Below are 144,179 nucleotides of genomic sequence, written 5' to 3'. Positions count from 1 at the left end.
ACCCTAAACTATGTAATGATGATGTGTAAATGTAGGTGCATTGTTGGTGCCAAATGTACCATTCCAGTGAGTAATGTTGGTAATTGGAGAGGGTATGTATCTGTGGGTCATGGAGTATACGGGAAAAATCTGCACCATCTCCTCAATTTTGTAATAAACCTAAAGCTAATGTAAATAATTAAATGTTTTAAAAAATAGAATAACAAAAGCAAAAATGAACTATTGGGACCTCATCAAAAGTCTGCACAGTGAAGTAAACAATCAGCAAAACTAAAAGGCAACCAACGGAATGGGAGAAGGTATTTGCAAATGACATATCAGATAAAGGGTTAGTATCCAAGACCTACAAAGAATTTACCAAACTCAACACCCAAAAAACAAATAATCCAGTGAAGAAATGGGCAGAAGACATGAATAGACACTTCTTCAAAGAATACATCCAGATGGCCAACCGACACGTGAAAAATGCTCAACATCATTCATCATCAGGTAAATATAAATCAAAACCTCAATGAGATACCACCTCACACCTGTCAGAATGGCTAACATTAACAACTCAGGCAACAACACATGTTGGCAAGGATGCAGAGAAAGACGATCTCTTTTGCACTGCTGGTGGGAATGCAAACTGATGCAGCTGCTCTGGAAAACAGTATGGAGGTTCCTCAAAAAAATTAAAAATAGAACTACCCTATGACCCAGCAATTGCACTACTAGGTATTTATCCAAGGGACACAGGTATGCTGTTTCAAAGGGACACATGCACCCCAATGTTTACAGCAGCACTATCCACAATAGCCAAAGTATGGAAAGAGCCCAAATGTCCATCGATGGATGAATGGATAAAGAAAATGTGGTATATATATATATACAATGGAGTATTACTCAGCAATCAAAAAGAAGGAAATCTTGATATTTGCAACTATGTAGATGGAACTGGAGGGTATTATGCTAAACGAAATTAGTCAGAGAAAGACAAATATCATATGACTTCATTCATATGAGGACTTTAAGATACAAAACAGATGAACATAAGGGAAGGGAAGAAAAAATAATATAAAAACAGGGAGGGACAAAACATAAGAGACTCTTAAATATGGAGAACAAACAGAGGGTTGAGGGTTACTGGAGGGGTTGTGGGTGGAGGGATGGGCTAACCTGGTAAGGGGCAGTAAGGAATCCACTCCTGAAATCATTGTTGCACTATATGCTAACTAATTTGGATGTAAATTTAAAAAATAAGTAAAAATCCCTCCCCTCCCAAAAGAATTTTAACCAGGGGGGGAAAACAAATCTGCTCTACATAAATAAATAAATACCTGAATAAAATTAAACAAAGAAATAGAAGGGAGACATTTGAAATAAAGATGACAAAAAGAATCATACTAATCTATAAGAAAAGGGCTAAGGTATATAGAAAAAAAAAAACCACACCTGAGAACTTAAATGATCAAAATAAACATGAAGAAACATAAAAACACAACTTCAATAGTAAATAAAACATGAATTTAAAAACAAACTATTTTACATTTGCTAAATTCATAGAAAAGTGAATTTAAATGAGAATGGTTAATGCTAGCAAGTATGTTGTGAAATAAACAGTATCTTTAATGTTTTTTAATTTTTATTTATTTTTTGAAGTGTTTTTTTTATTTCTTTTTGAGAGAGAGAGGAGAGCACAAGCAAGTGACAGAGCATGAGCAGGGGAAGGGCAGATAGAGAGGGAGATAGAGAACCAAAGCAGGCTTCAGGTTCTGAGCTGTCAGCTTAGAGCCCAAAGCAGGGCTCGAACCCACAGACTGCAAGATCATGACCTGAGGTGAAGTCTGACGCGTAACCAACTGAGCCACCCAGGTGCCCCTAATGTTTTCTTTTATTTTGAGAGAGAGAGAGAGAGCGCGCGTGAGCGAGCATGGGCAGGGAGTGACAGAGGGAAGGAAAGAGAGAGGGTCCCAAGTAGGCTCTGCACTGCCAGCACAGAGCCCTATGAGGGCTCAAACCCACGAACTCTGAGATCATGACCTGAGCTGAAACCAAGAGTCAGACACTTAACCAGCTGAGCCCTCCAGGTGCCCCTAAAATAAACACTTTTATATCCTGTACTGATTATTGAAATTGAACTATTTGCCAATACATTTCAAACTTTTACTCATTCGACCTGAATTTGTGACTAGATCTTAAAATATATATATATATATATATATATATATATATATATATAATTAATACATAAAATGTATTTAGGGGCGCCTGGGTGGCTCAGTCGGTTAAGCGTCCGACTTTGGCTCAGGTCATGATCTCGCGGTCTGTGGGTTCGAGCCCCACGTCAGGCTCTGTGCTGACAGCTCAGAGCCTGGAGCCTGTTTCGGATTCTGTGTCTCCCTCTTTATCTGACCCTCCCCTGTTCATGCTCTCTGTCTCAAAAATAAATAAATGTTAAAATTTTTTTTAAATAAAATATATTTAAATGGGGATGTTTTATACAAAATTTATAACGGAAGGAAAAATAAATGTCTAATACTAGGAGGATATTTAACTGCATTATAGTTCAAACATATTATAGATTATTACGTAAGCATTAAAATTGATGTTTATGATAACTTATTTTATGGGGACAAGCTTATAAGAAGTTTTAAAAACGCAGCCTAATTATGTATATAGTTTGCTTTTGACTTAAAAGAAATGATAATCTATGTGAATAAACCAGAAACTAAGGGGAAATTCATGAAAATGTCAAAAAAGCTTTCATATAGTTGATGAATTTATTTTTTGAGTATTTTCACTGTATTTTCTACAGCTTCTGTAGCACAAGATAATAGTCTAATGAATAGGAAGAGAAACTATTTTAAAAAATTAATCACCTAAAAATACCTTCTTTCTCAGCATCCTTCCTTTTAATTTCTTCCTTTTGTATGAGTGTGCTATGGTTGTTGTAACAAGGTGCCCATCACGGATGGCTTAAAATATCAGCAATGTATCGTATCACAGTTCTGGAGGCTAGAGGTCCAAATCAAGGTGTCAGCAAGTTCATGCACCCTCCCAAGCCCGCAGGGGAGAATTCTCTCCTGCTCTCTTTGTAGCAGTTGATGGGCTCTGGTCAGTCTTTGGTGTTCCTCAGCTGATGATAATACTATGCCAACCTTCTCATCCATCATCACATGCTGTTTCTGCTTGCTCTCATATCATTTTCCTCCTGTGCATGTCTGCCTCTGCGCTTAAATTTCTCCTTTTTATGAGGACACCGGTCATATTGGATTAGGGCTCACTGTAATTACTTCATTTTAACTTGATCATGTCCATAAAGACTCTGCTTCTAAACAAGGTCACATTCTGCGGTATTTCAACGTGTTTTTTGCAGGGAAGGCGAGGGAGACAATTTCAACTCATAAATTTCTGCTTGCAAAGTTATGATGCCCTACCAACTTCTATCTTCAAAGAGATTATCTCTTAACGCTGAACATCTCTCTCAACTCTTGTCAACATGTCCTGAGTCTATGCCATGGCTTAGAGGCTTCTCAGTTGAAAATTTCCTTATCGGAAAGGGTGTGGTTAAGAACAGGGGTAATGCTCATTAATGGCTCTTGGGGTCAGGCACTAGGGACAGACTGGAAGATATTTTTCACCACCTCTCCAATCCTATCACATAAGAAGAGTGACAAAGTGCTTCCACCTAATTCAGCAGAAGCAGAATGAAGCAGCTATCAGGACCCTGGTTCACTGGAGACAACTACGGAGGACAAGATTGAGGATCATTGAGAAGGAGCAGAAATGTCATGTTGGATAATATGTTGAGCTACCCTTGAACTGCTTAATAAGGTGCTATTTTGCTTAGAGATACCTCTCTTGGAAACAGGTAACAGTTTCAAAGGAGAAAATAATAGCATGAACCTAGGGCCGGTTTCCTTGCTTTCTCTTTAAGTCTGCACTCAAAATATAAGAAGAGGAAATACATAAGAAGTGCGGTAATTTAGGTAGTCTTGGTAATTCACAGTAAAAAACATTCAAAAAAGAATTAAGTATTCAGGAGATACTAGGCATTACTTACTCACTGAATGGGTTACAGATTTAATCCCCAGAGTAAATCTTTAATTTTGAAGACAGTAAATGGCAAAGATGGGCACAATGAACAATTAATATTTTTTCATCCTCCCCCTCTGCCAACCCCTATTCCTTTGGCAGACCATATAATGAATAGCTTTCTGGGATAAATTATGAACTATAAATGGGAGGGTTTTGTTTTGTTTTGTTTTTTTTAAAGGTACTTTGGATTCAGGGTCAGTATATACTATTTAGATCTATATACCAAATTACATGGCAATTTATTCTAGTTCATTTCTACATTTAAAATGTATTTGCTGCGTGGTGTTGCATCTACACACCGACTTATAGGAATTACTTCCAGAGGCAACTCTCTGGCAGAATCAGTCCTAAACTATTACCTCAGCAGGGCTTTGTGGCATCATACTGGGAGAAATGCCATTTCTGGTCGGGACAGTGATTTCTCTGGCCCTGTCCATGCAGTCTCACTATAGCAGAATGAGTGGCTTTGACCTAGTGATGATTATTTGAGGCCGAGCCTAAATTACAGATTTGTGTCCATCCTGTATCTGTAAAAACAGGATCATCCGAATAGAACACCTGCATTTGAAATCTTCTACGTACACATTTAACTACTATTGTTATATTCAAGCCAGGATTGTATTAGAATGTCATTTTTTGATGTTGTTGTTATTCTGAGTCAAATGAAGATTTATAACAAAAAAATCTTAGGTCCAAGTACAATTCAGGTAAAACTGTCATTTCAAATAGATGGTCTCTGAAATTCCCAAGCAGGCAATCATTAAAGCTATAAGGCAAACATCAGGGCTGCATGATTCTCAAAAGATTTTTTTTTTTTACTTTCTTTTCCATATATGCTTTAGTTCTTATGATACTGAATTCAGGGAAATGCTGTAAGCTTCCAAACACAGGATTCTTATGCATGACTTCCTCATTATGCCTAAATTGTTTCTTAGCAAAGCAGCTAGGTCTATAGGCCCAACTTCCTCTCAAACTATTTTTCTGGTGTATATTCCTATCTTGAATTTGTTCAGTACTTGGCCCTTATTGGGATAAATCAGAATGAAGAATTTCAGGGCACCCAGGTGGCTCAGTTGGTTAGGTGTCTGACTCTTGACTTTGGCTCAGGTCACGATCTCACACTTTGGGAGTTCGAGCCCTTTGTTGGGCTCTGTGCTGACAGCGTGGAGCCTACTTGGGATTCTCTCAATCCCCCTTTGTTTCTCCCCCACCCCTGCTTGTTCATTCTTTTTATCTCTCTTGCTCTCTCTCTCTCAAAATAAATAGAAAAACTTAAAAAATTAGAATGCAGAACTTCATTTTATTTTTATGTAAGAGAACTACTTTAAAGTTGCTGGCAGTTTCTTTCTTGTACAGACACCAAATCCTAAACTTTAAAAATGTTGCCACAATGCACTCCCCAGTTATCACCTCAAAATAAAGCAAGTAAATCATAATGCATGTCTCGTCTTTGTAAACATCTTTGGCTTAGGAGTGGGTGTGGGGTGATGGTAGATTATTAATGCAGTGTCTTCCATACTGTACATCTTTGCATCCAGACATTTGCTTGGGGATAAAGGAGAAATCAGAAAGGATCAGGAGGAGAACATACACTCCTTCTCCTGGAAGTCTGGATCTCAGAAACAAGTTGGATGGACTAGAGGTAGCTACCACGAAAGGAGACCTAAAGGAAGTTATTTTAAGATGGGGAATCTGACCCATACCATTAAGGGGGCCTAGCTCTGCACTGCATGCCGGATACTGGGGTCCCTCCTTCCAAACCAGTTACACAGCATGATCGGATGGGTCTTAGCAGAAGAGGCTACCGAAAGAAATAAAAGCATTGCTGTATATGAACTGAGCCTAGGCCTGAAGCCAGAAGTGTTTCTTATTCAAATGACAAAAGCTTCAACATGAAAATGAGTATCATTTGTTTTCTACCTGGGTGCATAAATGAAGCACACTAACTGTACTAGAAACAACACTTTTTGCATATTTCTAGATGGCATCCACATAGTAGTATAATTCTTCAAATGGGTTATTATCTCCCTGAGAATAAGCACCATATCTTCCGTATGTTTTTGTGTTTTATGATAGTATCATTAACTGTAATAATTTATGTGTACAGTAACACATGATTCTTTTTATTAACTAATACTTTTGTGTGACTTTATGGTTCATGATGTGCTTTCATACATACACACACATACAATTGTCTAACTACAGCAGAGAGAGGCAGTTGTGCCAGAATGCTTCTGGACTTGGGAAAATAACAGATCTTTCCATAAAGTTGCAACTAATAATCCCAAGAACAAAAATTTAAACTCGGGCTTATAGAATCTGGAAGCGTCACTTTTCCAACAACTGCCATCAGCAGCAATTGGTGGCCCTCAAGCCAAATATGAGCCACAGACTGATTTTTTCCTTTTTTGACTCACCACCCTGAGGAGAGACACCCTCTCCTCAGTTGTCCAGGTAGAGCAACAACTGTACCCCTCAATGACACAGATTCCTCACCTTTCACCTCAAGACTGAAGGCCTTATACTTTACCATCAACTGTGCAACCTGGAAAGCTTCTGTACAAACTTAGGGACACTGCTTAAACCGGAAGTGTCTAAGGGTTAAAAGGAAGCAAAGTAAGCAGAAAGGGAACCTGAGGACTGATGAGAAAATCATTTGTTATGAGAGATCCTCATAAAGATCTCTATGAACTTTGCTGCTTATAGGATACAAAGGAATGCCAAACTGAATTTTGCTTTTAAGCAAATAAAAAGCCACTTAGGATCCCTTTCAGATCACAGGTAGCATCTATAACCAGGAAAAGAATTATGTAAGTCTACGGTTTTAGTCTCGCAGTATCTGTTTTTAAAAATACACTGTTTGCTTGGCTTATTATATCTTTAGAAAACAGACAGTAACTTGCTCTCCGGTGATACAAATCAAGGGAGTTGTGATAGAAAAATCACCAAGGATCCACAAAATCTGCCAGGCGAAGGTAATGGAAGTAGTTAGGATGAATTCACACTTGAGAAAGAAATCCCCTGGCCCCACAGGTCACACCTGGCAACAGCTGCAAGGTCCAAATACTTCTTGGCGTTTCTGTCCCCAATTATTGTACTGCAGGAGCGCCATGAGCCTCTGGTTCAGAAATAACTGAATAGATAACAAGTCCCAAGTCAAGCTAAAGCTGAAAGCAATGCTACGATAGAATCATATTGCTTAGCACCACCTTTAATAGGAACTTAAAAGGGAAGTCTACCCCTTTTGCCCAACCTCTGATTTTCCAGACATTTCTCCTTCACTGAACTCTTAAAACAATTAGATAAAGCTCAGGCTCAGAGAATGGAATCACCCTTAATTTTGGCATATCTTAAAAGAGAATTAATATTCTGGTTCATACTGAGGGCCTTTTAAGCAGTGGATTGACTTACATTACATCACCTTTATTAGAAGTATGTTTCTCTGTCCTTGCCCATCTTCTCTGATTCCTATGGCATTTTTGAAGACCAGAAAAGAAGGCTCCTTAAAGAGTTCTTTGGATAAAAATGTTCTTCACGTGGAAAATAGATGGAGATTTAAGATTTTTTCCTCTTCTGATGTATTGGTGGTAGTTAAGAAGAGCTCTAAGGCTCTATCAGGCTCCCCAAGAGTTTTCCGATCAATCTGTGGGAGGGCCAGGTATTAGCCATAATCACTGATAATCTTTTGGTCAGTGTGGGCCACGTGTTTAACTCAGGTGGCTCTGGTTCAGGCTTGCTAGAATCAGTACGAAGCAAAGCCCAAGAGCTTTACAAGCTCTAATATAAGGCCGGCAGCTGATTCTGGCTTAACCAGGGCTTAAGAATACAATTGCAGTAAGCATAGGGCAAGGGGGACTGCTCTCCAGGGGCCTGATTGGCAACTACAGCCTAGCAAGTCAAACCCCAATGCAGAAAATTACTTAAGTCTACGCACATGATGTCACTGGGCATCTAGTTGATCTGTTTTGCTGTTGTTGTTATTTTTATGTAGGAGACAGGCCATGGTGTTTGGGCAGCATTAAGGGTCAGTTAGGCTGAGCCTAACAGGCAAACAGGTTGTGAAGTAGAAATTTAGATTAAAAGGGAGTCACAGAAACTGGGAAAGCCTGGCAAGGTAGGGTAGGACACATCTGCAGTTTCATGAGCTCAGCACACCAAATCCTGGTTACACTAAAGACCCCGTCCCCAAGACCAGTTCAGCACAGTTCCCCTTATCTCCCGCTAGTCCCATGCCTCCCGCTAGCCAGGTTCAGGGTTGGGTATCCTACCTCGGGTTCCAGAGGTCAGTCTGAATGCTCTGAGTGCAGCATGCTGGCAACATGGAGAGAATATATGCTTTTCTGAGCTGAACATAGAATGCAACCCTCACAGACCTAACCTTGGCATGACTGTTTTGATAGGATCTTCACTCTTACCTATGGGAGCAGAATCGGTTCAAACAAACATTACGCTTACCTATTTCATGTTGCTCAGTACAACATCTCCTACCCGTGCCTGTATATAACTACCCTCACCAAAATCACTTTGATTTCTTATTCATTCATAAGTATGGTTTCAAAGAGAGCAGTTGACAGTCAACAGATCCAATATGAGAAATTGCCAAGTGTCATGGAACACATTTTATGTGAAAGAGCTTTTAGCATATTTGTTGAAATAACTTTCATGTATCGGTTTCTTAGAAGATGGTGTCTACTTTGTAATTCGTTTCCAGCACTGTTGGAACAATGCCAATAAACTAAGTGATGGCAATGTGCATGTTACTCTACATGGGAAAAGTAGATATACTTTATTATCAAATAAAATAGGAGAGAAGGGAGTGAACCAGGAAGGTGACAGAGAAGGTTCCCGAGCTCCCCTTCTCCCATGGACACACTGAATGTAGAGCTACACACAGAACAATTCCCTCTGAAAGAAATCCGGAAATTAGCCAAACAATTCCTACACATGAGACAAATGAGAAAATACCCATATTGAAATGGGTAGGAAAGGCTGAGCATTCTCCTACCAGAACTGCTCCCGCCCCGCCCTCCAACACCGCACAGTTGACAGGGAACCTCCAACTCCCAGATTCTCCCTGAAGAGCAAAGGGTTTGGGTTCCATGTCTAATGCCCCGACTTTCAGGACTCACACTGGAGGGGAGGGCTCCCCAAACACTTAGCTTTGAAAGCCAGTGAGGCTTGTGTCCATGAGGCCCATAAGACTACATTAATAAAGAAGCAATTTTTTTAAATTTATTTTTGAGAGAGAGCACAAGCAGGGAAGGGGCAGAGAGAAGGAGACAGAAGATCCGAAGCAGGCTCTGTGCTGACAGTAGCAATCCTGAAACGGGGCTCGATCTCATGAGCCTTGAGATCAGGACCTGAGCTGGAGTCATACGCTCAACTTACCAAGCCACCCAGGTGCCCCAAGAAGTCATTCTTAATGGGTACACAAGCATTTGCAACAGCTACCTCTTTGGGGGTCAGAACTCAGGGAACAGGCAAATTCATCAACCTGCCAGTTCTCTCTGGAAAGAGTTTTATCTACATATTTAAAAAAAATTTTTTTCAACGTTTATTTATTTTGGGGACAGAGAGAGACAGAGCATGAACGGGGGAGGGGCAGAGAGAGAGGGTGACACAGAATCGGAAACAGGCTCCAGGCTCTGAGCCATCAGCCCAGAGCCCGACGCGGGGCTCGAACTCATGGACTGCGAGATCGTGACCTGGCTGAAGTCGGACGCTTAACCAACTGTGCCACCCAGGCGCCCCTTATCTACATATTTTAAATAAACAGCTTCTGAGCCCAGGCTTCTTATTTAGCAGGCATATGGGGCTGCCTGTGATCCCCCACTCAGAGACCTGAGAAGCCAGTAGATACCTCTCCCACTTTCTCTCCTTCCAGCAAGCTCCCAAGTCACCAACATCTCCCTGGAAGGAACTTGTACACATAAACTTGACTCCAGCTTTTTTGGCGTGAAGGACAGGTCCCCAGATCACCTGGCTGTCAGCCAGCAGGGCTTTATTCTTAAATCCCACGACTATAGCACACAAAGAAGTAGTACTTACCAGGTACACAGAAAGCTCTCCACAGCCAACCTCCTATGGCTCATCGCACAGGGAGCAAGTTAAAATGCCCACCTTCCAGTCTTTCCCTGAAAGGGGTTTATCTGCAGACTTTAAAATCTGCTGCCTGAGGGCCATGTTTCTAATTTAGCAGCCATCAAGGTGCTGGCCACCAGCCTCCCCAGGAACTAAAGAAAAGACACCTCTCCTGCCTTCTCCCTCCAGCCTGCTCTAATAATAAAACTAAGTCACCAGTATCTCCCTGGAAGAAACTTGTACACACATCTGGCACCCCATCTTTTGTGGCTGCCACCTGAAAGATGGGACTCCAGACTTCCTGCCCATACATCCACCCACTCACCCCATACACCTGGGCCCAGAACAGAGGAACAGTCAAAAACACCCAGCTCCTGCTTTGTCCGTGGAAGGGGCTTACCACATGCTTTCTTTCCCAGGTGCTGCCTGACAATCCAATTTCTAATTTGCAATCAATATATAAGTATCAGTTGTGTTTCTATACAGCAACAACAAACTGTCCAAGAAAGGAGGAAAATTCATTTACAGTGGCATCAGAAATAATTAAATACTTTGGAATAATTTTGTTTGTTTTTTACTTTTTAAAATTTCATTATTTTTTTGGAATAAATTTGACCAAGAAAGTTAAAGATCCGTACACTGAAATCTACAGGACATTTATGAAAAAAATTAAAGACACAAATCAATGGAAAGATATTTTGTGTTCAAGTACTGAAGGAATTAATATTGCTAAAATGTCCATACCACCCAAGCAATCTACAGATTTATTGCAATTCCTACCAAAATTCTAACGGCATTTTTCACAAAAATAGAAACTAAACCCTAATATTGGTATAAAACAGCCAAAGACCCAAAATAGCCAAAACAATATTGAGAAAGGAAAAAAAAAAGGCTAAAGGCATTACACTTTCTGATTTCAGACTGTACTATAAAGCTATACTAATCAATCTAGTATGGTACTGACATAAAAGCAGAAATGTAGATAAAGGAGATGAATGAAGAGCCCACAGATAAATCCACACAACATAAGGTGAACTTGACAAGGGTGTCAAGAACACACAAGGAGAGAAGAAAAGTCTCTTAAGAAATGGTGTTGGCAAGACTGGATGTCCACAGACAAAAGGGTCAAACTGGATCCCTCTATTATACCACTAACAAAAATTAACTTAAAACAGATTAAAGACTTCAAGGTGAGACCTGAAGCCTTAAGCTGCTAGAAGAAAACATAGGGATAAGCTCCTTGATATTGGTCTAAGGAATTAGTTTTGGGATTTTATACAAAAAGCAAAGGCAACAAAAACAGAAGTAAATAGGTGGGGCTACATCAAACTAAAAAGCTTCTGCACAGCAAAGGAAGCAATCGACAAAACGAAAAGTCAGACAGGATGGAAGAAAAATATGTGCAAACCCCCACATACCAGATGAAGTATTAATATCCAAAATATACAAAGAACTCATATCATTCAATATCAAAACCATAAATAAGTCAATAAAAAGGGGCAAAGGATCCTAACAGATAGGCTTCCAAAGAGAGTAATCAAATGGCCAATGCATATATGAAAAGGTGCCCAAGATCACTAATCATCAGGAAAATGCAAATCAAAACCACACTGAAATATCAGCTCACATCTGTTAGGATAACTATTACAAAGAAGGTAAGAGAAAATGCTAGTGAGGATATGGAGAAAAGGGAACACCTATATACTCTTGGTGGGAATGTAAAGTCGTATAGCTATTATGGAAAACAGTATGAAGGGTTCTCAAAAAATTGTAACTACGACTACTATATGATCTAGCAATACCACTTCAAGGTATATCAAAAGAAATTAAATCGATATCTTGAAGAGGTATCTGTATTCCCATGTTCTTAGCAGCCTTATTCATAATAGCCAAAGTTATGGAAACAATCTAATTGTCCTACAGATTAATGGATAAGGAAAATGTGCCCTATGTATATGTATATGTATATGTGTGTATACATATACATATATATATTCCTTTTTTAATGCTGAATAACAGTTCATCATACATATATATGTATATATACATATATATGTATATATATGTACATATGTACGTGTACATATATGTGTACATGTACATATATGTACATGTACATATATATGTACATATGTACATGTACATATATATGTATGAACGATTTATGTAAATATACATACATATATGTATGAATGATGAACTGTTATTCAGCATTAAAAAAGAAAAAAAGGAGCTCTTGTCATTTGCAACAGCATGAATCAAACTGGAGAACATTATGCTAAGTGAAATAAGCCAGACAGAAAATAGTCAAATACCACATGGTTAACTTATATGTGGAATCTGGAAAAATAAAAAAAAAAAAGTCAAACTCAAAGAAACAGAGAATAGAAACGAATAGAAAAGTGGCTTCCAGGGGCTGATGGGTGAGAGAGACAATAAGAAGTTAGTAAAAGGGTACAAACATTCAGGTATAAAATAAGTAATGTCTGAAGATCTAATGTATAACATGGTGACTATAGTTGATAACACCATATTGTATGGCTGAAATTTGCTAAGACAACAAAACTTAAATGTGTTCTCTCTCTCTCTCTCTCTCTCTCTCTCTCTCTCTCTCACACACACACACACACACACACACACACAAGTGCACACCCACACAACGGTAAATATCTGAAGTGCTGGGTGTGTGAATTAACTCAATGGGAGGAATCCTTACAACATGTATGTGTATGAAATCATTATGCTGTGTACTTCATCTTACAATTTCATTTGCCAATTATACCTCAATAAAGTTGAAAAAAAAAGTGAGAAAAGAAGAAATCATGGTGAGCAGCTGCTCAAATCTGGCAGTTACCATAGTTCAGAACAAATGTTTGTGGGAGAATCACCTAGAGATCTCTCCCTTTTGAGTCATCCTACAGTTTGTGAATTACAGCGTTATTAAAATTACCTTAGGTGAATAGTTTCCCCGATTGATTCTTAGAGACCTAATTATGAATGTTAAGTGTAAACTATGTACAGGCAGAAAAAAAGTATAAAGATTATTTTAAATGATGTATTATAATTTTAATTATTCCATATTTCAAAGAAACAATGATCTCTGTCTGCAAACTGACTTGTTTTTTTTTTTTTTCCTAAATGAATGTGAGAGGCTCTTGGATGGTTCATCAGTTAAGCGTCCGGCTTCAGCTCAGGTCAAGATCTCCTGATTCCTTAGTTCTAGCCCTGCATTGGGCTGTCTGTTGTCAGCGCGGAGCCAGCTTCCAACGCTCTGCCCCTTCTCTCTCTTCCCCTCCCCCAGTCACATTCTCTCTCAAAAATAAAAAAAAAATTAAAAAAAAATTTTAAAAAAAGGGTGAAAATGTCCAACGAGTCAAATATTTTTAGTGCTCATCAGTAATGGAATACTGAAATATTATTTAAAAAATGAAAACCATTTCTCTATACATTTCTTAATTTACAGGAGAAAATATGTGGCAAAATGTTTAACTGCTAGAAGATACGTAGTTTCTAAAAGAGATGGATACATTAATTTGATCTCCTGAAGTATATTTTTAACAACTAGTTATCCACTGCAGAAAAAAGCATTGGAACAATGGTATGTACATCATCACCAGTACTAAGATATTTGTTTGTTTTGTATAAATACAAATGTGGGAGTTTTATTCAATAATTTGAAAAAGACTTTTTTTTTCATTAACTATGACTTCAGACCTGTAATTAAGAGAGCACATAATTGAATATGACTTCCTCTGTATATAGTACAAGGCTGGCCTTCTTCTTCTTTTATATTTCAAGCTCAATTTTAACAAAGCATCGGGAAGGAAGCTAGATATAAGGCTGCCTTGAATTTATAAAATAGTTTTCTTCCCAGGAACTCAAAATTACTTGCATTATTCTTACAAGACGCTTGTCAGTTTGCCAGTCTTTATTGTGTTCTAGTATGTGCTAAGATGTCTCTGGCAGAACAAATACCAACTCCTCCTACCTTCTAATCAAGGGAGTTGAGCAGAACTAAGCAGATCTATATGGGCTGTGAGTCTGATTTACTTTTAGACATGAGACCTCATACATCTGTATATGGGATTGTTTGTGGGAACCCTGTCGGAGTAGTCACAGCAGAAGGATAAACATTCCACGAATTTGCTACTGTATCAAATATATTTAGTACTCTTTGGGTAAAGGGTGGTGTTGCCTCCAGAGCCAGTTGGTGGATCACTTTTGTGCCCCACATTACTGTATGAACACATTCATTTTCACCAAACGCAGCTCCAATTTATATTATTTTTCTTACTGTTTGTATCTACCAAATTACCCCCCCCCCACAATGAAGATTTTGTAACCAGTGTAAATATCCAAAGAATGACACTAGTCCTTGTCTTTCATAGATATGTACGATAAAAATGATGTTGATAAACATACTATTAGCCAACACTGACTGAAAATTTCCTGAGAGCCAGAAACTATTCTCAGCCCTTTATCTGCATCATTTCATTTAACGCTGAACACAACTCATATAAATGATTTTTTTAATGAGATATTGAGAGATAACATAAATTGGCTAAGGCCATAGCTGGTAAAACCCTCCCCATATGCAAGTTCAACATTGTCCATTTCCAAGTCATTTATGACCAAGGCAAAGAATACCAGGCAACTGACAAACACACTAGTCACAATACACAAAGTGAGAAAGAAGGATTTGTGGTGTAAAGAATCTGCAACAGAGGAGACAAGATCTCTACCCGAGACGCAGTCTTGAACTGGTACCATTGCATGCCAAAAGAGAGACTTTACCCGTGGACTCGGGCTGATTCAGATTTTGCAGTGCCTGAAACATACTCAATCATATGACCCCCTCTTTAAGAAAAGATTATAAAAGTATGAATAAAACTAAGGGATGAAGGTGTATATTTATTGGGAATAAGAAATCCCGACAAATAAAAATAAAGAAAGAAAACCGCCAAGCGCCACAAATATCACACAAGGCAGGAAAAGAACACATCGGAACTATTAACAAACTGATACACTGTCTAATACTTTACTTCCAACAATTTTCAGTGCATATTCTTTGCCTCTCCACGTGACAATAATTTTATGGTGCAATTTTCTAAAAAGAAAATAGAATGGTAATATTCCATTGCTCCTCTGGCATGACTGATGGAAAGCTGGCTGCATTTTTAAAAACCGTTGACTCAAAAGTTTCTTTATGTGTCACATTTCTTTACTGATAATGCCATGTCGGCTCAGAAAGGGCTCCCTGTGTGGAGGCACGTCATCAGAGGGCTGCAATGAAAGCTGCCGGTCCAATTCAGCTACGTCCTCCCTGTACCATCGCCTCTTCCCATGCCAGCCTTCACCAGGCCATTGATGCACAGTGTGTGATGCAGCCGTGAAGCCTGGTCATGGAAACCTCTGTGTAGGAAGCAGTGGAGCAGATTCTGAATGAAATCTTTTTTAAGTCAAAGATGGGATCCAGATAGATAATCTAGATAATCTACCAGGCACAGATCTAACTATTCAAGGTAAAAGTTGTAGTCTATTGGTTTGTCCTCAGCCCCAAGCCACCATCATGGGATAAATGTGTACCTCTTTGGGAAACCACCATCATGGGATAGAGGGTGGTACCCAAGCTGGGCAGCATACCATTCCCAGCACCTCTGCACATCCCCCATAGATGCTTTATTAGCTTATTGATAAAGCTCTATCTGATTACAATATTGTCCATATTTATAGAGAAGTAGGAGGTGGCAAATAACACCCCGTGGATTATGCAACAGTGGAAGTTTCCTAACTAGGGAAAGCACTTGTTAGAAAAAGAAAATCCAGGTGAGTCTGAATATTAGCACTGTCTTTAGCCTAGAGGACTTGGGTTCTTCCATTAAGCAAGCTCTGTCCTGCTAGCCAACATTCTTTATCAAAACTTTAAGAGAGAGAGAGAGCCAACAGGAGCTTTTAGGAGAAAAAGTAAACTCTCCTCAAGGCTATAAAAGATAATGGGCTTTGGATCCAGATAGATTATGTCTGGTTCTACCACTTAGTATTTCTATTAAATGAAAGCAATACATACTATGGACTGTTGGGTAGAGATTAAATGAGATATTATATATACAAAGGAGAGTACCCTGCTTGGCTTATATGTGTTTACTGTCAAATCCCAACCATCTCCCCTGAACCCATCAAGACCAATATGCTCCACCAGTGATAGAAGTTTTACTGCTGTACACTTGGCAGGCATGGAACCTTGCTGCACACTGGAAACTCCAATATGCATCAAGTCACAGTTGATGTCCATCTCTGCACTTTTTGTCTACTACCACATTTGTGAGTTTAACATGCCATGTCCCAACCTTGCCGGAAATCTCTGCTCACTGAACGAATTCTGAGTGTATTCTTAATGAGGATCCTTTGCATAAATGGCTTACTGGTTTATGGACTTTGAACAGTTCTTGATATGAGTGACCCCCGCTACCTTGTTCAACCCGCTAAACTGCATTGCCTTCAGCATCGTTGCTGGCCTGGTTAGAAATTGGAATTATTCAAGCCCTGTGGCACTGAGGAGCTGGCTACAAAGCTTTCATTTTATTTCATCTGGTGCATTCATGCTTCTCTTCCCTGCTGGCTTATGCCTCCAAGTACTCAGCAAGTAGGATGGTCTAATGCAGTCTTTTAAGCCACTTCCCAAAGAGGTACACAAAACCATTCCAAATAACATAGTTGAAAAATATATATTAACTCCTAGGATGACTAGTCTATAAAAACCACACTTACTTGAATAAAAATTGTGAAGGCCAAAATAATCCTAAGAACTTTGCCTTCATTATCTCTCTTACTCTTCATCAGAATTCTTTAAGGGAGCTACTAAAATTATGCCCATTTTATAGATCGGAATTTGGCAAAATATGCACGGCCTTGGGGTCTGGCCCGCTGTTTTTGTGTGACCCAATGAACTAAGGATGATTTTTAAATTTTTAAGTGGTTGAAACATAATCAAAGGAAGAATATTTTGTCACATGTGAAAATTATTTGAACTTCAAATTCTATATCTATAAATAAAGTTCTATCAGAATACAAGACAGTCCCATCCATTTGTTCACCCTTGTCTATGGGTGCTTTTGCTCTACCAGGGAGAGCAGAATAGTTGCAACAAAAACCCTATAGCTGGCAAGGCATAACACATCTACCTGGTCCCTTGTAGACACCTTTGCTGGCCCCATTTACAGACAATGACACTAAAGATCAGAGAATTCAGTATCTTACCAAAGGCCACCCCCCAAAAAATAAAATCTGGGTCTGATCGATCGAAAAGATCATCCCTTAACAACTGGACACTCTTACTGTAGTTCTGGTTGTTATGAAATTCAGTGAATCTCACCCACAAAATGTCAATCACAGTGAATTACTCTGTGGTCATATTTTCTATCCTGACCATAGCAGATAAGTTTGGCACAAGGGGACCGCTACCACTTCTGTAAAATGGTGTGCTGAATTTATTAAGGACAGCATTTTGCTTTGCTGACATCTGCATGGCACAGTGCAGTTTTGGTCCTACTTCAAGTAAAATGATTGCCAACCCCCATATTATAACCCTTCCACTTCGAAGCTAACTTCAAAAGCTCAGCACATATGTTAGGCTTTTGGAATTGGATGAAAGGTATGGGACCATTCCCAAGAAATAATTACAAATGATTATTCAAAATTATACATTCAGCTAATTGCCAGTAAAGAGAAAAAATGTAATCCCTTCCTCATTTCAGGAGCCAGAAATAGCGGCAAAGGATTCAATCCATTAAATAACTGGAAAAAAATTACATCATCATAGTCATTATCTCAGAGTGACATTTTAATATCCAATATTCATTTTAAGATTAACTTTTAAATACATTTATTATATTATTTTATTTGCACCTTAACAGCTGTTAAGTTTTAGAGACAATGATTGAAAATAATTGAACGGTCTGTTTTTGTTCTTTTTCACCACAGTGGCACATAATGCTGATTTTCAAGAATTCTATTTGCACACGTTAGAGCATAAAACGAGGGGCATGAAGGATTAAGGGACAACTGTAGACTGCATCCCTGCATTCACAGGAGCACACTGACAAACTAATAATTAGCATCATGGTGATACACTGACTTACAATTAACCAATTTGCAATTGGTATCACATGCTATCCTCACAGCCAATGGTATTAAGACCTGTGGACTGAAAAACAATCTAATTTTGTGTCATGGCTGCCCATTCTGAAAAGCTTCATCCTTCAACCATTGCTATGTTGGATCTCAGGATATTTGCCTTTGTGACTTGGTAGTAAAGGAAAATGGCACATCTCAGATGAGCCCTGCTTTTGTTACACTAGTAAAGAAGTAAAAGAGATAAAGCTTTTGTGTTTTTTAATTAAAAACAGAAAACAAAAAACAACTTCTAGGTAAGAAGAAAGAACGTACGTATCAGAACATTGTAAAGGGTAAAGTAACTTGCTAAAAATTAAAGCTGGACTTAGTATTTCCAGGTCCATTTGTAAGGTGTTTAGAAGTTGCCATTGAATCCTAACAACACGTAAAAAGGCATACAGACAGAAAATAGCAACTCTTTTGAATCCATAAGAGAGTGAAAGGCACTGGGAAAATGGCTGCCCCCAAAGACCGAAAAGACACACAGGTCATGACTCACCAGAGCAGAGACTCACGAGCAGAAATCACCATAGAATCCAGGGCCAGAGTGTGGAAGCCTGAACAGAAAGTGAAGAATTGCTGGAGTTTCAGTGTGAACATCTCTGAGAGTTGAAAACTCCAGGGGGGCACAGGAATGGGAGGGCCCCCATAGAAGCAGGAGATTTACCTAGAGGAGGTCAGTCAGGTTCTTAGGGGGTGAGTGGGAAAGGACCCATTTTGAAATACTCCACAACACTCTGTTCTTAACAGGGCCTGCCCTCATGTGAAACGATTTAACTGCAGCCTAACCTGCCCTCATGTGAAACGAGTTAACTCCAGCCTAACCTGCCCTCATGTGAAACTAATTAACTGGAGCCCAAAAAACTTTGGTAAGAGAAACTACCAATTTAGCTCATTCTAGCCTTCCTGTCCAACCTGAGAGGGAGGAAAAAACTAACACATACTTGTGTAGTTCACAGTCCAGAGATGTAGGCTCACTAAAAGACTGACACCTCATCATAGGACAACGAATGCTTTGTGCCCCCCCACTTCAGTACCACCTTGCTAAAAAACCTATTGAGAGCAGTTCCTTTTACCCATCACATCACTCCCTCTATCAAGAAAAATTTGCAAGGTACACCAAATGGCAAAGATCACAGTTTGAAAAGATTGAGCAAACCTCATAACCAGACATGGCAGGGGTGTTGGAATTATCTGTGAGTCTTTAAAACAACTAGGATTAATATGCTAAGGGCTTTAATGGATAAAGTATGCAGCATATAAGAACAGATGGGTGATATAAACAGGAGATGGAAATCCTAAGAAAGAACCAAAAAGAAATGCTGTGGTACAAACCACAGAAATGAAGAATACCTTTGGTGGGTGGGCTTATTAGGAGACTAGATACACCTGAGGCAGGAATCGGTGAGCTAGAAGGTATATCAATAGAATCCTAAAAAAAACTGTAAAGAATACACACACACACATACACACACACACACACACACACACACACACACACACACAAAAGACAGAAAATTACCAGAACAGAATATCCAAAGACTGTGGGACAATTACAAAGGTTTAAAATATGCATAACGGGAATACCAGAAGAAGAATGAGAGAAAGAAGAGAAAAAAGATCTGGAACAATAATCAGTGGGAAGCTCAGAAAAACACCAAGCAGGATAAACATCAATAAAACTATACCACAGAATAACAGTTTCAAATTAGAGAAAATCAGATAAAAAAAAAAATCCTGGGGGGCTGGGGTGGGGAAGAGCCAGGAGGAAAAAAAAAAGTACAGTAAAGAAAAACAGACCTTATCTACAGAGGAACAGAGATAAGAATTATATCTGACTTCAACTCAGAAATCATGCAAATAGGAAGAGAATGGAGGGAAATATTTAGTGTTGAGAGAAAACCCCCCACAAACCCAGAATTCTGTACCCTATGAAATTATCCCTCAAAAATGAAGGAGAAATAAAGACTTTATCAGACAAAGAAAACTGGAGGGAAATAGTTGCTAATAGTGAAATTGTTGCCAGTAGACCTATTCTCTGTCTTTAAACAAATGTTAAAAGAAATTCTTTAGAGAGAAAGAAAATATTATAGTCAAAAACTCAAATTTATATCAATAAAGGAAGATCAGTAAAGAAGCGTAAGGATACAATAAACATTTTTATTTGTTTTCTCAATTGTTCTAACAGATAACAGTTTGTTCAAAATAATAAAAATTATGTATTTAATACATATGTATATATATTTCAATATATAAGTTAAATGAATTATAGCAATGATACAAAGAATGGGAGAGGTATTAGAATTATTTTATTAAAAGGTGTTCACACTACACATGCAGTGGTATAGTGTTATTTGAAAGTGGATTTGGACTACTTGTAAATGTATTTTACAAACTCTAGGACAATCACAAAAAGTATAACTGATAAGAAATGAGAGGAAAATGGAAGCATATAAAATCATATAAAATGCTAAATTAAAACCACAAACGTGAGAAAAGGAGTGAAAGACCAAAACAGAAACAAAGAATAAGGGGAACAAGCAGAAAATAGTAACATAGTAGACCTTAATCCAATTATATCAATAACCACTAGGAATGTTAATGGTCTAAATGAACCAATTAAAAACATTATCAGAGTGAACCAAAAAACGTGACACCATTATGTGTTACCTACAGGAAATCTCCTTTAAATAAAAAGACACATATAGATTAAACATAAATGTATGGGGAAAAAAATACCATGCTAGCATTCATCCAAAGAAAGCAGGAGTAGCCAAATTAATTTCAGACAGAACTGATGTCAATTAAGGAAAGTCATCAGAGAGAAAGAAGGACAGTACAAAATAATAAAGGGATTAATTCTCCAAAAATACATTGTCTTAATGTGCCTGACAAGAGAGCATCATGTTCCGTGAGGCAAAACCTGACGGAATTTCAGGGAAAAATAGATGAATCCACTACCATAGTTTGAGACTTTACAATCCCTCTCTCAGAAATGGATAGATCCAGAAAGCAGAAAATCAGTAAGGATATAAACTCAACAACAACATTATCTATCAACTGGATGTAATGAACATCTATAGATCATTTAATCCAGCAACAATATGCATTTTTTTTTCTGAAGCCCACATGGAACATTCACCAAGAGAAACCACATTCTGGTCCATAATACACACATTTACAAATTTAAGGAATAGAAATTATACAATGTCTACTCTCCCAGACCGCAATGGAACTAAACTAGAAGTCATTAACAGAAAGATAACTGGAAAATTCCAATATTTCAACATCAAAAAGGACACTTTTAAGTAACACATGGGTCAGAGAGGTAATCTCAAGAGAAACTTACAAATATTTTGAACTAAACGAAAATGAAATCACAACTTACCCAAATTCCTAAGATTCAATAAAAGCAGTGCTTAGAAGGAAGGTTAGAGCATTGAAATGTATATATTAGAAAAGAAAAAAAGATCCAAAATTAATCATCTAATTTTCTACTTTAGAAAACTAGAAAAAGAAGAAAAAATAAACTCCAAGTAAGCAGAAGACAAGAAATAATGAGGATTAGAGCAGAAATTAATGAAAGTGAAAATAGGAAATCAACAGAGAAACTCAATAAAAGCAAGAGCTGTTTTTTTGAAAAGATCAGTAAATTGATAAGCATAGTGAAAGAGCAATGAAATACCACTACACTCTATTAAAATGGCCAAAATCAAAAGCAATGGATAAACCAAATACAGGTGAAGATGTGGGGCAACAGGACCTCTCCTCATTGACCAGAATGCAAAAACGGTAGTCACTTGGAAGACAGTTTACATTTCTTACAAAACTAAACACATTATTTCCATACAATCTACCCTTTGCATTTCTTGGTGTTTACCAAAAGGAGCTGAAAAGTTATGTTCATACAAAAACTTGCACATGAATGTTTATAGTAGCTTTATTCTTAACTGCCAAAACTTGGAGGCAACCAAGATGTCCTTCAGGAGGTGAGTGTATAAATAAGCTGTGGTACATCTAGACAACGGAATATTATTTAGCACTAAAAACAAATGAGCTATCAAGCCATTGAAAGACATAGAGGAAACTTAAATGCATATTATTAAGTGAAAGAAGCCAGTCTGAAAAATCCTGCATACTGTACAATTCCAACTATATGGCATTTTGGAAAAGGCAAAACTATGGAGACAATAAAAAGATCAGTGGTTATAGAGGGTGAGGGTAGGAGAGTAGAGATGAATAGGCAAGGCACAGAGGATATTTAAGGTGAGGAAATACTCCATCTGCTATTATAAGGATTGATATACATCATTATACTTTTGTCTAAACTCATGGAGTGTAAGACACCAAGAGTCAATCCTAAGGTAAACTGTGGATTTGGGGTGATTGTGATGTGTCAACGTAGATTCACCACACTTCCCTGATCAATGTTGTTGCTAACAGGGGAGGATAAGTATGTGCAGGGGAGGGGGGGCAGGGAGCATATGAGAAATCTCTGTACTATTCTATACTCTGTACTCACCTCCCAACCTTGTTAAACCTACAACTGCTCTTAAAGTTTTTAAATAAGAAACGTTAAAACCTATAAGATATCCCTAAACTGTCTTCTTATTTTTAGTGTCTTTGGCTCATTTTCTGGACGAAACTTGCTTCAAAATTAATTTACTTTCATATAGTAAGTAAGCGCTAGGAATCTTTGCCTGGTTATGTTTCTTCCTTCTTCCTGGTCCTCTTAGGATTTTGTCTGAATGGCTCTTCTTGTGCTTTTGTTTCTTACTATTGCTGTTTATTTACTTGACTCATTCTCCCAGGATCCATATATTTAGTGTTAACTCTTTGAGGGCAGGTACTTAAGCTTAAAAAAGTAATATTTATTTTCTCCTATAGGGGTTTAATGAAAAATCATTGGCTTAAATTGGATGAAACATTTAATTGTGGAAATGTACATTATGAGAAAAGATCTGTGCTTTTGTTCGACAGACACAGGGTAACTACTGTGTGCCACAGTTTCTTGTGTTAAACTAATAGACACCTGTCCACTTTTAATGTCTGATTTGCTTTGATCTTTTGCAAAGAGAAAAATTAGAAAAAATGTGAAGTAGAGAGCAGAATTTATTTTTTTAGGAGAAAGTAGAAAAGGGGAGGGGAACTTCAGAAAGAGGTTAGATTACCTGAAAAGAACTTGCCATCCCCAAGGCGAGAAATGCACAAGATGTCATATTGGAAGCATCGGAGTGACTAATCTGAACATAGTTTACAGCATGATCTTCCTTCCAGGTACAGTCACAGCATCCAAGCATGCTTCTCTTTTACCCTGTCTCTAGTACTTATTAAACATTTAGTATATGCAGAACACTGTATTAGGAGCCATCATATTTTGTATTCTAAGCACCTTAAGTTAGTTTTGCTGAGATGGATAGATAAATGATTGTTTATTCTAATTCATGATAATGAATCTGATCTGAACAGACTTTGTGGTTAAGACTAGCAGCCATGCCATGTGTTTTGGACTATAGGCAATCCAATGAAAGATGAGCCAATTGTAAAACATAATATTTTGTTCTTTTACAGGCTTTGAAAGCTAATTGTCTTAGTTCAAATTCTGATTCTTCCATTTATTAGCTGCTTGTACTTTGAGATCATTAAGGAAGTTCTATAAGCTTCAGTTTCCTTGTTGGGTACACAGGGATACTAGCAGAACTTAGCCAATAACATTTCTGTGAGGATCAATGGAAATAATGCATTTAAAATACCCTGCATATTATTTGTACTCAATAAGTACAATTAATACTAGTGTAATTAGTGTTGATCTATTCTACAATTGTTCCTATTATGGATTCCTTGACCTCTGGGGCAGACATTTTTGAGTGGATAGTTAATGCTGATACAATTTGAATTTATTAACTGCACTTTAATAAGCTGTTATTTGTCCATTCAGAATGCTTTATATAAATAGAACTGTCCCAGGCCTGTGAGTCCTTGGTATTTTCTCTCCATACTTAACAGATCACAGAATCCCTAATCTTTTTTTTTTTTTTCAACGTTTATTTATTTTTGGGACAGAGAGAGACAGAGCATGAACGGGGGAGGGGCAGAGAGAGAGGGAGACACAGAATCGGAAACAGGCTCCAGGCTCTGAGCCATCAGCCCAAAGCCCGACGCGGGGCTCGAACTCACGGACCGCAAGATCGTGACCTGGCTGAAGTCGGACGCTTAACCGACTGCGCCACCCAGGCCCCAGAATCCCTAATCTTGATGATCTTTCAATCTTTATCTTCATTTTTAAGTCAGCTATAAATAATATGATCTGTTCAAGTATATCTTATAGTTCATTAGGTATTTAATCTGAATACAATATATAAACCAAAAGAGTGTTTTTAAAATGTAATTCTGGAATGTTAAGTCTTCTAAGTATGTCAACAGAGTTACAATCTCTTCACTGTGAACATATGATACTGATTGAAGAAGTGAGGGATAGGCTAGTTTAATCAGCTAAAATGGTTAATCTTACTATTGTTTCTAAAAATGAGGTTTCTGTGAGGAGCACCTTATTGGCTTCTACTCAAGCTTATTAAAATTATCATTGAGGGGCGCCTGGGTGGCGCAGTCGGTTAAGCGTCCGACTTCAGCCAGGTCACGATCTCGCGGTCCGTGAGTTCGAGCCCCGCGTCAGGCTCTGGGCTGATGGCTCGGAGCCTGGAGCCTGTTTCCGATTCTGTGTCTCCCTCTCTCTCTGCCCCTCCCCCGTTCATGCTCTGTCTCTCTCTGTCCCAAAAATAAATAAAAAACGTTGAAAAAAAAAATTATCATTGATGTTAGGAATAGCTAAAAAGAAGTTCAGAATTCACATTTGATGTCCAGGTTATTTAATAATGTCTTTCCTGCCGCATGGGTAGCTAGATGAAAATGACTGCAACCACAGGACTCTGGAGCAAAAGCGAAGGAGCTCCCTTGTCAGTGAATATAGCAAAACATTTAGGAAAATAAAGAGAGAGAAATTCCATTCTCAGATGGCAAATTAAATTATAGTTTTATGATCTATAAATTATATAGAGTATCTCATTTCAAATATCATTTATCTAATTTTTTTAATGTTTATTAATTTTTGAGACAGAGAGAGATAGAGCATGAGTTGGGGAAGGGCAGAGAGACAGAGAGAGAGAGAGAGAGACAAAGAATCCAAAGCAGGCTCCCGGATCCGAGCTGTCAGCACAGAGCCTGACTTGGGGCTCGAACCCACAGACCACGAGATCATGACCTGAGCCAAAGTCTGAAGCTTAACCAACTGAACCACCCAGGCGCCCCTCAGATATCATTTATTAAAAAATAAACTACATTCGCCTAGAGGCAAATAACATTTGTCCCAATATGGCAAACTAGTATACATGCAACCCCTCTCCACTTCTGATATACACAGCTTTCACAGCTGAGTAAGCAAATCTACAAGTTTGGGTTGGGTAGGTAAATTAACTACCTTTGCGAAAGTTGAAGAGGGAACCTTCTAGTGCAAAACTATTCTAAGCTTAGAGATGGAAGAAGCATGATTTCTCACTAATAAATATGTCATTTTGAAAATACTGATCCTAGGAAGTACGTGATGTGTGTGGGAGGTGGGTGAAGGTTTTGTAGGAGATAATGAAGGAGGTAAATCATTCCTAAAGAAACAAATTTTAATATTTTATTTTGGTATAATATATAATGGTTATACATTGTGATTTCAACATTAAATTTTGGTACTGTCATCTTTCCTGAAATTATTAAGGTTTAGGAATTTTCTTAGAAGTACTGAGAAATTTAGCATTCAGTGGTTCTCAAAATGTGATCCCTAAGCCAGCAGCATGCGCATTACCTGGGGACTTAGTAGAAATGCATGCTTTTAGGCCCCACCCCAGAACTACTGACTCAGAAACTGTAGGGGTAAAATCCAGAAATCTGTGTTTTCATGAGCTCTCCAAGAGATTTAGATGAACACTAAAGTTTGAGGACCTCTGGTCTCATCCAATTCCTTGGGAGAAGTATAGGACTTGCCAAAAAGTATAGGACCAAACACAAATCGTTAATTTAAGTGGTGTGTATGTCATTGATGCTTTTTCCATTTCCTTTCAGGTCCTGTCTAGCTATTTTACTACTTTGTCTAATTAGAGAACAATGCCTGCTCCTTTCTCCATACCTGTTCCTTTCTCTGCGTTAACGACCTTAAGCCCAACCTCATTTTGGTCTTTAAGATGGATCTTGATCATAGTCCAGGATATTCAAGTAAACTCTAGATCAGTAATTTGAAGTTCAGTGTCATGACGCTCATTGACAATCTGACTCGCCAAACGGGCTAGTTCTACTTTGTGTAGTTAGCAAATTGAGTTCCTATTTCTAGAAAAGAGTAAAACATAAATGCCCCTCTTTTCATATTCCCACCCTTCCCACTGAGGATAGAATGTCTAGCCAAGCATGTGCCTCTGACCACTCAACTTATTAGTTACTCTGAGAGAATGGATTGATTAGTAAGATTAATCAGAAAGGAAGTCATTGAATGGCCACTTTTCACTACCATGCAAAAATACTGTGTGTATTGGTAAGAGGATGAATAATGGGGGTGGGCAGGAAAGGTGGGTGGAGAGGAACAGAGGTACTGCAGGAAGCACCCAATAGATACCTACATCTAAGCTTTAGCACTACTTTTCAGCCAAACCCTGAATGTGGTGAGGAATGGCTGCCATGGTATCAGGTGCTTCCTTATCAGAGAAGGCAGAGGAATAAAGCACAGAATTCAAACACTAAATTGCACTCCCTGAAACCCTAATTTGCAGATCTAGTCCCTGTTTTTTTCTCTGAATCCAGATTTCATCCTGGATAACCAAATATGTCCAGTCTTGAAGGACTGCTTCTGCTCTGATAAACACCCAGATTAACTAGAATATGTACTAGAAACCCTGTCATGAGCAGGTCCCTGTGGCCAACCATAACTTTCTACGCCAACCACTCTCAGATGAATTAGCAGTATAAAAGCTCTACTTACCTGCCTTTGGGACATCCTACTCCTTGTTAGTACTTCCAAATGTTGGATTATGTTTTAGACTATCTACTGTGGTCTCTTGTTATAATTCCAATGTTCTAAGTTTTTCACTCCTCTCATCCTTCCAACTAGAGTAGTCAAACTCTCCCCATGTGTCATTAGAAGTGATTATAGTTCTAGCTCTAGGCCTTAGATCTCTCTTTACAATTGTGCTGTAGTTATTTGGTCCATGTCCAATCTTATTTTGAAATACAGTAACTTTACTTGGCAAATGACTTTGTGAGAATGCCTCATCTTTGAGTTTGTGTTTCTATCATGAAAGGCCATCTGGATAAGAAGAGCTCAACAGATAAAACACTTAAAGACTTTATCAAAAGTGTCTTTGGTTGTTGCATTTAGCCTAATGCAGTTTTGCAGTTGCTACCATCTTGAGAAATTTTGGTAGGTATTATACACATTTTTATCCACATCATGAATGTGAAGAAGTATTTAAGAAACACAGCCAGCATCCCTCAGTGGGGCGCCTGACTGGCTCAGTCAATGGAGCACACAAGTCTTGATCTCAGGGTTGTGAGTTTGAGCCCCATGTTGGGTGTGGACATAACTTAAAAAATAAAATCTTTATTTTTAATTTTTAAAAAAGTGTTTAATGTTTATTTATTTTTGAGAGAGGGAGACAGAGTGTGAGTGGGGAAGGGGCAGAGAGAGGGAGATACAGAATCCAAAGCAGGCCCCAGGGTCTGAGCTCTCAGCTCAGAGCCCAACACAGGGCTTGAACTCATAAACTGTGAGATCATGACCTGAGCCGGTGGGACACTTAACTGAATGAGCCACCCAGGTACCCCAAAAAATAAAATATTAAGAAAGAAAGAAAGAAAGAAAGAAGAAAGAAAAGAAAAGAAGAAAGAAAAGAAAGAAAAGAAGAAAAGAAAAGAAAAGAAAAAAGAAAAGAAAAGAAAAGAAAGAAAAGAAAAGAAAAGAAAAGAAAAGAAAAGAAAAGAAAAGAAAAGAAAACATAGTCAGCATCTTGGATTTGAATCAGAGGTATTCAAAGAAAGATCTCAGGAAAAGTCTCATTGGCTATTTAAAATATACAATAAAGGGGTGCCTGTCCAGCTCAGTCATTTAAGTGTCCAACTTCAGCTCAGGTCATGATCTCATGGTCCATGAGTTTGAGCCTGGTGTCGGGCTCTGTGCTGACAGCTCAAAGCCTGGAGCCAGCTTTGGATTCTGTGTATCCCTCTCTCTCTGCCTCTCCCCCACTCACGCTCTGTCCCTCTATCTCTTTCAAAAAATAAATAATTAAAAAATTAATTTAAAAAATAAAATATACAGCAAATAGCAAAATAAATATATTTTCAGCAGGAGAGAGTCATTTATTTTGTGGTCATTAGTGCAAAAAAAAAAAGGATAAAAACTGCATTTTCTCTTCTCTCTTTTTATTTCTTTTCCCTCTCTCCCTGGGCAATCATACCCAGTGTAATTATCCAGTTCAATGGAGATTAGTTTCTTTTTTTTTTTTAATTTTAATGTTTATTTATTTCTGAGACAGAGAGAGAGAGCGCGCCCGTGCGCGAGCTTGAGTGGGGGAGGGGCAGAGAGAGGGAGATGCAGAACCCCAAGCAAGCTCCAGGCTCTGAGCTGTCAGCACAGAGCCCAACACAGGCCTCAGACTCACAAACCGTGAGATCACAACCTGAGCCGAAGTCGGATGCACAACCGACTGAACCACCCAGGAACCCACAATGGGGATTACTTTCATATCTGTCTCATTGTCCCCTCCTGACCTCCACATACACAACATTAATGGCTACATACAGCTGAGAATCTCATGGGCATCTGAAACATAAAACAACTGCACATGACTCATCCTTGTCACCCCAACTGCAACATACACCAAGCCCGCTACTCCTTCTTTATGCCTTATCTCAGGTAAGAAGACCATGAGGTCTTCCAAGCTAAAACCTCAGACATATCCAACACTCACCCCTTTCTTTCAATATGAATCATATATTTGGTTACCATGTTTTTTTCTGCTTCCAAATTATTTAGCCATTTGATTCCCTCTTATTCATCCTTGAGTGCCTCTGCATTAATTCTTCCCCCACTAACAGTTCCTTGGATTTACCACAATAGCCACCTCGTTGAACCCCATGTCTCCAGTCTTCCTCCCAACCAATTCTCAGCATCACTTCCTGGACTTCTTTTTTGCAAAATCATCATCATCACCAGTCAGTCACAACCATAGTAAAGGCAGGTCCCCCATATTTCAGAGACTTCAAAGATTTCTCACTGCTTCCAAGATGAAGTCTAAGCTTTAGTTTGACACACAGGATATATAATTTGGCTCTAAACTTTCTTTTCTGACATTTACTCTTCCTTCCTTGTACCCCCATAAACACTCAGATCAAACTACACAAACCTCTTCATTGTTTTAGAAAAATGGCATGCCTTTCATATGTTTCTTGGTATATGCCTTCTCTTGTGTCTAGAGTATATCCTCTACTTCATTTTACTGACATTCAGTATTTTCTGAATGTGAGAATGGCTTCTCACATGCGATTCTGTTTTTTGTGACTCTTTGCTCACTAAAATGTGTTCCCGGAGGGAAGGGACTATAAGTAAACTATAGGCATCTAGCAAACAATAGACATTTAATTTCACTGACTACATAAATGAATGCAAGGCAAATGCGTAGTAATTACATCTATAAATAAGGATTTTTGTGATTTTAGAATAAAGTTGATAAATCAGTGAGTAGTAAATTGTTCAAGAGATGCATACATTTAAGAAAGGATGAAAAATCTGGAAAGATACCATTTTTACTCCTCTTTTCCTTGCAGAATGAGGACAATCTTGATTCCACATGGAAAGCAGCCCAGAGAATGCTACTTCACATTCCTATCAAAGAAATTATGTCATAGATTTCCCACATATAACACCTACTCAATCTCCCATGAGTAATGTCAGGCACACTTCTTTTTTTTTTTTTTTTAATTTTTTTTAATGTTTATTTATTTTTGACAAAGAGAGAGACAGAGCATGAGCGGATGAGGGGCAGAGAGAGAGGGAGACACAGAATCCGAAGCAGGCTTCAGGCTCTGAGCTGTCAGCACAGAGCCCAATGTGGGGCTCGAACACACAGATCGCGAGATCATAACCTGAGCTGAAGTTGGACGCTCAACCGATTGAGCCACCCAAGCACCCCATACTTCTCCTGAGAGATAGATGGTGACCATGAATGCCACACAGAAACACATGTTTAGGTCTTTGATGATATTAAGGAATAACTGATAACGGTATTGTATTTACATTAGAAAAGAATCCTTAAATTTTAGGGATACAGAGTGAAAACACAGGTGTGACAACAAAGACTGCTTCCCAAATAATATGAAATGGTGAGGTAGTTAAGAGTGTGCTTATGGTAGCTTTAGCTGGTGTGGATGCATGTTTAGGACAGATGATGGATAATGAGCATTTATTAAAATATCTGTCCACTTTTGTATGTGTTTGAAATTCTCTCAATGTATTTAAAAATGATTTTCCATCATGATCAATGCCTACCCAATTGTGAACGATTAAAGTGACATTAAATACTTGTTATTGCTACTTGTGATGCACTCTGGAACTTTCTATTTTTATTCTCCCTTATTCTATTAAAAAAAAAAACAGGGGTGCCTGGGTGGCGCAGTCAGTTAAGCATCCGAATTCAGCCAGGTCACGATCTCGCGGTCCGTGAGTTCGAGCCCTGCGTCAGGCTCTGGGCTGATGGCTCAGAGCCTGGAGCCTGCTTCCGATTCTGTGTCTCCCTCTCTCTCTCGCCCCTCCCCCATTCATGCTCTGTCTCTCTCTGTCCCAAAAATAAATAAACGTTGAAAAAAAAATTTAAAAAAAATAAAAAATAAAAAAAATAAAAATAAAAAAAACCATAATGATTTAAAAAAAAAAACATAATGTGGGGAGTCTAGGTGGCTCAGTTGGTGAAGTACCCGACTTTGGCTCAGGTCGTGATCTCGCAGTTCGTGGGTTCAAGCCCTGTGTCGGGTTCTGTGCTGATACAAGGATTCAGACTCTGTGTCTCCCTCTCTCTCTGCTCTTCCCCTGCTTGCATTCTCTCCCTCTCTCTCAAAAATAAATAAACATGAAAAATTAAAAAAATACATAATACTGACCCACTAAATTTATCTGTTTTTGCTAATGGGTAATGGAAAACACTGTTTTGTATAGTGGAATAGTTCTTCATGTGTTCATCTCCCCCCCCTCCAGGGCTCACTTTAGTTTTCTCTTATTAAATATCAACCTTCTGCTAAGGCTCCAGACTTTGAAGTACCTCATCTCCCTGATGTCACTCTAATTTTGTCACATGGCAAAATATGGCATCTTAAAAAAAAAAAAATGTGACATCTTAAAATTATGTCCCTGACTATATCTTTGAACAGAAACATTACTTGGACCAAAACAGTGTTGTTCCAGGCGGAGAAACTCTGTCCTTTATTCAGACTTGACCCTGGTGTAAAAGGAGAGTCCTGAACGCCCACCCTTCCCTACATTCCACCCCGTGTGCCAGCATCTGCACTCTCCTTGTTTTCTTGGTTTTTCCAGCCTTATGTTCTGATTATTCCTTAGCTCTACAACCATAAATAAATGTCCAGATTCATAGACTCTCCAGGCATCCAAGTTGTTCCCTGACTTATGTTTAGATGGCCTGTTTTTCAGATTTTTAAAAACTGAATGTCATTCTGTAGTTTTAAATACTTTTCCATTTACCAAGGTCACTTTCAATCTTATTTTCTACGGCACAAGCTAGGCCTCCTGGGATGGTGCCATCTACAAAAATATACATACTTTTTACATGGCAGAATTCCACAGGATGATAAAGTTGAATACTATGTGGTCCCACTGAACCACCTTTTTTACTGTCTCCTCAACATAGTGACACTTTATTTCAAGCCTCAAACCTATTTCAACTGATCAAATAAATGTAATAAATAATGAGCAGCTGAGTACAACTAAGTTCTTGAGAGTAAACCATATAGATTATCGAAAAAGTGACAAATGGGGGCGCCTGGGTGGCGCAGTCGGTTAAGCGTCCGACTTCAGCCAGGTCACGATCTCGCGGTCCGTGAGTTCGAGCCCCGCGTCGGGCTCTGGGCTGATGGCTCAGAGCCTGGAACCTGTTTCCGATTCTGTGTCTCCCTCTCTCTCTGCCCCTCCCCCGTTCATGCTCTGTCTCTTTCTGTCCCAAAAATAAATAAACGTTGAAAAAAAAATTAAAAAAAAATAATAAAAAGTGACAAATGTAACAGTTTGGGTAAGATGTAATAGGCATTCATCTACAGTACTATATTTAAGAACCATAAGCCTTGGTAAAAATTAATAAATAAGCTTACACATTACGTTATCGTCTCACCTAAAATTGTTCTTACGTGTTCACATAATTTCCACAAATATATGTTATAATCCTTGAGGCCTGTTATCCCTAATGTGAAAGATGGTATTTGATGTATGATGATGTAATTTAATACTATGCATAATGAATTAAAATCCAACTCATCTTATTTTTTTAGTATTCTGACATAGGAAGATATAAAGACAAATAACTTCCAGGCACAGAAAAAATAATTTGTTAAGTACTTTAAAAAATGCACCTACAAATGGTTTTTGGTGATTATATATTGACTAATATTTAGAAAAAAAAACCTGAAAAAAAGTAAGAAAACTTGAGTTAGAAGTTGCTGCAGACAAGGGGTGCCCAGTGACTCACTTGTTTAAACATCCAACTCTTGATTTCAGCTCAAGTCATGATCTCACATTTTGTGAGTTTGAGCCCCACATTGGCCTCTATGCTGACAGTGTGGAGCCTACTTGGGATTCTCTTTCTTCCTCTTTCTCTGCCCCTCCTCTGCTCTCTCTCTCTCTCTCAAAAAAAAAAAAAATAAATAAAATATTAAAAAAATAATTAAAAAAAGTTACTTTTCATGAGAAGATGAAATTACAACTCTGGCTTCGGTGTGATCATTTTTCTCCAGAATTACCTCAACACTGAAGAGGCTTGACCCTTTGGGACAACAAAGCTGTTCGGCTCATCCTGCTTGGTTATCTTCAAATGACTAATACTCTCAACACCAAATCACCATCAAGAAACATTTCAAGATGCTCTTGACCCAGCAACCAAGCCTTCTTACCACCTATGTTCTTTGGAATCCAGTTTCATTGTTGCCTTTGGTCATGTTTGTATGAGGCAATCATGGTAGCATCCCCTTTAAGGGAACCAGTTTGAATCTTCTTTCCACATTTTGAACCACTGCCAGGTTACTAAAATGATTTGAAAAAGAAAGAAAGAAGAAAGAAAGGGAGAGAGAAAGAAAGGGAGAGAGAGACAGAAAGAAGAAAGAAGAAAGAAAAAGAAAAGAAAGAAAGGGAGAAAGAAAGAAAGAAAGAAAGAAAGAAAGAAAGAAAGAAAAAAGGGAGAAAGAAAGAAAGAAGAAAGAAAGAAAGAAAGAAAGAAAGAAAGAAAGAAAGAAAGAAAGAAAGACAGACTGACTTGAATTTGGAGAAGTCAATATGGAGCCAGATGTAGAAAAGTATGCAACTAGTCTAAAATCCACAATTTAGTGTGGATAAGGATCACTCCTGGTTGCCACACTTTAAACACATGTTTTGCCACTAGCCAAACTGAGGTGTATTGCTATGGTAGTAGTCAGTCAGAATCCCAAACGTTTTTAGGATTCCATGATCTGAGATAAAGGTAACTTAAAACTGGCCTCTCACGTTCATTATACATTGACAAATCTCACAGTCGCTAAAACCATTGCATTTAGGAGTCCAATAAGAGGAAATGGGATGCTGTCCTTTTTACAAATGGAAGAGCTATAACTCCCTGCAAGTGACAGAAAGCCCGAGCAGAACCTGGGCAGCAAGAGGAGCTAGAGCAGCACCTGCTGCCCATGGCCCTGCCCCGCACACCCCCCCCCCCCCCACCCCGCGCCATCATTCCATTCTAGCCAACTGGTAATCTCTGGTTTTCTTTTTTCTTTTCTTTTTCTAAATGTTTATTATTTTGAGAAAGAGAGAAACAGAGCATCAGCGGAGGAGGGGCAGAGAGAGAGGGAGACACAGAATCCAATGCAGGCTCCAGGCTCTGAGCTGTCAGCACAGAGCCCAGCGTGAGGCTTGAACTCAGGAACCATGAGATCATGACCTGAGCTGAAGTTGGACACTTAACTGGCTGAGCCACCCAGGTGCCCCAAACCTCTGGTTTTTGATTTTTTGGAACTCACTCAAAAACATCTTAAGCTAGATGATATTTAAACATGTATTTTACCTTCACATGTTTCAAGTTTTAATTTGCAACATCTGGAAATCAACCTCTTTATCAAACTTTGAGTTTACTGGAGAAAACTACATAACCTCACTTAAAAATTGCTGGTCCTGCTGTGTTAATATTTATCTTGTGCCCTTTTTTCGAGGGAACCCAAATTACAAAGTAAACATCTTTAATATTCAAATACTTCTACAAAGTATCAAATAATTATTTTCATGCATTATAAAGGAAATCAAGTACAAAGAAGTTCAGTGTCAAAAAGTGTTTTGCCAGAAGATAGAAGTACATTCAGGTTTTCACCTTCCCTCTGCTCTTCCTTTTATGTTTATCTAATTTTATTTTAAAGCAAGGCCTTTCATCTTATCATGATTAGAATGCAAAATATTCTCTAGTTTTTCCTCTGGAAATCAAATGAGATTAGCACTTACAGTCAGTCCCTTCCCTGTGCTAAGCACTGTGAAAACACTTGATAGAACAAAGGTTGTTTAACTCTGATTCACGTAAAACACATTTTAAGAAATGCTTTGCAAAGCTCAATGCACATTATGTTATACTTAAATTAGCAAAACAAACAACGGAATTTTCTTTTGTCTTTAAAAAAGCAGTATTATATTCTGCTTGGGGGAGAACACAAAACTCGAACCAAGTGTGGACTCCCCTGTGGACTAAAACTGTAGTAGGTGACTGATGTCAGCCTTCTGTGAATGTCGAAAGTGATCTCAACAAGATATCAAAAACAGGAAGAACCAGAAAACCAGTTAAGTGGAGGCATGCAGGCAATATTTTTGAATAACCAGATATGACAAAAACATAATGTATGAAGAGGACCTAAAGGTCTTTCTCCTATGTGGAAATCAGAAAACCTTAAGTTTTACAACTGTAACCTGCTTTACCTGTGACACAAGTATTTGGAGAATTGCTTGCAAGCATGAATCCTCTCTCTAGGGATTTGTATATATAACCTCCTGTAGCTAACAAGCTTTGGAAGAGTTCCTCAAAGCAATCTCAAAGACTGTTTCCTGGGTTATGGTCCTCAGTAAGACAATAAATAAAGCATTTACTAACCTATTTTGAGCTTGGCTTTCTTTCCGTTGACAATTTGGCAACCACAAAGACCCCAGAAGAGACAACCACTTTCTCAGCTGCACTCCACCAGGAAATGGAGCTTTGGTACTGGCATGGCCTCCTGTGCCCAACAGTCTCCTTAGATGGAGTATAATAAATAGACTATGTTCTTCCTGGGATCTGGACCTCCCAACTTGGTAGATGGTCCAGAGCTTATTCACTGTTGTTTCTTTTCTTTCTTCTGCAAAGTCAAGAAAAGATGCCATTCCGTGTGTGACACGGGTTTCGGGTCTTAACGGTTCTTTCTTTCTCCTACAGTCAGGAAAGTGTGCCATTTTGTTCCTAACACAGGTTCCTGGACCCACACGTTGTCTCGTTCCTCCTGCATCATTCAGAAGGGGGCGCTGTTGTGTGTGGAGCACAGGTTGCAGTTCTGTGGGAGAGACAAATCTTCATCCCAGTAATCAAAGATTCTTCATAATTTTGGCAATTTGAATACTCGATGCTACAATGACATACATGAGATTCTGAAATCCAGACTCAAGGGCCAGGAGCTCGTCTCACTGGAGAGTGCAGACATTAAGCGTATGCCCTGCAGTGGTCTGGTGGGGATTCCGGCTCACAATACAGATAATTTAGCTGCTCTGCCGAGGGATGCACGAGAGAGTTGCTTGCTCAGCATTCGGAGCACTTCCGATTTCACCAGGCTAACTGGAGAGAAAACTGGGACACAAATACCATCTCTGCTTGAGATTCTCTCTCTCCCTCTCTCTCTGTCCCTCTCCTGTTCTCACAGGGGTGGGCGGGTTCTCTCTCTTAAAAAAACAAAACAAAACAAAACAAAACAAAACAAAACGGGTGCCTGGGTCGCTTGGTTGGTTAAGTAGCTGATTCAGCTCAGGTCATGATTTCCAGGTTTGTGAGTTTGAGCCCAACCTCCGCCCCACCCCCACCCCTGCAAGCTTTCTGGAGCCTGCTTGGATTCTGTGTCTCCCTCTCTCTCTGCCCCTTCCCTGCTTTGTGCTGTTTCTCTCTCTCTCTCAAAAATAAACATTAGAAAAAAAAATTAATAAATAAAAAAACTTAAAAAAACGCTAATTGAAGTTTGTTGGTTTAATTAAAATAGGATTTTTTTAGTTGTCAACATTGAATACAATACTTGTATTCTACCTAGGTTTACTAAAACTCAAATAAGCTCATCTTACCTCTGTTACAGAATTTATCAGCAAGAAAGATAATTTAAAAAATGATAGCTGATAAACCTGATAAACATCTCAATTTTTTTATTAATAACAAGTAGATAGAAAAGTTTATAAATTTTTCAGCAATATTTGTGTCTGCTTAAAGTATGTCCCCTGATTTTGTTTGTTTGTTTGTTTGTTTGTTTTGGTAATTTAAAACTTTCGAGTTTGCTAAGTTAAATTATATGAAGGATAGCCACTAAATACCTACATCATTTTCAAATAAGGTAAGATACTAAAACATTAATTACTAACATAGGTTATCTACCTTTGACTTCCTAATATAGAGAAACTAAAGATACTTGGGTCTATTAAGAAACATATTTTGTACCATGCTGATAAATTTGCTACAAGAAGGCATCTTTCTAAAACGTATTAAATGTATTCATAAATTCGTTCATCTAAGAAATACTGGTATAACAAACAGTTCACAATTGCTTAGTACTTTAGTTTTCACAATGGCCATTTTTAGATAATCTTCATGCCTGTTGCTGTATGGCCACACAGAAAGATCACCAGAGACATTCAAACTGAATCAGGAAAATCTATCAGACTGCACTGCCCGCCCTCACTCCATCTGAAGATGCTTCGAGCCAACATAGAAATCATCTCACTGATAGCACTCAGGACTCAGACACCTGATTTATAATTTGCTCCATTAACCTGTGCTTTTCTTTTCTTTCTTTTCTGTTCTTAGTAAATCTAACTGCTTGCACAGTGGGCTAACTTTGAGAACCCATCTGTAGGACCACCTCTTGAAATGAGACAACTGTTTGAACTGACCTGTTCCCAAGACTAAGACTGGTTCATGAGCTATGAAACAGACTTCTTACCAGGTCCAGAACAGTACAGTTAAACTCCAGCTAAGAGGGAACAGTGTTGATCTGTGATGTTATTCTTTTTTTTTTTTTAATTTTTTTTTTCAACGTTTATTTATTTTTGGGACAGAGAGAGACAGAGCATGAACGGGGGAGGGGCAGAGAGAGAGGGAGACACAGAATCGGAAACAGGCTCCAGGCTCTGAGCCATCAGCCCAGAGCCCGACGAGGGGCTGGAACTCACGGACCGCGAGATCGTGACCTGGCTGAAGTCGGACGCTTAACCGACTACGCCACCCAGGCGCCCCAATCTGTGATGTTATTCTAAGGAAAAAAAATCATCAAAAGGGGGGAGAATGTTAATTTGTAACCACACCACAAGGACTTTTGGTGAAAACTGATTCCAGATATGGGACATATTTGTGTGGCTGACTCCGCATGAGGGTAGATTAAGTCAGGGGGCTCCACCATGCCAGAATAAGCTAATCATACCAAAGATCAGGTTTAAGTGACCCAACACCCAGTCTTGGGGAAATGTTAGCTAACTGGTTTAGTTCTGATATTCTTGATTTAAACTTATTTTAATGTTTCTAGCTAAGACATTAGCCTTTTTACTGTTAACATATTTACTATACAAATTAACTTCTCGTTGTGTGCACGGCTTTACTCAGACTTGCACTGAGCTAATGATGGTCAAACGTCTGGATACTATAAATAATATATACCGTTCTGTATAAGATTTGGCAGTTTATACCTAGACACAATGAAATACCTCAGGCTATAAAATTCCTAAATTTTAGCAAATTTAGAAGTTTGCAGATGGTTATCCTTTTTAAGACATGTTTGCCTCATTTATCCGGCTAGGCAGTAACCGTCCTAGTGCCCTGGGACAAAGAGATACTTGGTCACCATTGTCTGCCATAAGCTGCAATTTGACTAAGAGGGGAAATGTGCACGAAAACTGCCATAGGTAACTGACGTCCACTTCTGTGAATGTGTCAAGTGACCTCAATGAGATATCAAAAACGGGAAGAACCAGAAAACTAGTTAAGTAGAGGTAAGCAGGCAGTACTTTTGGACAATCAGATACAATTAAAAAAAAAACAAAAACAAAAACAAAAAAACAAAAAAACAATGTATTAAGAGGACCTAAGGGTCTTGCTTTCCTGTCTGTGTGGAAATCAGAAAACCCTAATTTTTGTAAATGTAACCAGTTATATACCTTGTGACACACACGTACTTGGAGAACTGCTTGCAAGCATGTACACCCCTTTCCCCTTTTTGTAAATATCATCCCTTGAAGCTAACAAGCTTGGGAGAAGTTCCTCAAAGCAATTTGAAAAAACTGTTTGCTGCGCTTTGGTTCCCAGTAAGACAACAAATAAAGCATTTACTAACCTATTTTGAGGTTGGCTTTCTTTCAGTTGACATCCCATTTATAAAAACACATCCAGTTCTGAGCTTTATCGTAGATCCTTATTAACTAGAATACTTATTTTAATGTAATGAGTATCTTATTTAGTCTTAGTAGTGAACCAAAATAAAATTTTGGTAGTTTGTAAAGCTACACACACACACACATACACACACACATCCCAAAAGAACTTTCTTTAAAAAATGTGGTCTACTAGGGGAGCCTGGCTGATTCAGTCAGTTAAGTGACAGACTCTATATTTGGGCTCAGGTCATGATCTCACACTTGATGAGGTCAAGCCCTGCACTGGGCTCCATGTTGGGTGTGCAGCCTGCCTAGGATTCTCTTTCTCCCTCTGTCACTCTGCCTCTCTCCCTAGCTGGAGTACATGCTCATGCTCTCTCTCAAAAAATAAATAAATAAAAGTAAAAATTAAAAAAAAAATGGTCTACTAAATCTAGTTGAGTGTCCCTGGTAATCGAGACACATAAAGATTGTTAAAAATTTTTATTCCTACAGCTAGAAAAAAAGTGTAAATGTAAAATGTGTTGATATCAGGATGTACCCTGAAAGTTGTTCTCTAAATTAAGTCCCTGATAAAGGTTCTTGTTTTTATTTTGTTTGGGGGGGGTGGGATTGGCTTCTCCCCCTCCCATTTACCTCTTTCTAATTAAAACAGTGGAGACCATTCTATCAAATTCATTTTGCGAATTTTGTCATAAATACTTTGTTTGTTGTGGATAGGTGACAGACATGACTTGTATTGCCCAAGCCATTCTAGTTCAGTAATAAGGGAACAGTAAGTTCCCATCTAACTCTGTTCTGGTGGAATTTCCACCCCTCCTAATTCCCCACTGTATATGTTCTAGGAGTCCCTAGAAGGTTTTACTATCTTGGCTTCCTCATGGTACATATTCCTTTCTGCTCTGGCCCCCTGTGGTATCGTGGCCAATCGCTGCTCACACCAAAACTGGTAGATGTACCTCATTGTTGTTCAGCGTAGAGTCTGCAGTTGTAGCTGTAACTTAACGTCAGCAGAGACGCTGCTGTTGAAAATGGGAGGCTGTGTGCTGAGGGTCATGGTGAAGGCACCCATGGCGGCGGCCCTGACACTGGACTCTCCATGTACCATCCGTGGAGATTTTAGGGAAGTCACTCTTCTGCTGCAGTCCCACATAGATGACTGACATTGCTGGACAATCTGAATGACTTTACACATGGTCACCACTTCCTTCCCTTGTGCGCCAAGTTTCTCTGAGCTGAATTTGAGCAGCTCTACTCCATTTTCCTTCAGAATGAATTCTTCATCAGGGGTTTCCTTTTCTTCCAATATATGTATCCTCAGAAAACAGATCTGTTGGACCTGTAAAGATGTCCAGATTGTAGGGTAAATGTGGCTGAAATTTAAGCTAGGACTCCTGCTGCATTTATCCATCCATATTTTTTAGTACAAATGGCTATTTAGATACCTATAATATGTACATTTTAATGTATGTATTTATCTAACTACAGTTAAGGAAATGATAGAATGCATACACAGACTATCAGGCAACTCTTCTGTGCACTTTGCTAGACACTAGGAGTACATCAAGGCACAAATTAGGACAGACTTCGGGTAAGATACACATTTTTGCTGTTAGTTTGGGCTATTCTTAAAACACTCATGAAAATTTGCAGCAGCATCTGATTATCCAGACATTCTCTTTTTTTCCCTTACATCAATGTTCTACTACAACCTGCATACTTGGAACAAAGTAGGTTCCCAGTATGTGTGTTAAAATGAGTCAGATTGGATTCCAGTGGCAGAGGAGTGGATTACCCTGTGCCTAGCAAAATGGATCTTGAGGCTGTGAGTAGATAAACCAGCCCAGTGAAGCTGGCTGTCTTCCCCCATCTGACTGTGGTGCTGTTGGCCATTTGCATTTCTTCGTGCTTAGTTCTTTATGAGGTACCAAGTACAGTCGGTGTATCAGCAAAGATCTCCTCATCTCCTAGGTTGCCTCGCTCTTCATGGGCTTTGGAGTCCTGCTTCTTGCTGCTCTGGGTTGTCATCTACATATGAGCTCCCAAGGGTTCCAACCAGAAGACGTCACCAAATTTTCACTTTTGTAAATTGTTATTATTTTTTTACTACTGCTGGAAGTGTCCTATTTGCTGTTCAGAATAAAAGCATATGTGTGACCATCAAAAAACAACAAAAAAAAGGCAGATTGTTGAAATAGATTATTATGGGAGAAATGTCCCATTTGGCATGTTGCATTTTGTTAACTCAGAGGAGTTTTCATCTCTATATTTCTTGCTTTAGTCTCTCACTGCTTTCAGCTCAGGTAATTTCACCTCGTGTAATTCTTTCCCACAAGCAGGGCACATGCTTACTCCTTTCAGTCCCCTTTCAACTTTAGTCCAATTACCTCAGGTTGGTCTTAGTATGGTCACAAAAGTAAACCCTTATCTATTTTCCTTATCATTCCATTGAACTAGGTTTTTGTTAAACGTCTATATTTATGGTAAATGGAGACAAATTCAAGATTTTTCCTTAAAATTATACTTACCTACTTAAATTATACTTACTTACATTTGCCTTTAAAACAACACGACTTAATTCCCAATACACAGTATTTGACTGCATCTTAATCTGTGATATAAAGGGCATTTTTTTCTAGAAAAAAATGTATTTTGAGTTTTAAATAACTTTCAGACTCTAGATTATTTAATGTCACTAATTGATCTAGTACAAATGCACCTTAAGAATATTTTACACAAGCTAAATGCTGTAACATTATACAAAGGTCAGCTATCAATTTTTTAACAAAATTTCCTCTATTTTTCAAAGTGCCAAGTTATTTAAAATAACTATATATTCCAGTAGAAATAGAAATAGAGAATGAATGTATATGATATTGTGCTTAAGGGAGAGTATTGTCACTGGATATCAAATATGGATAAATTATTGTATGAAATATAATTGCTAATCAAAAATAAAACCTAAAGTGTTTAAGATATTATTTCAAAATTCATAAACATTAAAATGTGCACAAATTTAAATTCATGATATAAAGCTAAGTGAAAACGTGTGCTTAAATGGAGAAATGCATATATATCTGAAGATAAAAAACAAACAACGTACAGTATATTGATGTTTGTACAAAATTAGTTAATATTTATTTATTAGATCTAAAACCAGGCTAATTTGGAAGAATACTTCTTTGATAACAGTTATGTATACAAAAATTGACTCTTTGGTTTATAATTTCATCCTTCTAATTTTAAGTATTCTAGAACCAAACTAACTATTAAGACAAACTTTTTTTCAAACAATATCACATGTAGTTAATGTGAAACAAAGACTCTTCTTTACACCCCTTGGCCATAGTCATATTGAGTCAACAGATATTCACGAAAGACAAGTATCTGTGGAATAAGAGTTGAATAACTGGATAATCTGGAGTAAAGTTAAAGTTGAATGTAGCCAGAGTTCAACTTCTTCTTTGCTTATCTGGATCACACTAGATGTCATCTTGGTTAAACAAGGTCATTTGCTTCCATAAAAAGTAGACTGCCAACATATACCCATCACTCAACACACCACATTAGAAATGTGGCTAATCCCAATCATAATAGTAGAGAGATACCAGCATGTTCAGGATGTAGGCACTTCAACTATTCTGAAGACATCTGCCCAAAACTACCTTGAAATTGTACCTATCTTTTTGAGTTTCTGTGTACAAACTAATGTACGATGTAGAGAGTAAAAACTGCCTTACCAAACCGTAATATGAAAATACATCTAAGTGCCATTATCTTTCCACCAATATTGACATGGGGAGAAAAACTGTTTTGCTCGAAATGATTATATTCATAAAGCTGGATAGTGTCTGTTTAAAACTTAAACTCTTGAGTAAATTATCTGAAATATTACGTGCTTACTCAATGTTAACCCTGAGGAATTTCTCAGCCACAGAAACTTTGGAAAGTATAGATTCTGAAATACAGATGTTTCTGGAGGAAAAAATAAATAAATAAAAGGGGAAAAAAAAGGTAGAAGAATATAAATCTGTGCAAAAGCCCAAGCTACTTGTCACAGGTAGATGAAATAAAGCACCCTGCACTTCTCAATTCCACTAGGGAGAGGAGGGATTCAGGGACTATTTAAAAGCTATCTATGCTTCCAGAAATGATGGCAGTGGCTGTACAAAAAAGCAACAAGCTTTTGCTTGTAATTAAACATGATTAAAACTAGTCTATGTAATTTCAGCTTCAAAGTTATCTTGCTCTACATTTTAGGGCCTCCAATTTCAGAGCTGCCTGAAGACAATTAGCCCATTATCCCCTTGCCCCATCTAAGAGACAAAGAATGGGTAATATTAAAGTCAATTTGGTTTGGTTAGCTATGGGTTCTGCCTTTGGTGAGTGGGTAAAGGACCATGGTCCATAATTATAAAAGTGACTTTTTCTAAGAGCAAAATGAAAAATCTCTTTCATTCACTGGTCTCCAATTCTAATGATTTTTAATAATTTTATACTAATATATGAAGATTATACAATTGCCAGAGGATTCTGAAGACCAACCCACTAGCAATTAGGTTTTTTTCATTGCAACTGAATTTATCTGATCATAAGGAAATGCACATTCCAAAGGTCATTTAAAAAATGCAAAATTTTTGTAAATACAACTGGCTACTTTTCCTGTTATTATTTTTCAAGAAAGAAAAATAACTTTCCTTCTCAATTTTGTTTTTATGATATTAATTTATTAGGAACTGTGCCAAATTTCCAATCTATTACACAGCTTTCCAAAACAATGGGACTCTTATAACAATAAGATTATGAGTCTTAAAACCCACTTTTATGAATAATGTTAAACTGACTTTATATTCTGGATTTGTGTTTCTAAAATGCTATTGCTGTACAGTTACTGGTATATTTCTACAATTTGTAAAGATAGAGCAAAGGAGAGAGACAACTTTCAGGAAAGGTTCCTCAATCATGGTGGAGTAGAAGCCCACAAGGTATGGTAAGGTATAGTACCAAACCTACAGGGGGCACCTAGGTGGCTCAGTTGGTTGAGCGTCCGACTTCGGCTCAGTTCATGATCTCGCGGTTCATGAGTTCGAGCCCCACATCGGGCTTGCTGCTGTCAGCATAGACCCAGCTTTGGTCCTCTGGCCAACCCCCCCCTTCTTCCCCACCCCTGGTCACACTCTCTCTCTCTCAAAAAGAAAAAAAAAAAGGTATTAAAACTACAGGCTTTTGTGTTTAAACCCAGTTATACCAATTCAGAGCCATGCAACTCTTGGAAGATTTTGTAACTTCTCTGAGGACTAGTTTTCTCATTTGCAAAAAAGGATGTACGTACTTCACAGGGCCATTGTCAAGAGTTAAGGGGATCATATATTTAACATTGAGTTCCATTCCCTGCCCAGCTTCCTAACCCAATGGACTGCTTTCCCTAGCACAAACACAGGTTAAATTCACTTATAGTTCCTTTTCCTTCTTTTTGTTGTCACAGGTTATCCAGCACAAGATCAAAATGGTGGCCTAGCAATTAAACCTGGCCTGCTAAGTTACAATCGGAAATTAATGTCAATTTCATTCCCTATCTCACCTACTATGATTATTTTAAGCCCCTGTGTGTCCTTGTTGTCCAGTGGAATTCAACTAAACCTTTCTTAGCAGATTACTGTTGAATCAGAAAATATAAACATTCTCTCATTTAATTCTCAATAGTTCAGGTGAGGCCAATATTGAACACATTTGGGAGGGATATGACTGCATGTTAGACACTTTAGCACCATTACCTTTTAACTGCGTGAGTTAGGGGCCTTACCTCTCATTTATCACCTCAATCATCACCTACAAATAATGAGGACAAAGTACCGCAAAATAATTGTTGTGAGAACTATAGGTTCTATAAAAGTGCTCAATAAATGTTAGGTTTTATTTTCCCTACTGTCATGTTTTCTCTTGTCAGGTTCTTATCATGGTATTTTAATACTATGGACAATTATTTTAATGACTGACATTTTAAGGCTGTTCTTTTAATTTAATGACATAGACATTATTTAACTTAGTCTTGAATTTTTAAACAACATACTGGCCACACTGCAGCTCAGAAGCTGTTGAATAATATATTTAAAGTCTTATAGAAACACTTCACACTTCTCAAATGATGCATTGTTTCTTGAATTCTGTACTTTGTGGATGAAGTAAAGTCAAGTTAAATCTCTTTAATGGATGTGGGCCTTTAATCTCATTACTCTAAGAAAGGCAAAGGGTATCTTCTGATGTAAATATCATCATCAGATTAAGATATCGAAGGATTTAAAACTTTCAACCAGGCTCGACTGTCATGGAAGAAATGGGCCAGATACCAATTCTCAGTTTCATCACAGAACTTTTATGAAAACAGTACACAGTCATATTGTATTTGGCACAGTGTAAAAAAGATCAAGGATTTTTGTAAGCAAAACACTAAGCATTGCCATATTAATCCAAGATAAAAATTTAGGCAGAAGTTTACAATTCAAGTTTCCCAAATATCTATTGCTTGCTCTAAGTTTCAAAGAAGGAATGGTTATAAAAGTTCAGCAGCTGACTGGTGAGTGGAATATAGACTCCCTTGGTCCAGAGTGGAAAGAAACACAACCTGGATGGTTTTCAAAAAATTAGGAAAAGAAATTCCTACCATGTACTATATGAGGCTGAGAGTCTGCAAACACCTCAGTTAAAATGAAAGATGTGCTGAGCTATATAACTTAAATTGTACTGTTGCTGCCCAACCAGTTGCATATGTTCCACAGGAAAATTAATAAAACACTAATAAAATATAACGAGTTACCCTGTAGAATTTAAAGATAATTAAAACCCAAAAAGGCTTTGTCCTATTTTCTCATAATGTGAAGATATGAGAACCCATAAAGATATATTATAAAGGGCCATTGAGAGTATAATGATCCTTTTTTCAAGGGAAAGGCTTTAGAATGAATGCTTAAAATCCATACACCATCTCTCCACTAAAGTTTCTATTTTGAGACTTAAGATCTTCAGTCCGAAGAAAACAATTACATTTTTTTTTTTACCACTACCATTTAAAAGTCATGTGTATAGAGACATTCCATCTACACTGCAATTAAGTACAACTAACTTTATCACACAGAACTTTACTGTATACATTAGTACACTGGTAAACATTTACATCATACCCCCAAACTGTCCCTATAGAAATCTATTGACATGTTACAAAAACCATCCACAGGGTTCTTTGGACAAATATTTATAGTTACAGTCATTTGTATTTTTAAAACTATTTGAAGTTACAGTATTTCATTTATTTTTGTGTATGAAGTTTCCAAACTTCTGCATAAATCCTCGGAACTTGTTTTCATTTGGCTGGTATGAGTGATATACACCAGTATTGTAATTAAGCAGTGGGCTGGACCTGCCATAACTATTGCCCACAGTTGTGGATTTTATTTCTGGGCGATGCACACCAGTATTTGGCAGGTTGCTTGCAGGCTGAATAGAGCTTTCAATCTTATAAAATGGCTCAAAACGACTGTAAACGCGCCTGTCAGTTGAGTGAGATCTTAGAAGCTCATTGGGCTTTGGTCTTGGAGAAGAAGCTGGTTTTCTTTCAGGAGCAAGAACTGTATTAATCTCCTTTGAATCTCGGTATTGGATCTGTTCGGTGTTAAATCTAGGGGCAGAAGCATCACCTGCCCTTTCCAAGAACTTGTTCTCAACTGTACCTGAAGAAGGTATTGTTTTACTACCTTCCTCGGATGGAGAACTGATCCCCTGGGATGGGCTAACTGTTACATCTTCCTTACTCTTGTGAATACTGCCTTGAGAGTTTGATGAGGAAGAACGCTTTCTTCTGGGAGATGAATCAATTTTTGGCTCTGACTTCTTTGGTTTTTGATTCTCTTCAGCCTCAGAAACTAACGTGTCAGAACTGCTACACATTCTATAAAAGGCAGGTGCTTTATTTTTGGATAGATTTTCTTTCTTTTCTGGGGTAAGGCTAAGTAATGACCTTAACTTCTGAGACCCCTTTTTCAAAAAACTTGGCGAACCTTTAACTTCCTTTTTTGAAGTCAGTTCTTTGCTAGGTTCATCTTTATTCATTTCAAGCAAAGCAGCAATGGAAATTGACTTGGTGGTAGTGCCACTCGGAGGGTCTCTCTTGATGACCTCCCTGTCCTCTTCCGCGCTCTGAGTCACATTGTGCATGCTCTTAGAACTTTTCAGCAAATCCTCTTTGGGTTTTTCTGGTTGTCTAACTCGACTCCTGGTGAGTGTACTATATACATAATGCTTACTGTGTCCGTGATCTAAATTGGCTTTTGAGTGGTCAAAGAATGGAAAACTTCGCCTTTTGAGCAGATTCTCATTTTGTTGATTCTTTGGATTTTCTGTCTGCTTATTTACACACAAGGATGTATATAAATAGTTGTTTGACTCTGGATGGCCATTTGTAGTTTGATGTAAGACAGCTGAGTAGTTTTCGGGAACCTGCAAGGTGTGTATTTTGGGTGCCTCCGACTGCAATGGGAGCTTCGGGGTTGATTCCGGCAAGGGATTGTCTGTCACATGCTGCACACTCGTAGGGGTGTCCAGGACCTCCTTATGTGTGTCACTTCCCTGGGAACCGACGACAGTTGAATTTGAGGAGCCGGTTGTACAACTGTTAACTTCCTGCTGCTCAGGTAAAGTGGGTTTAAACACAAAAGAGGAACGAAGCCGAGAATGAGTATAAAGGGCATTGGCTTTCAAATTTTCAGAACTTTCGTAGCCCTCAAACCGGTCACCTAGAGCCGATCCATTTGAATCAGGTGCAGCTTCTGAATGATCATTTAAGTAGGATTCGATTCTCCAGTTACGCAAGAACGACTTTGTGGTATGTTCAAGGGTTGGCATTCGTTGTTGCAAAAAGCGAATATGATTATCTGTCCCGTTAAAAGACCGCCGCACATTTGAGTTCCTTTCTGCGAGATTTGTTGTTTTTCTCTGGGCAAGCCGATCAGCAAAACTCTGGGCAGGTGTATTACGGTGACCTGCATAGCCGCCTCGTGATGAGGACGCCACACTCAGACTATCCGAAGGCTTTTTCCAATTACCTGGAGGATTGATGTTTCGATTCAGAGCCCTGTTAAGCAGCAGGTATGGTGTTGTTTCCGGCTGTTCCCCAGCATAACTATGCCTCTTCCAATTTTCATTTATTTGACTGGATTGATACTGACGGGCTGTATTTGGACCATTAAAATTTGGAATAAAATGAGGCTTGTAGCCATGATTTCTTATGCTATATTTGTCATGTTCATTTAGAGTGTATATCCCTCTGTTTTTGAAGTAACTAGAGTCTAGTTTGTGAATTTTGTCCTGTCTGCCAAAAAGGTTTCTTTGGCTGGAAACAGAAGCTAGTGAAGAAACTGAACGCTGGTAGGTGCCATTCTCCCAGAGTGATTTGCCATGCTTCACCCTTGCTGATTCTTCCTGGGCAAATGGACTGGGGACACAGGATCTGGCATAGAGAGTTCTAAATTCTTCATCAAAGGACTCAACAAGTTGCCCTGTGATTATCTGAACCATGCTGAGGTGAGCTTTCTCAAACGACCACATGTAGCTGAAAAAGAATCAAAATGGGAAAATTTTAATTTTGCTGTTAAAAGATTAAGGACAATATATAAATCCACTAAGAAAAATTTGTCATTTAATGTCAACAAGAGTATTTTTTGCTTGTTTTCCTCAGCTACGACAATTTAGAACATCTTCAATCGTTACTTGCTTAAAGTCCCTGGAACTCCCTACTCCCCCAATTCATAATTAACATTTTTTTAAAATGTTCTTAATGTTTATTTATATCTGAAGGAGAGAGATACAGAGCATGAGTGGGGAGGGGCAGAGAGAGAAGACACAGAAGCCAAAGCAGGCTCTGTCAGCACAGAGCCTAACGCAGGGCCTGAACTCACAAACCATGAGATCATGACCTGAGCCAAAGTTAGACGCCCAACCAACTGAGCCACCCAGGTGCCCCTAAAATTTTTTTGATGTATATTTTTGAGAGAGTGAGACAGAGTGTGAGCAGGGGAAGGGCAAAGAGAGAGGGAGACACAGATTCCGAAGCAGGCTCCAGGCTCTGAGCTGTCAACACAGAGCCTGATGTGGGGCTCAAACTCATAAACCACAAGATCATGGCCTGAGCCAAAGTCAGGTGCAAAATGAGCCACCCAGGTGCCAGCCCCCATTCATATTTTAAATAACAAAGCAATTCAAATCCTGGCTTTGAAACTACCCATAATTTTTGGCATTACTTTCTAGAAGTCCAAAGAAAAGCTTGCTGTACATTTTGCACCATTGCCTACTAAGATGTTATGGAATAAAAAACATTGTATTTTATATATAGCATCCTGGCAGAATGCAGGCAAGCCAGTATTAGCAGGAAAGTTGAGAGACCTGGCTTCTGCTGAGCTATCCACCCACATGAGCGTGGGCCTCAGTTTCCTCATGTCCAAATTGCTAGCATATCCTACCATTCCTTAGAGTTCTAGCATGTTAAAATGCAAGACAGGCCTTTGCTAATACATGCATTTTATCTCTGTGGCCTACTTAGTAAGTATACTTTGGGAAGCCAGGGCTTTGGGATGCCAAGTGAGACCTTTTCATATAAAATACAATTTCTAGGAAGTTAATGTTTGTAACTCCTTTATAGTACTTTGTGGAATTTCTACAATTTAAAAATGGCAGTTGGAATTTCATATAAAAATATAAATCTGACATGTAAAAATTTAGATAATGTAACACAGAGTCACTGAGCTAAAAAAGGAATCTCTAATATGCTATATATCAAATACTGTACATGATATAATAGGGGTTAATAAAGGAAAAAGGAGACAGACATTCTCTACAATGAACGAGCTTACTGTTTATAGAGGGGACGCAATAGCAAAGGCAGATGAAAATACTAAGAGAATGTGTAGAGTAAGAATTTAAAATATACAAAATATCATAAAGAGTGTACAACTTAAGAATCTTACTATTCTGATATACTCAGTTTTGTCTAGTATGCTTATTGAAAGCATGGTATGAGAAGAATCATTTACCGGGTGCTCTTTTTGTGCAGATGTATGGGCCACCAGGCTGACTTAAAATAAGTGACACAATGTGAATGATTAAAGGAATTTTCAACCCCACTGCAGATATGAATACAAAATTTGTGCGAAAGAGCAAGTAAAGGAATGAATAGTCAGCTATCACCTATGAGAAAAGCCCCAGAGACAAGCAGGGTTTTGGCTGTATTCTGAAAGAAGCCAGATAACCCCGAAGTTCAAGCATGAAAGGCATGGAACAGTTTGTGTGGAAGAAGAAACATACAGGAAAAGAAAGGAAGCAAGAATGGTCCTATTTTGGTTGAACAGAGAAAACAAGTTCTGTTTAGCTGAAGTAAAGAAGTTATATTACAGACTGATGAACAAAGGGGGAAAATCTGGAAAGCAAAGCAGAGAGTTTGTGCAGGATTTATTTCCAAATTCAGATCAATTAAAATAAAAAGTTGTTTGAGAACTGATTTTTTCCCGGTAGCTCTTTGTAACACAGATGTGAAGGATGAGGGACTGCATTTACTCTGATGAGTAAAAGAATTGACATAAGGTGATAAGAGCCTAAGCCAGTACAGAAATTGGAATAAAGAGTAAAAATGTTGAGCCAGTAACAAGAAGAGAGAAATCTGCATGTCCTAAAGGATGTGTAGAGTTTGTGAAATAAAAATAACCTCCATGTGTTGAGCTTAGGAAACTGACAAGGTAATGGTACTGGGGAATATGTTACAAGTGGAAAAGTTTTCCAGGTTTGGTAAATCAGAAAACAATATTGTGATATGTAAAAGAAAGACACTCAAGGGTATATATTCAATTTGAAGATTATTCTCTGGAAACACTGAATAGCCCCAAATAAAAGAACTGTTTTACTGACCTTCAGGGAACTTCCTATAAATTGTGAGAACCCCAGCCAATCACCCTCCTGTAAACCCAACAGTCGATAAGGATTTCCCATGCGATTTCCAATAAGCATTTGAGTCCCTTATCGATACATAGCAAAAGATCAGCAGACATTAAATGAAAGTTTAGAAGATTCCTTATAAAGCTTAAAAACTTAGATGCAAAACAGAGACCAAAACAAACAGGAGAAAGACAAATGGAGAAAACAGAAAATGCACAAATAAGAATATGTATAAAAACACAGACACATAAAAACTATAATCAGTGTCTTCAAAGCAATAGAGAAGATCATGCATCTATAAAAAAAAAAACACAAAGGATACTTTGAAAATGGTGCAATTTGCAGATATTCAAAATATTTGATAGCAATTTTTTTTTTTAATGTTTGTTTATTTTTGAGAGAGAGAGAGAGAGTGAGCACAAGCAGGGGAGGAGCCGAGAGAGGAGACACAGAATCCAAACCAGGCTCCCGGCTCTGAGCTGTCAGCATGGAGCCTGATTCAGGGCTGGAACCCATAAACCATGAGATCATGACCTGAGCCGAAGTTGGACACTTAACCGACTGAGCCACCCAAGTGCCCCTATAGCAAAAAAAAAAAAAAAAATTAAGTTATAATAGATGTGTTAGAATGAACAATTGAGAAAATCCCCCAGACGTTACAATTACAATTCTATCCACTCCCAGATAGAAAATCATAGGGGAAAAAAATAAAAAAAACAATGGGAGCAGATATCCAGTTAATAAGAATTCCAGAGAGAGAGAGAGACAATAGAGACAACTGAGGAGAAGAAATGAGCAAAGAATATATGAGAAATTGTTTCAGAATTGAAAGACATGAGTACTTGGATTGCTTAGAACAATAAATAAAAAAGACCTAGATCTAGAAACATAACAAATTTGAGAATAGCAGGGAACAGAAAAGAAACCTTAGACGTTTCTAGAAAGGAGAAAAAAAAAAGTTACATAAAAAGAATAATAACTGTTTGAGACTTCTCAACAGCATGTTTGATTGCCAGTCAATGTCTTTAAAATTTGAAGGAAAAATGATTCAGCTTAGAGTTCCATCTCTAGTTAAGTCATTAACCACCTAAAATTATACATTTCTGGACTTAAAAAAAAATTCCATGCTGACCGAAAGTATTCTTGAGCAAATGAGAGAAAAAACTATGACTTAGAAACAAAAAAGAAGGAAAAATAGGATTAAGATGGGATACAAGAAATTGTGGCTCAAACTGCCCAGGAATACGGGGAATTGCAGAACCCCAGCAGTGTTTCAGGTTAAAGATCTGCCAGTCCAGATTGGACATGACAAACTGTTGGCAGTAACTGAGCATTTGGAAAAGTTGTTCATGTGCTAAGAAATCTTCAGAATCAACTGGAAAAAACAGCAATAGATAAACAGAAAGCAAAGACAATGAATAAAACCAAAACCAAATGGTCATTATTAACTTTGTTATAAAAAAGGAAGCATATCACAAATGACTCTATGGCTCATCAGCGATCAATTCTGACACAACTTTAGTAATGTAAATTGAGACTTCTTACTTAGCAAACAATTTTGATAAAACTGTACGGGGTGAATGGCAAGCAGGAGGGAAAGTGGATATGGGTGAATAGAAATATAACCCTTCAATCATCATACTATAGAGTCAAGACATAATACCTAAAAGTGATAGATTGAGCATTCACAGTATAATCACATTATGTAAGAGAATGGAGTAAGTATGGGAAGAACCAGCTCAAAGAATTAAACAATTGCACCTGGAGATCAGGATCCAGCAATGGAGAGACATGGAGAACAAAAACTTTTGTATTACATATCTTTTAGTAATATTTTATTTTTTAAAAAGTGTGTACATATTTACCTGGATAAAAAATAAAATGAACTTACTACTCCCATTCCCCCCCAGACCCACTGTCACACTCCTGCAGTTGGGAATGTGATTATGAATTTACTTATTAAAAAGAGGCTCAAAAACTCTGAGTTCCTGGCTGGGGATCACACAGGGAAGTCTACGGAGTGAAAGCAGTGACATGCTGCTGGCTGTAGCACGGATCTCTCAACGTGACAATCTTCAAGTCTGACCAGAGATGGCACCTGGAAGCCAACAACTTCGGTGAAACTTGTCTTGTGAAAGTAGCTTTTATAGAGACAGCAAGATTTAAAAAAATGCTTATAAAATTCTCTCCCAGTCAAATTTGTAGACATTACTTTACTAAATATGTTTCAGATTTCATACGACAATTTCAAGCAAGGGCATCCAATTCACAATTCAATTTGCACACATTGATAAAAAGTATATGTGTTTTATCTCATCAATGTTAGTATCATGAGAGACCAAAACACTTGTCCTGTTTTTGCGATAAAACTGTCATCACAATGATTGAACCGTCACACAATGTGTGACTGTGGTTAGTGCTGACATCAGGCCTCTCTGGAAATAAATGCTTGCAGTTTAGAATAGGAAGATGTTTTATGGCAAAGAATTTTGAACTAAAGACAGTGGCATTTTGATTTGAGCTATAAGGAAAATGATGGTGATATTGGAATATGAGACAAAGACTGGTTTTCACCAAAAATAATTTTTTAACCAGTTTCTATGAAGACTGGTTCATAATTATTCCACCAGATCCTATTAGAATACTGTTAACAGGAAAGGTCCAAGATAATTAGTAGAAAGAAGAAAAGGAAAAAAAAAAAAAAAAAAAAAAAGGGCTGACAACCATATTTTTTTCAAGAAGTGTATTTAAAATTAACATGGACTAATAAGGAAAGTAGAGTTGTTAGATAAGAGTTTGGGTGAATTTTTATCATCTGCAGTACTAGGCATTCGATCCTCACTTCCATAAATAGTAACTTAAATTCTGCCTCTGGCTTATGATGTACATAGAAAGATAAAGGGTTTTTGTTCCTGTGGTTTGTTTGCTTTTCCCAATATCAATTCGAAAGTAGTTTAGCCATTGTCATCTCAATATACAGCACCTATTAATGCCTAGTGGTAGCAAAACAAAGTTAAGGTGAATTTATTGTTCGAGGTAATCTTAAAAGTCAAGTTAAATAATAAAGACAGAAAGCATTCATTATGGTGAGATTAATAAATACCATTCTAGAAGTCAAGCGAACTCCTAATTTTAATTAAAATTTCAATTAAAAACCCTGTAAAACCAAGTGGGTCTGAACAAATACATACACATATAATGAGTCTTTAAAGGGACTCATTAATTTCAAGCACTGGTTGTAATTTCTGCTCTTAACAAGTTTTCCTTTAGAACTACAAACAGCACTTTCAAAAAAAGGTCTCTGAGCTTAAAGGGAAAGTTACCAGGTAGTAGTGGCTAAAATATACCTAAAATAATAGCTGACGTTAGGGGTTACGGATGCATTAACTCATTTAATTCTCACGACAAGAAGGAGAGATAGGCTCGAGGATTATCCTTTACAGCGGAGCAAACCTAAGTGGAACCAAGTTAAACAACTTGCCCATGGCCAATCACATCAACATACTGGTTCCTTCTTGTGGACTTTTTAAATTATTAAGGGAAGAAGCAAAAGTTTCCCCTCGCACTGCCCTGTTTACCCCCATAGTTCTCCTGGCTCCTTGGGAGTCTGTGCTGCCCTGGTGACCTAGAAGTTCACATGTGCTTGTTGGTATTTTAATCTGCCTGTTGATACAATCTGATTGTACATCCCATTCAGGACTGATGCCCGGAATGTGTGAGAGTATTAGGGCAGCACTTTTACTCTGGAACAAGCAGAGCCTGGACTGGGCTGCCAGCCCTGGACTGCTGTTGGCCTTTAGCTGTGGGGTTTTGACAAGTCACTTAACCTTCTGGAACTTCAGTTTCATCACTGATAAATGTAGATGCAAACAATTGCTTTGTAGATAAGTGGTAAGGACTGGGGATGACATATGTAGAAGACACAAGCCGGAACAGAGGAATGGAGGAGGTATTCTCCCAATGGGGACCTTGAATGATGCCGATAATAGTAACCTGTGTAACCTTGTCTAGTGTCTATTATGGCATTTTTAACAGCCAGACTCTGAAATGCGTTTTGGGTAGTACTATACATAGAGACTACATGACTGACTATCAGATTCTTAATAATACTAAAATAAAAATAATCTGTCTGACAGGTTCTTCAAAGCAATAAAGAGCTTCTATTTTTATGAACAAATGTTATTATTAAGCCCCTACTGCAACGATTTTCATAAGGAACAAAAACTTTTGGCATTAGAGAACTATAGGGAACCTGAAATGTTTGTTACCCATCTCAATTTGGGGATGAAGAACTTGGAGCACGAGGAAGTTGTATGACTTCCCCAATGTCTTAATGTTTAGAGGTACAGCCAGAACTGAAACCCAAGTCTCCAAGCTTCCATGCAAAGGTTCTTTTTTATTTCTAAGAAATATCTAGACAGATTACATTAATATTTGAAACTAATAAATTCTATAAATGATTAATGATGCCGGAGGTAAACACAATGATCTTACCTGTAAGAACCATACATAACTTTCTGGCAGTCAATTAACAAAAACTTCTGTTCTAATTTTCCATGAAATTTTGCTCCTGTTTTTGAAAGATAATCTTGGCCTTTTACTGTCCGCACTCGAATATTCTAGAATTACATGTAAATATAAAGTTATAACTAGAAAAGAGATATTTTGAATGTGAAATATATGTCAATATAAAATCTTAGTACCAAAAAAGTATACTTGAAATAATCTTTTTTGTAAAAAACACATAACAACAAAAAATAGTAGAAGCAAATTTTAAAACATCACCCCCCCAAAAAAACACCTAAGAAAAAGTCACTAAAAAATATAGATGTAGCTTAGCATAACATAAACAGGAGGCATGAAGTTACATTTATACAGAACGGTGTTATAAACCACCTAGGATCCTATTGTAAGACAGCCTTTCAGGTTATAGTGGCATGATTCCACAATAACTACAATGAAAAGCCACACTTTTTTTTAAGAAGCCAAATGTAACTGAAAACACTATGCCTAATGATTGTGATAAGTAACATCTGAATGAAAGAATCACTTGAGTCAGTGGTTTCAAGGTTATATGCATGGAGAAACTGAAGCACTCATTATGACTGAGCAAAGTTAACTCAGAAACTTAAGTGCTCCATCATCAAGAAAAGCATCTTATAGACCATCATGAGAATGTGTGGTTTCAGTCACATTTCAAAAAGTACAAGCATACCCTTCTGCGATTAATCATTATGCTATCTTAAATATATTTCTGTGTGTGTTACATATATGTAGACATAGATACATATTATATACAGATATATTTGGAATAATATAGCTTAAACTTGCCTTAAATTCAACTGAGATAAAAATGGTACACAAAATAATTGAAGAAACAAACATGGAATTCTTACCCTGAGTCGTTGAACTTGACAGCCCTGTTTTTCAGTCATATTTAGGAAATGACTAAAGTTGGACTCATCAAGAAGAATATATACAGATATCCCTCGAGTTGATGCCTCCACTATTTCTTTGAAAATGTCCACATCTGTGAATATATCCATCACTAAAGCAATGACCTATTAAAGATAAAAAGGTAAAACAATTTTAGATACCCAATAGGGAAAGGTTTATAAATTGCTTGCTTCCAGCAATAAGATAAAACAGAAAATAATGAAACACATATTACTTATAAATGTATACACAAATGTGTATGCAGCTTCCTAAAATAGAAGATACAAAAATATATTGAAAATAAACAAGTGACTACATACAGATCTGTAGCACAAAATAATTTCATACTGGCTTTAAATAAAAGGAAATCTGCAGTTTAGTAAGATGCTGAGCAAAGGGTGAATCCAAATTACAGATTGCAAGGGTGCAAGTAGGGTAGCGGGATGGGACAGGTAGATGGAAGGTGGAAACAAGTGTTACATGTTTTTGTGGGAAGCATTTCTAGGTAAAAGCAAGCTCTCTGAAACTAGCTGTCAATAATAAATGTCTTGGCAGTACTGGGACAGAGAAAGAAAATCTTACAGGGGCTCCTGGGTGGTTCGGTCAGTTAGTTGAGCATCCTACTCTTGATTTTGGCTCACGTCATGATCTCATGGTTCATGTGATTAAACCCTGCACTGGGCTTTGCACTGACAGCACGGAGCTTACTTAGGATTCTCTTTCTCCCTCTCTCTCTGCCCTTCGTCTGCTTGCTCTCTCTCTCAAAATAAATAAACATTAAAAAAATATCTTACAGAAATGGAAACTAGGTAGAAAGGGGCCAAAGCTGAGAAAAGGTATAGGATTTGAAGACTAGAAAATTAAATACATTTGGCTAAAATAAGCTTAACAGACAGAATAAGTGAAAAAAAAAAAAAAAAAGGTCACAAAGGCAGTATGAGTAAGAAGATGAACAAAGAGAGAAATTTCTTTAAAAACAGGACCCTAAGGGGGGGGCGCCTGGGTGGCTCAGTCGGTTAAGCTGCCGACTTCGGCTCAGGCCATGATCTCGTGGTCCGTGAGTTCGAGCCCCGCATCAGGCTCTGTGCTGACAGCTCAGAGCCTGGAGCCTGTTTCAGATTCTGTGTCTCCCTCTCTCTGACCCTCCCCCATTCATGCTCTGTCTCTCTCTGTCTCAAAAATAAATAAACGTTAAAAAAAATTTAAAAAAAAATAAATAAATAAAAACAGGCCCCTAAAATGGAGACAGTCCAAGTTAACTATTGGCAAGAGAACCATTATTGACTCTGAGAAGCAGTGGGAGTGAAATAATGCCGAAAAAAAAGGGGAATCATTCGACTGACCACCTTCTACGCGCTAGAGAAGAACACAAAATCCCTGCCCTTGGTGAAGATTACATTTTAGGTGGGGGAAGAAATCAGGAGCAATAAATATAATAAATAGATAAATTCAGTAATATGCTATCATATGATAAGTTTATTGGGGAAAAAAAACAGAATAAGGGAGATCATGAGCCCCTGGAAATTGAGAAGGTTGGTTTTGTGCCTTTCTGGGTAAGTCTCTTTGAGAAAGCGTCCTTTGAGCAGAGACATAAAAAGGAATTGAGTTAGTTATCAACGTGGATATCTTGAGAAACAGTGTTCCAGACAGAGGGTACCAGCAGTGCAAAGGCCCAACATCAGGAGCTTGCCTGGCATATTCAAGAAACAGCAAGTAGACAGCAGAAATGGAATGAAAAATGGAGAGTAATCACAATGCCTTGAAGGTATTATAAAGCCTTCAGCATGCTGTCCTGAATAAGACTGTAAGCTATTAGAAGCTTTTAAATTGAGGTAGTAATATATCTGATTTATGTTTGAAAGGATTCTTCTGGCTACTGTGTTGATCCTAAGGGTAGGAACTAGGGTGGAAACAGGCAGACCAGCTAGAACTAAAGGAGCAATTTAAGTGAGGGGTGATGTTAGCTAGGAGAAGGATGGTCCTTGTCCTAGTCACCGTCAGTGACATCACCATCAAATGGCCTAATGCTGGCCTTTGAGCCACAGGATTTCTGAATGGATTGAGCATAGGATGGGAGAGGAAAGGGAGGAAAGGGGGAGACTCTAAAATGTTTAGCCTCATCCACCTAAAGGACCAAGTTGTCATCAACTGAGAGAAGGAAGAATCCAGCTACACTAAATTTTAGCTAAGTTTGAGGGGCCAAGTGGAATGCTAATTGGAGAAGTCTAGGCCAGACATGTCAATGGGGTGTCAGTTGTGTAGAGATGACAATTAAATCCAAGTCACCAAGGGAGACTGGATAAATAGAAAGGGAGACCAAGGACTGAGTCCTAAGACAAGGGAAGGAACCAGCAATGGTCACTTCAGTTTTTGTGGAGTGGTAAGAGCAAAAGCCTCACTGTAAGGGGTTTAAGAGGGAATGGGAAGACAGATACTGGAAATAGCAGGTATGGGCAACTCTTTTTGAGTAATTTGGCTGTAATAAGAAGCATAGAAATGAAGAGGTAGCCATGGGTAAAGCTGGGTCAAGAGGAGTTGTAATTTTTTGTTTTGTTTTAGGGTGAGAGAAATAATAACATGTCTGTATGCTAATGAAATGCTCCAGTGAAGAGTGAAAATTCATGATGCAAGAGATGGTGGGAGGTGGGTGGGGAAGGAAAGAATTGCTGGAACAATGTCTTTGAGTAGGTAATAAAAGAATCTAATGTAAACATAAAGTAATCAGAGCACAGAGAATAAAGACCAGTAAAAGATCATCCATAACATCAAGACAGAAAACCAACTATGAGGGTGCAGATGCTGGTGGAAAGGCAGGTGTGGTAATGGTGCTATGAAAGATCTCTTGTGAATGCTTCAATTTTTCCCGTGAACTGGGAAGCAAGATCTGCAACTAAGAACACCCTAGATTACGGAAGACATGTTAAAAGATCAAGAAAGGGGTATTAAATAGGATGGTAGGAAAGAGAATAGACCACAGAAATACAGTTTAATTACAGGGCAGTAATAAGGACTCACCATAAATTTAAAACAAGAACAGTCAGCCTCATGGTGCTTACCCCAGGCTGTATTCTTACATTGACTGCACAGAAAGGAGTAAATCCACCCATCTACACCACAGCCCAGGCCCTTTGCCTGGTCTGTACTACGAATGGGAGGGCATGGAAGAATAAGTAAATAAAATGAGAATAGTCAATGTAGTTGTCAGTTACTCTCCAACTTTAGTCAGCTGCAGGGATACAAACATGGAGCAGGCTAAAAGTTTGATGTAACCTTGGATGTAGTGGTGGCCATGGGAGTATAAGGAGATTAGATTATAATGGGACTCTCCCTCTCCCTCTCTCTCTGCCCCTGCTTGTTCTCTCTCAAAATAAAAATAAAAAAAATAAATAAACTAGACAGAGGAAAAAGGATGTCATGGATGTGACAGGCAGTAAAATGGTGGTGGGATCAATAAATATGAAGTCTGGCTGGGGTTAAAAACTATTGGGGCGCCTGGGTGGCTCAGTCGGTTGGACGTCCGACTTCAGCTCAGGTCATGATCTTGCAGTTGGGTTCGAGACCTGCATCGGGCTCTGTGCTGACAGCTCAGAGCCTGAAGCCTCCTTCAAATTCTGTGTCTCGTCCTCTCTCTGCCCCTCCCATGCTCATGCTGTGTCTTACTCTGTCTCTGAATAATAAATAAATGTAAAAAAATTTTTTTAAATTAAAAAAAGACCAGTTAACTATTAAAAAATTATTGTTTTTTTCATGTTGATAGTAATATAATAAAAAAGATAAACATGTATTATCTAAAATATAGTTATTAATATTAACATGAAATGTTACCTTTATTTACTTCACATTACAGTAGATGAGACAAAATTGGCAATGAATTGATAATTGTTGAAAGTGGCTGATAGTACATGAGGGTTCTATATACAACTTTCTATTTTTGGAAGCTTCCACAGCATACAGTTTAGAAAAAGAAATAAATAAAGGAATATTAGATACTAGTAGGTACCAGAGGGAATAAGGCAGAAATATATGTAGAAGTGATAGTCAGATGGGGATACCTGAATTAGGTTATAAAGGAGCTTCAATTAAGGCTATGCTATTATCAAGGATATGGCTGGGAGTCCATGGTTGACGTATAGGTAGGACAAGATCATGGGAGGCAAGGAACTGGTCTTTAGAAGGATCTCTTAATATACAGTTGAGACAGGAATAGTATTGAAAAGAGTGATGGAGACCAAGGAACAAAACATGTCAAGAAATGAGAAGGAATGGAAGACACACATGGCAACAAGAGTCGGAATAATGTCATGGACCATTGTGAATATGTCAGAAGATGAAGAAAGCCACGGATGATATGTAAACTTGCTTTTATTTACTCTAATACAGTGTTATAACAAAATACTGGACCGCACCCAAATAACACAAGTTGGTGATATTCTTCAAACTACCTGTGAAACATACTTCAATCAGATATTTTTCTAGGAAGAACAATTTCAATCATTTAAGTAGCCTCACATGACCCCCTTTCTTATTTATGAATGGTAGGAGGTGCCAGAAGAAGGAAACAGATAGTGATAACAACCTCATTCATGTCTTGTGCATGTTCTTTATAAAATTAAATATGTGAAAAACCTTTAAGTCACATCAAATTAATTAATGCATTTACTATGCAATAACAAGTGGTATGATGATGTAGAGCATTGACATAAGGAAAATAAAATGTCCATATTATAAACTTATTTTACATAATAAATTCTAAAAATGTATGTATAGAACAGTCTTTTTTTAAAGAGAGGAATTTTTCTTAAATAAGGAAATACTATTATGCAACATGGTATTGTTTAAGAAATTAATCAGCACATCTAAAGAATTTATCTTTTATTTGATAGAGTCTCATGTAACAAATTAATTAAGACTTTGGAAATGAACAAAACACATTGCCACGATAAATAAAGGTTTCTGTTTGCAAAAAGTAATTGAAGTCAGTCAGCCAATGGATGATTCTAGCATACTAAATGTAGAACAAATTACAGTCTCTCTTGTGTGACAGATATTACACTGGATCAGGATCCAAGAAACTAGATTACACATCTTTGACAAGCTTATCTGATGTCAACTGAGTCAGGTAGCTTATCAGGACTTCTGGTTTCCTGCACCCTCACTAGATGGAAAATTATAAAAAGTCTACAGAAAATTTCAGCTGTGCCAAGAAAGGCAAAATAAAATGTAGCTCATTTTTTTTTTTTTATGGTGGGTATATTCCTGGAAAGGGATAATAATTACAAAGGAAGTATGCCAAACCTGATCTGAAAGTATTAAATTCCCAGTTAGTTACCTAAATCACATCATGCTGTAGAAATGACTATATACAATGAAAGAAATATTATATACCTGATTAGTATAAGACTTTTCAAAAGGTACATCAATTGACTTTTTAAGTCAATAAAGAAACCAGTCAGTCACATTAATGGTATTTATTAAACCACTGTGATATTATATACTATTTAAATTCTCCTTTTGCTTCTTCACTATTTCCTGTTTTATTCTTACTGAAAAAGTAAACAAATAAATGCTTTCATTAGCCACATGAGACTTAGAACATTTTTAGAAAGAAATCCTGGGTCATTGTTAAGATTTGAGTGAAGGGGCACCTGGGTGGCTCAGCTGGTTAAGTGTCTGACTTCATTCAGCTCAGGTCATGATCTCGCATTGCAGTTCATGGGTTAGAGCCATGCATTCGGGTCTGTACTGACAGTTTGGAGCCTGGAGCCTGCTTCAGATTCTGTGTCTCCCTCTTTCTCTGCCCCTCCCCCACATGCACTCTGCCTCTGTCTCTCAAAAATGAATAAAAGTTAAAAAAAAAATATGAGTGAAACTTCACATCTTTTAGTAGCTTGAGAACCTGACTCAAGAATGTTGGTTTGCACTTAACCTCTCTCACAGTAGCAGATTCTCTCAAAGTGACCCAGACACTGGAGGTCACACTGAATGAACTTAACATAAACACTGACACTAAATTTCTCATAAGTTCATAATCACGACACAATTTAAGGCCAATCAGGAGATTATATAATCAATTAAGTAATACACTGTAAGAGTAATTCAGAGGAAGAAAAACAAATGCTCCGTATGTACATGGTTGTTAGGGGTGGGTACAGGGCAGAAGGAAACAGACTAACAGAGCTTCAAGGATAAGCCTTACATATGAGTACAGGGGCACCTAGGTGGCTTAGTCGGTTGAGCGTTTGACCCGATTTCAGCTCAGGTAGTAATCCCACAGTTCCACCGTGAGATCAAGGCCCGCCTTGGGGTCTTTGCTGAGTGTGGAGCCTGCTTAAGATTCTCTCTCCCAGTCCCTCTACCCCTCCCCAAGTCTCAATCAATCAATTAAAAAAAGGTAAAGATTATTTTTAGCCATCCAACCTGGAAGACCAGCATTGCAAAGACAAAGAGGCAAAGATTAGAATGAAAATGATAGTAATATTTTTTTAAATGTTTATTGAATTAGCCTAAAGTTAAACACAAAGGTCAAGGTCATTATTTATGGATATGGAATAAATTTAGTTAGGATTTATATAGGTTATGAAAGGTCTTGTAAATCTGACACTGTTTAGATTTCATATGGAGTGCAATTTAAATCCTGAAAAATTAAATATCTGGCCAAAATAACGTCTTGAGAAAATGAGTCTGATAGCAATATTCATATTGAAAATATCTAAATTCTACTGAGTGATATTGACTGGAGATTATGAAGTCATTATTCTTAGTGTAATGTTCATATCTATAAATGCACTAAAATGCCAAAAAATAAAGGTAAGGCAGAACTTAGCGATAGGATGAAAAGAACTGAAAATTCTAGACATATTTGATAGAGAATGTTTATCACAATGTTAATGTTCAATACTTGCACTTCCCTAGAAACGTGTTTCACAATCTTTAAATGTTAATTTTGAGCTCCATCTTATTTTTTTCATTGTAAACCATTAGGAAAGAAAGCTATTAGCAATATGTTCTAATATGACCTAGATACTTCATGAAATGTAAGTATACCTTGAGTTAATGTTCTGTAGCCACAGAATTGTCATTATCATCCTCAAAATTGAAAAATTGAATATCATGCCTTTTATGCTTCAAAATACTAAGCACCATTTGAAAGGGTTCGGACTTCCTTTGTAATTGCCTGCATAGATACAGGAGGATTTATTTTTTCTAGAAGAAAAGCTAATAAGGAGTTCAAATTTAAAAACAAAATAATAAATTAATGGAGTTCTATAATAGCTATATTTTTAATAAAATTCAACACAATTAGAAAACTTGGAATTGAGTAATAGAAATCAAGAGTAATGATCAGTTAGGGAATATATATTTTTTGAGTCTGTAATATCAAAAGCAATGAGCTAAGTGGATTTCAGAGGAAAGAGAGGCTGATATTAAGAATAAGTGCGAGAGAGCCAAAGCATAAGAGACTGTTAAAAACTGAGAACAAACTGAGGGTTGATGGGGGGTGGGAGGGAGGAGAGGGTGGGTGATGGGTATTGAGGAGGGCACCTTTTGGGATGAGCACTGGGTGTTGTATGGAAACCAATTTGTCAATAAATTTCATATTAAAAAAAAAAAAGAATAAGTGCTTTTGGCCCTTATCCTCTGCAGCCTAAGTAAAAATGTTCATTTTGTGTAAAATTTCATATACGGTGCACAGTATACTATTGTTTAGTAAGTTACAGCTTTACATTATGAATGCCTACATTATGAATGCAGGTATTTAAGTATCTATACTAATAACTGTTATTAATATATCATTTGCTTGGTCTATCTTAAATTACCTTAGGGAAGTCACTGGAATGATTCTGAATCTCACTGATGTCTATCATACATTAAATACACCAGAGAAGATCTTGCATTTTACTAAGTTCTAAAATTCTATATTTCAACAACTGTTGATTTACTCCCAATTACTCAACCCCTGGGGGAATGTTTGGGTCATATTATGGCTGCAACATAAATTTATAGAACTAGTATACATGTGTGACAACTCCAAACAGACATTGCAAAAATTATTTCCTACATTTTTTACGTTGTATTATATGATTGAAAATACTTCTACACCGTTAAAGAATGTGTCTGTGTTCTCCCAAAATTCGTTTGTTGAAATCCTAATTCCCTGTGTGATGGCATTTGGAGATAGAGACATTGGGAGGTAATTGGGTCACGAGGGCAGAGCCCTTGTGAATGGGTAGGGTGACTTTATCACAAAGACCCCAGAGAGCTCCTTGTACCTACAACCATGTCAGGACAGTGGGAAGACAGTTGCTATAAACCAAGAAGGGAGACCCCAGCAGACACTGAATTGGCCAGCATTTCGATCTTGGACTCCAGAACTGTGAGAAATACACATCTGCTACTTAACCTACGCGGTCTGGGGTATTTTTATGTAGTCAGGATGCATTGAGACAGCTACAGAAATGAATAATTTTAGCAAAGCCTTCTATCAGCTCTGTGCAAGTAGGCATCTTTGCTTTTTTTTTTTAATGTTTATTTTTGAGAGAGAGAGAGACAGAGCATGAGTGGGGGAGGGGCAGAGAGAGGGGACACAGAATCCAGAGTAGGCTCCAGGCTCTGAGCTGTCAGCACAGTGCCCGATGTGGGGCTCGAACCCACAAACCGTGAGATCATGACCTGAGCCAAAGTCGGATGTTTAACTGACTGAGCCACCCAGGCGCCCCATAGGCATCTTTGCTTTTTAAAATAGCTTTTACCCTAATACCTCAAGAAATCAGAAAGGAAAAAAAGAATTAGAAGCAGGCCTAACCAGCCTGAAAGCAAGTACGAAGAAGAGCCATACTCCTTTCTCTGATTTCAGTTAAGTCCTCTTACATGTTCTCATTTCCCTAGTACTTTCCCTAAAGTGATTCTTCCTGAAATCTGGCCTGGCAAGGGTCTCCTCGCATGAGCTCCCAGAGCTGAGGTGTTGGAGAGTTGGTGATGGTGGGGAAAAAAGAGCCCAGGGCTTCCAAGCCTATATGACCACAATAACAGTCCACTTGACAAAGCCTAAGCAGAAGCTCCCCCAGTAATGACACTGGGAGCTGAGACAAGGGGGAGACAGCCCCAAAGCTGGTTCCATTCAACCAGCAAGTTATAATCCCTCCGACTTGGTGCAAAACCCAACTCCATCTGTCAAAAGGATTTTTTTTTTTAATGTTTATTTTTGAGAGAGAGAAAGAGAGAATGAGTCAGGTATGGGCAGAGAGAGAGAGAGAGAGACAGACAGACAGACAGACAGAGGGAGACAGAGAGAGAGGAAGACAGAATCCCAAGCAGGTTCCACCCTGTCAGCGCAGAACCCAATGCAGGGCTCGAACCCACGAAGCCATGAGATCATGACCTGAGCCGAAACCAAGAGTCAAACGCCGAACCGACTGAACCACCCAGGTGCCCCAGGAGTGGAAAATTCTTAAAAAATTAACTTATAGTCTTATAAAAACTGTAATTTTAAGTAAAACCTCTATTTAGACTAAAATATATTTAATTATTCTAAGTATTCTATAATTATTGGGTTATTTAGGCCTTTCTGTAATTAACTCCAAAAACTTGAGTGTATTTACTTTGTTAACTAGCTCCCAAGGTAGGTATAACTGAAATAGATCAGGTGTTTAATTAATTTTTGTGGGGATGAAGTAGCTACATGGTGTCTGCTCTCAAGAAGGGCACCATTTTATAAGAGATTCATTTGTAGAACTATCAATGTGTTATCTGCCATAATAAAATTATGACCAAACTACTATAAGGGAAAAATTCCTTCTAACTAAGAATTGTATGTCATCAGTACCTGGAGCCTAGTGAGGGAGGTGCCTCCTTAGATCTTGTTAAATAAGGGAATGAGACTACCTCCTAAGAATTAAATGTCATTAAAGAGTGGATCAAAGCACCACTCCAGCATCTGTTAGCAGAGAGACTGAGGTCTGAACAATATGACTACAGCCAAATGAATCTAGATAAATGACAGTAACATAAACAAGAGTAGATGCTTCAACAGAAGAAAATGGCAGTTGGTTGGTAAATTGTGGAATCAGAGTCACAGAGATAAATACTGCCCACGTTCATTTAAGTATTGTCCAGAAGGACAGGGGAATGACCGAAGGCATGACCTTGACCTTTCTGTACTATTGGCCAAGTAGAGTTAGTTTAATAATGGCATCTGAGCCAGATGCATTTTAAATGTCATGTGACAAGTTCCTCTTATTCCAATTTTGTGACCTTCAAGTATATGAGGGCTCCCTCTCCCACAGGGGGAGAATGAGACAACTAGGTAACTAAAATCTGTTAGGACAGTGAGCCCTTAGAACTGGTATTGTTAAAATGGCAATCTGATGTCAGACATCATTATTCAAAACTTAGGTTAAAATAAATTTATTTATTTCATTTTATTATAGGGAGAGAGTGCATGAGCAGGGGAGAGGGGCAGAAGGACAGAGAATCTTAAGCAGGCTCCATGCTCAGTGTGGAGCCTGGTGTGGGACTTGATTCCATGAACCCGAGATCATGACCTGAGCAGAACTCAAGAGGCAGATGCTCAACCAATTGAGCCACCCAGGCCCCCCCCAAAAGAATGTTACTTTAAAGAAATGGATGAGGCTCTTAAGTCTAAGGTCCAGAATTTAGGTTTTGTTGAGTTGACTAAAGTTAACTTTTTTCTTGAGACTCCTGGGAGGTCTTTTTTATTCGGAAACAGAATCACCCATGTGCTTGAAATGGTGTGTATGTGAATTTCTGCAATATAAAGGGGTGTCTGTTATGAAGAAAGGAGTGAAGGGCACTGCAGTCAGAAAGAGAAAGAGGGAAGAAACAGTAAAAATCAAGGTGTGTTAGGAACTTTAAAGAACTGTGCCTCAAGAGGAGGAAGGGTTTCGGTAATGGGAGCTGAATCATAAGGGAGGCTCAGAGGCAAGGCAGCACTGGAGTGGGAACAGCTAGTGATCCAATTCTGCTGAGACATGGAAATCTGCTGAGGAGTTAGCCATAAGGCTAGCAAGACTAGAATGGCCAATTTGGCCCAGAATGCAGGGGAAGTCCTTGAAAGCCCATCCAATCACAGATTCCATAAGGCTGTGGGTTTTAACAGTTAAAGCTTTATAGCCAAAGGGTTTTAACAGTTAAAGCTTTATAGCCAAAGAATGATGTGATCAAAACAATACTTGAGAAGATTAATATGTTGGTATATAAGGGACGAGTTAGAAACTGGAACACCCACTTGCAGGTAGAGGAGTTAGGGGGGTTTCAATCCTAATGCAGCATAAACGTATAGGATCCCAATGTGGATGGTGAAGCAGGAATAAAAATTAGGGGTGGAGGTAAATTTGCAAAGGATGTTTTGACAAGACTCAGTGGCTGAGGGCTTCAGGAACACAACACAGAGCAGCTAGCCAGGGATCACTAGGGATAAGAGACCTAAATTAAATGCATAATTATTGGACCATTATAAGAAAACTTAAAATTCAAAAGTAGTGTTTCATTTTTGTATGTAAGGAAAGCCCATACGATGTGACAATGTGCTAAAAAGTTGTATTCTTTGACTTTTCTACCTACCTATCAATCCATTCACCAATCTGTCCGTCTATCCATCCATCCACCCACCCACTCATCCATGCTTTGTTCTTTTTTTAAATTTTTTTTTTTTTTTAACCATTGAAACTTCAGCATTAGGCAAACTTGAAAAGCTGGGTGGACACCAAAAGAATAAAATAGGAAAGAGGTGACTTGGCTGATGGTGTAAGATCTCAGTGGTGTTAGAATGGCATGAGGTCAGCACAGGAGTTAAAGTCTGCCTTTGAATTAGGTTATACGAAAGTGCTAAGACCACAGGGAACAGAAAACGGGTGGTAACTGAAAGAAACAACAAATACTTCTCGGTTGCAGGTAAAGTGTTCCTTTAGGTGTGGCCAGGAAGAGCTTAGACCATGGGCTTGCACAGGAATGAAAAAGAGCTGGTGTCAGGAATCCCATAAGAAGTTAAAGGGACATGAAAAGAGTCCGCAGTGTAAAGTGAGAGACCAACTGTGATAAAAAAATTAAAATAAAAAAAAATACACTTCTCATGACATTTTACCAAGTTTTTGAGAAATTTCCCAGCAATTTTCAACAACTATCAAAGACATTTATGTAATGAACAGGGAAATTTTAATATTGACTGGATATTTAAAAAAAAAAACTTTTTAATGTCTATTTACTTTTTGAGAGAGAGAGAGAGGGAGAGAAAGTGGGGGAGGGGCAGAGACAGAGAGGGAGACACAGAATCCGAAGCAGGCTCCAGGCTCTGCACAATCAGCATAGAGCCTGATGTGGGGCTCAAACCCACAGACCGTGAGATCATGACATGAGCTGAAGTCGGATGCTTAACCAACTGAGCCACCCAGGCGTCCCAATACGCAATGGAAATTTAATAAAATTAATGATTTTTTTAGGTTTGATAATGTAGTTTTTGAAAAAGCCCTTATGTTTTAGAGAATGAAACTGAAACAATTATAGACATTGTATGTGAATTTATTTTTAACTTAATTCAGCAGCAGTGGCAAATATGGAAGAGGCAAAATTGACAGCAAGTTGATAATTACTGAAAGAGAGTGGTGGGCACAAGAAGTTACATTATATTGTTTTCTCTTTCATGTATGTTTGAAAACTTCCCTAACAAGATAAGCAATCATGAAACTATCTAGACTTTGACTGGATCCATCTTATCACCTCTCTCTCTTCTTTTTTTCTATGTTTATCTTCTTAGCTCATGTCATCCATGCTAAATTTTCCATTTACTTTTGTACTCATTCTTCCTAAGTCACTTTTAGAGTTTTCCTTTTCTTCTACAAATGTCTGTCCCTACATATCTATTTGAATCTGGGATCAGCCACTTTCTAGCAGGGTAAACTCCAGAGAGAAAAATTAATGTAAGCCTCAAATTTCTCATCTATCAAATCAAATAAATAATTCCTATCCTGTAGGGATTGTTGGGGAAATTAAGATGATGTATATCAAGTTGTTGGTCAGTGGCCCATGATAAAGGATGGTAAGCATCATACGTACATGGCAAAGGATCATTAAATAGTTCTATTATTAAGAAAAAATGTTGGTGATAACACAGCTTGAAGAATAGACATTTTTATTGTATTTGAGCAGAACTTCATAGTTCCTAATTTAACAAGAAGATGAGTAGAGTGTTTCACATTTCTCAATTCATTGTTCTCTTAATTAATAATATTGGCCTTAACCAAATTATTCCTGAATAATTACAACAACTACCACAAAACTTTCTATTCCTGCTTTAAAAGGCTACATTCTTTATTTGGGCAATAACTATTTCCCTTTAATGTCAACTACAAGCAACTAATTAACAGGACACAAAAAATCAAACCTACTTCATGGCAAAAATACCACAAATCCTATATATTCTAGTAATTTCTATTTGAATAAGAACTTAAATATCAAGGAGTTCCATTAAAGGCATGAAATAATTGTAATGGCTTTTGTATTTAATACAATTCATCATTCCAGTGTCTCTACCCTACAGTCAAATTATATTTCATCCCCTGATAATTTAATTCGACTACTCCTCTTTTCTCTATTGGGTAATTTTCACAATACTGACTTCTGTGAGTTGTGTAATATTTTTCACTGAGCTTGAAAGTTACAAGATAGCATACCTATGGTATAGGTAACAGAGTTTCTTTTTTTTTTTTTTTTTTTAATTTTTTTTCAACGTTTTTTTATTTATTTTTGGGACAGAGAGCGACAGGCATGAACGGGGGAGGGGCAGAGAGAGAGGGAGACACAGAATCGGAAACAGGCTCCAGGCTCTGAGCCATCAGCCCAGAGCCTGACGCGGGGCTCGAACTCACGGACCGCAAAATCGTGACCTGGCTGAAGTCGGACGCTTAACCGACTGCGCCACCCAGGCGCCCCTAGGTAACAGAGTTTCTAAAAGCTAGCAGATATGGACAATAATTTTCAGGAGACCATCAAGCTAATTTGAAAAACTTCAGCCACATTACTTGGACCATTTCTTGTGTAATCCCTCTCCCACAAACTTCACGTTTCTTAAGCATTTTGAACACCTAATGGCAGTCATTCTATACAAACAAATGATACAGAGACCAAAACAGCAAATGTTTTTTAGTTGGGCTCTAGTAAGAAGACACAGATTTTGTATTTTATTAGCAGCTATTTTATTTTTAAGTTTTCAACAATATTATTAAAATCCCATTGTGAATATCTTCACTTTCTCTGCTAAGAAAATTATAAATTATAATCTGTTTGTTTTCCTAAAGTAGTTCATTAGAAGAGACTGGTCAGATATCTACATAAAATCCATTTCTGTTTTATTATTTTGCATCTGAAAGTTGAGGTTTTATCAAAATGAGATTGCCATCAGAAGCAGAAATAATCACACTTATTCCAACCATTTTCATTACATTAAGCCCAAATGTTTTTCATCTGTAAAATTAAGAAAGTTCCATGCCTTTATATATCACCTTTGATTGATATTCTATATAAATGTCATTTAAAAAATAAAATGTGCTCCATATAATACATCCTCAAGCAGTCAGTCAAGCTGTAAATAGAGGAAAAAGGAAAGTCAATGATTAAAGAGGAACAAAATGAGATAAGGACAAAGAACAGAGAAACTATACAAAATATCTCTTGGAATAATACATCAAATTTGTACTTCCATTCTAACAAAAATCAGACTGGAGTTTCAATTTGGGCAAATAATTTTTTTTTTTAATTTAAATATGCCTGTAATTTAGGTTTCTTGAGAGGCTTCACTGTTGGAAATAGATCAAACGGCAAAAGAAACTTACACCAGATAGGCATTAAAACATTCAGATAATCAGAGCAGAAGAAAAAAAATTATCCAAATCATTAAAATGTAGAGCAATTCAATAAGAAATCCAACCTGAAGCTTTTATTGTGAAGCTAATGAAATGCAGCAGTAAGACTGGCAACTGATAAGGGACCCAAAGTACTTTGTCCTCTGAGAAGAGTGTAGAAAAGGGTTATGCAAAATACTCTTGGGGATTTAAATATCTGAAAGAATGCATCATTTAATTAATTCATTAATTCATTCATTTATTCATTTATTTAATTTCAAATCTTTAATTAAATTCTGTTTAGTAAATATATAGTGTAATATTGTTTCCAGAATTAGAATTTAGTGAATTATCACATACACCCAGTGCTCATCACAATTGCCCTCCTTAATACCCATCACCCATTTAGCCTATCTCCCCGCCCACCTTCCAGCAACCCTCAGTTTGTTCTCGATCATTAAAAGTATCTTATGGTTTGCTTCCCAATCTCGAGATCTCTCCCTTTGGTTTTCCCTTCATTTTAAGTAAGGTATTTAGTTTTGAGTTAAAGTACAATTCATGAGGATCTAGAAAAGACTCCCAACTTTACTTCATATATCCAGTGAAAAGATCATTTCACAGTTTTTTTAGACTTAACGTTAGATTTGCCCTTTTTTAATTGAACTCAAGCCTTCTAAGTAAAATTTAGGGGCATCTCTTTCAATTCTAGCACCTGGATCAGAAAGTAAACATACCACCAGCAGTTAGCGACATTTTTATAATATCAAAAAAGTTATACAATATTTGTCTATTATACAAATACAGTTTGTCTAATTCTATCCACAGAGTAAAAATTACAAAACAAAACAAAATGAACCAAAAACAGAATAAATAAAGAAAAATAGCAATATTTTCGCAATTATTCCAGAGACAATGGCATTTCCCTTTCATATTGGAGTATGCACATTTTTTTACAAAATTGAGGTCGTGTTATTCACATAATGCCATATGCTGTATATTGGTCATTATAGAATATTCTCCTATTATACAAACTGTCATAACATCACATGTTCAGAAAAGATAGTTCTCCAAAGCAGTGTGAAGAATGTAGTCTGGACACAGAAGGACCAGTTAGAATTTCACTGCAAAAGTCCAGAAAAGTAATTGGCAAAGAGGATTGTATCTTCAGAGTTCTGGCAGAAAAATAGATTTCCTTCAGAGTTTTAATGTTGAAAAATTTATAAAAAGACGATTTACAGAAATGTGGGCATAATTAAGGGTACCAAGAAGGGAGACGGAAGCCTGGCAGTTAAGCAGGGAGGGTGCCAGGCAAAAAACAAAACAAAAGAAAACAAAACAGAAAATGAACTTTTCTCTGTCCTGTGTTTACTCTCCTGCTGGCATCTCCCAGTGGGCATCCAACCCCCAAGAGGAAGGCAGGGAGCAAGGACCCAGGTGATGTGGCCTACTCCAACAGCCTTTGAAAACCAAAGGGCAGAGAAAGGTGGAAAAGAGATCTGACAAGCATGGAGCAAGAGGCGAACAGGCTCACAGATGTAGAACAGAAGCCAGATTTCAGAGATATTAAGGAAGTAGGTGACAAAAACAACATATGACAGTCAACTGGATGGCAGGGTACATGAGGAGACAATACTTGTGGAAAACTTCCAGATTTCTGATTGGGTGACTGAGTAGTTGTTATTGTCAATGACAGACACAGGCAGATGGGAGGCTGGAAAAGAACGAGCTTGGTTTCAGGTCCGTCGAGTTTCAGCAATCTATGACACAGTAGGTGCAAACCCTTATAGGCTACTGGTTTTTGGGGTCTGGGATTCAGGAGAAAGCTTCCAATTTCATAGATTCCATTCTGCATTTCAGACTATTTGAAAATAACTTACAGAATCAAATGTGAATTCTTTACAATGGCATTCACCATCTAACTTTTCTTCTTAGTTTCATACGTCACTGCGTATTCCATGCATCCCCCCCTGATGACCATGTTCTTCTTTTTTTTTTTTTAATGTTTATTCATTTTTGAGAGACAGAGAGAGACAGAGCACAAGTGGGGGGGGTGAAGAGAGAGGGAGACACAGAAACCGACGCAGGTTCCAAGCTCTGAGCTGTCAGCACAGAGCCCAACGTGGGGCTTGAACTTACAAACTAGGAGATCAGGACCTGAGCCGAAGTCAGATGCTTAACCAACTGAGCCACCCAGGTGCCCCTCTGTGCCCATTTTCTCACCCCATCTTTCATATTACACTTGTACAGTTTCTCTTGTCTAAAATCCCCATCTCCCCTTTTCTCTATGAAAATCCTATCTTTCAAACTTTAGTCTACTTGCAGGCCCCTTTCACAAAGCCTTGGCCAATTCCCTGAGCCTAAATTAACCACATCCTAATTCCATATATTCCATCTACAAGCTATTTATACTTTTAGCATAGCATTTACTTCATTCAGCCCTGTCGATTACTTATTACTTTCAAGGAAGTAATAAGCTACCAGAGGGTGAGAGGTAAACTTCAATAATTTTTGTGTCCCCATCAATTTACCAATAGAACTCAATAAAATTTATTAAATTTCTACCATTTCTCCAAAGCATCTAGTTATTTTTAAATAGTAAACAAGCAAATATTTTAAATGAATATTTACGTTTCTTCTTTCGAACTCCTCAAAATTCTTGTGATTTTCCAAATAAAGCACTGTCTCAGAAACAACTCATGGTGCTTTTCATTTAAAACTGAGGGAGTTCTGGGAAGGATATGGGTGGAGCCTGTTGACTGCTGTTGTTACTATGTTTACTGCTCTTTGGTTTGTAGGCAATATTTTATGTATGTGCACCTGTATGAAAAAGCTAGAAGCTTTCTAAAGGTTATCTGCCTGCTTTGCAAATACAGTATGTCCTGAAGTATATTGTAATTGCCACAGGTAAGCATGTAAAAAAATGTGGGTCTTAGTAAATTGGGAATAATAACATTTGCACTGTGGAAGGTGTTAATAAGAATCATATTTCTCAAAACAACCCTATGAGTTGGGCTGGACAAGTAGTATCACACACCAATGACACCCATGACATAAAGGTAAAGACCATAGAAACTAAGATATTTACTTAATATCACACAGTGATGAAGTTATGACAAGAACTAATTTTCTTCTAGTTCAGCACTCTAATATTATGCCGTATGACCCCAGTCCTGACTGAATCAGGGGCAAGTGTGCATCCTTGAGGGGGCTCCAGGACATCATGGCCATCTCTTTTGGTAGAATCCAACCTGATCCCAATTGTGTGATTAAATGCTTCATTGATAATAAGAGGGAAAGTATAATTTGATGCAGAGTTGAATTCTTGAAATAAAACTGTACTGTATGTTCTGAATTTTGTTTAAAAACTTCTGACAATCTCCATGTTATTATCACAGAATTAACTATTATTTAATTCTACTTTATCTCTACAATTTATGTAGAGCCATATCTAAAGCCACCATGGGGCAGAAGCCTAGTCTGAGAGGCTCCATTCCAGATGTATATAAACCCATTATGAATGATTTCCCATATATGCCTAGGTTACATGAGATATGAAAATTATAGCTAGATTTTTTTTTCTTAAAAAGTATAGCTTGAAAAGTGGTTATTTGGGGCGCCTGGTTAAGCGTCCGACTTCAGCCAGGTCACGATCTCGCCGTCCGTGAGTTCGAGCCCCGCGTCAGGCTCTGGGCTGATGGCTCAGAGCCTGGAGCCTGTTTCCGATTCTGTGTCTCCCTCTCTCTCTGCCCCTCCCCCGTTCATGCTCTGTCTCTCTCTGTCCCAAAAATAAATAAACGTTGAAAAAAAAAAAAAAAAGAAAAGTGGTTATTTGAAAAATGTATCTCATTAATTTAAAAATTAAAAGTCAAGGAATCAGGGGGTGCCTGGGTGGCTCAGTCAGTTGAGCGTCTGACTTCGGCTCAGGTCATGATCTCACGGTTTGTGGGTTCGAGCCCCGCATCAGGCTCTGTGCTGACCGCTTGCTCAGAGCCTGGAGCCTGCTTCAGATTCTGTGTCTCCTTCTCTCTTTGCCCCTCCCCCGCTCACGCTTTGTCTCACTCTGTTTCTCAAAAATAAATAAATGTAAAAAAAAAAATTAAGAAAAAAAAAAGTCAAGGAATCAGAACAAATGATATGCTGGTCCATGCTAAAATTCACAGGATATTTTAATAAGACAGGTTTCGGAATGCTTAAAGGACCTCTTCTCTTTGTGGTAGGACCATATGTTATAAATATTTCTAAAAATGGAAGAACCTCACCTATTTAAAGAGTCAGTACTGCAAAAGTATAAATAGAATGGCACATGAAAGAAACTGCTTCATTTCTAGTAAAGAAATGGAGGGGGAAAAACGGAACGAGGGAATAAGGAACATGAAAGTGAATGAAATCACTGACTACAACTTCTATTAGTAGAATATCTTTTCCCAACATCTTTGCCAGCATTTGCTAGGCATTTTTTTTTTTTCCATGAAATCCCAAGAAGGCAAAGATCTCTATTTGGTCAACAAACGAGGTAGCAAGTATCAAGTCCACTTATTTTTTTCTTCCTCTAAATTTTGGTAAAGGAGAACCTTAAATAAGTAATGGTAATTTTTTTAACCCCTGTAGTGGATTTTCTTTCATAATAGGTTCAGTATCACATCTGTTTAATGCCATTCTTTTGACAAACAAACAAACACGTGACTCTGGGGAGCCTGAGCGGCTCAGTCAGTTAAGTGCCCAATTCTTGACATTGGCTCAGGTTGAGATCTTGTGGTTTCATGAGTTTGGGCCCCCAAGGTGGGCTCTGCACCAGTAGTGTGGAACCTGCTTGGGATTCTGTGTGTGTGTGTGTGTGTGTGTGTGTGTGTGTGTGTGTCACTCTCTCTGTCCCTCCCCCACTCGTGCTATCTCTGTCTCTCTCGAAGTAAATAAATAAACCTAAAAAATCATATGGTGACTCAAATAAAATATATTATCATGACATTTATGACATTTGGTCTCTTTCCAAGTCATTATACAGAAATGTTAGCTTTAGAAATTGAGATGCCTTTAAAATTTTTATTTCAAGTGTTTATTTATATTCTAGCTAGTTAATATATATAGTAAAACTTGGTTTCGGGTGAGAGTCCTTCAAATTTTAATACATTCTCTGAAATTTGGTCACCCTACAATGTTTAACTGGAGCCCTCCATAGAATAGAAGAAATTCATTCATTGATCAAAGGCCTAAATTAGGTCAATTCTGACCTCTGAAATTCTTTCAAACTCTGAGACTCCATGCTTCTATTAAACACACACACACACACACACACACACACACACACACAGACACACACACACACACACAACCCAAACAAAACAAAACAAAACAAAACAAAACAAAACAAAACAAAACAAAACAAAACAAAAAACAACACTATAAAACACATTCCCCATGAAAGTATCACCAAGACTTCTATTTCCTTGGTCTCATGCTATCAGTAGGCTCCTTATGTTACAAGCTAATGAGATGTTAGGTACAGCAGCTGAACATAAAGATCAAATGAGAGCAAAGAGAGTAAAGAACTGAAGAGATACAGCATTCCCTTTATGAGAATGGCTAACATTACTCAAAAATGTTAGCCACAGTGAATGAAACTTTTTACTTCTATATTTTAGCAACATTTTAACAATGCTTTGGAGTTTGATTGTTCTCCATGGTAACATTTCCAAACAATTGAGATCAGTAAATACAATTACACTAAGAAAAATAACACATTCGTAAATATTATTTCACTGAATAAAACAATGATAGGAATAATCTTCTTTAGTCTAATTAAAAGTATAATGACTTCTTTAGATAATGACTATACAGCACTAAAGAAACAAAAACAAAAGAGGCCGGAATATGTTTCCAACATTTGTGTTTTTTATGTTTAACCAGCATTCAAGAAAAGGCACAGGCTAAAAATGGATGCAAGGCACATATTAAAAAGTAGGCTTTTTCCATATAACTGTAATGAGGCTAATATTTGATGGTATTGTTTAATCTAAATACATAGCAATAATAAAATAAAATGGAAATGGGTACTTCATAAAACAGAATGAATTTTAATATAACCAGAAAAGGACGTCTAACCAAAAGCATTCATGAATATATATAGGATGAAAGATTGCATAATCACTGCTGTACCTGTGGATGGATATTTTACCACGTTGTTATTTAGTCATAATAGTTTACCAAAAATTAAAGATAATTCTTAACAACGTTATATCAAATTTCCATTAAAAAAAACCTACAGCGGGGCGCCTGGGTGGCTCAGTCGGTGGAGCGTCCGACTTCAGCTCAGGTCACGATCTCGCGGTCCGCGAGTTGGAGCCCCGCGTCGGGCTCTGGGCTGATGGCTCAGAGCCTGGAGCCTGCTTCCGATTCTGTGTCTCCCTCTCTCTCTGCCCCTCCCCCATTCATGCTGTGTCTCTCTCTGTCTCAAAAATAAATAAATGTTAAAAAAAAAAATCTATAGCAACTGTGGGAATAGTTAATGACTGGTTTCGACCATACAGTCTATAGTACAGAGTTAGATTGAGTTCTAAGTGTAGGAAACACTGATTTTTTAACTTTAAATTTAGACGATATAATCAGATAAACAGATAAAGTGGCAGCTCAGTTAGGCCCATGTATTACCTATATAGGATCATTGTCACAGGCTCTGGTGCTTTTATCTGTTAATAGTATAAATGACCTAGTTTATTTCTAAACTTAACTAGACATTCTGTAAGTTGTGGTCCTTTTAAAGTTCCACTTAAGTGGAATTCAGATTCTCTGTAGTGATGGAAGAGGATGGTTAGTTGAAGCAAGATTCAGATTCTTCCTTGAGTTCTGTCAGCACAACCACATATACATGGATGGCTTCATATTGGAACAACGGGGGGACCTGTTTCCCGAGGAGTAGATTGATCCCTGGCACGTGGTCATGATGAGAGCAGCTATGAGAGGCATAGGTGAAGCCCACAGTGACCTCAAACTGCTCCAAAGCCTTCCATCTTCTCTGCTTACCCTGAGTCCTTTCCTACCCTCTCCCTCTTACCCTCAGGGGAAACAGAAGAGACTTCACAATGAGGAAGCAGCAAGACTTGGGCAGGTGCAGCTCCTCCCGATTTCCACCTACTCTATTCCTGCCTTCCACATGGGCTCCTACCTCTGGGGACCGTCCCCAGGCCTTGCCAGAACATCCTTCCTTTTCCTTACAGGTGTCAGTCTTCCCTCCTGTCCCCTCCCTTCTCCTCTTGTCTCTTCCTCCTCTCTCATTTTGTTTCTCTTTTCCCCTTTTTCTCTGTCCCTTGGGATATATTTTTTTCTTTGCTTCTCTTGACCCCATTGGCTTCTCCACAAAGTTAGTTTTTGCCTCCCATTGCCACTTGGCAACTCTGGCTTGTGTCAGGTTCATGTAGCCCAAGCTAGACTTGGAGTCTTAGCATTCATGGCTTCACAGCTCTAGTGCAAATGTCGTCTATAGGTTCAGTCTCTGAATCTCTTAATGTCTTAGCAGTCAGAATCTCTTAAGCCCATCCATGAAACAAACACTAATACAACTGAAAATGGGCAGAGGTGGGGTTATGTCCATCTGTTTATTTTTTATTTAAAAAAACTTGTGGGGGTGTCTGGGTAGCCAGTCAGTTGAGCATCTGGGTCTTGATTTTGGCTGGGGTCATGATCCCAGGGTCCTACAATCTAGCCCCATGTCGGGCTCTGTACTAGGTATGGAGTCTGGTTGGGATTCTCTCTCTCTCTCTCTCTCTCTCTCTCTCTCTCTCTCTCTCTCTCTCTCCTTCCCTTTTTTTCTCTCCCTCTCCCTCCCTCTGCCCCCTCTCCCATTCACACACACACTCTCTGTCTTTCTCTCTTGCTCTCTAAAATAAAAAAGAAAAAACTGTGTACTGAGCTTTCATTCTCTGTCAGACACTGTGAGAGGTATTATTGGTGCAGGAAGGTGGGCAGGGTTCTGTGGATGACTCTTTATCTTAAATTACTTAAGAGTGGGGAGGCAATAATCTAGATAACAACAATACTTAATTTTGGGGCAATACTACTTCTAGATGGAAAGGTAATATCTGTAAATTCACTTGACAGGGTGCCTTAGGACTTTTGGAAGATAATGCTACTCACCGCTTTTGAACAAATTTTGTTTGTTCCGGTGAAGTTGTTGTTATGTGCCTTCCTATCAACATATTTACTGATCATTACTCCTTAACATGATTAAATATCTGAGAAGAACAACTACTTTTTAGAGCCTTTTATAAGAAAAAGAGTTTTTCAATTATAATTTTTAAAAACATTGACTCATTTGGGGCACCTGGGTGACTCAGTCAGTTCAGCATCTGACTCTTGAATTGCACTAGGGTCATGATCTCACTGTGTGTGAGACAGAGTGTTATGTCAGGTTCTGCACTGACAGAGCAGAGCCTGCTTGAGAGTGTCTCTCCCTCTCTCCCTCCCCCTCCCCTGCTTGTGCTCAGTCCCTCTCTCTCAAAATAATTGAACTTTAAAAAAAAATTGACTCATTACTTAATAACTGAACATTGAACAAACAATATGTAAACAAAGACTTTAAGCTATTTGTGATTAGTCACAGGAGCCTTAAAATAAAAAGCAAATATCTTGGCTAAATGGGGTGGGACAGTAACAATCTAGGGTGCATGAGGTAATTTTCAGTATAACAAAGAAGTCTTCCCCTAGTCATAGTGAATAAGAGTTGACACTAATTCCTTAGGGAGGAAGAAGTGGGTAGTGCTGTTAGAACCTACTCTATATGTATACGATCTATAAATATGTGGATCATGATTCTAATATTTGCCTGGAAAATAAGATTTGAATATATAGAAAAATTCACAGAAATCTGAGTAACTGTGATATATAACATTTCACTAAAATTAAACAGTATGAAACAATATAAAAATAGTAGAAAGGAATGGAGAAAAAATACAGGAAAGAAGAATGAGTAAAAAACCCATTCGAGGTGCTTTTTGATAAAGACGATTATAGAACAGTTGAAAAAGAATGATGTATTACATTAACAGAGCTAGGAAACAAGAAAACAAAGACTACTACTTCTAATAATTAAAGCCAATATACATGGCCAGTAAACATAGGAGAAGATGTACAAGACCTCAATAACAGACAGGAGTGCAAATTAAACTAGTTGTCGTGTTTTACCTATCACCATGTCAAAAAACTGAAATGATTGACAACACTCAATGTTGGCAGGTAATGAGAAAAAAAAAATTTGGTACTCACATGGAAATCTCAGCAGGAGTACAAACTGGAACAATTTTCCTAGATGACAATCTGACAATATTCTTTTTTTTTTTTTTTTTCCTGACTATATTCTTTACAGTTAGTAGGTGAACAAACTATACCCTTTTACCACACCTGACCAACTCTCTGGGCTTAGCCTAAGGGGACACATAACTCAGATGGAGAGATTTATGTACTTGAATGTTTGAAAAAACACTCTTGAAAAATTTTTTTTTAATTTTTTTAAGTTTATCTTTATTTATTTTGAGAGAGAAGGGCACACATGCATGAGCAGGGGAGGGGCAGAGAGAGAGAGAGAGAGAGACAGAGGGGGGGGGGAGAGAGAGAGAGAAAGAGTGCAAGCAAAAATCCCAAGCAGGCACAGAGCCTGATGCAGGGTTCAACCAGATCCCATGGACTGTGAGATCCTGACCTGAGCGAAATTAAGAGTCAGATGCTCAACTGACTCAGGCACCCAGGGGCCCTAGAAAAAATCTGTCTTAATGAGACTTATTTCTGCATGAGTGAACCATGGGTGACATGTATAAAAGATTTTGGACATCACTAGTGGAGTAGTAGAAATAAAATGAAGAGAACAATCTTACTCTTACACAAAGTAAGGGAGTTCTGCCTGGAATTCTGCAGTCCTTTTATCTTAGGACAAACCTGAAAGTATTAAAAATTGTCAAAAACAAGAGAACTGTAATTAAGAAGGGCACATATAGTCTCTCCAATAACCAAGACAAACTGGTTAGAATTCTCAGAAAGGTATTATCACAACATGGTTAAAGAATCTCATGAGAGACCTGGACAATTACTACTAATGTGTCCTTAGATAATATGAAATTCCATATGGGGATTAGACTTATAAAATTTCTACTTCTGGAAGTCAGTACAGTCAAAAACAATGGAAATATGGTCCAAAATTACTGAAAATGAATTCAGGATTTTTAGATTCACATATGCCTCTGAAATAGATATCTAGGGGCATTTGGGGACACTGTCTTCCAATTTTGGAGTCAACATCATGAAACACAATTACTCTGCTATCTCACAACATGCAGTTTGATTTCAGTGTCAGAAACAAAACAGAGAGATACGGGAAACAATGTTTGACCCAAAAAGGCAATCCCTTTGCCATGAAATTAGATGAAATAAACAACTATCCTGAAAGTGGTTCAAGCAAATGGTGGCAACATTCACATATTCTGAATGCAAATAAAGTCAGTCTTATCCTCCCTAAATAAGAAAGACCCAAGATGGGAAGACAGCTGACCTCTACAGATTTGGAAAGGAAGCAGGAGAGGGACTCCTGAAAGAAAATGCAGTCTGTCATATTAGCGACTTGCCATACAAATGGCACACCTGTCACTAAACAACATCGACCTGTCAAAGTGCTTAATTACCTCAAATTATTTCTTTATAAAACTGGTTAATAAAAATGATGTGAATGTAAAATACTGACTTCTCTTCAAAGTCATTCCAAGGTAGAACTTGGTACTACCTCAACAGCATGACTTCAGCCAGCAAATGTTGCCTTTCCTCTGTTTCAATCTGAAGGAACCGATAAAGGAAGCAATGCTATATTTTTAGTAAGAACCTACAGGTTATTTTTTTTTTCAACATTTATTTATTTTTGGGACAGAGAGAGACAGAGCATGAACAGGCGAGGGGCAGAGAGAGAGGGAGACACAGAATCAGAAACAGGCTCCAGGCTCTGAGCCATCAGCCCAGAGCCTGACGCGGGGCTCGAACTCACGGACCGTGAGATCGTGACCTGGCTGAAGTCGGACGCTTAACCGACTGCGCCACCCAGGCGCCCCTACAGGTTATTTTATTAACTACCTTTATCATGGCAATGCTGTGTCACCAAAATATTTTTAAAACCTTCTTTCAGTGGGTATGTGATGTGTTACATATTCCTTCATAGGACAGGAAATTCTTTAACGTAATGGTTTCAGGAAATAAGACCATCACCTCTTTGCCTTATTATAACAGGCTTTTACCACATTTGCTTCAAGAGGAGAAGAATACAAAATTTCTCATAAAGGTGAGCAACCCTGTAAACCTGATACATTTTGCTTATTGACATACTATATTCAGCTAGGTGTTTACCAAATCCCCTAGTCCCGGTTGGTGTTTCCAATCTAGGAAAATGGGGTAAATGTACTAAGAGGAGGGCAACAGATTTCAAGGATAATGGCCTCAAAATAAAAGCAGGAGCAATATAGATCATATTCTGAGACATTTATCATCTTTAACCTTCAGGCTTTTTGTTTTCAGACCATTCAAGAATCCTGGTTTGGCTAGATATATAGACAGATTCCCAGTTTTTTCTACACATGTGTCAATGATAGCTTTTGTTGCCAGCAACTTGGCAAAATTGACTAGTGTCACAGAACAATCATCTTCTATTGAAAAAATTTAAATTCTGACCTATGACTGCCCTTTAATGTCTGTAGACACAATTAATGTTGTTTTGAATGTTGAGTATACCAGTACGTGACATTACTTAGCAGTTACACATGTAGACAGAGTTCTTATGGTCTTGCACCCACATTTGCCAGCCATTCCTACTCAGTAGAATGGGTAGTCTATCATGCCCTTCAGTTTTGGTATCTCTTACTTCTTTACTAATATTTATTTTTATTTATTATGTATTTATGTATTTATTTATTTATTTATTTACTTTTTGAGAAAGAGAGAGCATGTGTGAGTGAGGGAGGGGCAGAGGGGAGGGGGCAGAGTATCTGAAGTGGGCTCTGTGCTGACAGCAGCCAGCCCGATGTGAGGCTTGAACTCATGAACTATGAGATCATGACCTGAGCCTAAGTTGGAAGCTTAACTGACTGAGCCACCCAGGTGCCCCTTCACTTCCTTATTAAAGGAACATATTTGAGGCATGCCACCATTCGGCTACAAGCACAGAGGAAGCCTTAATTTATCAAGAAATTTATTTGCTATGTATATGTTAGAGTGATATGTTACATATCACTGATATGTCCCTTTTGCTCCCCTCAGTCACCAACATTTACTTGAGTAAGAGAAAAGAATCTGTGGCACTGAAATTATTTTATGAATACTACACTTCTGTCAAGTAAAAGCTGTCATCACACATGGCGATTCCTACTGGGTACAGGAAGAATGAGCAGTTTAAAGAGGCCCCCACAGATTCTGAATTGCTGTCACGGTGGGATGAGGCTGGAAATACCTCATTGTCTTCCAATCCCTCCACCCCACTGAAAGGCAATGATCTAAAGACAGAGAAATTCGGGGCACCTGGGTGGTTCAGTAGGTTGACCTTCCAGCTCTTGGTTTTGGCTCAGGTCGTGATCTCACATTTGTGTGAGTTTGAGCCTCTCGTGGGCTCTGTGCTGACAATGCAGAGTCTGCCTGGGATTGGGATTTTCTCTCTCCCTCTCTACGCCCCTCTGTGCCCCCCACCCCCACTTGCGCTTTCTCAGTCTCTCTCAAATAAACTTTAAAAAAAAGATAAATTCTATGCTCTTGCTTTCAAGTCATGCCTTGTAATAATTTGCATGAGGATACTAAAAGCTGCAAAGCCCATTAAGCTGAAGTATGCTGTAATAATTATTGCATTAATAACTTTATGTACATAATTACATTTTGCACATAAATATAACTGTTCACAAAATTTTAGCCGATTTTAAATGTGAAACTGCATTGTATAATCATCTGTAAACTATTTATCATGGAATAAATGACATCACGGCATAAAATAAAAAAACCCGTTTCATATACAGGTTTTATTTTTGCTTATTTTTTACCTGAATGATTTCATTTTATTAGGATTAAAAAGTGTGCTCTGGGTCACTTGGTCCCTGGAGCTCAACTTATCTTCAGTCACCAATATCCAAGAATGAACACTTGAAAAGCATTCAGTTGAACAATTTCCCTTAGCTGTGAAACTAAGTGGACACTGACAGAACTAAGTAGAGTGCTGAAGTATTAGGTATGACAAAAGACAAAATGTGTATTTCGATTCAGGCACAGAGTTGCTGCATTTACTACTATATCCTAAAATCACAGTGTAAAATAATCTTTGCTTGTGATTTTTTTTTTTTTAATGTTTACTTTTGAGAGAGAGAGACAGAGCATGAGTAGGGGAGGGGCAGAGAGAGAGGGGGACGCAGAATCTGAAGTAGGCTGCAGGCTCTGAGCTGTCAGGACAGAGCCTGACACAGGGTTTGAACCCACAAACCGTGAGATCATGACCTGAGCTGAAGTCGGACACTCATCCTACTGTGCCACCCAGGTGCCCCTCTTTGCTTGTGATTTTTAAAATACCTAAAAGAGAGATGTCAGGGAAAACCTGCCACTTCTTCTTCCACTAACATAAATGCTGTACATAATAATGTCTGCTTAAAATCTAATAATAAGGCCTTCCTAACGCTGCTTTCTCAACTTATACCACTAATTTTGGGTTTCATAACAAATCACAACATTTTCTATCAATTTTATTTAAGAAACATGCTAGGTATCTACCATGTGCTAGGAATTTTAAAGTATACAAGACAAAGGTCCTTTCTCAAGGACTTCAAAGTCTAGTTGGAGAAACAGAGGCATAAACAAAGATGTGAATCACAGCATGAGTAAGAACTACAAAGATGTGCATGGGAGCATGGAAGATAATACTGGACTAAGGTGGGAAGTTCAGGAAATGCTTAGTACAGAAGACATATTAATTAAAACTTGAAGGTTAAGGAGAAATCAGCAGGAAGGAACACTGCAGGAGAACAGATAAGAGGTTCCCAAAACGATGTAGGCAAGAGACCACGCAAGCCCAAAGTAGAGCAGACGGCACTGGGGACAGAGCAGATAAAACCAATTTGGCATGTGTTGGTGAGAGAATCCACAGGTCTTGATAAAGATTTTAAATGGGAGGAAAGGCAGGTATATGGGAGACGGAGTTAAAAACTGATTGCAAGTTTACTATTCTGAATGCACAGTAAGATCGCGATACCATTACCCTACTCAGAACATATAAATACAGTATCTGATTTGAAAGAAGAGTAAAGATAAAGAGTTGAGGAAGTAATAAGTCTGGGGTACATGAGGCACTCAGGAGGAGATGTCCAGAAGACAGTGATTGTGAACTAGTGATCGGCAGCAATTTGTTCTTTCTGCTTTGGTCCCAATTCTCAACAAGTAACAAATGACCTACAAGGCCAGCCATCTCCATGTCTGAGTTTCCACAAAGTATAATGAGAACCCCAACCTGCTTCACACCTGAACACAGCTAGTGATGAGTCTCCAGAGGATTCCTATTATTCCCACACAGTCTTGGGAGTTGGCAGAGAATGCTTTTCTGAGCTAGAGGCGTCGTGGGAGCAACTGAGGGCACCAAGAGGCCAGTTTGAATGTTCCAGAAGCTTCTTGATCATCTCAGGCATTAACTCCCAGGGGATATACAGAGAAAGTTATGTTGGTTCCTTGGAAACGCTACTTAAGAAAAAAACAAACGTAGCAGAACATCCAAAGGGGTAGGAAGATGGTAACTTTAGCCACTCTAAGAAAGGCCAACCTGAGTAGAATAAGGAAAAGTATGTAGGTGATATCCTGATTTTGGAAATGTCTCTTAATACTCGGTAAAAATATATAGTAATTCAGATATTTTTTCTTATTCAGGTCTTCTCTTTGGTACAAATAATTGATTGTTTAACTTGACTGTGCTGTAACACTGAAATCCCTGAAACTTTAAGGTTGGCTGATTTGGAAAATAACACAGGCATTGTTTCTATTTTATACATGCCTAACCCCTATCTGCTGGCCAAAAGCATTGCTGACTGTGAAGGGAGCTGTTCAATTCTTCTGTTAGATAGCTTCATGTTACTTCCATGTCTTTATTCTCACATTATCTTCCTAGTCCAGAAAAAAAGAGTTGCTAAGAAGTTCCAGAATATAAATCTACCACACAGAAGCTTAAACACTCTGACCTGAATTTGACACCTAACTTAGCAGTTAGGTTTTGTGTTCTTTTGCATTTTTCCAGACATCTGCAGAACATTTCAGATGGAAATTATTAGGATTTCTGCCAAAAGTTCTAAGAAAATTTCCTTAACCCTCTGCCCCTATATTCTATTCAGGGAGAATACAATATTATGTAAGTAAATGTCAAAAATTTTAACTTTATTTAAGCAGCTTTCTATTTATAATATCTAAACTACTGAGAATACACAGTGATGTAATCAAGACTTTCACTATTAGCAAGATTATAAATATTATTTTAGATTAATCATGGTACCCAGAGCTGTATCCCATCTGTGGTTTCCCTACTTTCCAGATGTCCTTGTTGTTTTCCGCTGGGCCTCATGGTGGGTTATTGCCACACCAGTGCAGCAGGAGAATTAGCAGGTTAAGGCTGTTCCAGGTCTGTTGGAAGGAAGTAAGTAGTCTAAAGGGTCTCAGGGAGAGGACATGGGAAGGAATGGATGCAGTGTTAAGTAGAAAAATAAATGAAGTATTAACAACAACACAGAAGACTCACGTGAAAAAAAATCCACAGGCAACTTTTACTTAAATACTAGGACGGTGTCAAATGTATTTTTATATTATTTTGCATTCCTATTTTTTCCATCTGACCTCTAAGAATCTAGGCTTGACCATAATATTCCATTATGTTTAATTTTTAACAAATATGATTGATTTTTATCAAAGGAGTTCCTTCTAAGGATTTTGGCTAACATATATACACTCAAACCAGGTACGTTTTCCTGATAGTTGTAGAAATGTAACTCTAAGCACCAAAAGAATTTTGTTGTTTTTAAGTGAAAAGCATTCTTATATATAGAATAATCTTCCCTGACTTGTCAAGCGTAGTAGACTGAAATTAGTTCAAATCTGGAATTATTTAAAGGTACCCTAAGACAATGACAATTTAAAAACTTGTTGATGGTGCCAATCACTATTCTAGAGCCTGAACTGCTATGCCCATGGTCATCTTTTGTATGCTTTGAACAGTTTTTCTCTTGCTATCAAGGTGTCAAACTAACCTTTCCTTTTCTTATTAGTATGGCTCCTTGTATTCTAATTTAATAGTTGTAATCTAATCTAGGCTGGGAAAGATTATGGAGTTTGTGTGGAAAATAAAGGTAAATAGGTCTGGAGGAGGACCCAGAGGCATGCTGCACCAAAACGTTGTTTTTTGTCCTATATTGGCTGTTTCAGGACTGACACTGATTTCTTGCTTCCTTGCATCATTCTAGCATAAACAGGCAGTCTGTTTCCAAGTACTCCAAGTACAGAAAGGTAGCAATTAGGTGTATACTTTCAGTTTAGGCAATCAATAAAGTGTTTTAACCAATGATTTTTAAAAATCTGTGCTATATTATTGGTTATATGGGTTTTAAAACCCATTTTTCCTGGGGCATCTGGGTGCCTCAGTCAGTTAGGTATCTAACTCTTGATTTCAGCTCAGGTCACGATCTCACAGTTCATGAGACTCCGCCCTTGTGTTAGGCTCTGTGCTGACAACACAGAGTCTGCTTGGGATTCTCTCTCTCCCTCTCTCTCTGCCCCTCCCCTGCTCAAAATAAAGAAACATTAAAAAAAACAAACAAACATGTTTTCCTAATTTAAAGTGTTTCCTAATTTAGTTAAAGTGTTCTTTAGTTAAAGTGTTTCTCTCTTAGTTAAAGTGTTTAGTTAAAGTGTTATACACAATCCATACAACCCACACAAAGTAAAAACTGTGAACATGAACCTTACATGCTTACTTTCAGAATATGTATTGCCTTGGTATGTGTGTATTAAAACTCTCGGGTGAAACAACTATGTTCGAACACATACTGCTTGTGAAAGTAAAAGCCAGAACCGCAAACTAGCAGATGTACCTGAGGATAGAAAAGATACACAAATATAAAAAGGAACATGCAAGTCTAAAAGAAGTACAAAGACGTATAATAGAATTTTATGCAAGGCTAAAATGAGAAGGACTGAAGGGGCCTTGACATCTCTTTACCATCCCAATAATACGCTTGTTCCAGTCAAACCAAAACTTGTTCTCTCCAGCTCAAGAGTGGTCCTTTCTTCAATCGCTCCTTGTAATGCTCATTCTCATTGCTCCAGTACTTGGATATTATTGTCGTTACTGTTTTTCCCACATCCCTTCTGAGTTACAAAGTCTACAACCATACAGTATTTGTAAACCCTCTGGCAATATGTCAGAGACAGGTTCCAGTCTTCGCTCTCCTAGGTGTATCAGCTATTAATCCTGGTCAAATGACTTAACTTCCTGAAATCTCAGTTTCTTTTTCTGAAAAATGGGAACATAAAACACCCCTACAGTGTTTTCAAGGATTAAATGAAATACTCTTTTAGGCATGTAGCACCATACCTAGCACATAGTAAAAGTTAAGTTGGTAAATTCAAAGTCAGGCAGCCTGGATCCAGAGCCCATGCTCAAAACCATTGCCTTGAGCTGCCACGTATACTTGTATATTTGGAGGCTTTTCTCTGAAAGGTATAATACCAGATTTGTCCCTGCTGATTTCTAAGCCTTTTCTGGCCAAACAAAGCCACTCTCCACTAGAATCCTAAATTCCAAGGGCTGTATCCTTGCCAAGATGTCATCTACTAAAACTTCAGGAAGAAGCTTTGTGTTATATGCCAGTCAAAAACAAAAATGTTAATTCTAATAACAGATGGTTGAGGACAAACCCCTGTAGAGTTCGGTGTGTTAGGTTCCCTAAGATGACACATATTCTTAATTAAAATCACTCCAAGTATGTTCTCTCAAATATAGGACACCTGCATAAACCAGATTATATCTGTCCATTTCCTTGAGATATGTGTTTTTTTATTGGCAGACATCACACACATATGTTAAGTTGCACAAAGTAGCTTGTATTTCCCCAATTTACCTAGGAGACTGTCATCCTAAACAAAATCAAGAGAATCATCAGAAACCAATAGACTATGTGTACCATCTGACCACTATTCTATGAGGAAAAAAAAAAAATGGTGCTAGGACTTGGGAGTTTGCAAGCTGTTGGTAGATCCATTGCTTCCTGAGTTTAGATATGGAATGTTCAGGACAGCCATTTAAAGCAACGGACACCACAGTCATGGAAAGCCACTGGCTGCATGTACTACAGAATTAATGTGATTAGGGAGCAAAAGACACACTGTTAAATATGAGCCTAGAAAGAACTCTTCTCCCTCACCCTTAAACTAACCCTCTACAAATATAAATGTCCAAATTGAAAAGAAGAGTTTTCTTCATGAAATAATTAAAGAGTACTGTTCTCTGACCACCATAAAACATACTGATTCAGGTTAAAATAAGATGACAAAAAACCAATTATACTTTAGCACTTGTAACACTTCAAGTGATTAGATTGTCAAATCACTTCTAAAATGGAGAAGTAGGAAGGCTATAGTCATAAAATATTGAGGCGTCACACATAAAAATGTCCATTATAAAGCACTCTTTGAGATTCCTTTTTATATTTCTCTGCTTATAAATGTTATCAAAGGAGAATTTTTGGTGCTAAACTTTTGAAGGTTTTTTTATAAAAAAGAATCACTTCCCATCTATATCACTTTGTTCAAGTATTCAATCTTAGATTTAATTTAGAAATTGGCTCTTTATGTAACTTGTAACTTGATTTACTAGAATCACAACATTTTAATTGGTTCATGGGTGTTGACATACAACATAACTGGAAATATAAAACTTAAGATGTTGAGACCATCTTTTAAGAACTTCCAGGTGATGATAAACATTCACATCTAGAATCTCCCAGGACGTAAAGTGTTAAGTTACTGAAGTGATAAAGAAATTTGGCTCCTATATTCACATAGTTATTAGACAGCTCACCCTTGTAAAACAATGTGCCCTAACACACCAAAGTATAAAGTTTATTGACAAATAATTACAATATAAATAGACAGTGGCAAGGAACATGTCAGTGGTATAAATGAAGAGAATTCTAAGGAGGAATCTCATCTCACCAGTAGAGATCAGGCTTCCTGTATTAGTTACCTATCCCTGCATGGCAAATTGCCCCCCCAAATTCAGTGGCTTAAAACAAACATTTATTATCACACAGTTTTATGTGAGAGAAAAATTTGAGAGAAGCGTAACTGGATAGTTCTGACTCAGAGTCAAGGTTGTGGTCATCTGGAATTGACTGGGAAGTAGTATCTTGCTCCCAAGAGGCTTTATTTACAAACAGGCCTGTTGGTATGAGGTCTTATTTCCTCACCCATGGGCTTCCCCATGGTGTCCTCAAGTCACAGAAGCTGGCTTCCCCAGAGAAAGTAATTAAAAGAGAGTAAGGAATAAGCTTTATGTCTCTTATAATCTGGTCAAACCATCACTTCTGCTATGCTCTTTTCATCACAAGGGAGTCACTAAGTCCAGTCTACACAGAACTGGAGGGGTAAGATGAGAGAGAGATGAATGAAATGTGATGCCAAAGTATTTGGGCCTCGGTGTCAGAACGCGATGACACCTTTCCCAGAGAGAAGATAGCAGGGAGAGTACAGTGACGCTCAGAAGCTTCTAGCTGCTATTTTGGACACATTGAGTGTGAAAGTTCCGTGGGCCAAGGAGGTAAAGATGCTGAACTGTCAGCTAGAATGAAAGGCCAGCGTTCAGAAGACAGGCCACATCAGACTTGTAAACAGCACTGGTGGCTGAAGGTGTGGAAGTGGAAAGCAGCACTAAGGAATAAAATGCAGAGAGAGGACAGACATGAGCACAAAAACCTCTTCAACATTCACTTCCAGGAAGCATTAAGAAACAATGGTTAGAAGTACCGGAAAAGAATGAAGAGAGAATTATCTCAGAAACTGGTGGCAAGAGAATTAAGAGTGGACACTACTGACAGTAAAACAGAAGAAACTGAGGGTTATTAAAAGGTTGCCAGTGTGTCTCAACCAGGGGGACAACAGTGACATATAAGGCACCAGGTTTGGAGAAGAATGAAACAGAAATCCAGACTGCAGAAATGGGAGGAAAGAAAAATAAGGAAATACACTTGATGGAAACTATTTCTTAAGAAAGTATAATGGTTAAAAAGTAAGAGATAAAAAATGGTAGAAGATAGCAGGATGGAGGCAAGTTTTGTTTTGTTTTGTTTTGTTTTTTTCCCAAAAAAAAAACCACCCAAAATATGGGCGCCTAGGTGGCTCAGTCAGTTGAGCATCCAACTTCAGCTCAAGGGATGAACTTATGGCTTGAGAGATCGAGCCCCGTGTTGGGCTCTGTGCTGACAGCTCAGAGCCTGGAGCCTGCTTAGGATTCTGTGTCTCCTTCTCTCTCTATCCCTCTCCCACTCATGCTCTGTCTCTCTCTTCTCAAAAATAAATAAAAATATTTTAAAAAATTAAAAAAAAGAAAAAAACAGACAGCCAAGTGACACATGAAAAGATGTTCAATATCATTCATCATCAAGGAAATGCAAACCAAAACCACAATGAGATATAACCTCACATCTGTTAGAATGGCTAGAATCAAAAAGACAAGAAATAACAAGTGTTGGCAAGGATGTGGAGAAAAAGGAACCTTCGTGTACTCTTGGTGGAAATGTAAATTGGTATTATCGCTGTGGAAAACAGTATGGAGGTTCCTCAAAAAAATAAAAATAGAAATACCATATGATTCAATCATTCCAATACTGGGTGTTTATCCAAAGAAAATGGCAACACTAATTTGAAAAGATATATGCACCCCTATATTTTTGGCAGCATTATTTACAATAGCCACGTATAAGGTGAATGGATAAAGAAAATGTGAGATATAACATATATATACATATATATGTTATATAATTATATATGTATAATTATTATATATTATATGTATAATAATTATATATATAAAATATATATTATATATATTCTATGTTATTCTATATATATTAGATATATATTCTATATATATTATATAGAATATATAAATTATATGTTATATAATAATTGTATATAATATCTATAAAGATATTATATATATAATATCTATATCTATATCTATATCTATATCTATATCTATATCTATATCTATATCTATATATATATATAGAGAGAGAGAGAGAGAGAGAGGGAGAGAGAGAGAGAGAAGGGGGGTAATTACTGACCCATAGAAAAAATTGAGATGGGGGCGCCTGGGTGGCACAGTCGGTTAAGCGTCCGACTTCAGCCAGGTCACGATCTCGCGGTCCGTGAGTTCGAGCCCCGCGTCGGGCTCTGGGCTGATGGCTCAGAGCCTGGAGCCTGTTTCTGATTCTGTGTCTCCCTCTCTCTCTGCCCCTCCCCCGTTCATGCTCTGTCTCTCTCTGTCCCAAAACAAATAAACGTTGAAAAAAAAAAAAAATTAAAAAAAAAAAAAAAAGATAAAAAAAGAAAAAATTGAGATGTTGTCATTTGTGACAACATGGATGCATCTAGAGGATATTATGCCCAGTGAAATAAATTAGAGAAAGACAAATACCATATGAAGTTACCTTTATGTGGAATCTAAGCAACAAAACAAATAGACACAAAGCAGAATCAGACTTATATCAGACCTGCAGAGAACAAACTGATGGTTGGGGTGGGGGAATTGGCAAAATGGGTATAATGGGTGTGAGATACAGTTTTCGGTTATGGAATGAATAAGTCATGGGAATAAAAGGCACAGCATAGGGAATGTAGTCAATGATACCACAACAGTGTTGTATGGTGTCAGATGGGAACTCACTTGGGGCGAGCATAGCAAAACATATAAAGTCATTGAATCACCATATTGTACACCTGAAACTAATCTAACATCAACTAGAGTAACAAACAAACAAACAAAAAATCAAAGTAATAGAATTGCAGGGGTGGGGGTCAAGATCACAGATTTTTCTTTTTCCTCTGAAGAAAACAGATCAGAAGAGAGGGTAGCATTTGAGGCGAAAAAGCTGAAAATGCAAAGGAATTCACCTGGAAAACGCCCAATTGGGAAGGAAGCTGTGGGGATTGTATCAAAGCAGCCCTTGGCATTCCAGGAGAACAAAGTTGTTGAAGCCAGTTTTAAATGTTAAGCCCCAGGATAAACGTGTAGCTTTTAAAAGTTGTTCTATCACAGTTTCTTCTCAGTAATAGGACTACATGAGTTGAATATATTGTTACATAGATTACAACAACCTGTAGCAGTTTCTTCAGTAGTAACCAGGAGAAAAAAGGACCTTTTTTTTTACTTCTGATGTTGGGAGAATTTCACGTGAGTAACACATGAGTGCATTCTTTGGGGCACATTTCCTGAAATATTATTTTTAAATAATTGTTTGGCCTCTCAATTTCTTTGATCTTACCTTTAAAAATAAAACAGTGTGGATGTACACATTTATGTGAAACTAAGTTCTGGGAAATCTGTGACTTTGAGCTCTAGGGATTTTGCTACTGTGAAACTATGTAAATAAATCCTAAAAGCCACACTGATTCAATCAGAATGGGTCTACTTGTACAAAAACATGAAATGGCAGCTGACAGGGCAATCTTTTATTTTAGTAATGAGCTGCATGGTTTTTTAAATTGGATTGTTAACTGAAATAAGCTATTTGGAATATAACTTCCAAAGAGAAAAGGTTAGTATACTTGGCTCAATGGATACATTTACTGTTTGAATGTGGCAAATGTTTTTGAAAAAAAAGAGGAAATAAACATACACTTGAAAAAAAATTAATATTGCACTTTCCCAAACTCATGTTTCCTAGAATACAACTGGGAAGAACATAATATATATAATATATTATATATATATATATATATATATATATATATATATATATACACACACATACACACACACACACACACACACACACATAAAATAAGTTATATATATATATAAAACACGTACATATGTGTGTGTATATATATATACATATATATACACACACTTATATAAGCTTATATGATATATATAAAGTTATATATAAACTTATATACAGTTATACATATATAAACTTTATTACTAAATTATATATGTATATGACATTTATGATACATGGAGTTATTTTTTTTTTAAGACTTTAAACCTAGGAGAACTTAAACCCTATGAAACTTCCCCAACAGTTAAACATTTGTAAGTGTGTTTCAAGGACCTGCAGGTCTCTAATATTTGAAACATGGGAAACTGGAAGTCTGTACATATACCTTCATAAGTACACATGAATATCTATTCTTACATAGATAGCATATATGTGCACACATTCTCACATGTATATTATTTTTCAATAGTATTTTATTTTATTTTATTTTTTATTTTTTCTAATGTTTATTCATTTTTTGAGAGACAGAGTGAGTGTGGGAGTGGGGCAGGGGCAGAGAGAGAGGGAGACAGAATCCAAAGCAGCCTCCAGGCTCTGAGCTGTCAGCACAGAGCCGGACGTGGAGCTCAAACTCACAAACCACAAGATCATGACCTGAGCCGAAGTCGAACACTTAACTGACTGAGCCACTCAGGCACCCTGTTTTTGAGTAGTATTTTAAACAAAATAATTTATCATTTGTAGGTTATACAGACAGAATTTCATTGGGAAAATGCTTAAAATAATGAGTTTCATGACTTCTGCACAGAAAAATGTTGAAAAAGTAAGGCATGAGAAGGAAAAATAAGATACAGGATGGTTTCCTTTTATAAAAATGTTGGAAATGCTCAAAATAAGAGTAAAATAAAACTAGCCTTTAACTGAATGAGTAATACCTGTAGTTTAGTACTAGATATAAATTTTAAATATTTTTCTAAACATTAAAATAGTGATAGCTTATCATTTGTTTTTATTTTAAGCTCCTTTAATATTTTTTATGTGTATTTTTTTCTTATATTCACATACAGATTTTGTGATACTTAATCATACTAATGCATTCAAAATATAATAAAAGGGACTTCTCTAATACAAGAAATGGTAGTTTTATGGGACCAACTCTCCTACTGGATATAATAAGCTCTGGGAAAAAATAATAAGGGAGCCAGGATTTGTGGGGCCAAGATCATAGATGGAAGAGAAATAACAAGGTAAGACAAATTTCTTCTTCCAGTTTTTCATCTAACACTTTTTCACATTTGCCAATTCAGAGCAAGCCACTGATGCCAAACAGTAATTTATGGTGAAGACCTTTCAGCAATCTCATGGGGACAGAGAAAACACACAAACAAACAAAACTGGAGTCCAGTACCACAAAGGTAAAAAGGACTTGACAAACCTCTAATCATGGAGCAAAGGGAATCATAATAAACTGAACTCAAAATTCCTTATGGTACTGCCCTTAAGACATTTGCCACATCTTAAATTTTTCACTGAATAAAAGGATGAGAAACCAAAGGGAAACTGATAAGAAGGGGAGAAGTCTTAAAAAACTTTATGAACATCACATTGGAGTTTGGATTCTTCTAGGAAAGAGGCTCCCAGAAGTATTATCCTAGCGGTAAGTGAAAAGTGAAGATAGATCACTATTCTACAAGACTAGATCTCAGCCTCATTATATTTCAAGCCCTAGCTGGAAGAAGGGAATCTAACCTTGCTCTAGCTATCAATCCAAAGAAAACTAAATCCTCTGTAAAGGAGATGATCTCTACAATTTTTTATACTAAATATCCAGCATTCAATCAAAAACTCCCAAGCATGTGAGAGGACAGAACCAAATGACCAAACACCAAGAGAAAAATAAATGTAGAAGTAGACCTGCAGGTGATCCGGATATTAGTATTATCATAAACATACTTTAAAATAACTTATTTAGGCATTCAAGAATCATATGACTGAAAAATACCAATTCCAAAATTAAGAACTCAACAGACAAGTTTAGTAAATTATACTTAAATGTAGGATTAGTGACTTAAAGCTAGCTATACAGAAATTAACCAGAATGAAGCAGAGAAAATTATAGAAATTACAAAAATGAATATAAATTTATATGGGATGTTTTAAATAAAGAAACAAAGATGTATATTATACTTCTAATTAGAATTCCTAAGAGAAGAGGAGAAATACAGTAAGACAGAGCAATATTTGAAGAGACGCTAGCTGAGATATTTCCAAAAGAGCAGGAATATTTTAAGATAAAGACTTAAGAAGCTTTAATATGTCCAGGGGCACCTGGGTGGCTCAGTCAGTAGAGTGTCTGACTTTGGCTCAGGTCCTGATCTCATGGTTTGTGAGTTCAAGCCCTGCATTGGGCTCTCTGCTGTAAGGTCTCTGCATAGACCCTGCTTCAGATCCTCTGTCCCTTCTCTCTCTGTGCCTCCCCTGCTTGTACTCTCTCTCTCTCAAAAATAAATAAAAGCATTAAAAAAAAAAAGAAGCTTTACTATGTCCAAGAGGGAAAAAAATTGAAAAATAAGTACTCATATAGTTACATCATATGAAAGCTACTGAAAATGAGAGGAAAAGAAAATCTTAAAATCAGACACAGAAAAAAATACATTATCTTTAAATAAATAACATTAAAGGTCAGTTGACTTTATAATTGAAATGAGTCTGTTAAGGGGCACCTAGGGTGCCTCAGTTGGTTAATCATCCAGACTCTTGATTTCAGCTCAGGTCATGATCTCATGGTTCATGAGCTCGAGCCCCTCAACGGGCTCTGCACTGACACAGTACAGAGCATGCTTGAGATTCTCTCTCTCCCTCTCTCTCTCTTTCTGCCCCTCCTCTCTCTCTCTCTCTCTCTCTCCCTCCCTCAAATAAAATAAAAAAAAAATCCACAGTAAGTACTATTCATATTTCATGTTATATTTAACATTGTAATGGAAGACATAGCAATAAAATAAGGTAATCAAAAACTATGAAAATTATATGAGAAAATAAAACTAACATTATTTACAGATATGATGGCATATCTACAAAATTTCCAATCTACTAGATGACTATGTGAATTTATCAAATAAATGGACTCAAGTCAAAATACAAAAAAAAAATGTATTTGTATATATTAGCAAAGAAGATAAAAAATTAAAACAAAAGCAATTATTTTTAGAGAGAAACAGAGCATGAGTGCATGAATGGGGGAAAGGTGCAGAGGGAGGGAGAGAGAAAGAGAGAGAATCCATGTTGAGTGTGGAGCCTGATGAGGGGCTCGATCCCACAACCCTGGGATCATGACCTAAGCTAAAAACAAGAGTCAGACACTCAACCAACAGAGTCACCCATGTGCCCCAGAACAACAAAATTTAAGGTATCATTTCCAATAGGATGAAAAATACTAAATAACCCACAAAAAAAAAACAAAAACAAAAAACAAATGATGCATGGGAGTTATATACAGAAAACTACAGAATCTCACTGAGAGAAACTAATAACTAAAAAAATGGAAGAACATACCTTGTTCATGGATAGGAAGATTCAATATTGTAAAGCCCAAATCTGTTCAAACTGTTCTATGTAATGTCAATGCAAATCTTAGATTTTTTTTAATTGACAAGATGGTTTTTAAATTCCTACAGAAGAACAGAGGATTTAGAATAGCAAGGGCAATAATAAAGAAAAACAAAACCAGAGGACTTACACTACTACACAGAGGTGTTTGCTATAAAGGTATGGTAATAACTAAAATACTGTGGTCTTGGCACAAGGAGAGAAAATAGATCAACAGAGCAGAGCCCAGAAATATACCAGTGTGTAAGTGGTTACTTGATTTATAGCAATAATGACATTGCAGTAAAACATGGAAGGGATGATTTGTCAATTAAAGTTGCAGGGTCAACTAGATCTTCATACAAACATTAACCTGGACTCCAACCTCATATCATACACATAAATCAACGCTAGAAGGATCTGTACACCCAAATATAAAAGATAAAACTTCTAACAGCCAACAAATCTTAGGGTAGGCAAGTATTTCCCCCAAGAAACACCAAAATAGCTCATCTTAAAAGATTAACAAATTAGGCTACATTAAAATTAAGAACTTTCATTTATCAAAAAAATACCATTACCAGGGTAAAAAAGTAAACCACAGAAGATATTTGCAATACATGTATCTAACAAGAATTCATATCCAAAAAAGAAAAAAAAATTAGTACAAATCAATTTAAAAAAAGTAATGCTGTATTGTGACAGATGGTGACTACACTTATGCTGAGTATTGTGCAACACAGAACTACTGAATCAATATGCTATACACTTGAAACTAATAACACTGTATGCTAATTAAATTTCAATTAAAAAGTGAATCTAATCTTAAAAAGAAAACTAGTTTAAAAAAAAGGAGAAAGAAAAGAATGAGAATCCCAAGCCCTATGACAGAATGGAGACTATATCTCACCTAAAATCAAAGGACAATTACAAAGGTGACAATATCATAGGAGGTGACTAATCAAAGTCTGGCAAGAGAAATGATCAGGGCTCAAATAAGTAAAATCTAACATGGATTTTTAAAAATTGAATAGGAGGCAAAAAGAAAAAAAAAAAAAAAAAACTACAGAAAAGGGGGCTCCAAATAGGGGAATAATCATTACAAAATTAAGAAGGAATAAGCTACCATGGAAAGACCAGAAAATGGCAATTCAATAACACCAGAGTTTGTGGCACCTGGGTGGTTCAGTCAGTTAAGTGCCCAACTCTTGATTTCAGCCCAGGTCATGATCTCACAGTTCATGGGTTCAAGCCCCTCATCGGGCTTGATGGTGCAGAGACTGCTTGGGATAATGTCTCCCTCTTTCTCTGCCCCTTCCCTGCTCTCTCTCTCTCTCTCTCTCTCTCTCTCTCTCTCTCTCTCTCTCTCTCTCTCTCAAAATAAATAAACATTAAAAAAAATTTTTTTCAGGGGCGACCGGGTGGCTCAGTCGGTTGAGCATCCGACTTCGGCTCAGGTCATGATCTCGCGGTTTGTGAGTTCCAGCCCCGCATCGGGCTCTGTGCTGACAGCTTGGAGCCTGGAGCCTGCTTCAGATTCTGTGTCTCTGTTGTCTCTCTCTGCCCTTCCCCCACTAGTGCTCTGTCTCTCTATCAAAAATAAATAAAATGTAAAAAAATAAATAAAAATAAATATTTTTTTAGTAACACCAGAGTTTAACGTGACTAATGGAAGGAGGAAGGAGATAAAGCACAAAGGATTCATGAAGAGCCTCTTTCATATATAAAAAGTCTCATATGTGCCATGCTTATTGAGTTGGACTCTATCTGGTAGATCATCAGGGATCAACTGTAACAGTACCTGCACAAGGGTGGTTGCATATTCAGTTGGTTTGCATGATAGCAACATTAAATAGTCTTCTACAGGTAATACTGATGAGTCTATTAGAGGTAATTTGAGCCCTGCCTGGGCCCCCTGCCTGGGCTCAAATATCAGCATTGCCATTTCCTACTTCTAAATCCTAGTGTAAATTATTTAACCTCTTTGCTCCTCACCCCTGAAAGGAGCTGTTGGAAATATGTTAATACATACAAAGAGCCTAGAACACTGCCTGACATATACCACTCAATAAACATTAGATGTCATTAATGTGGTGAAGAAATTTAGTTCTCCTCCCTGGCAGAGAAGCAACAAAATAGAAGTCTGGTAATGGAAATCTAGAAGCTGAATACCATCTACCCAAATAGTTACCAATCGGTTGGGTGACTGTGGACTTTAAGACTTTCTTAATTTCCAACTGCCCATTTGTCAAAAAGAGTACATAGCCACAAACCCCAGTTCTCTTATTATTTTTTTTTTTCAACAACTGTTCCAGAATTTCAGCAGGCTTCAATATGACTACTACGACACAGACAATGCTTTTTTTTCCCCCATGATTATGGATTTTCCGGTAGCCCCTACTGGATTGATATTTAACCAAATGGCTAAATATCACATTTGCTTTTCACATTTATTCACTTGTTTAAAATAGTTGTTTGAATTCTTAAGGGGTAAATTGAAAGGTGATTATTAGTAAGAAATTAATAGAGACCAAAGGAAAGTTTTGGTTTGTGAAAGAAAATGTATACTTACTGATGTTTTCTGCTTTTAAAGCTTCACGAATCAACTAATTATTGAGTGCCTAATGATTAGACAGAAACAGTTATGAAGCTCTGTCCTTTCCTAAAGGAATATTACCATGAGACTCTCATCATGTCAGGACTGGTGTATCAAGGAATGGTAGAAGGGGTGAGGGTGGGTGGGGGTAGCGAGGATCTGGTCTCCCTGCAGCAAGGTCTGCTCTGATGAGGAGCAGTATGTTACCACTGGCATTGTTTACAATTGCCAGCATGTAATAAAAAGCAGACTGTCTTTCAGTGAATCCTGTTTTTAAATTCCCTGGAGATAATGAACTTCCTTATTACCTGCATCCAGGGCAGGCAACTCCCACTGTTGCTGTTTTCTTAAGTCATTGCTTATCAGTACAGGAAATCAATTATTTTATTATGGGAAAAATCCTAAGTGAAAAAAAAAAAATAGGAGGCAAATTTTTATACATAATTTCAAGCATGATTTCAAGTATGTTACCTATAAACATTCCATTTCAGAGATCTATATAAGCATTAAAATGCACACACACGTGCACGCGCACACACACACACACACACACACACACACACACACATACACACACACCTGTGTGCCCATGGATTTCTCTATCCATCTATTTACCTTACAGAGAAGAACATTTCTAAATTTTATTTCCTTAACTATTTCCTGTATTCTTCTATGTTTTCTATAAGGAATACCTGTACTCTGATAATAAGAAAAAATATACCATTTTTAAATACATTTGTTGATCTAGTAAGCTGTGTTTGCCAATAAATATTTTGAAGGTATTTTATTTATATCAAAATTTGTCTGCTTTGAAACTTTAGGAAATGCCTCCATAATCTGCTAATACCTAAAAGTAAAAAGGTGGGGGAAAAAATTCAGATCCTTTATAATACATAGGTCACTCACATAATGTTCATACACCTATAGCATTTTATCAATATATCTCTATGAATCTGTTAGCACAGCTTCCAAATATTAACACTATAAACCACTTGAAGTGTTTCCTTTTCCATTTATATGACATAACAGTGTCTTACATATAGCAGGGATTCAACAGGTACGTACAGATTTAAATTATGCATATACAGTAAACTTTTTGAATTAAAAAAAAAATTTAACGTTTTATTTATTTTTGAGAGAGAGAGACAGAGTGTGAGTGGGGGAGGGGCAGAGAGGGAGGGAGACACACAGAATCCAAAACAGGCTCCAGGCTTCAAGCTGGCAGCATAGAACTTGGGGCTCAAACCACAAACCACAAGATCATGACCTGAGCTGAAGTCTGACACTTAACTGTCTGAGCCCCCAGGCACCCCCAGGTAAAGTTTTTGTCAAAAATACATTTTGACTTAAAATCTGTAATTAAGACATTTAAATAGTAGCTTTAAGACACTTTGGGGCACCTGGGTGGCTCAGTCGGCTAAGCGTCCGACTTCGGCTCAGGTCATGATCTCGCGATTCATGAGTTCGAGCCCTGCGTCAGGCTCTGTGCTGACAGCTCAGAGCCTGAAGCCTGCTTCGGATTTTGTGCCTCCCTCTTTCTCTGCCCCTCCCCTGTTCATGCTCGGTCTCAAAAATAAATAAAATATTAAAAAAAAATTTTTTAAAAAGACACTTCAAAATCACCTTCCTATAGATACAGAATTAAGTAGTTCTATTTTTCTATTCTAGAAGAGAACAGTACATATATTTTCACTTCAGAAAGACATCTTGTTTTATGTTGAATTTTAGTCTGCCTCAAGTTATTGTTAGCCTGTTGGTGAGCATTATCCCAGCATATATTACAAGCTGTTTTATATTTTCCCCTTTGTTTTAACTAACCAACTAAATGTTATGATGTCCGAGGCCAGGTTTCCTGGCATCACTGACTTACTCAAAAACATTTCATGACTTCCTACCAGCAAATCCACTGAACTGGTTTGAAAGATCTCCACAATTTGAGGTCAATGGACCTCTCCCACCAACTCCTGACTTCCTTTTTTCAAACCTACTCTACTGGCCCCACACTCCCTACTGTCTGAAAATGCCAAATTTATTCACCTAAACAACCAATGAAAAAAGTGACTTCCCAAGGGACATCTTCCCAGCAACTCTCCCTTTCGCTCACCTGACCCAGTATATGAGAGTGGCTAAACCATTGCTTTTGGGAGGTTCCACTTCTCAGCAGGTTATATAAGCTCCTGCTTTCCCAGGTCAGGGTCAGGAGCCAGCCAGTCTTATCTCTTGCTCCTTATTTATCTACTTCTTTGTATCCTAATCTTATCTAAGTTACTCTCCATCCCTCAACTGTGCCCTCTGGATCAGGACTGATCTCCAAGTCCAGTCTCTCTGTGTTTAGATTCAAATGTGAACCTGAATCTCCACTCAGAGATGTCTGTAGGTCTTGGTGGTGAGGTTACTTGTTAACCATCCTGGGAAAGTGGTGAAAACAGTAACTTTGAGGCCTCTGTAACTTGGTCTCTTTGCTTCCTGATTCCAACTCTCTGATGAGTTACACTGACTTCAAATGACGATGCCATCATTCTAATTGCTCAGGCCAAAAACTTTGGAGTAATTTTGTATTCTTTAACTTATTTCACACCCCTGTCTTTAAAATTTTTTTTTCAACGTTTTTATTTATTTTTAGGACAGAGAGAGACAGAGCATGAACGGGGGAGGGGCAGAGAGAGAGGGAGACACAGAATCAGAAACAGGCTCCAGGCTCTGAGCCATCAGCCCAGAGCCTGACGCGGGGCTCGAACTCACGGACCGCAAGATCGTGACCTGGCTGAAGTCCGACGCTTAACCGACTGCGCCACCCAGGCGCCCCGAAAATATATCCAAAAATCTAACCATCATGGCTGCCATCTGACCAACTAAGATATCATCTCACAGTTGAATTATTTTAAAAGCCTCTGATATACTTATTCTTAAGCCCTATAGTCAACTTTCACTAATGCAGCCAGATGTATTCTTTAAAATAGAGCATTTTTGAAAACGACTGTGTCTCTTTTGCTCAAAATTCTCCAGTGGTTCCCCATTTTACATAAAGCATAAACCAAGATCCTCATAATGTCTCATGAGTACTTCCATGTTTCTTCTCTAAACTCACCTACTCACCTACTCATCTCCCCTTTGTTTTCTTGGGTCCAGCAGTTGGCATCTTTACTGGCATCCTCTAACAAATAGGAAGCCATGTTCCTGGCCTATAGCTTACCCTGTATCTAGCCTGCTCTGCTCTAAATAGATAGATGGCTCATTCCCTCTTTCCTCAAAAGTCACTTTTTGATGAGGCCTACTCTGAACACCCTATTTAAAATGCAGAATAACAGGGGCACCTGGGTGGCTCAGTCGGTTAAGTGGCCGACTTCAGCTCAGGTCATGATCTCGCGGTCCGTGAGTTCGAGCCCCGCGTCGGGCTCTGTGCTGACAGCTCAGAGCCTGAGCCTGTTTCAGATTCTGTGTCTTCCTCTCTCTGACCCTCCCCCGTTCATGCTCTGTCTCTCTCTGTCTCAAAAATAAACATTAAAAATTTTTTTAATTAAAAAAAATAAAATAAAATGCAGAATAACAGCCACCACCACTCTAAATCCTTCTTACCCAACCATATTTGTGTTTTGTTTTCTTTTTCTTCATAGCACTCCTCATTTCTTATGCTTATTATCTACCTCATTTGTATGTAAGCTCCATTCAAAGGCAGGATTTCTTATGTACTTTACACTCGTATGTATGTACCCATAGAATTTAGAACAGTACCTGACATGCAGTAGGCATTAAATGTTTGCTTGAATGAATGAACATCCTGCCATATTTTTTACCTATAAGGTTGGCCAAAGACTGACCCCTTATAGTTGAAGCCCGAAGGGGCCAAAGGACAACTTCATTATCACACTGCCCTTCTCTCAGTTCTTCAGATTCCCCCTGCTTTTGGACACAAGAGAACCCCTTTCTTTTTCGTGCCTCCTGATGGAGTCTGCATTCTAGGTGCTACATCTCATCAAGCTATCATAACCTTCTGTCAATGGCAGGTACGTTATTTTGACTTCTAATAGCAATCCCAGAAAGGCTTTTGTATGTGGTTCATTTAGAAACCAGTGCTTCCACACCTCTACCAATTGGTCTTAATCCTAGACCCTCTCAATCATATCTTCTGATACCTCCATTTAGAAATGGCCTGTCACCTCTACTTTCCAATTATGATCACTTTGGATCATTACCACTCTCTAGAGTGATACCTCTCACAAAAAAGCAGATTATCCATCAGTAAAATATAGATGATAAAAAGTACATAATTCACAGGGTGGTTGTGAAGATCAATTTAAGGTAATGCATGTAAAGTGCTTAACACAGTGCCTGACACGTAAGTGCTCAATAAATAATAGCTATTACTGTTACTAGATTACATAACATAAATCCATTACTCAAAATCAGATCCTTGTTTCAGTCCTGATGATAAAAGCCAACAATTTCTTTTGAGATAATTTGAAGAGTAACTAATTTAAAAAAAGAATAATTAATATAAAGGTATACACTATATGATGAATCTGTGGCAACTATAAAAAAGCAGGCAGAATCCTTTACGTACAAAATGTTAATCTGGTGTTACAGCCCTCCCCATCTCAAAGGCTCCTGCAGGAAACCCCATTACATTTTACATTTCATTAGAAGGACAGATAAGTAAAGAACAGTTATATCCTCTTATTCTTATGAAAGTTAACTTTTGATAAGATGCCTCAATGTGCACTTCAGGTCCCAGGTTTATCTCATTTAGCCATGAGCAACACTTCACTCATCACATTTCTAGCTTGGTTCTAAAGGGATCTGAGTTTGTAAGATTCTACAATTCTATCCTTTTGGAATTTAGGTGTTATTTAAACATTAGGAAAACTGGTATCTTAGGGACATAATGTGTTATGGTGACCATTAGCTTAGCCACTCCAACAAACTACTAAAAGTGTGTTGTCAGGAAAATATTACACGTTTCAGTAACTACATAAGTATTTGGTTTTTATTTTAATCCTGTGATAGGAAGGAAAATGACTAAACAGAAATGATCATAAAAAATAAGCATCTACTTCAGAGATCCCAGAATACACAGAACCAAATGTTAATAATTGTACTTCAAAGTTCAATACAGATTGTACATACCACATGCAATCCGTACAGGAACTTTCTCATGGATTACTTTGAAGGGGAAAACAACCAGCATACAAACAAAAAAAAAAAAAACCCAAACAAACAAACAAACAAAAACAGAGCACCAAAGGGCAATAATTGAGTAGAGAAAACAGTCTTAAAAATATTTCCCCATGGGTAACCTGGGTGGCTCAGTTGGTTAAGCATCGGACTCTTGGTTTCAGCTCAGGTCACGATCTCAGGGTTCCTGAGTTTAAGCCCTTCATTGGGCTCTATGGTGACAGTGCAGAGCCTGCTTGGGATTCTCTATCTCCCTCTCTCTCTCTGCTCCCCCCCTGCTCATGCTCACCCTCACTCTCACTCTCTCTCTAAAATATAAACTTATTTTTTCCCCTAATCAGAGAAGTCAAATGCACTTTGAAATAAGTCAAATTTTATATTGTTCCCTTCCAAATATTAATGGAGATAATACGTTAATATATCAAGACAGAGTTTCTGATAAATTTATTGCCCCCTGTTAAGTTTTTCTAATTTTTCTTATTAAAAGCTAAATTCTTTCTTAAGTTGCCAATTTTCAAATGAAAATCTGTTAAAAAATCATGGTGATCTTTAGATTTCACCTGATAACACAGTGTCTGATAAAACATCTAAAAAGACTAATTAATAATATTCCTTATCAATTTTGAATTATATCAGAAATATTCAGCAAGTGATACTATCTCATGAACTCAGTTACTTAAACCAACTTTGACACCAAATGACAGTTCTATAATAAATATTAACTTTAAAAGTTACAAAATCTTGTTCTTGTTCTTAAATATGAAACCCTTGTATAATGCCTTTCTTTAAAAATCTAATAAAATTGGGGTACCTGAATGGCTCAGTCAGCTAAGCATCTGACTCAATTTCAGCCAGGTCATAATCTAATGGTCGTGAGATTGAGCCTTGCGTGGAGCCCTGCACCCAGCTAGGTGTTGGGAGTACAGCCTACTGAAGACTCTCTCTCTTCCCCTCCCCCCTCGCTCCCACTCTCTCTCTTAAAAAAAAAAAAATCTAATAAAATTATCACTTTAAAATTCTAGATAAAAATGGAATGATTTTTTTCCCCTTGATCTATAGTAATATGTCCCCCTCTCACCCCCCCTCCTTAGGTTTTCACCAGAGCACTATCTCTTTTCAAGGTTTCAGATTTTAGGTGAGAAAGGATAATTTAGAATTTTTTCTTCAACAACTTTCTATAAAAAAAGGATACCTTCTTTGCACATTCTGAAGCTGGCTTTGTATATGTCTTATTTTCAAATATATTTACATTGAGTCAATATTACCTCTTAATTAATATTAAGCAAACATTGGGAAAATGTTGTATTGCTCTACAGCTGATGTGGTATGCATAATCATTATAATCATTATAATCATTTTAATACCTCAGAGATGGGTTTAAGTCTTTTTAGGAATAACCTTTTCATGAAGAGTTAATAATCCTAGCTGGCATTCCTAGTAACACACTATCTCATTGGATATCAAACTTGGTCAAATGTTGCTCTCACTTTTAAAGAACAAATGCCAAATCACAATGATACAAAAATACAGACTGATTATATATATTATATGTATAATATATATATAATACAATATATACATATAATATATAATACAATATATACGTATAATATGTAAATATATAAAATATATTATATATGTATATTATTTAAAAATTATAAAAATATTATACATATATTATATGCATAATATATAATATATAAATAAAATAAATAAATATAAATAAAATATATGTAAATATATATAATATATATATGGTATATATTACATATATAAAATATATTATAAAATATATTATATTATATATTATATATTATATACCATATACTATATAATATATATATAGTATATAATATATTTTTTTTTAAATAAAGGCCTGGAATAATGTAGTAAGAGGAGGAGGAGGTGATGGAAAAACGAGGAGGAATCAACAGCACACATACTGTATTACATGCATGGTATGTGTCATGTTAGACATGTCAACTACTTCATTCCACCCTCACAAGGATCCTAGGGAGTATAAGCATCTCCCTTTCACAGATGGGAAAAATAAAATTTAGAGAGGTTATAGTATAATACCTAATACAAACAGCTGTTTGAGTTGAGATTCAAACCAGCCCTAACTGACTCCAAGATTCAGAGTCTTCATACCATTCCATGAACCTCTTAAAGAAGAGCATTATTTAAAGGAAACAATCAATAAAACTAAAGGGCAACTGATGGAATGGGAGAAGATATTTGCAAATGACATCAGATAAAGGGTTAGTACCCAAAATCTATAAAGAACTGACCAAACCCAACACCCAAAATCAAATAATCCAGTGAAGAAATGGGCAGAAGACATGAATAGACACTTTTCCAAAGAAGACATCAAGATGGCCAACTGACACAAGAAAAATTGCTCAACATCACTCATCATCAGGGAAATACAAATCAAAACCATACTGAGACACCACCTCACCCCCGTCAGAAGGGCTAAAATTAACAACTCAGGAAACAGATGCTGGCGAGGATGTGGAGAAACGGGGACCCTCTTGCACTGTTGGTGGGAATGCAAACTAGTGTAGCCACTCTGGAAAACAGTGTGGAGACTTCTCAAAAAATTAAAAATAGAACTACCCTATGACCCAGAAATAGCACTACTATGAATTTATCCAAAGGATACAGGAGTGCTGATATATATGGGCACATGTACCCCCACTGTTTACAGCAGCACTTTCAACAACAGCCAAATTATGGAAAGAGTCTAAATGTCCATCTGATGAGTAGATAAAGAAGATGTGGTTTATACACACAATGGAATACTACTTGGCAATGTGAAAGAATGAAATCCTGCCATTTTTAGCAACATGGATGGAACTATAGAGAGGGAAGGAGGCAAACCATAAGAGACTCTTAAATACACAGAACAAACTGAGGGTTGATGGGGGGGCGGGGGGAAAATGGGTGATGGACACTGAGGAGGGCACCTGTTGGGATGAGCACTGCATGTTGTATGTAAGCAATGAGACATGGGAATCTACCCTCAAAACCAAGAGCACACTGTATATACTGTATGTTAGCCAACTTGACAATAAATTTTATTAAAATCAACTTAGTTTAATTTAATTAAAAAAAAGAATTATTTGAATTTGGGTAATTTAAAGAGAGTAAGAGGGGGAATGAAACAGAGAGAGAGAGAGAGAGAGAGAGAGAGAGAGAGAGAGAGAGAGAGAGAGAAGCTGCAGCTTTATGTCTATAAAAGTTTTCAAGTCAACTGAGGAAGCCCGAAACTTGATCTTACAATAAGGTCAGATTCCGTATATAGTGTCTTCTTTCCTCTCTCCTCTCCCTTAAGTAACTGTGTGAAGGAGCGCCTGGGTCACTCAGTAGATTAAGCGTCTGACTTGGGCCCAGGCCATGACCTCATGGCTCATGAGTTCCAGCCCTGCATCAGGCTCTGTGCTAACAGTGTGGAGCCTGGAGCCTGCTTCAGATTCTGTGTCTCTCTCTCTCTGCCCCTCCCCTGCTTGTGCTCTGTCTCTCTCTCTCTCTCAAAAAAAAAAAAATAAAAAAAAAAAAAAATAAGTAACCGTCTTAAAATTGTATACTTAATATCATCAGAGCTATTACTAATAGTAAGAGAAGGGAGTGAGTGAATGAAATGAGAAGAATGGGGAGTTTGTTTTCTTCCTGTATAGCTCCAGGAGCTTAAAGAGTATTCCCATTCAGAGATAGCAATGGTTAGTATAGCAAGGTCTGTGCAATTTTAACAAGATATCTCTCTCTCCCACACATACATACACATATACATACACATACAATGTTATATTGTTATATTATATATTTTATATCATTCATATATAAACATGTAATGCATTTTATTTAGAGAAGAGGTATTCAAATTGATGTCACAAGATCGAAACATGTCATTAACTCTAAGCAAAACACATTTCCTGGAAATAATTTTGACTCAAATTCAAAGCATGAAAGTATTCACAGTAAGAGTTGTAATAAGAAAAGCAAAGAGGAAAGTCTTAAAAAAAAAAAAATTGGGAACATTAGGACAGTGATGATCCTAGCCTAATAAAGGCAATGATAAATAGATCCATATCACTCAGCTGGGCAGGATATGATCACAAAGTCATACAGATGGAAGTGACACACTATGACACAATTAAAATTATTCATATAATGAACTAATTCAGCAAGGAGTATAACATATTGAAATAATCTTGAATTGGTAAGCGCTATCAGAGATGTGGACAAGAATATTAGAATGAAATCTTGCCATTTGCAAAATTGTGGATGGAACTAGTGTTTTATGCTAAGTGAAATAAGTCAGAAAAAGACAAATATGTGATTTCACTCATATGTGGAATTTAAGAAACAAAACATATGAACATAGGGGAAGTTAAAGAAAAGTAAAATAAGATAAAAACAGAGGGGTGGCAAACCATAAGAGACTGTTGAATACAGAGAACAGAGGGAGGGTTGCAGGAGGGGAGGTACGGGGATGGGCTAAATGGGTGATGGACATTAACAAGGGCACTTGTTGGGATGAGCACTGGATGTTATATGTAAGTGATGAATCACGCAATTCGATTCCTGAAACCAGTACTACACTGTATGCTAACTAACTTGAATTTAAATAAACAATGACAAAACACTGAAAGGCTTTGCTTCATGTCTTTCACTAAATAAATGAAGTTACAATGACTTGTTCAATCTCTAACTAGTTAGTGGTAGACCCCTGATAAAAGAGCCTCTAGTCTAGTACTGCTTTTATAATGCCAGGCAAATCCCAGGAAAAGTCCCATCCTCTGTTCACCTTTCCATTTGTGGCCATGGGCCAATTGGTGGTTAAAGTTTCTAGGCATTACTAATAGCTCCCCAGGCCATAACAGCCACACCCAACAACAGTGAGTCAGGAAGGAACCAAGACTTAAGACAGGCAGTACAGAACACCTCAGGTACTACTCTGCCCTAATTCTCACTAGACTCTTGCTTACGTGTCTTCCTGAGTCCCTATTTCACAAGAGTAAGATTCACACGTCACAGAAGAAGCTAGCCTAGAATAAGAAAACAGATGCAAACAGCATTCTGGTTAAGCATTCACATATCGGGAATTATAACTTTATGAATATCCACCACTGGGTTGGCTACAAGAAAAATGACTTTAATGAAAGATAGCTTTTTAAAGTAATTAGAGAGGATGCTTTCATAAGAGGTGTTCACAGTAATTAGGAATACATACATATATCATCTTGGGAACACCTCTTGAGAGACAAGTAATTACCTGGGAAAAGTCTTGCTAGACGCTATCAGACTTTATAAAGTCGACCCAAATGTAATTATGGCAAGCGCACAGGGAAAACTAAGAAGGAGTTAGAGAAAAGAGCCAGTAAATGAAAATATGGCCCCCTTAGGGCACAAGTAAGAAGTTACCTATAACTAGATTTTCCCAGAGGAAGATTCTCTAATAAGAAAATAAGCAAAGAAAAAAACAAACAAAAGGAAAAAAAACAAGAAAACAAAACAAAAAAACCTCTTTACAACTTCTAAGTGACAACTGGCAAAAATAAAATGGATAAAAACGAATCTATGGATTTTTAAAATAGTATAAAGAGTATATTCTGCTTATCAAAGTAGAATGATTCAGAGCCTGTGTTACTTTAGATAGAAACAAGAACACATAAATTAGTGAAGTTTAAAAACAAGATACTTCCAGTAAAGATGGATATGATATGGTATCATTTTTATTTCCATTCTCAAGGGACTAGAAAGTTAATTTGGTGGTCACACTTCTAATGCTTGGACCTCTAAGAAAAATGCTTTTGGATTCTTTCCATTATTTTAAGATTGTCCCATAATATGACCTTTATTTTCATAATACCTTATGTCAACTGCAAACAGAACAATGAAAATGGACTGAAATTCTTCTCTGAGATCACTTTGTCGGTTCTGCTTTGCGGGTTCCTAACCCTACTTGTTTGGCCTCATATCTCAACAGTTGTATAATGTTGATTACCTAAATAAAGAATCTGCCTGAGAAATGTGAAGGCAAGAAAATTTGTTCTATTCATCAAAATATACATTACTCAAACATTTAATGAAAAAAAAATCTTCTTCATAATGCCATGACAATTCATTGAGAGTTATCGAATAAAGAGAATATATCTTCTGAAAATAGTTTGAAAACAGGAAGTTGATCCTGAAATCTAAAGAGCTCCCATTCATTCTGAAATTATAAGAAACTAACTTATATCTGCTGAGTAAATGATAGCCATAAAAGCCATAAAAACCACAATTAATCTACAAAGCAATGTGTTCTGATAAGCTTTCACTTTAAAATAATATTTGTTCTTATTTAACAATTTTTTCACAAGACCTTGTCTGGTATGGGCTAAACAGGGTAACATTTTGTAAAAATGGGGTCAATAATTCTTTTCTGGAGTACTTCAAAAATCCTTAAATAGACATTGTGGCACATGAAGATATTTCCAAAAGACTGGAGAAATATACATTACATACATACATAGACCACTTGACCTCGATATTTAATGCATCTGAGTTGAAATTAAAATGTTCTCCAATGCTTTTGGAAAACAAAATAACACAAAACAAAACTCTAAGTTATCTGGTATGATTTATATTCAATTGCTATATACTCAATTTACAAGGTTTAAATAATTCTCTTTGAATTTAGCTTGGATATGCATACACAAAATCAAATACAGGCACAATTCTTTCTTATATCATGACGTTTTGACTTTGTGGAAGAGAAGCAGAACATTAGATCACTGTTTTACAGTGTGGACTTCAAGATCCTCATCTTGCCATTGCAAGTGGGAATTCCCAGCAGACAATGAGCAAGCAGAGGATATTACTTTTAGAGGCTCACTAAATAAATAGCTGTCACATTAGAAAGAAAAATACAACAGTCATGACTACGTTCAGTTTCCAATGAATGCTAAGCAAAAAACTCATGGTATCTCCTGACTCATTTTGCATCACAGAAATGCAATGCTCCAAAGGAAACCAGCTGTGGTGTAGGCTGATGAATTCATAACTACTAAGTTTACCGTAATAATATTAATCTTCACTGATGTATCAATCTTCAATTATTATTATAGTTCAAAAATACACTGTCTCCCTAAACAGAAATTAGCAAATGCTATAGTACAAGATATTTGTTATTTTACCTTATGAGGATTCATCTATATTCTTGACTTTCCTTCTGCTGTTTTACAAAACACAATTGTATAATGCGTCCACAGAGCATAGGATAGTACAGTTTTAAAAATACCCACAGTAAATTGAACTCACAGTCCAATTCATTCAATAAATTTGGACCCCTACCACATACCTGATTTTGTAGCTAATTTTTAGCAAATGGGATAGATTAGTACTTTCTTTAATGTAATACTGCTAAGTTCATGGCTAAAAGTCAGATTGTTTGAATTCAAAAGGTTTGGGGGTGAAAAAAATCTCCTTACTTTGCAAAGCCTACATTTGACATTAGCCTCAGAACATCATGTCTCCCTGACATGATTGCGAGGCTTTTAGTTGCCTGTCTTGCAAACTACAATGTCATTGTGGATTTCAAGGGTCTTCTATTTCTGTACTTCATAAAAGCAAGCTTTTGAAGCATTTCTGGGTCTTGTTGACATGAAATAAAGCCATGCCATGTATGTGTGGATCCTCGGGTTCCTTTTAGGTCACATTTCTATGTTACATGGTATCAGTAAATAAGAAATAGACACTTTATAGCAAAAAATATTAATTCTTTATCCATTCATTTCAAAAATCTAGGCTGAGTTAAATGAACAGTTTAGGAAATTTTGTTATAATCTCAAAATTTTCTCTGATTGTACTGAGTACCTAGAAAATACTCAATAACTTTTATTTGATTGATTAAAAGAGAATGTCTACAGTTTAATTCAAGCTCTGAAATAGAATTTCTGAGATTTATAAGCCAATATAAATATTTAATAAAGAGCACAGAGGCCCTAAAATGCTAAGCACCTCAGGATCTAACTTCAGAATTTTACATTATCATGCCTGACTTCATACTGTTTCCACAAAAGTGAGGTAATAAATAAGTACATCTATGGTTTACTTAAGAGTATAAACTATATCTACAGCAAGAATTGGGCTCAGTCCTTTTGAGTACAAAACAAATTTCAACTGATTTACGAAAAACACATTAAGGAAAATCGAAGTGCCTTGAACTCAATGTGTCCCATCCCATTCCCAGTCCACGCGGGCAGAAGAAGGTGGATGCACAGTAAGAAGAGAAGGAAATCTGCACCTAGAACAGGATCCCAACACCACTCTGTTAAATACACACAAGATATGGGAAGTACAATCCTCCCATGTATTTGTATTCACAGGTATACTTCCTGAGAATAACAGGCATGGTCCAGACGTATAGAGATTCCTTTAACATACATATTTGTTATACTACTTTGATGCTTTTCCACGTTTCATATTTTTCATTTAGAGTGGAATGAGTAAGTCACAGGGATGAAAGGTACAACATAGGAAAGCAGTCAATGGTATTTTAATAGTGTTGTATGGTGACAGATGGTAACTGCACTAGTGGTGATCACCACATAAGGTATAGACTTGGTGAATCACTATGCTGCACACCTGAAACAATGTAACATTGTATGTCAACTATACTTCAATTTAAAAAAGTTTCACTGCAAAACAATTTCATTTAGAAACGGAAAAGATTACCTTTCTTGCTTCTTTTATCATCTTCCGAATAGTTTCCTTAATTGTAAGTAAGTGTGCTCTTGGTGGATGAAAGAGGAGGTCTATATGGGTACCGCCTAAGAGTCCAGGCATCACATATGGCCAGCCTAAGTCAAGATTTGGAGCTTCCACGTCAGACTCAATGGGCCAGTAAGTCCCTGAAGATGAGGTATCATCATAGGAGTTATCAGTACCATATGCTGTACTTTGTGCAACTTTCTGGACATTTTTCAAAATGTAATTAATTTCTTCTTCAGCTAGAAAGTCTGATACTCGTTCCTTGGCAAGAAATTCTTGGTATGCTTCTAACCCATGTTCGATCAGTGCATCAATGGCTACTCGATACCATTCCTTGTAGTGAGGCTCAATGTAATTGTCTGATTTACACTCATCATTCAGTGAGGACAACATTGACGAGGTTTCCATGCTCGCGAGCGTTTGACAACCAGCACTTTCAAACACTTTCAAATGTCCATTTGGGCAGTGACGAGAGGTATGTGGGTGCTTAAAAAGAAAGAAATGAAGATCAGTTAGAATTCTGTAACGAAATGTTTTATGACCCACATCAATCATTATTTTTACATTTACTCATTTCCACTACCAGTAGCTCAATAGGACATACATGTCACGACCAAAGTGGCATTAATTGCACCGTAATTCACAGATGTATTACAAATGAGCTAAACAGATTTCCATTTATTTATTTATTTATTTATTTATTTATTAACATTTATTCATTTTTGAGAGTGAGAGAGACAGAGTGTGAGTGGGGGAGAAGCAGAGAAGAGTGGAAGACACAGAATCAGAAGCAGGCTCCAGGCTCTGAGCTGTCAGCATAGAGCCCAACGCAGGGCTCGAACCCATGAACTGCAAGATCATGACCTGATCTGAAGTTGGACGCTTAACCAACTGGGCCACCCAGGCGTCCCCAGATTTCCTTTTATAGGCCACTAGTTGATTACTCTTTTCCAAGGCACCTTTACTTTCAATTTCTCACCTAAGGAAATACACCTTCTTTTCAATGACATCCAGAAAGATCACCCTTCTTAACTTTAATCTGGGACTACATATGGTCGTTTGTTTCTATAAGTTTTCTTGATTTTGGTTTTACAATTTTTTTTTAATAGAATACAATCAGTATCTGTCCATCCATTAACAGAAGCTTTTACTAAGTACTTGTTATGCATACAATCCCATACTAAAAATATAAAAAGCATGAAACACTTGCCTTCCAGAAAGGTATGAATTAGCTGAAGAGGCAAAATGAAACATACACACAAATCTATTATCACTTTGAACAAAGCCATATATTGCTAAGGACCAAAATGAGTACTGCTTGTAGTCAATGCTTTCACATAAAAGCAAGTGGATATCAATGTGGAATAAACAAGCTATGGATAGCCCTGTGCAGGACGCAGGCTTCAGGTGAACCTGGGGTGATGAGTAAGAATATGAGCAGGCGTCAAGAAGGAGCATTTTAATACCACACAAGAGTGAAAAACATAACAAAAGCACAGAACAGGCATGAGCTTGGTATATTCATGAGCTAGTTAAAAAAAAAAAAAAAAAAAAAAAAAAAAAAAAGTTGGTCTGCTGGAAAGTATGCTCCTTTCACTAGAAGTAGGAGATAAATTTGAACAGACACGATGCAGCCAGGTGGAGGGACACAGATTCCTGTGATTCAATAAAACCAGTGTTTAAAACAATTAGTCTGGCAGTATTAGGGACTTGAGAGACAACTAGCTAGGTCTTTCAGTGTTCAAACACCCAGTGAAGAAGTGACAATATTTCTGAGCTGATTCAAAGTAAGAACTCCTGAGATTAGATGCTTTGACAGCATTTAGGTGATAAAGAAATTTAAGATATCAAAGATAATTCAGGGATTTCTCTTAGGAATCCAAATCTGCCTAACCAAGCTCATACCCCAGCCCTCTCAATGCTCACAAACTGTCATTCATTCACTGCATAAGATACCTAACTAGACTTTCTCTCAAATAAGGGCCTTTCTAATCTTTTGAAGCCATGCTCTCCATTGTGCAGATTCAAACAAAATAAAGTTCTAGGATGTGCTACAAGCACTAAAGGGCTAATTTGACCAAAAACATCTTTGTTAAGGGCCCTGTCTTAATTTAAAATTCTCCACTTAACCCAGCCTTTTCAGACTCAGGACTACCGAAACTCAAATCTGATTTGGGAGGATAACCCATAAAGCCATAACCATTTATTAACTCCTTAGCTCAAAAGATATAACAAGTCACTAATCAGAGAGACAGTTGTGAAGGAATGGAAAATAGTGCCACAAGTTTTGCTTAAAGGGTGGAGGGATCAGAAAATAATCAACACAAAGGCAGAACTAAAGAAGAAAGAAGATTATAGGGTCCACTTGGCTCTTTTAGTGGAGACAATCCTGTCCCCTAGGCTCAAAATTTTTACCAACAAAGCCTACAAGGATAGAAAACCTAAAGGTTAAATCTGATACAAGAAAAAAAAAAAAAAAAAGAACATGTGTACGCTACTGGCATGTGGTACATAGAGGCCAGGGATAATGTTAAACATGCTTCTTGGATACACAGGACGGCCACCTGCATTAAAAGATTATGTGGCCCAAAATGTCAATGGTGCCAAGGTTGAGAAATCTTCATCAAGCTGCTCGCTTAATGTGCCTGGTATCACACTACGAATTTATGACCTTTCTGATGTTCATTAAGGTTCTTTTCTGTACATGATACTAGACTCATTTTTAACAAAAAAAATGGGCTTTTATTTTCTTCATAGAATCAATCCATTTGATTAAAGTGTATTTCCCTAAGGTTTAGTGAGTTGTGGTTTTCATTTGACAATTCCAGTCCATGAAGGGACAGGCATCCAGTGATCACATGAAAATTACATCTATTATTTGTAATTGTTTAAGATAGTAGTTAACTACTGGTTTGTAACAATTTTAAATTTCCTTAGCACTTATTTCCTAAAGTTTTTAACTTTTGAATTCCTGTAATGTGATGGTAAACACTATAATTATCTACTTGGAAGTTAAAATGAATAACAATGCTTGAAAACACTGTATTGATTTCTGAGCTTTACCTACATGAATATATACTCTGCAACTATAAAAAATTCATTCTTTCAGCTATGGGTAAACTGAGAAATCATAGAGATCAAAAGGACCATGAAAGCAAAATAAAACCATAAAGACACAGATGAAAAGTTAATTATGAGGGGAAAAAAAAACAAATGAAGATTAAAAAAAAAAAAGGAAAACATTGTGGGGCTAATTAAATAGGAATGCCAGATACAATGCAGAAAAAGACATTATAGAAAAAATGCAACAGCTAAGAGCACTGAAATTGAGTTATTATGTAAAAGAATTAAGATAAAAAAAATAAATATGCTTGGAGCACCTGGGTGGCTCAGTCAGTTAAGCGTCTGACTCTTAAATTTCAGCTCAGGTCATAACCTCACAGTTTGTGAGATCGAGCCTCATGTCTGGCTCTGTGCTGACAACGTGGAGCCTGCTTAGGATTCTCTCTCCCTCTCTCTTTCTGCCCCTTTCCCGCTTGCACATGGGCACACTTTCTCTTTCTCTCTCAAAATAAATAAACATGAAAATGGTTTTTAAATAAAATAAAAATATGCTTGATGTTGTCCTGCTAGAGAAGCTATGCTTTCTAACCACTGTGTAGAGATACACAATTATCACAAAAGCTGTATACAAGGGATAATTGTGAGGAACCATTTATAAACAAATTTTAAGGGAAGATAGTAAGGTAATGGCACTTGCATAAATGGGTACTGCAATAAAATAGCACTTGTATTTAGTTATAGACTTAATAGGGCACTCTCAGGAGTTTAATCACTGAACATTTTAAGAGTTTAATTTGAGGACAAAATTAATTGGGCATGTCTTTAAACATGCAAAGGTGTATTATTTTATTAATAACCATTAAAACTCCTAGAAACTATATAAACATATGTAATAGAGTTAATGAGTAGAGAAAAATAAAATTTCACCATGATATAAAAGCTAAACGGATCAGTAGGCTCATGTGCTAGTTAAGTGACTCATCCAAAAAAAAAAAACAAGCTTATAAAATATGGGATTCAAAACCATGCCTCAAAAGCATTACAAATTCATTTGATACTGAATCTTTGGTATCATTCATGGAAAGTATAAATTCCAAATGTTAAATCTGTAAATACAAAGGACATAAAACAAGATAGTGAACACTAGACTTCAATTCATGGGCTAATCTGGAAAACATTTCAGTAGTTTCACTATAAAGTTAAATATGTAAATGGCATACTTGCTTATGGTTTCTGATCTGAGAAGATTCATTGGGAAAGACTTGTGAAATAACAGGTCAATGGAAAAATGCTCCAAGGAGAAATTATAACTTCCTTAGATCACAAATAGTCCAAGGTTATGATTAGCAATGTGCAAGCAGGTGACCCTAAGTCAAGACTTTGAAACCCATACAAAAAGGGGAGTGCCTGAGGGGCTCAGTTGGTTAAGTGTCCCAACTCTTGATTTCGGCTCAGGTTTTGATCTCATGGTTTGTGGATGCATGCCTCCTGTCGGGCTATGCACTGAGAGTGCATAGCCTGCTTGAGATTCTCTCCCTTTCTCTCCCTCTCCCTCTTCCTCTCCCTCTCTCTCTGCCCCTCTCTTGCTCCTGTGCTCTCTCTCCCTCTCTCAAAATAAACAAACTTAAAAAACTACAAAAAGGATCACAGCTGCTGTCGTCTCTGAGGTCCATTTTCCAACTTCTGTCTTAGGCTGTTTCTATTCAACTACTGAATGCTTTTATGGGTTAAATATGTCCCCCAACAAGGTATGTTGAAGTCGAAGGCCTTGGTCTCAGTGGAATGTGATCTAATTTGGAAATAGGGTCTTCTTTGCAAATGTAATCAAGTTAAGATGAGATCATATTTAATTAGGGTGGGGCCTAACCCAATATGACTGGTGCCCTTATAAGGAGAGTGACACAAACAAATAATCAGGGAGAATTCCAAGTGACTACAGAAGCAGAGACTGAAATGCTGAGGATTACTGGCAACACTAGAGCTGAGAGTAAGGCATGGAACAGATTCTTCCCTAGAACCTTAAGAGAGAACACTGTCCTAGTAACACCTTGATTTGGAACTGTTAGCCTCCAGAACGATGAGAAAATAAATTCCACTGTTTTAAGCCACAATTTGTGATATTTTGTTATAGTGGCACCAAGAAGCTAATACAAATGCATATAAAAATCATCTTTATTTTTAAACCTTAAAAATTTTAAATAGAGATATTTAAGAAATTTAAAAAAAATAATTTACCATCCAGAAATGATTTCAAGCACTTTTTTTTCTAGCTTATGTGATGATATAAAACTAGGTCTCTGACACACTTTAAGGTTGAACAAATTTATTAAAGAACATTTGATAGTCTTTCAAATATTGACAAAAAAGCTCGATCAACCTTTTTTTGGGGAGGGGATAACTGACTTTATATGTCAAAATACCTACCTAGAGAATATGAGAAAATGCTTCATTAAAGAGTATTTCAGAACACCTCTGCTTTATAAAATCATAATCCATGGTCCACAATAGTTAAAAGTTATAGATCTCTTTTTCCTTTGAATTTTTACCTGTCAAGATTGTCTTTGATTTTGAATTTGATTACCAGAAATTTAAGATGACAATTAAAACATTAAAGAAGGTACTATTAAATTAAAAATTTACTATAATATTCAAGCTGCCAAGTGCAATTTGATATCAAATTGTGGCATCCTAACTTATTAAAAATTTCTCAGCTGGCTTTATAATCATACAACAAAATGGTCCATTAGCACAGATTACAGTCTTCCACAGGGTATGCTTTTCAGGAGGCCAAGGACTACACAAACATATAGCACACTCAGTCACAGGGGTCTGCATGCAAATATCTCCAGGTGTAGATCACAAAAAGAATCACCTATGTTATCAGACTTATGAAAAGGAAACTAAATATCTCTAATCCATTTTATAAATCCCAAATAAAAATTCAATTTGCTCAATATCTAAACATTTATTCATTTCTTTTCATTGGGTGATGGTCTGACAATATTGCTTTATCAGATTAACTCAAAAAACACCCATTATTCAAGGGGTGCCTGAGTGGCTCAGTCGGTTAAGCGTCCAATTTCAGCTCAGGTCATGATCTTGAAGTTCATGAGTTGGAGCCCTGCGTGGGGTTCTGTGCTGACAGCTTGGAGCCTGGAGCCTGCTTTCGATTCTGTGTTTCCCTCTCTCTCTGTCCCTCCCTCACTTGTGCTCTGTCTCTCTGTCTCTGTCTCTCAAAAATAAATAAAGACTAAAAAAAAAAAAAATACCCATTATTCAATATATTTTCAATCCCCAGTTTAAACTCTAGTCCAGATATAAGAATATAAAGGCCCCCAAATATGTTAATGACATTAAAACATCATCATTCACTGACACTTAGAATCACTGAGTGATTCCTGCAGAGAAATCCACAGGAGGAAAAAAACAAACAAACCTTTTCTCAGAGATCATATACTAGATAGTCAAACTGCAGAGGAATACTCTAAGCACGGCTTAAAATGCAAGTGGAATTAAAGCAAATTACTGTTTTACCAACACCTAAACTACTCCTAAATTGCATTATATTATGATACTAGTACTCCAGAAGGTCCAATGAACAGGATAAGGTAATCCTAATAGGGTGGCATCTTGTGCTGTAAAGTGTTCCATCTTGTCCTGATCCTGATCAATGTATGTATCAATCATTCAGATGAATAAATAGAAAAGCATTGCTACACTTTGCAGAAATAAATAGCATAAACATCAGAGGCCACAATTAATATTCAAAATGACCTTAAAATGGTAAAATAATAAGTCAACATGAACAAGGTTAAATCCAATACAACAAATGTAAAAGCAATAGTTTACATTAAAAATTAATCATTCAGGGGGCATCTGGGTGGCTCAGTTGGTCAAGCATCTACCTCTTGATTTCAGCTCAGGCCATAATCTCATGGTTCATGGGTTCAAGTCCCCAGTCCTGCGTCAGGTCCTGCACTGACAGTGCAGAACCTACTTGGAATTTTCCATCTCTCTGTCTTTCCCCCACTCACTCTCTCTCACTCTCTCTCAAAATAAACATTAAAATTTTTTTTAAAAATTGAACAAAATAAAAATTAATCAGATGGGGCACCTGGGTAGCTCAGTTAAGTGTCCAACTCTTGATTTCAACTCAGGTCATGATCTCATGGTCTAGAGATCGAGACCCACATCAGGTTCAACACCGGGCATGGAGCCTGCTTAGGGTTCTCTCTTTAAAAACAAGAAAAATGGGGGCGCCTGGGTGGCGCAGTCGGTTAAGCGTCCGACTTCAGCCAGGTCACGATCTCGCGGTCCGTGAGTTCGAGCCCCGCGTCGGGCTCTGGGCTGATGGCTCAGAGCCTGGAGCCTGTCTCCGATTCTGTGTCTCCCTCTCTCTCTGCCCCTCCCCTGTTCACGCTCTGTCTCTCTCTGTCCCAAAAATAAATAAATGTTGAAAAAAAAAAAAATTTAAAAAAAAAAACAAGAAAAATGTACCATACAACTATAGGATTGAGCAGACTTTAGGACAGATTACATCTTGAAGAACAGCTGAAAAATTAGTGTTTAATCTACAGAGAACCCTGAAAGAGACACAGAAGAGTAGTCTTTAATTGTGTCAAGTGGGAAAGTAGGACTGAGTGACAAATCACTGGTTGGCTCAGTGACTCAGAGTGGGTGAGATGGCCCAAGTTTTGTCTCTGGCTCTGCCACAAATAGGTTTAAGATTCTGGTCATGTGACTTCAGGGCTCTAAGCCTCAAGTCCCTTATCAGAAAAATGGTTAAAATAACAGTACTGACGGCAAAGGGTTCCTGTCGGGTTTAATGAGATAGAGGCCCTCAATTCTGTATCAGCCTTAAAATCCGCTAAAATAAATTGTTACATAGTAAGGAAACACAACTTCAAATACTTCCATTTTGACCTCAGTGTGCATTTTCTAATTGACTAAATTCTTCTTTCCAGCTTATCTGTTAACTCAGGCAAAAGACCCCGCAGGCAAAGCATCCTGTGATGGGGAAATGAAACTATGCTCTCAAACAGTAAGGCCTACTCCGAGCCAGCAAGACCCGCGTGACTGACCCCAAGACAAGGAGGGGCATGAACTTTCATGCCTCCCAGCAAGTATCCACTAACCTTTGTCCCACATTTGCTTTATATAAACCAGGAAGTAATTTTAGCCCTTTGGAGATAGTCTTCAAGATTCCAGTCCACTGTCTTCGGGCTAATCCTCTATCTTCCCAGTGTTGGCCTCTGCTCTGGACATTGTCAGTGGCGAGTGGCCAATTTGGTCTGTTTGCGAACCCTGAGACAGGTGTTCTTGCACCCCCACACCCTGGTCACAGCAATACAGGAGAGAATTGTACTTAATAATAAGGATCTATATTTCTCTTACTTTCTTAGTGAGTATCCTCTTTCTGTATGTAATCAAACAGAGGGCATTTTTTTTTTTTTTTTTTTTTAAAGAGTCCTATCATGTTTAACAAGTTGTGCTCCAGGCACCTTTGGCTTCAAAATTCTAAGATGATAACTTATTTTGCCTGCTGAAAAGATCTGATATACCCACAAACTTGCTAATGTTGTTTGGAAGAGGGAGGTGGTTAAGAAAGTGTTTCTTGAGGTGCCTGGGTGGCTCAGTTTGTTGGGCATCGGCTGATTATTGAGTTGGAGTCCTGCATCTGTCTCTATGCTGATAGCACAGACCTGCTTGGGAGTCTCTCTCTCCCTGCCCCTCCCCCACTCATGTGCTCCCTCTCTCTCTCCACTCTCTCTCTAAATAGAAGAAAGAAAGAAAGAAAGAAAGAAAGAAAGAAAGAAAGAAAGAAAGAAAGAAAGAAAGAGAGGGTGAGAGAGAGAGGGGGGAAAGAAAGAAAGAAAGAAAGAAAGAAAGAAAGAAAGAAAGAAAGAAAGAAAGAAAGAAAGAGAAAGCAAGAAAGAAAGTTTCTTACTCTAGTGTGACAAGGAACTGCCTGCTGTCCTCAGTTTCTCCTAAGTCAGCCTTCACAGTTCAGCTTCATTTTTTCGAAGTTAAATGAAGAATATTCTACATATCCATTTTCAAATGTCAAACAAACAAAAAGCCAAGAAAGTCAAAAGCTGCCATAGCAGTTTTGATAGCAAGCAAAAATGCTTATATTATGATGCTATATGGATGATAAGCAGGCTATCAAACCATATAAGAACAGAATTATAATTAAAGAAAATTCATCCAAAAGCAAAAATAAAAACACATACATACAAATGATAATGGCTGCCTTGGTGGTTTTATGGGTGATTTTTTAAACCTTCTTTATACATTTCTGTTCCTATCAAATGTTTATCTATCTATCGATCTATAGTTTTGCTACAGGAAAAAAAAAGGAATTTTTTAAGGGAATTACTCCAATAGTTATTTTTTACTTTAGAATACCCTCCTCTGTTTCCATTCACTTTCTAAGTTGACTGTCATATGTAATTCAAAACCCTGCATATAAAACAGTTTAGTAAGTCTTACAGCACAACACATGAACAAGCACAGAATATGAGAAACTAAAGCCATATGGGTTCAGGGATCAAAAAAGAAAAAACTTAAATAAAAATAACTCATACACTTAATGAGGTCTGAGTAAGTAGCTCACTGATGTGCCCTGTCGTCCCCAGCTCCCGGCAGCTAGGAACAGAGCTACGGCAAGGAGCTCCCATAGTAATTTCTGCACATATTATCACTTTCCATGCATTATTTAAATGCATTATTCTGTCCTCTTCACTAGACTGTAAGCTCTGTGATGGTTGAGATTATGTGTGGTGAGCACAATTATCAATGCTCACTACATAAGTGTCACATAGCAAGCTAATGATATACTGCTTTAATAACTCAGCATTACAGAAGGAGTTGATTAAACAGGATACGTCAAAAAAATCCTGAAGTATAAATTCTTTTCAATGATCATACCCACATCCTCGCCAACATCTGTTGTTTCCTGAGTTGTTAATTTTAGCCATTCTGACAGGTGTGAGGTGGTATCTCACTATAGTTTTGATTTGTATTTCCCTGATAATGAGCAATGTTGAGCATCTTTTCCTGTGTCTGTTTGCCATGTGGATGTCTTCTTTGGAAAAGTGTCTATTCATGTCTTCTGCCCACCTCTTCATTGGATTATTTGTTTTATGAGAAAGGGGAACCTTATTGCACTGTTGGTGGGAATGCAAACTGGCTCGGCCACTGTGAGAAAACAGTGTGGAGGTTCCTCAAAAAATTAAAAATAGAACTACCCTATGACCCAGCAATTGCACTACTAGGAATTTATCCAAGGGATACAAAAATGCTGATTTGAATGGGACACAGGCACCCCAATGTTTACAGCAGCACTATCAACAATAGCCGAAGTATGGAAAAAGCCTAAATGTCCATCAGCTGATGAATGGATAAAGATGATGTGGTGTGTGTGTGTATGTATGTATATACATGTATGTATGTATACGTACATACACACAATGGAATACTACTCGGTGATGAACAAGAATGAAATCTTGCCATCTGCAACAATATGGACAGAAATGGAGAGTATTATGCTAAGTGAAATAAGTCAGTCAGAGAAAGACAGATATGAGTTCACTCACATGTGGAATCTGAGAAACTAACAAACATAGGGGAAGGGAAGAAAAAATGAGATAAAAACACAGAGGGAGGCAAACCATAAAAGACTCTTAAATACAGACAGCAAACTGAAGGTTGATGGCAGTAAGTGGCAGGGAGTGGGTTAAATGGGTGACAGGCATTAAGGAGGGCACTGGTTGGGTTGAACACTGGGCATCATATGTAAGAAATGTATCACTGGATTCTACTGAAGCCAAAACTACATTTATATGTTAACTAACTTGAGAGTAAAAAAGAAAAAAAAAATGATAATATCCATGCAGAACTTTTTAACACTGAAGCACATATTTGTTTCAATTAAATGGAGGTTAATTTTTTGATAATACAAAATATTACCTGTTGAAATGGGCTTTTAAAAGAATAATTACAAACCTAATGAGCACTGTAAAAGTAAATAGATAAATCCATAGATCTCTATTAAAAATAAACATAAATACTAATTTCAAATGAGCACTTTGTCAGAAGGATAGAAATGGTATCAAGTGTCAATTGGGAATTCTCCCTAAGAACTGTATTGAGATGTTTAATTATGTTAAAGTCATTATGAAAATAGTTTCTATGTATTTAAATTAATTTTCATGAAATAAAGTTCTAAGTCTTGTTTTTCAACATGATACAAATTAGCTATGAAGTGGGACTCATTTCTCCTCTGTTTTTGATATCAGTTCTGTTATTATATGAACTTATTTCAGCAGAAAGAAAGGATTCACTGGGTGTTTAATTTTTTTTTTTTTAACGTTTATTTATTTTTGAGACAGAGAGAGACAGAGCATGAACGGCGGAGGGTCAGAGAGAGAGGGAGACACAGAATCTGAAACAGGCTCCAGGCTCTGAGCTGTCAGCACAGAGCCCGACGCGGGGCTTGAACTCACGGACCGTGAGATCATGACCTGAGCCGAAGTCGGCCGCTCAACTGACTGAGCCACCCAGGCGCCCCTCACTGGGTGTTTAAACAGGTTATGATTATAGATGTTTGGTATATCATTAAGATGCAATTAAACTATACATTCCAGAGCAGTGCTGAGAAGTTTAAAAGACCGTATTTTCCAACATGGTAAAACAGAACACTGTGACGCTTAAGTTTATCCAACACATCATCCAGATGAAAACCCAGATTCTCGTTTCAAGAAGCCTATCCATCTCTCTACTCTAAAGGTAGGCAAAACTTGCAACAGGTAAGTGTCGTTTTTGTTTTCTTTTGTTTTGTCTGTTTCTCCCTTGACAATGCTATAGTACCAGGGGAAATGGTTTTTAATACCGACTACTGTCACTGCCAAAGGTATCAGAAAATCATTGCTGAGATAGCCTCAATGTTGGGTTCTAGGACAGGAGGCGAAGAGTATCTTTCAAATGTCAGCAAGAGTATCTTTCAAATGTGTTCCTACTATCTGGGCTTAGACTTCAGAACTTTACTTATCTGTACCTTCACTGTTCTCTGTCAATATTCTCCCCAGGATAATGTCATCCAGTCTTACAACAGGAAATATTCTATATCAATTTTCGATGACTCTCGAAAATCTCCAGATGGGACTGCTCTCCTAGGCTCCAGACTCATATATTCCACTGGTTTCTGGACACCTTCCCTGCTATTTAATAGGCTCACTTTTTTACATTAAACATGCCAAGTTAATTCCCATTTCAGGATCTTTGCACTAGTCATTTCAACAGCCTAGAATTCTCTTTCTTTTCATTCCTGTCTTACTCATGTGGTACCTCCTTAGAGTGTCATTCCAGACTACCTATTTTAAAAAGGACCAACCCGGGGTGGGCAAGGGAGGGGTGCTAGGTGGCTCAGTCAGTTAAGTGTCTGACTTCAGCTCAGGTCATGATCTCACAGTTCCTGAGAGCCCAGCGATGGGCTCTGTGCTGACAGCTCGAACCTAGAGCCTGCTTCAGGTTCTGTGTCTTCCTCCCTCTCTGCCCCTACCCCTCTCATGCTCCATCTCTCTCCCTCTCCCTCAAAAATGAACATTAAAAAATTTAATTAAGAAAAAAAAAGGATCTAACCAGGGCTCCTGGGTGGCTCAGTTGGTTGAGCATTCAACTCTTGATTTCAGCTCTTGTGAGGATCTCATACTTCCTGAGTTCAAGCCCCACGCTGGGCTCCACACTGATGGTGTACATGGAGCCTGCTTGGAATTCTCTCTCTCTCTCTCTCTCTCTCTCTGCCCTGTGCCTGTGTGAGTGCCTGTGCGCTGTCTCTCTATCAAAATAAATAAACTTATTTTTTTTCAAGACCTACCTCTCAGCTATGCTTAATTCTATTACCTGGTTTTATTTAACTTTTAGCACTTACCATCATGTAAAATAATCAAGGTGTTTATTTACTTGCCATTGCCCATATCCCCCTCACCAAAATGGAAGTTCCTGGAAGGCCACCAAGCTGTTTATTCTAATTTATCTGTGCCTGAGTCATTTTGGGTATTCCTCATTTGGAGTATCACTGCTGTCATAGATAAGGCCTACTGTCTTACATTCTAAGTATGCTGGGATCTATGATCCATTCTTCCCTCACTTGTAATCAATCACAAAGGTGAAATTACTAGGGATCTATCTATTCCCTCCATCGTTTGCCTCAATAACCCTCCCCACTTTACACCTATCCACAAATCCTATTATCATAGGAAATGGGTTCGGATCTTTTGACCTCAGTTCTGAACCTCTATAGAATATGTAACAAAGACCTGATACATTTAGGTGAGCATGCACACAATGCAGGATACAAGGGCCCCAAGGAGTGAAATACTCAATGTGTGTCATACGCACTCCTGTCCCACCTTTTGAGTCTACTTGAGACAACAAGAAAGCCAATCTTGGTGCACGCTGACATTACAGAGGGGCGGGTGCTGTAGGAAATCATCAGAAACATGTGCTCCAATGAAAGTGCTCCTATGAAAGTGGCTTTCCAACTATGTGTAACAAAAACAGTGTGCTTCATCTATGCTAAAGTGAAAGTTCACAAACAAAATGTCTTAAGAAAATGTATTTTCCTTATATATGTTGGGAATGGCTATCAAAAGTCAGGGTTCTAAGTATTTAGCAGCAACAACAAAACTCTTGGACTGTTAAAAAGTAGAGGTTTAAAACAGAAATAATATTGTGGAAACTGTTCAAGTAGACACAAGTTTATTTAGTTAAAATGCCCCCCCCCATAAATGTCATAATATATCTAGCTTGGAAAGATTTTAGTTTAATTTGTATAAAGAGCCCTATAGATATATAAAACATGCAAAGCAATCCCAATGTCTAACAATCCTTTATTAGTCTTTTCCTTCAGGATTCCCTTTTAATTAAGCCTGCTTAGATAGCTATATCACAGTTGAAATGAAGTACTTCTTTTTTATTTTCCCTCAGAAATTCCCCCAAAAAATCAGATTGGAAAACTAGCCCACTCTAGTTCAGACCTTTTACTGTCTTCTTCATTGGCTTCTCTCACTCACACACATGGAAGTTAAGCAAAAAAAGTATAAATAAATAATTTTTTTTTTTAAGTGTGTGAAATGCTGCTCGATTTGTATAGATGGATTTCTAGGTCCTGTGGATTACTTGTGAACAGCATTCCCTGCAATCTCTCCTCACAACTGTGCTTGATTCCTCTGACAGTGTTTCTACCCTGGATGACTATAACGACTGAGTGAAGGTGCGTGTTTATAAAGCTCTAGAACTGGACCAGAAACTGCACCTGGGAGCTCTTCTGTTTTATTCCAACTTGTCCTTCAGGCCCAGGTCAGTGCAACTGTGAGGGAGAAGGGAGAAGAGACTCCAAATAATGGTACCACTATGTTAGGATCTTAAAACCAAAAATAATAGTTTCTTTCACTCCAATAATTTTTTTATCAATCACTTCTATTTGTGATACATGCACACATCTACTTAGGATGTTCATGGGCTCCTGTCCAAACTTTTGTGGACTCATATTTTAGATCCAAACCTTAGAGGGATTTTATGGTCTTTTCTTTTAATATTTCATGTTTTAACTCCTCTGCATGTAAGATTTAACCTGATAAATGGAAGTAAATCTAGTCTACAAACAGAACACAGAATTTAACATATTGGGAAGACCCTATCTTAATAACAGGGTATTGAATCAAGGCTTTGAGTATACACAAGACATGAATGACTTATCAGAGAATACCTTCAGGTATGAGTATACAAGAACTGGCTTAGTATTGCACAAATAAACTTTTGCATTAAAGCACATTTTATGTTACTTTCATTGTATATGGACTGATGTTTTTTGCCTGACATTAGTAGACACAAATTGTAGACATATGCTGTAATTTTAATTTTCATTAGTATTATTTTCCTACTGAGATTTTTTTTTAAGTTCATTTATATGTATTGTAGCCCTCTACTTAGTACTTTTGATCTTTGAACCATTCTACACTAGACAATAACTCTCAAAGTAACTTTCCTGTGATAAATCCACTTTTCAATCCATCAATTAACAAATATTTCAACTTACTGCACAATGAGGGTATGGGCATATCAATATCCAGTTTCAATAATATCATTATCCTTCTTTTTTAATGTCTTATTTGTACTCTTACTTGAATACTTTATTGCAACTTTAGTTTTGTTTTTTTTTTTAGTTTTTGGAAAACAGAAAAATGAAAGTCTCGATTTTCATAAAATGCTTATCTAATAAATTGAGTATAACAAAGGCAAAGATGGAAATTATTGAACATAGCAAATAAGGCCAATATTTAGTTTTAATCAGATGATCATTGTACACATGTTCCATTGTGAAGGAAAATAATATTTTTTAATGTATAAAATGCCAGAAATGACTGTTGAAAAGGGTATCAAACATTTAAAATAGAACTGGCAATTTTATTTAGAATATACTTTAACTATTAGAGAACAGAATTACCTCCATAATATGTTATTTGACTTAAATACTATTTGAATTTTACAGACTTTTAGAAATAAACAATGTGCCAAAATTGGGGCGCATGGGTGGTTCAGTCAGCTGAGTATGTGACTTCAGCTCAGGTCATGATCTCGTGGTTTGTGAGTTCCAGCCCTGTGTTGGGCTCTGTGCTTACAGCTCGGAGGCTGGAGCCTGCTTCGGATTCTGTGTCTCCCTCTCTCTCTGCCCCTCCCCTGCTCATGCTCTGTTTTCTGTCTCTCAAAAATAAATATTAAAAGAAAGAAAGAAAGAAAGAAAGAAAGAAAGAAAGAAAGAAACAATGTACCTAAATAAAAAACTGTGCTGCTATTGAAAGGTGACAGCAAGAAATAAAGACAAATGGATGAACAGATGGAGAATTAGACAAATAAACAGAAGTAAGAAATGGGGGAGATGGAAAAAGAAAAGATGAAATGTGGCACAGAGAAAGAAGAGGAGCCAAAGGATGAGAAGGAACGAGGAAAGAAGGGAAGAGAAGACAGAGGAAAAGAAAGTAAAGGAAGAGAAGCACAAAGAAGGAAGAAAGAGGCCAGAAACCATAAGAGCAGACAGAAGATTGGAGGGACAACAAGAGATGAGAAAGGAATGGAAGAAATGCACCTGAAGCCAGGAATCGGGTGGGGAACACGGTCAACAGCTCCTTAACCTAAGAACAGCTTAGCTTTATTTCACCCTTCTCTAACAATTCAGAAGTTACATTTATCGAAAAAGATGATCCTTTTAAAGCATCTGTAAACAGCTGCTGAACGAGCCAAAGGAGGCTAAGTAGTCAGAGCCAAGTCCTGTGAAGAACGGAAGCCTTCGCTTGTTTGTGCAGGAAGTAAAGGACAGCGGAACATGCCGCTGAGGGACTCTACTACCGCCATTGAGGTGGAAGAGGCCACTTTTTAGGGCTTTGAAAACTGCCTCTTCTTCCCCAAATGAGTAATGCTTATACAATCAGAGAAGCAACTTGATGATAGAGAACCAAAACCCTCTGAAATGATAATCTGACAAAAGAAGTGAAAACAATGAGCTTCCCAGTGATACAATGGGGAGATGTTAGGTAACATTATTTTATGGTACCCTCAATAAGAAGCACAGAGAATTTCAGAGCAGGATGGGACAGGCTAGTGGAAAACCTGAGACACCAAGAGAATTTAGGCACTTTGTCCAAAATCATAACAAAGTGGTCTGCTAGTGTTCAGTTTCACAGAGGATTAATGAACATACACAGTGCCTGCTGGAACTTGCAGAGAATAGGAATGAAACACTAAGTGAATGGACTATAATTGTTATTAAGTCCCTTAAATGTCAGCTTCCTGAGATCCAGGAACAGTATCCTGTTACCTTCCTACCCAGAGTGGAACTCACTGCTAGGCACAAAATAGTCAATACATGCATGTTTAATGAACGGATAGAATAAAAGAGCACAGAGTCGTAACCTTTAGGTATCAGGACTGCATAACTTTTGTGTAAACTCTTTAGAATAGGCCACTGCCAGTAACATGGAGATTACACCTGACCCTATGCCAGTTCTCAACAGGCTGACTGTCCCTAACTTACCTTTCCCAGAGATGGGTGCTGTCTACAAATTACTTCATACACAGCTCAAAAGATAAAAGTCATGTGCCTTTAGGGGACATCTAGCCTCACTCCTAAGGACAGTATGAAAAGAAAACGAAATTACAAACTGGGTAGTAATTAGATGTCCCCAGAGGAAAAGGTTCCTCATATCAGACATGATCACACGATTCAAACACTTCCCAACATAGATGTGCCCAATGGGCAAATAACCCTTATATTTGGATCATCTCTCCAATCCAGTCTCATCTTCGTCATAGCATCATAGCTGCTGAAAACTTCTTTTGCCTCCCTGATCACCCTACCCCTACCTCCTATATACATTAGCCTCCTGGCTCCTTGATAAACCCTTCTTCCCAAACCTGGAGCCAACTTTCTCCCACTCCACCTCTACCCATGCCCCTTGTGAGCTGAGACAGACACCACAAAACAATGCTAATGCCCACTGGCCTACCTCAGTAATAAGGAAGCTCCATCTGAAGGCTCCAGCATGTTTTCTCAGAGAAATGTCAGTGGATTTAATTTGTGATGGAGCTTAGGTGCTACTTGCATAAAATTTAACCCACAATATCTTGAAATCCATAGTTAGAACGCTATTTGGGGGGTGGTGGGGAGAATGTATTCTGACTCTCAAACGATAAACTCACTAACAAAATTCTAAAATACATGTCACTTCCAGATTAGAAATAATTAAATAAACAAAAGTGCATTGCAAAATTAGCAGTAACATTGTGTGGAACAGACTCTGAATTGTGAAACATCCTTGTAGCACTCATATTTTACAAGTTACAGAGGGACAGATATGCAAACTTACCTAACTAGCTAAACAAGGACAACTTGTAATTTGACAAATAATTAGTTAAATTAAGATTAAGTGGGGCCTTTTCAAAAGCTTTCCTCCAACCTGATTATGGAGAAGAGGACTCCTTTGCTGGGATCATACTTTGGCCACCAGATTCTCAAGACTTAAGCTACAATGTTACATCTTGGAAACTTATTATTGTATAATGGAATGGAATAAGAAACAAAGTAGGTGCAGGGGGGAAGTCACGGTCAAGAAAACACTCAATGTATAAACAGGGGATATGGTAGCAGGAGGAGATACAACAGAAGGAATAATAAAATTAATTAACCCATCCCAAAAGAGTTTAGTCAGTTATAGTTACAGTAATAATCTCCGAAGAGTAATCACAAAACACATCACTGAGTCAGCACCAGAGGTGTGGTTTGTCTCCTATGCAATCCCTTTCAGCAACTATTCAATAGGTACAGCTTCCCACAATAAATTCTGAGCATCTGTGGTCTAGAATGTGCCAGCTTTAAAGGCAGGATCCACCCAGCCCCTCAGGCAAGCTGTGCAGGGCTCAGCCAGCAGCCTTAATAGGCGTGTCCACCACGTGTGCCCTAAACCCAAAAGCCAGGGGGTGGAATTTGAAACTGGAAGGTGTGGGGACTGTCACCATTCTGGGAATTGCAGGAAGACAGGGAAAAAAACAAACATAACAAAGACCGACCCCCAACCCTGACTCCATCCTGTTTCACAGCATTCTTATTTAATTATTTTGAAAAACGAAATAAAAAAAATTTTTTTTAAGTAACTTTCTCTTCTAAGGCCCTCCCTTTCATCGCTGTAGCCTTGTCCTATCTCTTGTCGGGACTGATTCAGCCTCAGTCATGGATTTCCCTGGGGCTCTCGCATTGGTTGGGGATGAGAAAGGGAAAGAGGGGAGGTGTCTGCCAGTGACCTGGCAAAATGTGTGGGAATCTGGAAATGAGTTGCTGGCCATCTTGGTCTACAGCCTTGACTTCCTGTCGCCAGCATGGCTTTTTCTCAGTGTTCTGGCCTCCTGAGCTCTCATCTCCACTTCTGGGTCGAGACCCTAGAACCAAGAACCTCATCACTCCATGCATGATCAACATGGTATCCTGTGTCCCCACACCCTCCTCCCTACAAAGCACCACTGTCTCTTTACACACGAACGCAGAAGCTTGAACACACAGGCACTTTCCCTCCTCACACACCTTATTATATAGGTGATAATTCCCCCAACGTGTCACAGAGAAGAGTACCTTTCCAAGTACCTTTCCAGAAACAAACTCCTCTCCCTCTAGAGCAGTGGTTCTCAAAATCCTTTATGTACCAGAATCACCTAGCCAGCGAACCAAGGACCCAGACCCACACTCAGGCCGGCCGACTCGAGGTTGGGAAGCACAGGTCTGGACTAATTCGGGGGAAGAGGCGGATTGGATACAAACAAGAAACGAGATTCCGTCAAGAACAACCTTCCCTTCCAGTTGCAAACCCCAGGGGAGATCGAAAGAACACTCTGGCCCTTCTCCAGCCTACGCCCCCCACCGCACCCCTGCCCGACCACGTTCCCCCCTGTACTTCCTCCCACGAGGCGCTTCCCAGACCCTCGCCACCGCTTCCTCCCCGGGGTCCGCCGCCAGCACGGACAGCAGCGGGGGAAACAGACCCCGCGTCCACGGTGGGCGGCGCCTGTCCCCGGGGGAACCCGAGCCCACAACCCGCCGGAGACAACTTTTCAAACTTCCCGACGCACTCTCACCTACACGCGAATGAGAGAAAGTACACCCAACAGAGGAGACCGAAATGCCGATCCGCGCGGGCTCCCCAGGGGAGCTCCCCTCCCCTCCCCCTGCCGGGCGGGCCCGCGGTGGGTGCAGCCCCGGGACCCCGCCGCCCCCGCCCGCCCGGGCCGCGGAGGGCAGCCCGGAGCCCCACTTACGGCCAGGAGCGCCCCCGAGCCGCGCGCAGCAGTGCCCGCCGCCGAACGTTTGCCTCCCAGGAAGCGGCGAGGCGGAGGGAGGGAGGGGAGGGGAGGGGAGGGGAGTTACCTGCCGCGCGTCAGGTCGGCGGAGGGAAGCGGGATCCGGCCCCGACCGCGCCTCCCCGGCCTGGGTGCACAGCTAAGTGAGCGCGGGCGGGCGGACCAGTTGCAACAAGTCCCGAGTCGTGTCACGCCAAACCCCGCGCGGCCAGAAAGCGCCTCGGAACCTGTCTGAACTCAGAAACCCAACCCTCCACCCGCCAAGTACAAAGTCTTCCTTCCCCTCCGCCCTCCGGGCTCTCGGGAGATGGCGAGTCCCGACACCTGGAGACCCCAGAGGAACCCCCGCGCTTACCTGGGAAGGGTGGGCCTCGGGAGAGCGGGTTGAGCTCTCACCCCCCCCCTGCGTCCTAGGCTCTGGAATGCGGTGGGTGGGGGGGAAGGTTGAGGGGGCCGCAGGGTTTGGGGGGGGGGGGAGGGGAGGGTTGCACCGCCCTCGGGAGAGCGGGGCGGACGGGACCTGCAGTAGATAATTCCAATCAGCCCAGCAATGCGAGCCCCTACCCAACCGCCTGAGTGTTTCCAGGCTTGGAAAAGACCAGGAGGTGGAAAGGCGGTAGAAACCGTACTTGTGCAGGTACCTTTTTGTGTGAAAGAGCAGTTTTAAACATCATCAAAGATTGGGCATCCACTCTGGACTGTTGTGGTTGCTGACTTGAGATGAAAAGATATTCTTTAAAATAGGAATACCTGCGTGAAAAGCAGGTCACTCTAGGAGCAAGGTTAGGGGAATAGAGGCATTACAATTTGGTTTCAACACAAAATAATTACAGCAATTATTAATAATTTAAATAAAATTTATTTTAAAAATTTGTCTACAGCTCCGTAAATCTGTTAGGAATGTTTCTGATGATTGTATAACCATATAGTCTTCGAAGTAGAGCCACTTGCAGCAAACGTTAAAAATGCAGCCTAGTACGGGAAAAATGAAACTTAGGGTCATAATAAGCACATTTTAAGCTTTTGGCATGATATGTAAATTATCATAAAATGGAATTGACCTTAAAAATGACTTTTATGGATATTTTGCCCTGAATAAAACACGTGGGGAAAATGTGAAACTATTGGGATTTGAGTTAGGTCTTGATTGATGAGTAAGTAGACTTAGACTGGAGGATGAGATTTACATATTCTAGGTGCTGAAGCAGCAGCGAGCAAAGGACTAAGTCAGAAAGTAAAAGCAAGTTCCAAGAAGAACAAAAGTAGGCTTCCAGATTGTGATTTATAGGTTTTTTTTCCACAGTATCTAGAGAATTATCTTGGTTTTTATATATGTGACTTTTGTCTTCTGTTCCTGTAATTTACATGTCTAACCTTTTAATATATATTTTTTAATTTTTATAATGTTTATTAATTTTTGAGAGAGAGAGTGCAAGCAGGGCAGGACAAGAGAGAGGGAGACACAGAATCTGAAGCAGGCTCCAGGCTCTGAGCTGTCGGCACAGAGCCCGACTCTGGGCCCCAACTCACAAACTGCAAGATCATGACCTGAGCCTAAGTCAGATGCTTAACTGACTCAGCCACCCAAGCACCCCAATGTTTTTGCAATCCTGGTCTTCATTTCTGATACACGATCACCCGACTCACTCAATTCATGTTATCTGTGTGGTATTTCACTTACTGGTTTGCTTTCTCAATGTGCAAAAATAATTCTGAATGTTTCTTATGAGCATTTGGGACTGCATTCATAAATATACACCTACTTAAAAATAGCAAGAATATTTAGACCACATAAGTTACAATGGGCCCATAGGAAATCTAATTTTGTTAAGATATTCATTCATACATAAATCAAGTGAAATCTCAAAGAAGGATATCTACTAAAGTGTTGATTATTAAATAGCTAATGAAAGAGAGGAAAGTGTAAGTGGAGAGGGAGAATCTATTAAAGGTACTATGCTAAAGGCTTTCTGCCCTTAGAGGGATGGAAGATGTAAAATTGACCTGACCCTTAAGGAGCCTAAGCCAGGTGAAGAGGGGACACAAGCTCAGGGAAAGGGAGCTAATAGTACAAGCCAGTGTGAGGAACTAGAAGTGGAAAGCACGTAGGTCTTTATTTAACAGGTAAGAGGAAGAAATGATAAACTGCTTACATCATTAAGGATTGCTGATGGCTTCACAGAACTGTTGGAATTTGAACTGAATAATGACAAAAGCGAGTATCAGTAGACTAAGCTTGTGTCCCTTCAAGACTTTTATTCTTTTTAATTTTTTTTAATGTTTATTTCTTTTTGAGAGAGAGAGAGAGAGAGAGAGAGAGAGAGAGAGAGTGTGTGAGTGGGGAGGGGGCAGAAAGAGAGAGGGAGACACAGAATCCGAAGCAGGCTTCAGGCTCTGAGCTGGTCAGCACAGAGCCCGACGTGGGGCTCGAACTCACAACTGTGAGATCATGACCTGAGAAGTCGGACGCTTAACGGACTGAGACACCCAGGCACCTCCCTTCAAGACTTTTAAAAAATACATATTTTAATACAGTTTAAGACAAGGCTTCAAGGCAGATAAAGCCACCCCTAACAGAAAGAATGTCACCTATAACAATAACTAACTAGGGGAACCTGGGTGGCTCAGTAGGTTAGTCATCAGACTCTCAATTTTGGCCCAGATCGTGATCTCACGGTTTGTGAGTTTGAAGCCCTTGAAAGCTCCGTGTGAGCCCCATGACCGTGTGTGAGTTTGAGCCCCGCACTGACAGTGCAGGCCTGCTTGGGATTCTCTCCCTCTATCTGTCTCTCTCTGTCTCTCTGCCTCTCTCTCTCTCTCTTCCAAAAAAACACACACAGAGTAATAAACTAGATGTGTTTATGAAAAACATTTTTCCTGGGCACCTGGATGGCTCAGTCGGCTGAGTGTCAGACTCAGGCTCAGGTCATGATCTCATGGTTAGTGAGTTCAAGCTCCTCCTCCGTCAGGCTCTGCGCTGGCAGCCCAGAGCCTGTTTGAGATCATCTTTCTCCCTGTCTCTATGCCCTTCCCCTGCTCATGCTCTCGCTCTCTCTCAAAAATAAATAGACATTTAAGAAGAAACACAACATTTCCCCCATGTACTTTGAGGGAAGTTAGGAAGTAAAATTACTAATAGTGTTGGCAAAACCTACTACTGGCTGAATCATCACATTAGTTTCATAGTCTTGTTTCTTGAGATAGGCCTGGATTGCGATGTATTTTCCTCTCAGGACTGCCTTCGCTGCATCCCAAAGCGTTTGGATTGTTGTATTTTCATTTTCATTTGTTTCCATATATTTTTTTAATTTCTTCTCTAATTGCCTGGTTAACCCACTCATTCTTTAGTAGGGTGTTCTTTAACCTCCATGCTTTTGGAGGTTTTCCAGACTTTTTCCTGTGGTTGATTTCAAGCTTCATAGCATTGTGGTCTGAAAGTATGCATGGTATAATTTCAATTCTTATGTATACTTATGAGGGGCTGTTTTGTGACCCAGTATATGATCTGTCTTGGAGAATGTTCCATGTGCACTCGAGAAGAAAGTATATTCTGTTGCTTTGGGATGCAGAGTTCTAAATATATCTGTCAAGTCCATCTGATCCAATGTCTCATTCAGGGCCCTTGTTTCTTTATTGACCGTGTGTCTAGATGATCTGTCCATTTCTGTAAGTGGGGTGTTAAAGTCCCCTGCAATTACCACATTCTTATCAATAAGGTTGCTTATGTTTATGAGTAATTGTTTTATGTATTTGGGGGCTCCGGTATTCTCATAATCTTAAGACATTTCATGTTAAGACTGCTGTGAAAACTATTGACTTTATAATCATTTCATATATCTGCCACATGTAAATTGTTACATAAGGTATTATGTAAGTTTTACTAGTTCAACACATAGAGCGTTTTCTGTAGGAAAGTCATTGTGCCAGGCACTAGGCAGAGGATAAAAAGATTAATAAAGCATAGTAGATGTAACTAGGATTCATCCATGTTTATCTAAATTCTTGAGTGTGCTTATGGTGTGTGTCAAGACAGAACAACTTAAACTCAATTTAAAGTCTACAAAGATGTAATTTTTTTTTTAAAGTTCAAAAAGATGTTACAGTAGTTGTGAAAAAGAGGTGTGGAAAAAATATAATTAATACAATTAGATATATAAGTTAATAATTATTTTCCATCACTGAATTCCTTTAGAATGAATGAAAAATGCATTTATTTTTATTTTTGAGAGAGAGAGTGTGAGCTGGGGAGCCACAGAGAGGGGTGAGGATAGAAGATCCAAAGCAGGTTCTATGTTGACAGCAGTGAGCCTGATGTGGGGCTTGAACCGATAAACTGGGAGATCACAACCTGAGCTGAAGTCAGATGCTGAACCAACTGAGCCACCCAGGTGCCCAGAAAAATACATTTTTATACTTGGTACTTTCTCCACTCTTCAAAATCATTATGTAGTACTATGTAGTTGTTTTTTTGTTTGTTTGTTTTGTTTGTTTTTTTTTAATCTGTAAGTATCTAAAATGTTAGATCATTGTAACAAATTATTTCAGGGAATGGGGTAGAGAAATAAAATGACAAAACAGGAGAAAACCATGGTCCTCTCTAATAGGTAAACTCATTAGATCCTATCCTCGCATGAAGACATTCCTTCTTTTCTTTCTCTTTTCAGCAGATCAAATATATGAAAAGACTTATAAGGTTGTTTGCATTTTCCATAACACACACACAGCGGTTTTTAAAATATTGCCAGTATTACTGGCAAAATGCATAGTCATGCAATTAAGTGGAGGGACAGAATATGAAGTAATGCTAATAGAAGACATTTGATATAAAGTACTGATTATTGTAATTATTCAATGTTTTAAATATTCATTATTAGTCTTTTTTTTTTTTTTGGTCAGTATTTGCTAAAACAGGAACATTGTCCAATTTAAATATGTTTTAAATTACTTCTCCTAAAAAGTCATGAGCTATTTGTCATTGTTATGGATGAATAGGAATGCCATATTCAGAGGTATTTATTTGATCATGGCAATGTGTAACAGTCATTATCACCAAAATTACTAACACAATCACAGGCATCCATTGTTATCCTATGTTGTATAAATTGTGTAGAAATACATCAGCAGTGATCATTCTAGGTGTCCGTAGAGGCAATATTTACCCGCACTAGATTTCACAGAGGTCAACTGAGGTCTGCAATATAAATTGTACTTTTGTAATTAAAAGAAAAAGAGAATGAGAGAGAGAGAGAGAGAGAGGAGAGGGAGAATCAGTGAACTGCCAATTCCATCTGCCTTTTCCGGAAGGTCTAATTTGCAGATGTCTGCAACTCTGTATCACTGATGTCTCCCAGATATAGCAGGTTTATTTGCACTTCATGCCTTTGTCTACCCCTGCTCAGTGGGTCTCCAGCCTGTGATGCCCCCTTGCTCCTTTCTGCCTCTTTGTAGGATAGCCATCACTCAAGACTCACCTCTATTCCATCGTTTCTAACCTTAGCTTTGCTGGTGTGGGCTCGTTAAAATGCTTAAGCTTTAATCCCTTTCTACTTTGCTACCAAAGATATGTGACCTTTTAACATCCCTACTATTGTCTTTGTTTTTTTGTTTTGTTTGTTTGCTTTTTGTTTTGTTTTGTTTTGTTTTCTGGGCTGTTATCTTCTGGTATAATTTAATCTTCCCTCTGTCTTGTCTTGTCTTCCAATCAGATCAGTAGTTCTTGGTAGAAGAGATACCAACCCATAGGGGATATTTGGAAAAACGCTATAATGATTCAGGGCTCTACAGGAACTTGGTAGATGAGGTCTGGAATAATATATGTCCTATAATATGTCCTTCACAATGGAAAATTACCCCATGTCTTGTACAAATAACAGCTGTCCTGCTGGACATAATGAAGGTGAAAATGCCATTAATAATTACCTAAGACTAGCTAAGACTAGGACTTCTCTTTTTGCATACAAATACAAGACTTTTTTTTTTTTTTTTTTTGCACAGTTTGAACATATATTGAATCCTAGGAATCCAATTATACTATATTTTTTTTAATTTAGACATTTTCTCTTTCCTTTTTTTAAATCACAGTACTAATGGAACTGCATCAGAGTTACCAATAAAACTCATCCGTCTCCTGATGTAGGAGACTGTACGTCAAGCCTCTGACAACTTCATGTTTTCTGTCTTAGTTGTGTGTGGATATTTATATACTAAAACAAAGAGCATGTTTTGTAAATTGCTTATACTTATAATAATTAGGCATGACATCACTTTTTAAAAATATGTACATAGGTTATTTTATCAAGAAATTTCATTCGGTTTCACTATAATAAGGGGACATTGACCTTGTTAACCTAATTTGTTCAGAATCATAGAGGGGCATTGGGTCTGAGTGGTGAGAACCACAGAAACAGATTATATGCCCTTTTATGGGAGAAGCAGGACAGAAAGGAGGGGTTAGCCAAGTAGAAAACTAGGATTCACGGAGGAATTTCTCTGTACCGTGCATGGTATCCTAGATTCTAATATATACCTGGTACTTGACAGGGCCAGCATAGTGATGGCATAGAACTGCTAAGTGATAAAAGAATGAATAGTTCAATAATATAAAACATTTACTGAATGATAACAACTAAGTCCTTCACATGGATATTCATGCATGGTCTGGCCTGCTACTCTGCTTCCACAGGGCATCTCCTCCCCTCCTCCCCCAGCCCCCTCTACCCACCATTTTCTTTTCTTTTCTTTTCTTTTCTTTTCTTTTCTTTTCTTTTCTTTTCTTTTCTTTCCTTTCCTTTCCTTTCCTTTCCTTTCCTTTCCTTTCCTTTTTTAAGTTTATTTACTTTGAAAGAGAGAGAGAGAGAGAAAGAGAGACAGCGCGAGTGGCAGAGGGGCAGAGAGAGGGAGAGAGCCAGGAGAACCCCAAGCAGGGTCTGCACTGTCAAAGCAGAGTAGTGGGGCTCGAACTCGTGAACCATGAGATCATGACCAGAGCCAAAAGGAAGACTTGGACACTTAACCAGCTGAACCCCCGGTGCCCCATACACTTGCTATTTTCTGAGATCTAGCCCTATCAACCCTTTCAGTTAATTTGTTTCAACAGATTCTCTTCCTCAGGGCATTTGCAAATGATCTTTCTTTTGCCTAAAAAACTATCTTGACCCTGCTCGCCTTCTTTTTCTTTGAGGAACTTATTCTGTAAAACTATTCCTGTATTTGTTTGTTTTAAAAAATATTTTTTTTCTTACTCAATATGACTTCATGGAAATCCCTGTGTCAAAAGGTAATACGCCAATTAGTTTTTTTAGTGGGTTTAAATTATCCTTTTGTGAGGATATCTATTATATATGCAGCATTCCCCTATTTATTAGAATTTTATGTTGATGATATTTTTCTATTTTTTACAATGTTGAACTAAATATTCTTATATATTAAAAAGAAAAAATCTATGAGCTCCTACTTCAGAGTTAAATGATGCTTTCATCCAAGGAATGCCTTCTGGCTTTTCATGCCAGATGAGTTCTAGGTTTATAAAATTTCATGTTCCTTTTCTTCCTAAAAACTATCAAACTTAGGGGTGCTTGGGGGAATCAGTCAGTTAAGCGTCTGACTTCAACTTCGGTCATGATTTTGCGGCTTGTGGGTTCCAGTCCTGTGTTAGTCTCTGTGCTGATAGTTCAGAGCCTGGAGCCGGCTTTGGATTCTGTGTCTCCTTTTCTTTCTGCCCCTCCCCATTCACACTCTGTCTCCCTGTCTCAAAAATAAACAAACACTAAAACATTTTTTAAAAAACTATCAAAATTGGGACACCTGGGTAGCTCAGTCGGTTAAGCCACCGACTTCAGCTCAGGTCATGATCTCACAGTCTGTGAGTTCGAGCCCCACAGCTCAGCTATTGAGCCCCACAGTTCGAGCTATCAGCTCAGAGCCTGGAGCCCATTAGGATTCTGTGTCTCCCCCTCTCTCTGCCCCTCCCCCACTCACGCTCTGTCTCTCTTTCCTTTAAAAATAAACATCAAATTTTTTTAAAAAAACTATCAAAATTATAATTGTAGGTTTATTTATGCAAAGCCTGACTTCTCTTGTTCCCAGAGAACCCCCACTAATTCCCAGAGAAGCATCCATCTGTTCCCATCATCATTGTACCCCTAGTGCATAGTAGGGACTCAATACATACATGAAGAATGAAGGAGAGAATGCATGAAGTAAATGAACTCATTAAGTGTTATACCTGAGTATGCCCTGTCTTTCATTGTTACAAGTAATGCTGGCATGCTCTCCCTTATTATCTCTTAACAACTCCTGTAGCTGACATTTCCTCTTTCCTTCTGAGAATTGAGAATTGATACAAGGGTGAAAAGGATAAATGGAAGAGACTGTGAGCTTCAAAAATGTGATTTCTACATTCTTCAATATCAAACTTTCAATATCAAAATTTATCTCTTCATCATTTTTATAACCACTAGAGAGTAGTTATTCATACATAAACACAAGCAGAAACACTTTCGAACAGTGCCCTTTTCTGCCTTCACCACTCTCCCCTTATGACAAAAGTATATTTCCCTAGTGGAGATTAAACTGGAATTTAATTTAAATACACTAAACTTCACTTTAAGCAGATGTTCCCTAAGGCTCCAATTCTGCTTACAAACATAGGCAAAATAAAATCCACCATCATTATGGTTGTTAGTTGGAAAAAAAGAATTAAGAGAGAATGTTTAACCAAAGGGAAAAAAGTTACAGAAATATATAGAATACTATTTCCATAAACAGATCACATGGTATTTGCTACTATACAAGGAATACAGTTTTTTACTTTTTAAAAATCTCTTATAAAAAGCAATTATTGGGATACTGAGCATCTGGCATAAAAAAAATGGTAAGAAGATAATAAAAATTCAGATGGAACAGAGATTGATTTATAATACCATTACCTAAATTTACTGAGCCCATGTTTTAGAGCCACGTGATTTTCATTCAAATCCTGGGTGACTCATGAGTCCTTAACATGGCAACTTAAATTCTTGTGTTTCCATATTTCTAGATCTGGTATAATTATAATAATGCTGACTGATCTTAAATTGATGTTGGGTAGCTTAGAAAACCTGCAATTACCATACAAAAATCCGATATTACTATGGATATCATTACTACAGACATTTTGCATCTATTGCAAGCATCAAAGCCAAGGCAAGCTCTATGATGAATTAAAACAGAAACACAGTCTTAGTATCTATGTCTCAGAATTGCATTCTGATGCTTCATTTAGGATGATTATATTCTAAAGTGGTCATCTGATATCTCAAAATAATCCCCAGAAATTAATTTTTCACTTTGCACAACCTATGAAATAAGGGAAGGAAGGCATTTGTCTTAAATTAAGCCAATTGGATTTTCTCTTGTAATTTAGAGACAACTTCAGTGTGTGTCTGGAGCTATCAAATCAGTCTGTGGAGTAACTGTATTTAGTCATATAGACAGAAAAACAAACCTGATTTGCAAAGAGGATGGGGACACAAAGAGACAGTGCAAAGTAGGAACAAAAGACGACAGTACTTGTCCTAATTGTTTTCCATTTCCTAAATTGAGATTCTGTTGTG

At 37.9% G+C, this 144,179-nt stretch overlaps 1 protein-coding gene, 1 long non-coding RNA gene, 1 other non-coding gene and 1 pseudogene across 3 annotated transcripts; 2 read left to right on the top strand and 2 right to left on the bottom strand.

Annotated features, from left to right (window-relative positions):
* Nucleotides 1-14,746: 14,746 nt before the first annotated feature.
* Nucleotides 14,747-19,118, bottom strand: LOC123385402. The gene is made up of 3 exons (XR_006597847.1): nucleotides 19,001-19,118; nucleotides 18,833-18,890; nucleotides 14,747-15,573 (listed from the first exon to the last, which is right to left on the bottom strand). It is a non-coding gene; the product is annotated as an uncharacterized LOC123385402 (long non-coding RNA).
* Nucleotides 19,119-41,039: 21,921 nt separating this feature from the next.
* LOC101088240 lies at nucleotides 41,040-41,267 on the top strand (annotated as a pseudogene).
* Nucleotides 41,268-42,338: 1,071 nt separating this feature from the next.
* Nucleotides 42,339-134,610, bottom strand: FAM83B (family with sequence similarity 83 member B). The gene is made up of 5 exons (XM_003986249.5): nucleotides 134,545-134,610; nucleotides 114,586-115,107; nucleotides 56,599-56,763; nucleotides 55,697-55,821; nucleotides 42,339-48,830 (listed from the first exon to the last, which is right to left on the bottom strand). The coding sequence occupies exons 2-5, from the start codon at nucleotides 115,027-115,029 to the stop codon at nucleotides 46,529-46,531; spliced, it is 3,036 nt and encodes a 1,011-aa protein (XP_003986298.2). The 5' UTR covers nucleotides 115,030-115,107; nucleotides 134,545-134,610; the 3' UTR covers nucleotides 42,339-46,528.
* Nucleotides 59,686-59,800, top strand: LOC111560702. Its single transcript, XR_002742697.2, has one exon. It is a non-coding gene; the product is annotated as a small nucleolar RNA SNORA51 (small nucleolar RNA).
* Nucleotides 134,611-144,179: the final 9,569 nt, after the last annotated feature.

Source organism: Felis catus, chromosome B2 (genome assembly GCF_018350175.1).
Source record: "Felis catus isolate Fca126 chromosome B2, F.catus_Fca126_mat1.0, whole genome shotgun sequence".
NCBI lineage: Eukaryota > Metazoa > Chordata > Mammalia > Carnivora > Felidae > Felis > Felis catus.
This window is presented reverse-complemented; position numbering and strand designations above follow the sequence as displayed.

Bases quoted from the DNA above. Each gene is read 5' to 3' on its own strand.
- FAM83B (XM_003986249.5), bottom strand. From the start codon at position 115,029: ATGGAAACCTCGTCAATGTTGTCCTCACTGAATGATGAGTGTAAATCA. The intron at 56,764-114,585 runs GTAATCTTTTCC...TATCTTTAATAG, and splicing joins TGATAAAAGAAGCAAGAAAG to GTCATTGCTTTAGTGATGGA. The intron at 48,831-55,696 runs GTAAGATCATTG...ATTCTTTTTCAG, and splicing joins GTTATGTATGGTTCTTACAG to CTACATGTGGTCGTTTGAGA.